The sequence below is a fragment of the Aquarana catesbeiana genome, linkage group LG01 (assembly GCF_042186555.1).
Source record: "Aquarana catesbeiana isolate 2022-GZ linkage group LG01, ASM4218655v1, whole genome shotgun sequence".
Lineage (NCBI taxonomy): Eukaryota > Metazoa > Chordata > Amphibia > Anura > Ranidae > Aquarana > Aquarana catesbeiana.
This window is the reverse complement of record NC_133324.1, coordinates 398,531,428-398,675,606: the sequence shown is the minus strand read 5'-3', so window position 1 is coordinate 398,675,606 and position 144,179 is coordinate 398,531,428. Positions and strand designations below refer to the sequence as shown.

Here is a 144,179-nt window from a genome sequence, read left to right as displayed (position 1 = left end):
TCCCCACTGCGCTTTCTGGAAGACATTACTGGACCCACAGGCAATAAACAGTGAGAATGGCAAACACCCAGTAAAAAAAAACTGCCATGCAGGGCTGTGATCCATCACAAGCAGCTATCACAGCCCCCTTAGTACATATGCAATGATCCTGCTTAGCCTGCCCTTGTAACCATCCACTAAGAAGGAACTTACGTGCCCCCACCGAATAGCCTGCTCTGTGTCCCAGCTGCAGCTTCCCAGAAGCTCCACATGCAAACGGACTGCCCCGAATAAATAAGATGTCTGTCCTTAGCTTCTGGGACCACCCGATCTATATTAAAAGGATCTTACTTACCAAACCTCGCTGCGGGGCCTAAAATAAATAACATTTAGGTGCCCAATCTTCCTTCCAAATGGATCCGATCATCTCAGCCCCTAATTCTCAAGAACCAGCCTGGGACTAGCAGAACTCACAGAGCTAAATAACCGTGACCATCACCTTCAAGAAACTGGCGAAAAAACTGAAGTACTTTCTGTATGGAAGAGGTTATATAGAGGGGGATTTCCTGTCTGTTTTGGTCTGCCAGTGCCCATTCACCTATAGGTGGCGTATAACCCAGATGGTTAAGTATATATGTCCCAGGATGTACAATAAAGAAATAAAATGTTTTGTTGCATCTTTCCTGCATGCATTTTGCATGTTCTAGCCTGAAAAAGGGCACATCTGCGGTACCTGTATTAGCATCCATATCTGTGGACCTCAAAATCCACACTGGCGCAATAAAATACATGCAAGCTGCATTTCTTGTAACAGATTGCACTGAACAGGCCTAATTGGCTAGTATAACAAATCTATGTTTGATGTGGGTTCCCTGCGGTAATTGTGTAGTTAATTACCACTGAAAGCTGCTTAGATGTGGAGATCCTAAATTTAGCCTTAACTACTGATATACAGCACTGTCAGTGGAAGTTCACATCTGCAATGTAGCTGTCCATTCTATGCACTGGTGCACTTTAAAATTAGTCATTTTTGGGCAAAGTTATTAATTTTAAGGTACTATATAGCACCGTCAATTTACACAGTGTTTTGCATATAGAGTATATTGCACATTTACATCAGACACTGCAGTCAAGGAGCTTACAATCTAAGGTCCCTAACTAACATTCATACATACATACACATACTAGGGCCAATTAACCTACGTTTGGTGTGTGGGAGGAAACCCGCACAGGCACAGGGAGAACAAATTCCAGGCAGATAGTACCGTGGTTGGGATTTGAACCAACATCCCTAGTGCTGCTAGCCAGTGCTAACCACTTAGCCACTGTGCTGCCCACCACCAATTGCTTTTGAGATGACTAAGCTAATTTAAGAATTAAAGTGATTGTAAAGGCTCTTTTTTTAAAAAATAACAAACATGTTATACTCACCTCCTCTGTGCAGTTGGCTTTGCACAGAGCAGCCTGGATCCTCCTCTTCTCCGGTCGCTCTTTGGTGTCCCTAGTCCCTCCCACCTTTGAGTGCCCTTCAGCCAGCAGCTTGCTACAGGGGTCACCCAAGCCGAGTCAGAGCTCCTTGTATCAATTCAGACACAGAGCTTCCGACCTGGCCCCACCCCCTCTCTCCACTGATTGGCTGACTGACTTTGATTGACAGCCGCGGGTGCCAATAGCGCTGCTGCTCTGTCTCAGCCAATCAAGAGGAGTGTCCTGGATGGCTGAGGGGATCGTGGACATCGCTGGAGAGAGAAGGAGCTCAGGTAGGCAATTGGGGGGTGCTGGGGGGCTTCTACACACAGAAGGTTTTTTATCTAAATGCAGAGAATGCCTTATGATAAAAAACCTTCTGCCTTTACAACTCCTTTAAAGCTGAACTATAAACAAAACCATTTTTTAGGGTTTCTGACTAAATAGCTATTTCCATCTAAGCTTAATAACATAGGTGTTTTGATTTATAACGCAAAACATGAGAGCACTCAGGCTAGAGCTGCACGATTCTGGACAAAATGAGAATCACGATTTTTTTGCTTAGGATAACAAGATCACGATTCTCTCACGATTCTCGCGACGTAAAATCTTTCACATTATACAAAAAAAAAAAAAAAAATGGGCTAACTTTACTGGTTAGATTTTTTTTTTTTTTTTTTAATTCATTAAAGTAATTTTTTCCAAAAAAATTGCATTTGAAAGACCACTGTGCAAATACAGTGTGACTTAAAACCACCATTTTATTATCTAGGGTGTCTACTAAAAAAATATATATGTTTGGGGGTTCTAAGTAATTTTCTAGCAAAAAAAATGAGTTTAACTTGAAACCAACAAATGTCAGAAAAAGGTTTAGTGTTTAAGTGGTTAAACTTTTTTCACTTACACAGGAAGTCTATTCCATTGACAAATTGTTACAATGTTTATACTGAAGTTCAACTGATAAAGAATGTTTTGTTTCTTGGCAGAGGGCCAGGTTTTTCTCTTCCTTTCTTTTCAGGGCTGTGGCTTCAGAAGAGCAGAGAGATTTCTTTGCATAGAAAGAATTGTGAAACACTTTAGTCAAGATCGCCATAACGATTCTTGACGATTAATCACGATAACTATTCTTGGCGATTAATTGTGCAGCTCTAACTCACGCCTCCTCCATCCAGTCCAATTAGGACGGGACACAGATCCTCAGCTTAAAGCCAGTCATAGACGATGCAAAAACCAAATGAAAATTCATGTTGATAGTCAAATCGTTCGTCTTTTACATCATTAGTGTGCTAGCTGTGACACAGGATTTTCGAACTGCAGCCGAAGGTGACTGATCCAAAATAAACAACCACATTTCGAATGGTTGATGGGGGAGTTGTACGAAATACAAAAAATTGGCAGTTTGTCAGTACAAATTTCGAATCCCAATGATGGCACAATCAGATGTTAACACCAACGCCGCTTTCGTTTACCGATCGAGAGAATGTTTCACATCGCGAGTGCCACTACAGCAACCATTGGAGGGCCCTAGAAGAGAAGGATGGGCTGCTCTGTGCATAACCATTGCACAGAGCAGGTAAGTCGGACATGTTTATTATTTTAAAAAAATCTTTAGAATCATTTTAAAGTAGAACTATAGGCAAAAGTTTATTTTTCCATTTTGCATAGAATAAGGGAGGGTTGTAACCCCTGTCATAGTTTTTTTTTTTGCCATCTGTGTCCCATTGGGGATATTTAACTTTACTTCCTGTCCTATAGCCACAACAGGAAGTGAGAGGAAAGTAAACTCCCCCATCCATCCATGTCTCTATGCTTTATTTTGTTGAGAATTCACTTTGAAAAACACCCCCTAACATTTCTGGCCATGGCCATCTTGAGTAAGGGCAAACAATTCATGTATTAGTTACTTCCTGGAATCCATCTGCCCTTAGCATGCAGGGGAGTGTGCTTAGCTGAGAAAACCCTTCCTCCTCCCCTCCCCACCTGAAGACTCCTGGGATGTATGATATAATTTGCCTAGGCAATAAACCAGGAAGAAACGGAAGAAATGTATAAAAAAAAAAAAGTTTAAAACAAGTAGATATATGATATACGTTCCTACCTATTTATTAATGCTAGCAGCATAAAGATTAAAAATAATCTCCTAGATTGTAAGCTCTAACGAGCAGGGCCCTCTGATTCCTCCTGTATTGAATTGTATTGTACTTGTACTGTCTGCCCTAATGTTGTAAAGCACTGCATAAACTGTCTGCGCTATATAAATCCTGTATAATAATAATAATAATAAATAATAATAATAATAATCAGTGTTGAATGGGACAGTGTAGTTCCACATAAAGCAAAGCTAAAGGGAGGATATTCATCTTCCCAATGCTTCCTTGGCGGCACTGGCATTGTATCCTGTGTGCTGTGTTTCAGCCATCTGTATTGGCCAGCGCAGGATGATGTCACGCCATTGCATGCAGCTGGCACACAGGATCAGCCTAGCTGCCGTAAACTGAGCTGTCTGGGCAGGTAGATCTTTTTTATTGCAGAAGAGATATTGCATGTCTCTTCTGCAATAAAATGTCGACCTGCTCATAGTGTATCATAGTGGAACTCTAGTTCTGCTTTAAGGGAATCCCTTGGGGCCCTCCAGGTCACCAGAACTAGTAGATTTCCCCTCTATTATTGTTCTGGGAACAACCCAAAATTTGGGATTTTATTTTAGTTTGACTTTCAATGATAATGGTAAAAATGACATAATGCAGAGTTGAGTTGCATCTTGATATAGCGTGGTCCTTTACCCCATAGGGTCCTGACGCGCTTACACATATATACATACTAGGCCCAATTTATAGACAGGATCTAATTAACCTACCAGCATGTCTTTGGAGTGTGGGAGGAAACCGGAATACCCGGAGGAAACCCACGCAGGCACAGGGAGAACATGCAAACTCCAGGCAGATGGTGTCGTGGTCAGGAATTGAACCAGCGACCCTATTGCTGCTGGTGAGAGTGCGAACCACTACACTACTGTGCTGCCTTAATACAATACGAAAACTTGGCAGGTTTTCTAATCTATCCAAAACTAAAGATAAAGTTTAGTTATACTTTAACCCAGGACTTTTTTCAGTGGGAACAAGGGCAAATGCACTTCTGGCACCTACAGCACTGAATGTACATATATGTAATGGCAAGGGGTGCCACTGTTGGGTGTGATGGAGGATCTACTGATTCTGGCTGCTGGGGGATCTATTGTTGCTAGAGGAGATCTATGTTTGCACTGCGATCTATTGTTGCTGATGGGGGATCTTTTGTTTATGTACATCATTTTATTTGTTTAACAATACAATAAGGTAAGGTATTTATTTGTGACATAGAGGATCCCATAGACAGCTTTGAGTAAGGCCTCACTGACTGAAATGTGTTAGTGCTACTGTCATGATGGATTTTAGCTCTGTTGTGCTAAAATATTGATTAAGGATCAGTTAAGTGCCAGTGGTTTTTCCATTAACTAAGCTCTGATATGATTTGTGATAGATTTCCTTTTAAAATTTCAGTCCTGTTACAACGGCTGAAAATGACTTCCTTGTGGGTTGGACAGGCCTATCAGACTTTTACTATCAGGCCTTGAAAGCAGAATTGCATCTTGTGCCTGAAATAATTGCAGCATGTAATCTGGGTTAATGCAAAGTTAAAGGGGGAGTTTAGAAGTGTATGAAGCCGTGTAGCACAGTAGACCCTTGCAGAGCGGACCTTAGAAAGGTGCTCAAAATGAGTTGGAATTGCACACTAAGGTTCTCCTTTTTATTGCGTGTTTGAAAAATACATTGATTGGTAGGATATGCAAACTATTTGGTTCTTTTGCTAATCAAGCAGCATAATAGCAGCACCTAATCCATTTTTAAACTGTTTCCCTCTTATCAATAATGCAAATAACCATGCAAACAACTTATTACAATACATTCATCTAATATAAAAAACATTTTTTATAGAAAGGCTTCTATTTTTTTCAGTGTCTGGGAAAACTGACAGTGCAAGTATACTGTAAGTTACCTGGAGCAGAGCCAATTACCTTTTAGGAGTGGTGTGTACTCTTCATTCCTCTGTAACTTGTGCCCACAGGCTACTAAAAGCTCCACCAAAATTACACTGCAGATCAGTTAGGTATGCTGCTTCTCTACAACTACACTACTACAATCTTCAGAATAGAACATCCCCTCCAAAACAGCAATGGAAATAGTTTTCTACAGTAACTTCTACATAGGATTCCTTAATAGGAATAAAAAGTATTTGTATTGTTATTCATATTTGTCCTATTTTTAGAGTGATTTAGACACCATTGAAAAGAAATTGTAGAGAACTATTTTTATTTCTACAAAGATGCATTGTATCATTTTGAGGGATGTAGAATTTACTGCAACACAGAATTGTAGACAACTAATTTTCTTTTATATTAACCATACATATATTTATATGAGCAATGTTGATCTCCCTTTTTTATATACAGTATATGGACGATGCCGATCTCCCTGTTTTTTATATATAGTATTTGGGTAATGGTGATCTCCTTATTTTTCATATATAGTATATGGGTGATACTGACCTCTATTTTTATATAAAATGTATAGGCAACGCTGATCTCCTTGTTTTTGTACACAGTATATGGGCAACGATGATCTCCCTTTTTTTCATATACAGTATTTGGGCAATGCTGATCTTCCTGTTTTATATACAGTATATAGGTAATGATAATCTCTCTGGTTTATATACAGTAAATGGGCAATGCTGATATCCCTGTTTTTATACACAGTATATAGATAATACTGACCTCCCAGTTTTATATACAGTAAATGGGCATTATTGATCTCCCTGTTTTGATTCATATACAGTATATAGGTAATGACGATCTCCCTGTTTTATATACAGTAAATTGGAAATGCTGATCTCCCTGTGTTTGTATACAGTATATAGGTAATGCTGATTTTCATGTTTTATATACAGCATATAGGTAATGCTGATCTTCTTTATATACAGAAAATGGACAAAAATGATCTCTCTATTTTTTTACTCAGTATATAGGTACTGCTGATCTCCCTATTTTTATATACAGTATAAGGGCGATGCTAAGCTCCCTTGCTTTTTATATACAGCATATGGGCAATGCTGAGCTCTCTTACTTTTTATTAGCAGTATATGGGCAATGCTGAGCTCCCTTACTTTTTATTAACAGTATATGGGCAATGCTGAGCTCCCTTACATTTTATATACAGTATATGGGCAATGCTGAGCTCCCTTACTTTTTATATACAGTATATGGGCAATGCTGAGCTCCCTTACTTTTTATATACAGCATATGGGCAATGCTGAGCTCCCTTACATTTTATATACAGCATATGGGCAATGCTGAGCTCTCTTACTTTTTATTAGCAGTATATGGGCAATGCTGAGCTCCCTTACTTTTTATTAACAGTATATGGGCAATGCTGAGCTCCCTTACATTTTATATACAGTATATGGGCAATGCTGAGCTCCCTTACTTTTTATATACAGTATATGGGCAATGCTGAGCTCCCTTACTTTTTATATACAGCATATGGGCAATGCTGAGCTCCCTTACTTTTTATAGACAGTATATGGGCAATGCTGAGCTCTCCAATTTTTATATACAGTAAATGAACAATGCTGATTTCCCTATTTTTAATACAGTATTGGGTAATAGAGTATGGGTAATGCTGACCTTCCTGTTGTTTATATACAGTAATTGGGCAATGCTGATCACCCTGTTTTTCTGGGCAATGCTGATCTCCATACTTTTATATACAGTATATGGTCATTGGCTGATCTCTCAGACTTTTTATACAATATACTGTACACAGGCAATGCTGATCTCCATTATATACACAGCATATAGTCAATGCTGATCTCCATTATATATACAGTAATTGGGCAATGCTGATCTCCCTGTTTTTCTGGGCAATGCTGATCTCCATACTTTTATATACAGTATATGGTCATTGCTGATCGCCCAGATTTTATATACAATATACTGTACACAGGCAATGCTGATCTCCATCCTTTTTATACAGCATATGGTCATTGCTGATCTCCATGATATACACAGTATATGGTCATTGCTGATCTCCATTATATACACAGTATATGGTCAATGCTGAACTCCATTATATACACAGTATATGTTTAATGCTGATCCCCATTATATATACAGTAATTGGGCAATGCTGATCTCCCTGTTTTTCTGGGCAATGCTGATCTCCATACTTTTATATACAGTATATGGTCATTGCTGATCTCTCAGATTTTATATACAATATACTGTACACAGGCAATGCTGATCTCCATTATATACACAGTATATGGTCAATGCTGATCTTCCTGATGTTATAAACAATATACTGTACACAGGCAATGCTGATCTCCATACTTTTATATACAGTATATGGTCATTGCTGATCTCCATTATATACACAGTATATGGTCAATGCTGATCTCCATTATATATACAATATATGGTCATTGCTGATCTCCATTATATACACAGTATATGGTCAATGCTGATCTCCATTATATATACAATATATGTTCATTGCTGATCTCCATTATATACACAGTATATGGTCAACGCTGATCTCCATTATATACACAGTATATGGTCAATGCTGATCTCCCTGATTTTATATACAATATACTGTACAGGCAATGCTGATCTCCCTCTTTTTATATACAATATACGGCCAATGCTGATCTCCCTCTTTTTCCATACAATATATGGTCAATGCTGATCCCCGTGTTTGTATTAAAGCTGTTCTCTGTGCTTTGGCTTATCTATGAGTTGCTGGTAATAAAAAGAACAATCAGAGAGAAAGGTATGCGTTTACCTGTTGAGTTTCAGAGCGAACGCCCTCCTCTCGGCGCTGGACAGTGAAGCCATGGTGGGTGATCAGTGGGTAGCAGTGCAGCCCTCTCCTTCATGCCTCTGTAGTGTCAGCGAGCTGTCATTTCTCACTTCCGTATTCCCTACTGCCACCCTGCCTGCCTGCTGGGGGAGGGAGCGATGCACAGCTATCAGGGCGATCAGCTTGTTACAACAACTTCTACTCTGACCATTTGATTAAGATCTCATTTGCTCGAGGTTGTCAACAGGATGAGCTCCATTCAGTGATTAAAATAAACTTCTTTCCGACTTTATTGAGCATCGGTATAAGTCATATCCGCACAGGTCATCTGTCCTGATCTGTGATCAGACATGAAGCTGTGTCCTCCCCTGTGTGTCCTCCCCTGTGTGTCCTCCCTTGTGTGTCCTCCCCTGTGTGTCCTCCCCTGTGTGTCCTCCCTTGTGTGTCCTCCCCTGTGTGTCCTCCCTTGTGTGTCCTCCCCTGTGTGTCCTCCCTTGTGTGTCCTCCCTTGTCCCACGTTGCACATTGAGGAATGTACTCTGCTCACACAGGCTTGTTCCACTCAATCAGGCTGAAATGTGACCCTGATCTGACAGGGGGTTAATCTGCTCTTTCATAAAGTGCTGATCTCATTCCCACATTCATTTAGGAGTATGCCTGCACTTTTCTTCATCACTCTACTCCTCATCCATCTGTGTATATAGAACAGTTACATCACTCCTCAGTTTCCTCCTTTTGTCTGTAAATCTTCATGACTACATTTGCAAAATGGAACTTCTGCTTTTGGAAGCCACCTAAAGCACTCCCACTTTTCTTTTTACATTGTAAAACAGGCCCTTGTTGTGTTATGAGGAACATAGGATTTCAAATCTGTCAGGAGCTTGACGTGTTCAATTCCATTTTACTGTATGATTACAAATCTTGCTGAAGGGGAACCGTAAAGAAGAAATAATATGGTGCCTTGACAAAGTATTCACACCCCTTGAAATTTTCAACATTTTGTTATGTTACAACCATAGGTGTGCGCAGCCTATTGCATTAGGGTGTGCACCTCAAAGCTCCAACACGTATGCATTCGACATATTTACCGGTCTCTTCCCCGCTCTCCATCCTGAAACAATGGGAGGAAGGGGGAGCAAGGGAGCACATGGGAGACCCGGGCAACAGAAGGAAGAGGAACAGGGGATTGAGGGGTGGCGGGGGTGGCATATATTAGTACCAATCCCCTATATTTTCCTCCTGTAGCAGCTGAATGTTTACAAAAGGGAGAGGAGAAGCCTACTTTCTGCTGCTGCACGAGGAAAATACAGATTGGTTCCACTAAATTCCACCCACGCCACCTCTCCTGTCCAGGTTCTGAGGGTCAGCAAGGAAGGGTTGTGGTTTACCTGTCACCTGCCCACCATTGACAGGTTGCCAACCCCAGGATTAGGGTGTGCCCAGGCACACCTGGCACACCCCTTGCGCACGCCTGTGGTTACAACCAAAAATGTAAATGTAATTTATTGGGCTTTTGTGTGATTTTATGTGATAGACCCAGGCCCTATATACCCTGAACAGCAGCAGTATACAGGCGGTCCCCGGGTTACAAACAAGACAGGGTCTGTAGGTTTGTTCTTAAGTTGAATCTGTTTGTAATTTAGAACAGGTACATTTTGTAAGTGTAACTCCAGCCAAAAAAGTCAGTTTTTAAGTTTTTTGGATAACATAGGGAAGGGTTATCATCACCCCTGTAGCATTTGTTTTACTGTCTGTGTCCCTGTTCAGAAGATTTCACCTCACTTTCTGTCCCAATGACAATTGGATTTAGAAAATTTGGGGTTATTAGGGAAACAAGGATTGGTGATAAAGCATCAGTGGAGACACCTTTTTCCCATATTAACTCTTACAGGAAAGAATTTCCCTTCCTAGGGGTAGATTTCCTCTCACGTCCTGTTGTCTCCCTCAGTTTGTAAGTAGGAGTCGTTTGTAAGTCAGATGTTTGAAAATAGGGGACCACCTGTCTATACTATACGGCCTGCCCTATACACTCTGCGGAAAATTGGGCCTTAGGTGTGGGTGGTACCAGAACACTCTAAGCCCTCACAGTTACTCTTGGTGGGCGCTGGAATGGGCCCTGCTGTGAAATATTATATCAAGAATTGTAATTACGCGCCCCTGTTAAACAGAGTCATAAAAATTGGGCCTTAGGCGGTGGTGGTGGTGGAGGGGCACAACACTGTAAAGCCTCACAGATACTTTTGTTGAGAGAAGGAACAGGCCCTGCTGTGAAATATTAGATCAAAAATTGTAATTATGCGCCCCTGTTAAACAGGGGCATAAAAATTGGGCCTTAGGGGTGGTGGTGGTGGCACAACACTGTAAAGCCTCAAAGATACTTTTGTTGAGCGCAGGAACAGGCCCTGCTGTGAAATATTAGATTAAAAATTGTAATTACGCACCTCTGTTAAACAGGGCCATAAAAATTGGGCGTTAGGCGGTGGTGGTGGCACAACACTGTAAAGCCTCACAGATACTTTTGTTGAGTGCAGGAACAGGCCCTGCTGTGAAATATTAGATCAAAAATTGTAATTATGCGCCCCTATTAAACAGGGGCATAAAAATTGGGCCTTAGGCGGTGGTGGCACAACATTGTAAAGCCTCACAGATACTTTTGTTGAGCGCAGGAACAGGCCCTGCTGTGAAATATTAGATCAAATATTGCAATTACGCACCCCTGTTAAACAGGGGCATAAAAATTGGGCCTTAGGGGTGGTGGTGGCACAACACTGTAAAGCCCCACAGATACTTTTGTTGAGCGCAGGAACAGGCTCTGCTGTGAAATATTAGATCAAAAATTGTAATTACGCGTCCCTGTTAAACAGGGGCAGAAAAATTGGGCCTTAGGCAGTGGTGGTGGTGCTGTGAACCGAAAATATTCATAGAAGCTATCATCATGAAGATTGAGGGGGAATAGGATAGTCACTAAGCATAATAGGATAGTCACTCAGCATATGCAGTCTTCAAGGGATCCCACATCCATAGAAAAATCAATCGGTTACATCAGCATCAGGTGCTTGGTAGCTGGTGATCCAAGACTGATTCATTTTTATGAATGTGAGCTGATCAACAGAGTCTGTGGACAGGCGCACTCTGTGATCGGTTACAAAGCCTCCAGCAGCACTGAATGTGCGTTCAGAAAGAACGTTGGATGCAGGACAGGCCAGTAGCTCAATTGCATATTGAGCAAGCTCTGGCCAGTGGTCCATCCTCAAGACCCAGTAACCCAGTGGATGTTCTGGTGGAAAGGTCTTCAAGTCTGATCTTGCCCCTAGATATTCCTGCACCATGTAATTCAGACGCTGGCGATGGTTGCTGGTAACGATCAGACCTGGGCGATGAGGACTGAAGAATTGTCTGAAGGCATCAGTCAGCCGGCCACCTTCTCCACTGCTCTTTCTGTGACTGAACGAAGCCTCAGCAACATGTTGTCCAGCACCAGGAAATTGTAACCTCCCAGGCTCATTGCACACACCTTTCTGCAAGGCCTCCCAAAGATGTTTCATCCTCTGCTCCCTCTGCGAAGGCTGCATAAGTTCTGCAACCTTACCCTTGTAACATGGATCAAGAAGGGTTGCCAGCCAGTAATGATCCCTCTCCTTGATACCATGAATCCTAGGGTCCTTTCGCAGACTTTGCAGGATCAGGGAGGCCATGCAGCGTAAGTTTGCAGAGGCATTCGATCCTGAGTCCTCTGGGTCATTAAGGATCACATGATCCTCAACCACCTCCTCCCAGCCACGTACAACTCCATGGGTTTCTGGGGACTGCAAACGATCCCTTGAAGACTGCTGCTGATGCTGAGTGTTATTCTCCACCTCCGTGCTGACACAATCCTCCTCCTCCTCTTCTTCTTCCTGTGTGGCCTGCAGGAATACTAGTATCTGGATAAAGGGGGCCTTGAGAGGTAAGGAAGTCCTCCTCTTCCTCCCACTGTTCTGCCTCAAGTGCCCTGTCCATTATTCCACAAAGCGCGTGCTCCAACAGGAAGACAAGAGGGACAGTATCACTGATGAATGCACTGTCACTGCTCACCATCCTCATGGCCTCCTCAAATGGTTACAGGACAGTACATGCATCCTTGATCAGTAGCTAAAGGCGTGGCGAAAAAAAGCCAAACTCCCCTGACCCTTTCCTGGTACCATACTCACACAAGGAACTCATTGATGGCCCTCTGCTACGTGTGCAGCTGCTGCAGCATTGCCAACGTTGAGTTCCACCTGGTGGGCATGTCACAAATGAGGCGGTTCTTGGGCAGGTTGCATTCTCTTTGAATGTCAGGTTGCATTCCCTTCGAATGTCAGCTAGCCGAGCACTGGCATTATATGACCGGCGGAAATGACCACAGACTTTTGCTGGCCTGCCTCAGGAGATCCTGTAAGCCAGGGTACCTGCTCAAGAACCGCTGCACCACCAAATTCAGGACGTGAGTCAAACAGGGAATATGGGTCAAGTGTCCCTGTCGGAGGGCGGAGAGGAGGTTGGTGCCATTGTCACATACAACCATTCCTGGCTGAAGCTGGCGTGGGCCAACCACCTCTGAGCCTGCCCCTGCAGAGCTGACAGAATCTCTGCCCCAGTGTGGCTCCTGTCCCCTAAGCAAACCAACTCAAGCACCACATGGCATCTTTTTGCCTGAGTGCTTGCGTAGCCCCTTAAAAGCCTACGGTGCACCGTGGGTTCAGAGGAGAAATCTGCAGAGGAAGAGGCCATAGAGGAAGAAGAAGAAGAGGGGGTGGAGGAGAGATCTGTGGCAGAATCACCACTAGCATTTTGGAGGTGACGGAACAAGCTCCAACAATACTGAACCCTGCCCTGCATCCTTCCCAGCTGCCAGCAGAGTTACCCAGTGCGATGTGAAAGAAAGGTAATGTCCCTGTCCATGCCTGCTGGACCATGAGTCAGCAGTAATATGCACCTTACTGCTGACCGCCCTGTCCAACAAGGCCAAGACATTGCCTTCCACATGCTGGTAAAGAGCCGGAATGGCCTTCTGTGAAAAAAAATGGCATTTGGGAACCTGCCACTGAGGTACCGCACATTCCACAAATTCATGAAAGGGGGAAGAGTCTACCAGCTGAAAAGGCAGCAGTTGCAGTGCTAGCAATTTGGCCAAGCTAGCATTCAGACGCTGAGCATGTGGATGGCTGGGACGAATTTCTTTCGACGGTTTAGCAAGTAGGGTAGGGAAATTTGCCTGCTAAAATCCGATGTTGATGTACCACTAGCAGATTGGCCGCAAGTACTTGGGACACCTATTTCTTTACCTTCATTCCTCTCAGTGCAGGTTTCTGAGAGGACTGGAGGTATAGTGGGGTTGGAGATCCCAGCTGATGAGGAGCAAGGAGAGGTCCGCCTTGTTCTTTGATGTGGGTCTTTTAGGTGCTGTTGTCAACGGACTGCATGGGAGGTCGTCATATGTCTGGTCAAGCATGTGGTGCCCAAGCGGCTGCTGTTTTGGCCATGCATGATACGCTTCAGACATATGTTGCAAACAGCAACGGTGCGACCTGCTGCACACGTGTCAAAAAAGGCCCACACCAAAGAACTTTTCAAAATATGTGGGGAGTCAGCAGCGCCCTGCACCTGCTTAGCTCTGCGGTGTGATGCAATAGGTAGGCTGCCCTTAAGCTGCCCCCTGGAGGGCATCCTGCTTTGTTGGAGATGTGTCTCCTCCTCCTCCTTTCTATCTTGCACACAAGTAGAGCCAGGGACCTCCTCATCCCCTCCCTCCTCGTCACTGGGAACATGACTGCCAGTTTCTTGACCTTCTTGGGCACCCCCTCTCTCTAGGCTCACGTTACTCCCTTCCTCAACCTGGGTACCATCATCGGAGCCTTCAAATCACTGCGTATCCTCCTGCAGCATGTACCCGACATTGTGGTCGAATAGTTCGGGGGACTCCTCCATGCATGATGGTGGGGCTAGGGAAGGAGTGACTGTTGACATGGAACCGAAGTCTAATAACAACTATGGGTGTACTATATTGTGTACACCACCAGAAAAGTAGTAGCAACTGCACTAGGGGTGAACAGTATTGTGTACACCACCAGAAGTCTAATAGCAACCATGGGTGCACTGTATGTATTGTGTACTGTGTACACCACCAGAAAAGTAGTAGTAACTGCACTAGGGGTGCACGGTACTGTGTACAGTACACCAACAGAAGTGTAATAATAACTATGGGTGCACTGTATGTATTGTGTACACCACCAGGAAAGTAGTAGCAACTGCACTAGGGGTGCATGGTACTGTGTACACCAACAGAAGTGTAATAACAAGTATGGGTGTACTGTATTGTGTACACCACCAGAAAAGTAGTAGCAACTGCACTATGGGTGCACAGTACTATACACCGCCTGAAGTATATTAGAAAAAGTACACCAGGAACGCCCTGCAGTCAGATATAGCTAAACTGGATACAGTGAGGATATATATATATATATATATATATATATATATACATATATATATATATATATATATAAATATATATACAAGACTGTCTGTATATATATCTATATTAAATACACTGCAGCTAACTGAACAACCTGCCTGCCGGAAGTATATTAGAAAAAGTACACCAGGAACGGCTTGCAGTCAGATATAGCTAAACTGTATGCAGTGGTATATATTGGATATATATATATATATATATATATATATACACACGAGACTGTCTGTGTATATATATATATATATATATATATATATATATATATATATATATATGTATATGTGTCCACGCCAACAACACACTACACAGGGCCGGCGTGCAGGCAGCCTTATATAGTGTGGGGCATGGACTTAGTCCCCCTGAGCCATGATTGGCCAAAGGCACACTGCCTTTGGCCAATTATGGCTCTCGAAGCTGAGGGCGCTGGGATTGGCCAAAGCATGCAGGTCATGGTGCATGCTTTGACCAATCATCATACAGCAATGCACTGCACTCCCGCAGTGCATTATGGGCCGTTACGCACCGCTCGAATTTGGCTCGAACGGCCCATAATGTTCCGTTTACGATGAACCGGCGAACAGCCAATGTTCGAGTCAAACTCATGTTCGACCCAAACAGTAAGCTCATCAATTGTGAAGTGGAAGGAAAATGATCAATGGTTTTCAAAATTTTTTGCAAATAAATATGTGAAAAGTGTGGCGTACATTTATATTCAGCCCCCTTTACTCTGATACCCCTAACTAAAATCTAGTGGAACCAATTGCCCTCAGAAGTCACCTAATTAATAAATAGAGTCCACCTGTGTGTAATTTAATCTCAGTATAAATACAGCTTTTTTTTTTTTTTTAAAGATCCGTGATGGTGCAAAAATCCTATAACAACAAAACCCGTACAAAAAACGTGCATGTGAACACACACAAAAGGGGGAACTTAAGGGTGTGCTTGTGTAGGACTCGTACCCTGACCCCCGGGGCACAAGACTCCAGTCCTGACAGGAACATAGGTTCAATAGCCAGAAGGCCTGGCAGACCACCGTTCTTCAAGGAACCCATGGCCAGACAAGGTAGACCGCTCAAACCAGGAGGTAATGGACTCTTTCAGCTTTCTCGGGGAGAACCTACTCCCGCCCCCAATTACGTTCAGGTGCTCTGGTTTTGGTTCCTACCGATACTAACCTTCCAGGTTCCCATCACACCAGCGGATTTGCAAAGCCACCACCCCAATCCCCGGTCAGGTCAGGATAGCAGCACAGCGCCTCCACTGGATCACTGATAAGAACAGATACTACACTTGCATAGCTCCCAACTGTCCCTGATTTTGAGGGACTGTCCCTGATTTGGAACAAAGTCCCTCTGTCCCTCTTTCTCCCTCATTTGTCCCTCATTTTGGTCTGATCTATATAGTTTAATATAAACTGCAACTTTTATTCGTTTTTATCTTTAAAAAGGTGTCCCCAGTGCTTTCATCCAATTTCTAAATTGCTGCATTTGCCAGTTTCAAAAGCCAGTATAAAGGAATAGTAGTGGTAAAAAAAAGCACTTGTGGGTTTAACTAATAATTTTTTTTGTACAATTCTCCTTTAAGGGGCATGGCAGGGGGTGTGTTCTATGACTACATACTTTTGCTAATAAGTGTCCTTCATTCCGATCTCAAAAAGTTGGGAGGTATGCACTAGATCTTAGCCAAAAGGCAGAGAAGTATGGCCTACATTTGTATTTAACCACCTTTACTCTGATACCCCTAACTAAAATCTAGTGGAACCAATTGCCTTCAGAAGTCACCTAGTTAGCAAATAGAGTCCACCTGTGTGTAAATTTATTCTCAGTATAAATACAGCTGTTCTGTGAAGCCTTCAGAGGTTTGTTAGAGAACCTTAGTGAACAAACAGCATCATGAAGACCGAGGAACACACCAGACAGGTCAGAGATAAAGTTGTGGAGAAGTTTAACCACTTCAGCCCCAGAAGGATTTACACCCTTAAAGAGGAACTGCAGTCTGCTCACATCATTTCTAATTAAAACTTATTTGTCATTCTGAAGCTTCCCTCCAACCACTTTACATATTATTTTATATATACTGTGATTCTGTACTTGCCAAATATGCTCCAGAAATCTCCCTCCACTGAGTCTGGCTGCATCCATTTTAACTGTGGGCAGCTGAAGCTGCTGCCTGTTCACTTCCTAGATTTACAAATACACACAGAGGCACACCTCCAGCTCTGCAATCCTGCAGCTTTCATTGGCCCTCTTATGACTCATCCCCCTCCCTTCCTGGCAAACTCTCATGAGAGTGAGAGAGAGGGCTGTGCATGATGTCATAACAGCCAGCCTAGGTTTTTTACCAGACAAGAAACAGGAAGTGGGCTGTATAAGGTATTTACTGGCAAAAAAAAAAATGTTTAACTATCCAAAGTTAAAACAACAAGGGAAGAAGATTTAATAAATGGAAAGTTGAAAAATGAACGAGGGTCCGCTTTAATGACCAGGCCATTTTTTGTAATACGGTACTGCATCGCTTTATCTGACAATTGTGCGGTCGTGCAACATTATACCCAAACAAAATTGATGTTCTTTTTTTCCCCCAAATAGAGCTTTCTTTTGGTGGTATTTGATCACCTCTGCTGTTTTTATTTTTTGCACTATAAACAAAAAAAGACTGACAATTTTGAAAAAAAACCCCAATATTTTGTCATTTCTGCAATACATATCCAAAAAAAGACAAATTTATTCATCAGTTTAGGGCAATATATATTCTTCTACATATTTTTGGTAAAAAAATCGGAATAAGCATATATTGATTGGTTTGTGCAAAAGTTATAGTGTTTACAAACTATGGGATAGATTTAGGGACTTTCATTTATTTGTATTGTTTTTACTGGTAATGGCTGCGATCTGTGATTTTTAGCAGGACTGGGACATTGCGGCAAACAAATCTGACCCCAAGTGACACTTTTTGGGGACCAGTGACATTATTACAGTGATCAGTGCTAAAAAATGCTCTGACCAATGTATAAATGACACTGGCAGGGAAGGGGTTAACACTAGGGGGCAATCAAGGGGTTAACGGTGTTCCCTGGGTGTGTTCTGTGTGGAGGATGGGCTTACTGGGACAACACAGAGATCGCTGTTCCTAATCACTAGGAAGAGCCAATCTTAGTGCTGTCCCCTGTCAGAACGGGGATCCGCCTTGTTTGCAGATCCCCGTTTTGAGCACACTATATGTACAGTGGGCGGTCCGGAAGTGGTTAAAGCAGGGTTAGGTTATAAAAAAAATATCACAAGCTTTGAACATCTCACGGAGCACTATTCAATCCATCATCTGAAAATGGAAAGAGTATGGCACAACTGAAAACCTACCAAGATATGGCCTTCCACCTAAACTGACAGGCTGGGGAAAAGTGGCGGCTGGTGCTCAAAATTTTTTTGGGGGGGGGGGCGCAAAAAAATTTTGAAAAAAAAAACATTAATTGCAGCCACTCTGCCCATCAAACGCAGCCACTGTGCCATAAAATGTAGCCACTGTGCCATCAAATGCAGCTACTGTGCCAAACGCTGCCACTGTGCCTATTAAACGCAGCCACTGTGCCATCAAATGCAGCCACTGTGCCATCAAATGCAGGTACTGTACCAAACGCTGCCACTGTGCCCATCAAATGCTGCCAGTGTGCCCATCATATGCTGCCAGTGTGCCCAACTGCCTTCAAATGCTGCCAGTGTGCCCATTAAATGCTGCCAGTGTGCCCAACTGCACATCATATGCTGCCAGTGTGCCCATCAAATGCCAGTGTGCCCAACTGGCATCATATGCTGCCAGTGTGCCAATCAAACGCTGCCAGTGTGCCCATCAAATGCTGCCAGTGTGCCCATTAAATGCTGCCAGTGTGCCCCCCGCCCGCTCGCCATCTGCCCGGGACTTACGCTGTGTCTGTGGGGCAGCGGGGTCCTTCATGCTTCTCCTGCCTCCTGATAGGCGTCCAATAGCGGTGCCTGTCATTTCAGCCAATCAGGTGACAGGTAACAGACCCAAGCACCTGATTGGTGGAGAATGGGTTCAGTGTTAGGAAAGCGAATAGTCATTCGCTTTCCTAACACAGCTGAGTGGACTGCGAGCACCAAGCATGGCGCTCGCAGTTCACCTATTTTGCAGCATTACTTACCAGCTCCACTCAGGCCATGCGTTCCACAGAGCTTCTGACGTTACTTCTGGTTTCCTCTCTGGCACAGGGAAACCGGAAGTAACGTCTTAACTCCAAGAACAAAGCACCGGCGGAAGTTGTTTGGCACAATGGAATGTGCCACAAAGCAGGTAAAAATCCTGCAAATGAAGCGCCTTGTCTGCAATCTCGTGATTGCATTGGCGCTTCCCATAGTGCACTGTGTCTGGCGCCCGAACACAGTGCACTTAAAGGACATTTAAAAAAATTTTTTTTAAAGGTCTCTTTAATATTTTTTTTTTCTACTGCTGGGGGGGGGGGCACCTGTGTGCCCCCTATGGACGGGCCGCCACTGCTGCGCAAGGAGAGCATTAATCAGAGAAGCAGCCCAGAAGCCTATATTAACTCTGGAGGAGCTGCAGAGATCCACAGCTCAGGTGGGAGAATCTGTCCACAGGACAACTATTAATTGTGCACTCCACGAATCTGGCCTTTATGGAAGAGTGGTTAGAAGAAAGTCATTGTTGAAAGAAAGCCATAAGAAGTCCTGTTTGCAGTTTGCAAGAAGCCATGCGGGGGACACAGCAAACTTGTGGAAGGCTGGTGCTCTGGTCAGATGAGACCAAAATTGAACACACCATCCCCACCGTGAAACATGGTGGTGATAGCATCATGTTGTCGGGATGCTTTTCTTCAGCAGGGACAGGAAAGCTGGCCAGAGTTGATGGGAAGATAGATGGAGCCAAATACAGTGCAATGTTAGAAGAAAACCTGTTAGAGTCTGCAAAATACTTGAGACTGGGGTTGGAGGTCCACCTTCCAGCAGGACAACGACCCTAAACATACAGCCAGAGCTGCAATGGAATGGTTTAGATCAAAGCATATTCATGTGTTAGAGTTGGTCAGTCAAAGTCCAGACCTTAATCCAATTGAGAATCTGTGACACGACTTGAAAATTGCTGTTCACAGATGCTCTCCATCCAATCTGACAGAGCTTGAGCCATTTTGCAAAGAAGAATTGGCAAAAATTTTACTCTGTAGATGTGCAAAGCTGGTAGAGACATACCAAAATGACTTGCAGCTGTAATTGCAGGGAAAGGTGGTTCTACAAAGTATTGACTCAGGGGGCCTGAATACAAATGTACACCACACTTTTCCCATATTTATTTGTAAAAAAGATTGAAAACCATTTATCATTTTCCTTCCACTTCACAATTATGTGCCACTTTGTGTTGGTCTATCACATAAAATCCCAGTAAAATAAATTTAAGTTTTTGGCTGTAACATGACAAAATGTGGAAAATTTCAAGGGGTATGAACACTTTTTCAAGGCACTATAGTGACAGAATTACTGACTACTTTTAATGAATACTAGTTGCCTGGCTGTTTTTGGTTTCAAAATTTTAGAGTTGTTGGGGTTGCTTTACTAAGGGCAACTGAGATGTTCACTTTGCAAGTGAACATTCTCTTAGCTTGATGAATGGGGTGAAGGCAGCTTTGCAGATTTTTCATTATCCAATCATCTGCAAGGAAAAATTCAGTTTTTACACTACGTTCACATCTCTGCGTGTGGCTGCGGGTGTGTGGGAATCGCAGCGATTCCCGCACCTGCAGTGAAAACGCACTGCTCCGCAGAACGTGTGGGGCTGCCATTCATTGTGAATGTAAATGGCAGCCCCACGCATCTGAAATTGCAGTGCTAGTGTGAGAACCACAGGGAAATGGCATTGTCAAAAAGATCTTGCGATTTCACTGTGGGCCATGTTTTTGAAGAGGTGCATGCACCTTTTTTTGTGGAAATGCAGGCATGGCAGCCTATTCATTTGAATGGCATGCACAAATCACAGATATGTGAACCTAGGGTTAAGGCGTAGCTAAACCTAAGAACAAAGATTGCTATGTAGCACTACCCCCAAAGGAGCCATTGAGAATTAACAGGTTATTTTCCAAAACAGAGGAGAGGCAGCCAGGCACACATCAACAGTCCATTCATTATGGCTCATTGAACAGTCTAGAGCAGGGGTCTCAAACTGGCGGCCCTCCAGCTGTTGCGAAACTACAAGTCCCATTATGCTTCTGCCTGTGGGAGTCATGCTTGTAACTGTCAGCCTTGCAATGCCTCATGGGACTTGTAGTTTTGCAACAGCCGGAGGGCCGCCAGTTTGAGACCCCTGGTCCAGAGGATGTCTTTTTACATTTTATTGGCTTGTAGAACTGGTAACAGGAGGGAATTTAGGGAGATGTGGGATACTCCAAAACTTCAGGTATTGTTAGCAGAGTACACTTTTCGCTCAGTAACTGTAGTACAAGCACAGATAGACTGGAACAATCTATATGTTCACGGCTGGGGACCATGAAGTAGTTTCACCACAGGTAAAGGCAGACTGGAACAGCCTGCTGATTCATGGCTGGGGGCCATGAAGTAACTTCAGCGCAGGTAAGGGTAGACTGGAACAGTCTACAGGTTCACTGCTGGGGACCATGAAGTGACTTTAGCGCAGGTAAGGGTAGACTGGAACAGCCTGCCAATTCACAGCTGGGGACCATAAAGTAACTTCAGCGCAGGTAAGGGTAGACTGGAACAGTCTACAATTTTACAGCTGGGGTCCATGAAGTGACTTTAGTGTAGGTAAGGGTAGACTGGAACAGTCTACATGCTCATGACTCTGGACCATGAAGTGACTTTAGTGCAGGTAAGGGTAGACTGGAACAGTCTACAAGTTCAAGGCTGGCGACCATGAAGTAACATCAGCAAAGGTAAAGGCAGACTGCAAAAGTCTACAGGTTCATGGCTGGGGATCATGAATTAATTTCAGCGCAGGTAAGGGTAGACTGGAACAGTCTCCATGTTCACGGGTGGGGACTATGAGATAAATTTAGCACAGGTAATGTTAAACTGGAACAGTCTACAGGTTCATGGCTAGGAATCCTAAAGTAACTTCAGAACATGTAAAGGCAGACTGGAACAGTCTACAGGTTCATGGCTGGAGACCATGAAGTAGCTTCAGCTCAGGTACAGGTAGTCTGAAACAGTTTACAGGTTCACAGCCGAGGACAATGAAGTAAATTCAGCGCAGGTAAGGATACACTGGAACAGTCTACAGGTTCATGGCTATGGACCATGAAATCCACAGGATCCTGGCACAAGATCAGTCCATAGGTGCAGCCATTTGTAAAGCAATCCACCATCTATTCAAAAGGGCCCTGGGGCAGGTAGCCCCCCTCCTCTCAGCTCACCAATCTTTTCCCTCAGGAGGAAAAAAGTTTATCTCCCCAGGGCTCCAGACTATTTAACAGCATCCCAGCCAACAGGGCACACCTCACCAGGGATTGGCTAGGCCCTGCTCAATATTCAGGTTGGTCATTTGAATTCTCCCTCCCTAAACTCCAGAAACTTCTTCTAGAGGCAGGGAGAAGCAATCAAACTCCCAGCCTGTGAAGCCCTAAACAGACCAGATCAAATAATTACTGTTCCCCTGGTTACAGCAGGAGCCAAAAACTAAATGTACATAGCAGCCTAACTAGGAGGGTGCTACAGATAGTATTACAGCTTACCAGTTCTTACAAGTGGTAGCTGCATTCGTTTTCGTATTTCAAACTTTTTTTTCCTTTAACCTGGTGATCCTGCCATTAACTAATTTACTGCCCTAGGGTGACAACCATACTTAGCAGCATTGTCACGCTAGGACAGGAAGTGTGTGAGGAATACACAATACCTCCTTCTCTTCTCCATAATGGGAGAGGTGTTCTGTAGTCCATGGAGATAGCAGGGAACACTGCTATCTGATAACAGTCTAGAGGCAGAGAGTACAAGAAGTTATAAGTTCACAAGATTTCTGGTCAGATGAAATGCAATTATTTATTTTTTTTGCACTTGTTGAACAGACACAATAAAACACTTCCAATGGTATATTTAACAGACCAAATAATTGAAATTTATTGGTAGAGTCTACAAAGACTTTAACCCTTTTTTAAATTTCTTTGATTGAGTATTCTTTGCAATGTGAATTTTGACCAAGTCAGAAAGTCAGAAATGTTGATCTGCATATTTTTTCCAGATAATTAACCCTGAATTTACCAAGCCATTAGAACTGCAAGCAAGGCAACAAGGAGAGGTCAGGCAATTTTAAAACATCTTGGCATCTTTATTTTTTTACTATTCTAAGCCACCCACAGATTTAAGGGAGCAGTCAGATGTGCAGGCATCTAACCACTCTCAGGAAATGGGGTGGAGTATAAACAGTAACTCTTAGTTGATTTTGAAATCTAGACTCTACAAAGAGAGAGATCAGGGAGTTTGATCTAATTTACTTATTTCTTTCAGGTAGTTATATAGTGCCATCAATTTGCACAGCGCTTTACATATACAGTATCTCACAAAAGTGAGTACACCCCTCACATTTTTGTAAATATTTTATTCTATCTTTTCATGTGACAACACTGAAGAAATGACACTTTGCTACAATGTAAAGTAGTGAGTGTACAGCTTGTATAACAGTGTAAATTTGCTGTCCCCTCAAAATTACTCAACACACAGCTATTAATGTCTAAACCGCTGGCAACAAAAGTGAGTATACCCCTAAATGAAAATGTCTAAATTGGGCCCAATTAGCCATTTACCTTCCCCAGTGTCATGTGACTCGTTAGTGTTACAAGGTCTCAGGTGTGAATAGGGAGCAGGTGTGTTAAATTTGGTGTTATCGCTCTCACTCTCTCATACTGGTTACCGGAAGTTCAGCATGGCACCTCATGGCAAATAACTCTCTGAGGTTCTGAAAAAAAGAATTGTTGCTCTACATAAAGATGGCCTAGGCTATAAGAAGATTGCCGAGACCCTGAAACTGAGCTGCAGCACGGTGGCCAAGACCATACAGCAGTTTAACAAGACAGGTTCCACTCAGAACAGGCCTCGCCATGGTCGTCCAAAGAAGTTGAGTGCACATGCTCAGCATCATATCCAGAGGTTCTCTTTGGGAAATAGACATATAAGTGCTGCCAGCATTGCTGCAGAGGTTGAAGGGGTGGGGGTTCAGTCTGTCAGTGCACAGACCATACGCCGCACACTGCATCAATTTGGTCAGCATGGCTGTCGTCCCAGAAGGAAGCCTCTTCTAAAGATGATGCACATGAAAGCCCGCAGTTTGCCCACAGTTTGCTGAAGACAAGCAGACTAAGGACATTGATTACTGGAACCACGTCCTGTGGTCTGATGAGACCAAGATAGATTTATTTGATTCAGATGGTGTCAAACATGTGTGGTGGCAACCAGGTGAGGAGTACAAAGACAAGTGTGTCTTGCCTACAGTCAAGCATGGTTGTGAGAGTGTCATGGTCTGGGGCTGCATGAGTGCTGCCGGAACTGGGGAGCTACAGTTCATTGAGGGAACCATGAATGCTAACATGTACTGTGACGTACTGAAGCAGAGCATGATCCCCTCCTTTCGGGGACTGGGCCACAGGGCACTATTCCAACATGATAATGACCCCAAACACACCTCCAAGACGACCACTTACTCCAGACCTAAACCCTATTGAGCATCTGTGGAGCATCCTCAAAGAGAAGGTAGAGGAGCGCAAGGTCTCTAACATCCACCAGCTCTGTGATTTTGTCATGGAGAAGTGGAAGAGGACTCTAGTGGCAACCTGTGAAGCTCTGGTGAACTCCATGCCCAAGGGGTTAATGCAGTGCTGGAAAATAATGGTGGCCACACAAAATATTGACACTTTGGGCCCAATTTGGACATTTTCACTTAGGGGTGTACTCACTTTTGTTGCCAGCGGTTTAGAAATTAATGGCTATGTGTTGAGTTATTTTGAGGGGACAGCAAAATTACACTGTTATACAAGCTGTACACTCACTACTTTACATTGTAGCAAAGTGTCATTTCTTCAGTGTTGTCACATGAAAAGATATAATAAAATATTTACAAAAATGTGAGTGGTGTACTCACTTTTGTGAGATACTGTAGATATTGTACATTCACATTAGTCCCTGCTCTCAAGGAGCTTACAATCTAAGCTCCCTAACTTCCATTCATACATTCATACCAGCATGTCTTTGGCGTGTGGGAGGTAACCAGAGTACCCCGAAGAAACCCACACAGACACAAGGAGAACATGCAAACTCCGGGCAGGTAGTTCCGCAGTTGGGATCCGAACCAACAACCCTAGTGCTACTAGGCGGAAGTGCTAACCACTTAATCACTGTGCTGCTCATCTAACAGCAGCTTATCAATGAGGAAGCAGCTAGGTAGGGGCCATCCACACAGGTCTTCATCTTATTTTATCATAAACATTATACGAAGCATAGTGCAGCATTTCATCCCCTTCAGCAGCTGAAAGCCAGCTTCTCCTCCTCTCCTTCCCCCAAGCTTGCAGTTGTTGCAGGAGGCTCGGTTCCAGTAATCCCCCCCACACACACATCGATCACTCTCTCTGTCCACATCCTTTTCCCCTGCTGCCAGGGCCCCCCTGTTGAACTTCCCCCTGCTGCCTGGGCCCCCCTGCTGTGTGCCTGACATGCTGTGTTCCCCTTCCCCCCTGCAGTGCTGCCAGCTTTCCCTCCTCTCCCTCCCGCCAGCTGCACACAGAACACACTGCATACATGGGATCTTCAGGGTGGAGGGCTGGGGGAGCCAGTAAATATATCGTATTTACTGCCCAATCCTCCCCTAAATGTACACAGTGAGTGATCAGTACCAATCACTCATTGTGTTCATTCATAACTGAAGCATAGTAAACTGTGGTTACTAGAAAAAAAGAAAAAAAAGAATAAAAAAAAAAAATAAAATAAAAAAAAGTGGAAAAAATAATTTTAAATAATGAGGAGTCATTCACATGGTTTTTCGTACTCTGTGAATGAGTAATTTGTTTGTGTGGCTGGAGCTGTGTGCAGGCAATGGGTACAAAGGTTCGGGTGAGTGGCCCTTAATGCACATTCTCTGTGTTTGGGACTATACACCTGTACCCACACATCTATAAAATTTAGACCCGCAGCTGTGTTTGCACAGCAACTGCGTCCCCATTGCCTGCACACAGCTCCAGCCACATAAACAAACCACTGATTCACAATGTACAGGCCACAGCGCCCAAGTGAATGAGCCCCAGGACCTCACTCATACATACTTTATTAACTTTTTAAATCTTAGATTTAGCAGGAATTTTGGAAGTTACTTTGTGTTTGTGTTCACTAATAATAGTTTTAATGTATTTTTTGTGAAAATATCAATTCAATATTTTCGGGGTGGGGGAGCTGTCAGGTAGGCTGTATGGGGGCCTAGTGATTTCTAACAGAGCAACCCTGCTTAGAAACACAGAAACCCAAGGGGCCCCTCGTAAGCAAGTAGTGTGTATTCCTTGATGTAGTCATAGGGCCATAGTAGAGGGAGTCGGAGCAGTGGAACTGGGGTCCCAGACCCTTTACTGCCTAATACTTGGTACAGTACAACCACACATGCGCACATGGTATTGCCCTCCGCACCTTTTTTACCCCCATCTCCAAACACGTCAAACAATTAAATAATGAAACACCACACTCAAATATTGGCATAAATTGGCTGCGGCACTTTTATTGGTTTTCAAATAAATTCATAACTTTTCATAACCATATTACAATTCTAAATCAAATCATATTTATCATTCACAAAATTGCTTAGCCATAATGACTCAAGCAAATTACATTTTATCAACTTTATAATAACAAGTCCCCCTTAAATGCAAGGTTGAGGCACCACATAAAGTGCACACAACGGAAGGGAGGGTGGGTAGCTCTTCCTAAAATGAATCCCTGGACCGGCAGCAAGAATACTGGTACAGTGGGCCCTTTATATACTGAGCCCCACTGCTTCCAGCAAATTCCACCAAATCCTATTGGTCCATCCCTACCTGCTCACAGGTGAGCAGGGATATTTAAAGGGACATTATCCCTTAAATTGCATTGCATATTAAAACAATGCTAAAATAGTTTAAATACCTATAAAACCATGAAGGTGTGCCCAAAGTACGGTAATTGTGCTCCCCTTTTACAGGAGTCATTTACCCTGGCACCAGGGCATGCCAAGCGTGTGCACTGAGCTGAGCATGTACAGCTCAGTCTACATTCTAAAGACATTTGCAAGCAGGCAGTGGCGGATTAAGGTGGTCATGGGCCCCTAGGCTACTTTTTGTGTGGCCCCCTCCTAAGCATGCTTTACCAGAAAATAAATTATTTAGTGCCATGTGTAAAAGGGTAGACCTATATTACACGCCTCAAGTGCAACTCTCAGGTCTAAACATGGAGTTTAATAAAACTGTAAGAAGGTACTCACAAAGGTACATAGTGAACAAGCATGTTGGCAAAAGCTGCCGGATATCCTGGGAGTTAGTCTGGTCTGTTTCCTGGATTGCAGTGGTGTCTGATGGACAGGCTGCGCCGATGGATGCTGGCACTTCCTGCCGTTGGAACGCACGGTGGGAACCTGGAGGATGACGTCACTTCCGGAAGCGGGCACGAATAGGCGACGCTCCTTCCTCAGGCCTTACGTGGGCTGTGATTGGGCAGGGTTTATACAGCCAGTGAGTGACACAAAACGCTCCGTGCATTGGATAATGCTGTGATCGTTCAGAGCTATTCGGGAAGTGGTTGATTAGATAACATCAGATACCAGGTTATATTAATAACATGGTGCATTAATTATATCACAAACGACAGGCTGAACCAAACATAATGAAAAACTGTGTGTGTGTATATGTAGAATAAAAACAATGTAAAAATGTATGGGGAGACCTTTTTGATAGTGCTGTGTGGGCCCATGAAACCATCCATCATCATTATTTCTTCAAACCCCTTTTTTTATCTCGCACATTCTTTATCCCCTCCTTTTTTCAGCATTACACGCCATTCCTTGTTTCATGGGCCCACACAGCACTATCAAAAAGGTCTCCCCATCCATTTTTACATTGTTTTTATTCTACATATACATAAATATATATAAATTAATAAAAATATCGTGGCCAATCGGGGGCCCTTGCACACATGTTGCCTAGGCTGCAGCCTAGACCAGCCTGTGCATTAATCCGCGCCTGCAAGAAGGAAGGTAAGAAGGTTTTATTGCAGAGACATAGAATTTGATTGGTTGTTATAGGCAGCTATATTTTTTTCCATTGAACTACTTTATTTTCATAAAGCAGCTCTGCAGGGGGACAGAAAAAGATCAGCGCAAGACACCAAACTGCCACCTAGGTTTCATCCAGTAAATTCCTAGGTGGTTTAGGAAATACTTTTAGTCTACTGTGCTGTGTTAACCACATGGGTTTTATCTTTTCCTTCCTGTCTTCCTGGGTGTGTAGTTTTCATTCATCAAGAAAAGAAAGAAATATTCAGCTGCAGAAAAAGACCTCCAAAAATAAGTTTTGGTCTTGGCAGGGAGACTCCAGAATGTTGGTGGAAATTATAACTGGGTCTCTGTACTTTCTACAAGATCTAACTATATTTATAAAGACAAGTAAATATTATACTGGAGTCCGCTCTAAAAATAATGCTTTATTCAAACATGTGGCATTTCTGGAAATTCTCTATTTGCAGGTATAAACTGTTGTATAACATTTGCACAAAAATGTAAAGATTTACCTATAACTGTAAAAATAAAAATAAAAAATACGGTACAATTTTATTTAAATGGCTTATTTGTAAAACAAAATCTACTGAGCACTATTTGTACCTAAAACAGTCACCTAACCTAATATTTTTTTTTTAAGGGACAAATTCTTTTTTTGGTGGTAGCTGGATTGTATATGTCCTTACAAGTGGTAAACCATGTGTTGTACATAGTAAAAGGCAGATACTTTAAAGGCAGATTCAATTTAGAGATAATATTTCGTTTTTGGTTAACAGCAGTGGAATAAATCATCGCCGTTTTTTTTTCAGAAGTTTCAGTGGTTAAATTTTTGTTTGTGTCTCTGCTCCTCCCATAAGACCTTAAGTGTGAGCCTTTTAAAGAGAATATTTCATCCGTTCAATAGAGATTAGCCTAATAAAAATAGCCTAATAAATGTATATTAATCGCTTAACAACCTTGTTTAAATGTATAGTTTGTAATTGTGTAGCGGTACCCACATAGGAGCTGCTGGATATTGTGGTCCGCCTGTCGCCCTGCCCAGCCTGGCATTCACTTCCCAGACACTCCTAGACAATGAACAGTCCGTTAGCTTTGTTTTTATTTATTTTATTGAGGGATTATAACTTGGATGGGGTTAAGGAATTCATGGGATGCTCAGAAAGATTTATTTGCATAGCTTTGGACAAATTATACACTCTCTTCTTCCTCCAGCACAACTCTTGCTGCAGACTATTTCTTCCTCCAGCACAACTCTTCAGGTACAGCTAGCACATAGATAGGCCTGACACTGGCTTCCGCCAGGCCCTAGCAACCACCCTTTGCAGGCAGGGACTGCGGGCCCCTCTGGTGTAGCAAAAAGAATGGTGGTAGCTGTCCTAGGTGGACTACTAATCCCAGTCAGCTCTTTTCAGGCCCTGCCAGCCCTCCTGGCTGCAGTTGCCTGTCTCCACCGCCCATGACACCACAGTCCTCACTGGCTCTACATCCATCTCAAGTTGCATCCTCCCAATCTGCTCCGGCATGTATCCCCAGCTTTCCTGGCTGTGTATCACTCACCGACACCTTGTGGATCCCTCCTGGAGACTTGCCTGGCAGTACTCTCCACCGTCCTCTCCTGCTCCTGGTCAGGACACCCTTGTGGTTTGTACGGGGGTCACTTCCACTCCGAGCTCCAGTCCCAAGGTCACCCCCCCCAGACTGGGGAGCTTCCTCAAAGGCCATGACAGCTAGTACTCCATCTTCCAGTTCTTGCACCCGACAACTCCTTCCCAGCTGGGCTGACCCTGGGTATTTCAAGGGAGCCTGCCCCCTGCCAATCCTAGTTGGGGATTGGTTAGGGCCCCCTGAGACACCCCAGACAGCCCCACCTCTCTTCCCCTCCTGCCTTTTAGAAGCCACTAGAAGGGAGGTAACCGAAAGATGATGCTATCTGTGAGTCACCAGCCTACTCTGAGCCACTCCCAGACCACACAGATTAAGCAAACAGGCCTAGCTTACAGCTAGGCCTGATTAAATTTACCTGTACTGAAAAAAATCCTACTACTAGCACCTACCTAAAGTAGAAGGTGCTACACTTGTTCATATCAAGGAAGCAATAATAAATCACTGCAAGCCCCCTCAAAAAGTGAACTTGTAAAAATGTGAAAGTCATAGAAAAATAACCTTAAAACCCTTCCCGCCCGCAGTACGTCATATGACTTTGCAGACTTTGAGTGGGGATATCTGAATGATGCCTGCAGTTACAGGCATCATTCAGATATCTTCTTTTACAGCAGGCGATTCCCTGCACTGCAAAAACAATCATAGCAGCTGTTCAGAACAGGACTATTAAGGACAGAAATATTATATACATATGCTCATGTGAGCTCTGTCAGCTCAATAGAGAGAGTGGGCAATTAAACAGCTCTCTATAGCAGCGAGTCCATGTATGAAAGTTCAAATGCAGCACAAGGTGTGCTGGTGGCCACGGATAGGCTGACTGTGGATGGCTGCCAGCTCATAACAATCTAGAAGGGGCTCTGTAGACAGTAAAACACAAGAGAGAGCGCTGCTCTCTCTTGTGTGATAGCTATTAAGGTAATATTAGCTCTGTTATATTTCACATGTGTGAAACATGCTCTGTATAGATTACACCTGTATAGTACATACTTGAGTATGAGCATCATCTGGTGTTGGCAGATCCATGGTGGGGAAAGTTCTATGAGGCTGTGATAACCTATGTTCTCGGACGCCTGCTGAAAACTGAAAATCTTTAGTTTAGTTTACAGCCGTTTGTAAAATATTGATCAGATTCCAATAAGTTATGTCTATCCACCCTTTACTTGATGATTACAATAAAACTCAGATATTGATGGATCCATTGTGTATTAGTGTCCAGTAGAGCTGCATGATTAATCGTTAATAATCGTTATTTTCCCTGTTGCGATCTTGACAAAGTATTTCCCGATTATTTCTATGCAGAGAATTCTCTCTGCTCTGCTAAAGCCGACAGCCTTCAAAAGAAAGAGGAAAAAAAGCGGGCAGTCTGCCAAGAATCACAACATTCTTTAGCAGTGGAACTTAAGTATAAACATTGTAACAATTTGTCCTTTAGTTCAAAGGAATACACTTTGGTGTGTAAATGAGGGAAGTTTAACCACTTAACCACTTCAGCCGGGACCATTTGGCTGCCCAAAGATCAGAGCAGTTCGTGATCTTTTTATTCTAAGCAAAAAAATTGTGATTCTCATTTTGGCCAGAATCGTGTAGCTCTAGTGTACAGGTATATGAGTGTTTATGCCCTTGTTAATCAGATCATTCTTACATTCCATTGCCATAAACGTTATTCTATTTTTTTTAAAAGAGCACAGCAAGACAAACCACGTTGGAAAAAAAAAAAAACAGATAAGTTCCAAGTGTGGGGGGGGGGGGCTATTAAGACACTGGAGGACAGAGCAATACAATTAGTCATTGGATATTGCAATATCCTAAGTCCCGTCCATCTTGTATAGAGAAATAATGCAAAATCTACTGATGGATTGGTCAATCTCCAGTAGTTGGGTTTGTCAGACTGCGCTGCAAGGCTTAACAACATCCTCCATAAAGAAGATTTTACATCAACACAAAAATAAAAGGAACACATTAACTAAATTCCCCACAGGGTCATGAAACCAGAATAGACATGTAGGAAGAAAAGCATAGGCAAGAGGAAGGGGTAGAGAGAGAGAAAGTGTGTAATTTGTATGTGCTATTTAAATACCTGTAATAAGAAAATAAATTATTAAAAAATCTGATTGTTGTGGAAGCCATTGCATTGTTGTATTGTCATTCATTGTGTAGTGTCAATATACACTCCCTGGCCACTTTATTATTACACCTTACTAGTACCAGGTTGGACCCCCTTTTGTCTTCAGGATTGCCTTAATTCTTCGTGGCATACAGTGCCTTGAAAAAGTATTCATACCCCTTCACATTTTCTACATTTTGTCATGTTACAAGCAAAAAACGTAAATGTATTTTATTGGGATTTTTATGTGATAGACCAACACAAAGTGGCACATAATTGTGAAGTGGAAGGAAAATGATAAATGGTTTTCAACATTTTTTACAAATAAATATGTGAAAAGTGTGGCGTGCATTTGTATTCAGCCCCCTTTACTCTGATACCCCTAACTAAAATCTAGTTGAACCAATTGCCTTTAGAAGTCACCTAATTAGTAAATAGGGTCCACCTGTGTGTAATTTAATCTCAGTATAAATACAGCTGTTCTGTGAAGCCCTCAGAGGTTTGTTAGAGAACCTTAGTGAACAAACAGCATCATGAATGCCAAGAACACACCAGACAGGTCAGGGATAAAGTTGTGGAGAAGTATAAAGCGGGGTTAGGTTATAAAAAAATATCCCAACCTTTGAACATCTCACGGAGCACTGTTCAATCCATCATCTGAAAATGTAAAGAGTATGGCACAACTGCAAACCTACCAAGACATGGCCGTCCACCTAAACTGACAGGCCGGGCAAGGTGAGCATTAATCAGAGAAGTAGCCAAGAGGCCCATGGTAACTCTGGAGGAGCTGCAGAGATCCACAGCTCAGGTGGGAGAATCTGTCAACAGGACAACTATTAGTCGTGCACTCAACAAATCTGGCCTTTATGGAAGAGTGTCAAGAAGAAAACCATTGTTGAAAGAAAGCCATAAGAAGTTTTGTTTGCAGTTTAGGAGAAGCCATGTGGGGGACACAGCAAACATGTGGAAGAAGGTACTCTGGTCAGATGAGACCAAAAGTGAACTTTTTGGCCTAAAAGGAAAACACTATGTGTGGAGTAAAACTAACACTGCATATCACCCTGAACACACCATCCCCACCGTGAAACATGGTGGTGGCAGCATCATGTTGTGGGGATGCTTTTCTTCAGCAGGGATAAGGAATCTTGTCAGAGTTGATGGATGGAGCCAAATATAGGGCAATCTTAGAATAAAACCTGTTATGCCCTGTACACACGACTGCCGTCTGAATAAATTCTGAAGTTTTTTCCGACAGAGTTCCGCTCAAGCTGTCTTGCATACACACGGTCACACAAAAGTTCGACCGTCCAGAACGCGGTGACGTACAACACTTACGACGGGACTAGAAAACGGAACTTCAATAGCCAGTAGCCAATAGCTTCCGTCTCGTACTTGCTTCAGAGCATTCGTCGTTTTTGGTGTGTCGGAACAGCATACAGAAGAGCAGTTTTCCCGATAGGAATTTGTTCCGTCGGAAAAATATAGAACAGGTTCTCTATCTAAGTCTGTCTGAATTTTCGACGGAAAAAGTCCGATGGGGCCTACACACGATCGGAATATACGATCAAAAGCTGCCATCGGACTTTTTCTGATGGACATTTCCCTCGTGTGTACACGGCATTGGAGTCTGCAAAAGACTTGAGACTGGGGCAGGGGTTCACCTTCCAGCAGGGCAACAACCCTAAACATACAGGCAGAGGTGCAATGGAATGGTTTAGATCAAAGCACATTCATGTGTAAAGCTGGATACACACTGTACAATTTTCTGTAGATGTTTTCCTTCAGATTTACCAAAACCATTAAATATGAGGTCAAACCTGAGTTTCAATTTGTATGCAATCAGGCAGGCCCTTGCACTACATGGTTTTGGTAAATCTAAAGGAAATCAGACAACAAAAGTTGTATAGTGTGTATGGGGTCTTAGAATGGCCCGGTCAAAGTCCAGACCTAAATCCAATTGAGAATCTGTGGCAAGACTTGAAAATTGCTGTACATAGATGCGCTCCATCCAATCTGACAGAGCTTGAGCTATTTTGCAGAGAAGAATGGGCAAAAATTTTACTCTGTAGATGTGCAAAGCTGGTAGAGACATCCCCAAAAAGACTTGTAGCTGTAATTGCAGTGAAAGGTGGTTCTACAAAGTATTGACTCCGGGGGGCTGAATACAAATGTATGGCACACTTTTCACATATTTATTTGTAAAAAAAATTTGAAAACCATTTATCATTTTCCTTCCACTTCACAATTATGTGCCACTTTGTGTTGGTCTATCACATAAAATCCCAATAAACTATATATTTACATTTTGGTTGTAACATGACAAAATGTGGAAAATTTCAAGGGGTATGAATACTTTTGCAAGGCACTGTAGATTCAACAAGGTGTTGGAAACATTTGTCAGAAATGTTGGTCCATAATGACATGATAGCATTACGCAGTTGCTGCAGATTTGTTGGCTGAACATCCATGATGCAAATCTCCCGTTCCACCACATCCCAAAGGTGCTCTATTGGATTGAGTACAGTGAACTCATTGTCATGTTTAGGAAACCAGTGGTGAGATGATATGAGCTTGGTGGCATGGTGCATTATGCTGCTGGAATAGCCATCAGAAGATGGGTACACTGTAGTCATAAAGGGATGGACATGGTCAGCAACAATACTAAGGTAGGCCATGGTGATTAACCGCTTGCCGACCGCCTCACGCAGATATACTGCGGCAGAAGGGCACGTACAGGCAGAATCACGTACCTGTACGTTCCCCTTTAAGAGGCGGCCAGCGCGCGTGCGTGGCAAGCTCTGTGAGTCAGGGATACCCACGATCGCCTCACGGGGAGGAAGAACGGGGAGATGCTAATATAAACAAGCATCTCCCCGTTCTGCCTAGTGACAGTGTCACTGTTCTCTGCTCCCTGTCATTGGAGCAGAGATCAATGATGTGTCACGCACAGCCCATCCCCCTACAGTTAGAAACACGCCCCTAGGACACACTTAACCCCTACACTGCCACCTAGTGGTTAACCCCTTCATTGCCAGTATCATTTACACAGGGATCAGTGCATTTGTATAGCACTGATTGCTGTATAAATGACAATGGTCCCAAAAATGTGTCAAAAATGTCCGATGTGTCCGCCATAATGTCGCAGTCACAATAAAAATCGCAGATCGCCGCCATTTAAAAAAAATAAATAAATAAATAAAAATGCCATAAAACTATCTCCTATTTTGTAAATGCTATAACTTTTGCGCAAACCGATCAATAATCGCTTATTGCGATTTTTTTACCAAAAATATGTAGAAGAATACATATCGGCCTAAACTGAGGAAAATAAATTGTTTTTTTATATATTTTTGGGGGATATTTATTATAGCAAAAAGTAAAAAATAATGCTTTTTTTCAAAATTGTCGCTCTTTTTTTGTTTATAGCGCAAAAAATAAAAAGCACAGAGGTGATCAAATACTACCAAAAGAAAGCTCTATTTGCGGGGAAAAAAGGACGTCAATTTTGTTTGGGAGCCACGTCGCACAACCGCGCAATTGTCAGTTAAATCGACGCAGTGCCGAATCGCAAAAAGTGCTCTGGTCAGGAAGGGGGTAAATTCTTCCGGGGCTGAAGTGGTAGACAATGCTCAATTGGTACTAAAGGGGCCCAAAGTGTGCCAAGAAAATATCCTACACACCATTACACCACCAGCACCAGCCTGAACCTTTCTGACCCTACCATCTGAATGTTGTAGCTGAAATCGAGACTTATCAGACCAGGCAACATTTTTCCAATCTTCTATTGTACAATTTTGGTGAGCCTGTGTGAATTGTAGCCCCAGTTTCCTGTTCTTAGTGGACAGGATTGGTACCCAATGTGGTGTATGTGCATTCAGAGATGGTATTCTGCATACCTTGGTTGTAACGAGTGGTTATTTGAGTTACTGTTGCCTTTCTATCATCTCAAACCAGTCTACCCATTCTCTTCTGACATTAACAAGCCATTTTCTTCGACACAACTGCCGCTCGCTGGAAATTTTCTCTTTTTTGGACCATTCTCTGTAAACTTTAGAGATGATTATGCGTGAAAATCCCAGTAGATCATATGTTTTTTAACCACTTGCTTACTGGGCACTTAAACCCCCCTCCTGCCCAGACCAATTTTCATCTTTCAGCGCTGACGCACTTTGAATGACAATTGCGCGGTCATACAACACTGTACCCAAATGAAATTTTTATCATTTTTTCCCACAAATAGAGCTTTCTTTTGGTGGTATTTAATCACAGCTGGGGTTTTTATTTTTTGCTAAACAAACAAAAAAAGATGGAAAATTTTGAAAAAAAAAAATCATGTTTCATAGTTTGTTATAAAATTTTGCAAACGGGTAATTTTTCTCCTTCATTGATATGCACTGATGAGGCAGCACTGGTGGGCACGGATAGACACAGTTAAGGCGGCACTGATGGGGACAGATAAGGCGGCACTGATGGGGACAGATAAGGCGGCACTGATGGCCACTGATGGGTGGCACGGATAGGTACCACTGATGGGGGGCACTAATGGGTGGCACTGATTGTGGGCACTGATGGGTGACACTGATGGGTGGCGCTGGGGGGCACTGGTAGGCGGCACTGCTGCCTATTGCTAGGTGTCACTGGCAGGGGGCACAGGTGGGCACTGATGATCGCCTTTTTTTTTCTCCTCACGCTGTCAGCACGAGGAGAAAAAATAGCTGATTACCGGCTCTGTTGACATCACATGATCATCTGTCATTGGCTGACTGCTGATCACATGGTAAGGGGTTGGGGTCTCATAGACTTGCTGATCACAGGGCGCGCAGGCCACTCATGCATGGGACGACGTCAATAGACGTCATCCCGGCAAAGCATCATTCGGCTATAGCACAGATCTCTAGTGGTTAAATACTCAGAGCAGCCCGTCTGGCACCAACAACCAGTCACTTAAATCCCCTTTCTTCCCCATTCTGATGCTCGTGTTTGAACTTCAAGTGAACTGCAAGTCGTCTTTACCAAGTCTAGATGCCTAAATGCATTGAGTTGCTGCCATGTGATTTGCTGATTAGCAATTTGTGTTACCAAGCAATTGAATAGGCACAGTGAGAGAACACAACTTTTCCCAGAACAATGCTTACTCTATGTTTACTGAGTTATTATGGAGCAATGCTGTTGCATGCACTGAGCTTCTTTCATGAAGTGATTGCAGACTGGAAACATTTCAGACCTTGCTCCTGGTAAACACAACACTGTCTGCTTTCTGCGTGGAGCACTGTGAGCAAAGCACGTGTTGAAGGAGGAAGGTTTTAGCAGCTGCACAGGAAGAAGCTCAGTGTGTTTACAGCACATGATGTGCAGTGTGATGTGTGAGCGGTGCAGGCAGGAGTGATCCCTCCAGGGTGATGTATGTAGTGTTGTGTTGGGGAAGGGGGTGCTATTACAGCAGAGAAGATCCAGTCTTAGATATAATCAGTCTTCAACTTGCTGCATGTAAAGGGAATCTGCAGCAGCTAGATAGACATCCTGTAGCTTTGCATGATGGGACTTGTAGTTCTGAGCTTTTCAAAGCAGCAGGTTTGTCATAACTGGGTTACAGAAAGAGTTATTCCTGTAGATGCTTTTTTAAATCAATATGTTGAAATTCTAATTACTGTTGATGTGTTGTTAAATTTATGAAATTATGTTACAGAGAAAAGGAAAGTATACTAATACTGACTACAATTGTTTTGATATGTGCAATATCTAGTGGTCTGCCTAGTCCAGCCCTTCTCATTCACTGTTCCTCCAGAGTTTGCTCAGGGTTCCTTGAACAGTGACAGATTGCTCTTCCACCTGCACTCACCACCAGGGATGAGCTCAATGTGCAATGTGAATCACCAGACTGAACCTGCTTGAGCAATCCTGCCAGGGAGCTGTCACTGCATATAGCCAATTATAAGCGTCAGAGGCATCCCCTGCCCCCACAGCGTATGTATATACAGTAAAGAGCTTGTATAGATGTGGCTGCGGGCCTCGGAATGCTTGTGATTGGCTGTACGCAGTGACAGCTTCCTGGTGGGGTAGCTCAGGCTGGTTCAGACCCACCAACAATATTGGGGGCAGCAGTTTCCACTGACATCCAGTGATAAAAGTCACCTCTGCAATGACCACATATTGATCTCCAATTTAAATGGAATCATCTCAAATGTCTTCTTCTTCTATGACCACCAACGTGTAGGATTCTTCTTCTACCCACCACCAACGTAGAGGGTTCTTCTTCTACCCACTACCAACGTAGAGGGTTCTTCTTCTACCCACCACCAACGTAGAGGGTTCTTCTACTCACCACCAACGTAGAGGGTCCTTCTTCTACCCACCACCAACGTAGAGGGTCCTTCTTCTACCCACCACCAACGTAGAGGGTCCTTCTTCTACCCACCACCAACGTAGAGGGTCCTTCTTCTACCCACCACCAACGTAGAGGGTCCTTCTTCTACCCACCACCAACGTAGAGGGTCCTTCTTCTACCCACCACCAACGTAGAGGGTCCTTCCTCTACCCACCACCAACGTAGAGGGTCCTTCCTCTACCCACCACCCACGTAGAGGGTCCTTCCTCTACCCACCACCAACGTAGAGGGTCCTTCCTCTACCCACCACCCACGTAGAGGGTCCTTCCTCTACCCACCAACCACGTAGAGGGTCCTTCCTCTACCCACCACCCACGTAGAGGGTCCTTCCTCTACCCACCACCCACGTAGAGGGTCCTTCCTCTACCCACCACCCACGTAGAGGGTCCTTCCTCTACCCACCACCCACGTAGAGGGTCCTTCCTCTACCCACCACCCACGTAGAGGGTCCTTCCTCTACCCACCACCCACGTAGAGGGTCCTTCCTCTACCCACCACCCACGTAGAGGGTCCTTCCTCTACCCACCACCCACGTAGAGGGTCCTTCCTCTACCCACCACCCACGTAGAGGGGTCTGCTTCTACTCCCCACTATTGTTTTTTTTAAACAATAATTTTTATTGGTATTTTTTGTATTTTTATATACACACAACCAACCACACCTAAAACAAGAGAGAGGAAGGGGAAAAAAAAGAAATGTAAAATTAGGAAAAGTCATTTCCAAACAATTACGATGGAAAATACCCTATATTAACGTATCACATGCTGTTGCAATATGGATCTATACAAATATTCAACCTTACCTCCCCACTATTGTAGAGGGTTCTTCTTTTACCCACCACCTTTTTGTAGAGGGGGTCTTCTTCTACCCACCACCTCTTTTGTAGAGGGGGTCTTCTTCTACCCACCACCTCTTTTGTAGAGGGGGTCTTCTTCTACCCACCACCTCTTTTGTAGAGGGGGTCTTCTTCTACCCACCACCTCTTTTGTAGAGGGGGTCTTCTTCTCAGGCACTATTCCCAAAGCACACGTTTATGTAGAAATGGCTGTGTTTAAGTGAGCGCTGCAGCGATCACCGGCTAAAACCGTGAATAGTCAAAGCGAGAAATATCACCAGCACACCATGGATCTCCAGAATGGGTCCAAAGCTTTAATCAGCGATCACATTGTTACATCAAATAGCAACATTTCAGAGCCACGCAGGACCCCTTCATCAGGCATGTGATGCCACATGCTTGATGAAGGGGTCCTGCGGGGACCCTTCTTCTATTCCTCTCCATTGTAGAGCGGACTTCTTTTGTTGACCACCAATGTTAGAGGGTTTTTCTCCATTGACCACTACAGTACGGGGGCATTATTTTTACAGACCTCCAGTGTAGTGGGCCATTTCCTGACTTACCCCTGACCATTCTTATTTTTCTTTCTTTTTATGATTATTAGGCTTCATGCACACAGACGTATTGGGCCATATTGCATAAAATACAACAGTAGTTTAGCACCTTAGGAGACACAGGTGTACTTACAGCCACGTGTAAAAAGGATACAGCTTTACGCAGCAGCACACGGTTATATGTAGGTACTTGTGTTAACAAAGCATGTTGTGTGATTTCTGTTTGCTCTGTCATTCCTCTGCTATGTGCATGACTCACTTCTGACAGTCATTATGGGGAATGCCCCCCAATCCAGGACATGGGTTCCCTATGAGACTGTGTAAAGGTGAGTGTGTCCATTCCCTCCACTCAGGTCTCAGATTACACCCAGCTCCCTGCTGTGCAGTGTGTGATATCAGATCGCTGACCGTTCCTTCTGGAGTTCAGAAATTCTGTGTAAAATATGAGCTTCAGGAAGCTGTAGAGGAGAGAGGACTGCAGATAAACAGGCACAACTTATGTAGGATGATTTGTTTCATCTGTATGTATCGCCTGAGGCCAGTCACTTTACTGGGTATATGTAAGGGTTTACAACCACTTTAATATGTACTTATCATACTCTGACCCAAACTTTAGTCAGGTAGAAATCACTGACACTACCACAACAGGAAGCATTTGGCAGTTTGTTTTCATGCTAATTTGGTAAACCGACAGGCTGCTAGAAATGCACTATGTATGGAAGCATGCGGCAAGATTTATGATCATGCTGTAATGTATCATCTATGAAAACATAACAAAAGTTTGGTGATCTTTGCTCACATGCTCAATCGGCATCAGAGAAAGTTTTTAGAGCAGTATGACGCCGCATCTGCTTTGTATGAAGGTTTATGTTTGAAATAAGTTGCACAACAATATAACATCTGCTGTGTTATCATGCTAACCACCTTGGAAAACACATTGACCACAAAAAGGGGAGTGTCTTCTTGGCTCAAGCTATTTTTTGTTTCTCAGTTAATTATGTGCTATCGTGCCTTTGTTGCCAAACATTTTTAAAGATGTTTCTATACTAACCAAATGCTAAAAATATTTTCTTTTTATAACTATACAAAAGTACATCTGATAACGTTTAGAATAGGGAAACTTTAGTTGGAGCAAAACATCTAAAAAGTGGACTGTTTGCAAAACTGCTCTACAAAGTTTGCGGCTTATGGTTAAAAAAATAAATAAATAAATAAAAAAAAGGAAAAGAAATCTGTGTCTGACACAGCCCTATTCCAATTCTGTCTTTCTTCTTCACAGGAAGGGGTTTAATTCACTAGTTTGGCGTTTTAAAGTGGTTGTAAAGGTAAAGGTCTCGTTTTTAAACAAACATTGTATACTTGCCTGCTCTCTGCAATGGATTTGCACAGAGCAGCCCGGATCCTCCTCTTCTCAAGCCGCACTCATAAAGCTGGGCTTGAAATGAGTCCAGACAAGAGGAGGAGCCAGGAGCATGGGCATGGACCCCAATAAGAGGATCAGGGCTTCTCTGTGTAAAACCATTGTGATTCCATCGAAACAAACCAGCAAACAATCAAATGGGCATAACTTCCCTTCTGATTCAGACTTGATTGAGGTTACATTTGATCAAACTAAGTTTATCGGCCAGGACAGAAAATGTTCATACAGTGGATATAAGAAGTCTACACACCTCTGTTAAAATGTCAGGTTTCTGTGATGTAAAAAAATTAGACAAAGATAAATCATTTCAGAACTTTTTCCACCTTTTATTGTGACCTATAAACTTTACAACTCAATTGAAAAACAAACTGAAATATTTTAGGGGGGGGGAGGTAAAACTAAAAAACTAAAATAATGTGGTTGCATAAGTGTGCACACCCTCTTATAACTGGGGATTTAGTTGTGTTCAGAATTAAGCAATCAAATTGAAACTTGTGTTAAAGCAGAGTTCCACCCATTTAAAAGTCAGCAGCTACAAAAAGTGTGGCTCAGGTAAGTATTAGGGGGGCTGGGGAGGCTGCTGCACAGAGAAGGTTTTTTTTTTTTTTACCTTCATGCATACGCATGATAGGTAAAAAACCTTGTGCCTTTTCAACCACTTTTAACAACCAGTAAGTGTCATGGTTGTTAAGGAGGGAACGGCTGCTGCGTCTTTAACAACTGATGAGTCATCAGCTGTCAGCGGGGTTCCTCGCTGACAGCTGAATGTAAAAAAAAGTTGCCGGCAATAAAAAAAAAAAAGTAAAAATCTGCGTGGGGTCACACCCCAATCCATACCAGGCCCTTCAAGTCTGTAATGTATTTTGACAGAAACCCCCACGCCAAAATAATAGTAAAAAAAAATGTTGTGGGGTCACCCCAAAAATCCATACCAGACCCTTATCCAAACATGCAGGTCAGGAAAGGGATGGGACAAGTGAGGCCCTCCCCACCCCCCCCCCCAGGCCACATACCCTTAACATGGGTGGAGGGAGGAGTGCTTAGTTTTTTAATAACTGTTAGACTGCGGGGGCTGACTCCCCCCCCCCCGAGTCAGCAGCAGACCTTTATTTATAAAAAAGATTTAAAAAAAAAAAGGACTTGTCAAAAACTTTTTTTTTTTTTTACACTACACCTTCTTTTGGTGAATGAGTAGGGGTACTATACTCCTTCACATAGCCCCCTGCCTGCAGACCCCCACAACCACCAGCCAGGGTTGTGGGGAAGGGCCCCCCTGCTCCAAAACACCCCCCTATGTTGATGGCATGTGGCCTCGTCGCTCCCCCTTTCCTGACCTGTCAGGCTGCATGCTCGGATAAGGGTCTGGTATAGATTTTGGAGGGGACCCTGCGCCATTTTTAAAAATTTTAATTGTTGGCTTTTCTCCCCCTTCAGGATCGCATGCGCTATTTGAGAACGCCTAAATACCGTATACGATCTGGTTCTCTGAATGAAGCCCACTGTCAGAGGTGATCTTCACTAGTATTTCTGCTAGAAAGCTGCTTGTAGGTTTGAAGATGTGTTCACAGGGGTACTGGTTGTCAGTGTCATCAAGGATGTCTGTGAAAATGTAACCATGTTGAGAACAATGGTTGATGTTGTTAATGGGCCTTCCCTAATTCCGGTAATGAGTGCAACAAGGACATAAACATATCAAGCCCCCTGGTTAGGACAAAGAGTTCATTCAGCATAATTTCTCTTGTCTGCTTACACATTGGTGTCCTTAACTGCTGTGCTTTTATTTTATTCTCAACAAAAAACCTTTTGTTACGTATTCCTATGGGTCCGATAATTGGGGGTGTTTGCTAGGTTCAGATTTACCTATAGGCACTATTTCCAAGCATTTCTGAAAGCCACCACAATGATGCCCTTGGATATTTGCTTGCTTCCATCAATTTTTTTCCTTATCTGTTTAACTTTTTAAAGGGGATTTTAAACAAAACTGGAAAAACCTTGTCTGTATAGTACTCCTCAATGTAGCAGTTCAAAGGGGTCATCCCATTTCATAACCTCAAAAAATTTGGGGCAGGCATTTGAAAATGCAAATTTTACCTACAATGCTACTTAGGTAGGTGAATGTTGGTGTTAAAGTGCAAGTCAAATGTGAATCTGTAGATGACTCACATTTACAAAACTATTAGCAGCAGGTATCAGACCGTATAAGTGGTTGGTACATACCCTTTACTGCAGAATCAATGTAGTTCAGCACCCAGAGCTTTAAAACCAGTTGAACAAATAGTGACTATTTGAAAAGTGTTAATTGCATATGCATGGGCATGCCCTGGTCCTTACTACCCACATGACGATGCTGGAGGCTTCAAGATAGGTTGCTTAGGCACCCCGAAATTGAATTGTGGTATGCAGGTGGTGCTGGGGCGGGTGTGCCTAATCTTCACTACTTGGAAGTGGAGGAACTGGGGGTTCTGGTGGTGCAAGATTACTGCTGCTGTTTTGAATTTGTATCCTATCAGGTTCACTTTAGACTACAATGAGGGAAATTCAGTAATGCCCTAACAACACTTTTCTGTTGGTATGGCTCATGAAAATGGCCTGCACCAGATTCAAAAAACACTGCAGCCCATTTTAGTAGCAGATGGCTCTTTAACAAAGGGGTGCCATTACTGCCCTAAATCCAAAAAGAATTACCCCCAGTTCGCAGATAACAAAACTGGAGGTAATTATACCAGCTCTGAGTTGGTGTACAGAGACAGGCAAAGTGCCTGTCTCTGTATGCTTTGTAGCAGAGCAGCATGTTTGTTCCTGCTACCCCATATCTACCACATCTGTCATTGGTGGCCAAGAATGCTATCAGCTTCACAAATAACAGCCCCCCAGCCACCAGTGACACTGACAGAAAGTGAAGCCTGATAGGGAAGCTGAGGAATTAATTCTCCATCAGGGCCCGCTCTCTCCTTTTGATTGACATCAGGCAGTGGGTGGATTCCATAGCCAACAGGCAATCACAAGGGAAGTGGCTCTGATGGGGAATTAGTGTTTCTGAATCCCTATTAGGCTCCATCCACCCAGCTACAAAACTCTTTGGCTGCTGTGTTGTCTGAGTTACAAAACTTCATTGGTGGGGAGGGAGTTTAGCTATGCTGAAAAAGAGATTGTCTGCATTGACACTCCACACTTTCACAAAAGTGGGTTGATAGGTACAATGTATGTACTGTATACATAACTGTGTATTTACATATTTTTCTGTATACAATAATGCAGGTACACATCAATCAAAAATGAAAACTAGGCCTTAAATTGAAACGCAGCCTAATTGTTTGCTGAAAATGATAGGCAAATAATACATTTTTGTTAACAATTACCTACCTCCTCTCCTTTTTTTTATTTTTTTAAATTTTTTTTACAGTGGAAACACCTGTTGTCTTAATGGAGGAAGAGGAAGATTGCCCAGAGCTTGTCCCCATTGCTGATGATCAGACACAATCTAAAATTCCAGTGACTATAATCACAGGCTATTTGGGTGAGCACAAAAAAAAAAAAAAAAAAAAAAAGTATAAGGGTATGCGTCTTTTGTCATTGATAATTAGTAAAAAAAAAGCATGACAAAGATTCTGGGTCACTTCCATGGGGATGGAAGATATGGGGAGACAACTATTTAGCAGCAAATGGGACCGTGTTCTCTGTTCATGTGCTACTGTGTATTGCATTGCTGCATTGTCTGTTCTCTGGGGTTGGCAAACGAGGGACAAGGGAAGGATGGGACACAAGATACCAATACAGTACTCTAAGTTTGTAATCCTCTGGATACCAATACAGTACTCTAAGTTTGTAATCCAGACTTAGAGTACTGTATTGGTATCTTGTGTCCCATCCTTTCCTTGTCCCTCGTTTGCCAACCCCAGAGAACAGACAATGCAGCAATGCAATACACAGTAGCACATGAACAGAGAACACGGTCCCATTTGCTGCTAAATAGTTGTCTCCCCATATCTTCCATCCCCATGGAAGTGACCCAGAATCTTTGTCATGCTTTTTTTTTACTAGGTTTTGGACGGAGTAGAGAACGATTGAAACATTTTGTCAGTTTTTTTTTTCCTTCCCGTCCTCTCTTACAACAGATTCTAGTACTATTCCGTCGCTAAAATTGTAGAATTCTTATCGCTTTCTGTTCTGGTGACAGTGAACAAATAGAGTAAATCTCCCCAGCACTGGCACAGACCACAATAAAGCCTGACAGAGGTTTTAAAATGAGTCTAAATAATATTGTTATTCACCAAAAATAATCTATATACTGTAAATCTACTTAATGACCCTGTAATCTATTTTTCATTAACCACTTAAGCCCCAGACCATTTTGCTGGCCAAAGACCAGAGCACTTTTTGCGATTCGGCACTGCGTCGCTTTAACAATTGCGTGGTCGTGCGACGTGGCTCCCAAACAAAATTGACGTCCTTTTTTCCCACAAATAGAGCTTTCTTTTGGTGGTATTTGCTCTCACCTGCGTTTTTTATTTTTTGCGCTATAAATAAAAAAATAGCGATAATTTTGAAAAAAAAACACATTATTTTTTTACTTTTTGCTATAATATCCCCAAAAAATGTATAAAAAAACCTTTTTTTTTCCTCAGTTTAGGCCAATACGTATTCTTCTACATATTTTTGGTAAAAAAAATCACAATAAGTGTTTATTAAATGGTTTGCGCAAAAGTTATAGGATCTACAAAATAGGGGATAGTTTTATGGTATTTTTATTAATTTTTTTTTTTTTTTTTTTTTTTTTACTAGTAGTGGCGGCGATCAGCGATTTTTATCGTGACTGCAACATTATGGCGGACACATCGGACAATTTTGACACATTTTTGGGACCATTGGCATTAATACAGTGATCAATACTAAAAAATTGCATTGGTTACTGTAAAAATGTCACTGGCAGTGAAGGGGTTAACCACTAGGTGGCGCTGTAGGGGTTAAGTCTGTCCTAGGGAGTGATTCTAACTGTGGGGGGAGGGGCGGTGTGTGACACATCACTGATCACCGCTCCCTATTACAGGGAGCGGTGATCAGTGACAGTGTCATTAGGCAGAACAGGGAGATGCTTGTGTACATTAGCATCACCCCCGTTCTTCCTCACCGTGAGACGATCGCGGGTATCCCCGCGGACATCGGATCTGCGGGACCTGCGATCACGGTCACGGAGCTCCCAGGGGGCGCGCGCCCGCAAGCCGCCTCTTAAATGTGCCCTTCTGCCACAGTATATCTGCGTGAGGCGGTCGGGAAGCGGTTAAAGTGTTACTAAACCTACAACAGTAAAATCGGTCTGTATATACAGCAAAGCATGCTTGTTATACTCGCTGTGGAACCTAAGGGGTTAATCCTTCGCATTGTGTAAAAAGGCTGTTTAATCCTGTATGCAGAGCCTCCCCTTCTTGCATTGTCTCCAAAGTTTCTGGAGTCAGGCTGCACATGCTCAGTTTGGTGTGTATTGCTAGAGTTTTTTTTTTTCTTGGGAGAGTGCATGTGATCAGCTCAGGGACAATCAGCACTGTCCAGACAGAGGGTCAGGGGTCCTGCATCCTGATAGGACAATCAGAGGAGAATGAAAATGCCTCCTACAAGCTTTAACCAGGCACAAGTTACAAGACTGCTATATGCTGCTAATGAGAAAATGCATTTAGCAGTTTATATTTACTAAAATGATTGCATTTCCATGTTCTGTGTACTGTGGGAGACCAGATATAGTAAATGCAGTCTCCTGGGTTTAGTAACATTTTGTCATTTCTTACTGTGTTTTTCTGCCTCCTTGTCATGTCCTCCCTGAGCTCCTGAACGACTTTTTTTTTTTTTTTTTTTTTTTTTTTCATTGCTTCCATCTAAGGAGTGAGAAAGAGAGGGTGGCTATGCTCTTACCTACAGTGGGACCATGGAAAATGAGTGTAGCCACCCTCTATAAGGGTGTTGGATCACAGAAGCAAAGAAGGAATTTGGAGGAGACTGACAGCAATAGAAAGTATTTTTTTAAAATACAGACTTCAATAGAATAAATAATTTTTAAACCAGAGTTTAGTGTAATTTTAACCCTTCCTGGATCTATTGACAAAATCTAAGGAGAATCTATGCTTTTTTTATAGCACTACACATGTTTTGTATGGATCAGCTAATGCCTCGTTGCAATTGTTTTTAATGTGTTTCAATAAAATGTATGCAACTTTTTTTATATATACCTTTGTATATTGCTTTACTACATCGAGTGCCTTAAAAGTCCACTTAAGGGAACTCTTCTGCATTTCTTGATATTGACAAAATCTAAACGTTTGTCTTTAGATGCACTTTAGAGCGAGCTTGTGACTAGACATGAAGTATTTACACATTCTTAAAGTGGTAAAAAACCCAAAAGCAAACATTTTTTATATTGCAGCCTAGCAATTCTTAGATGTGATAGTTGCATTAGTTTTGTGGGCTTTCTTTCTTTTATTTTACCTGGTGATCCAGCCAGTATGTCTGTTGTTGTTTTTTAACAGAACAAGCTGTTCTGCAAATGTAGCAATTACAGGGTTGAGACACACAATTTACTACTGACAGGGGTGCTTTCAATAGCCGCTTTTATTTATGTAAAACCTTTATCCCAAATGGGAAAAAAAAACAAAAACTGTGTGCTGTAACTGCTTATAAAGTGTTAGCAGGAGTTCAGCTTCAATTTGTGGGGAAGAGCTCCCCCCTCCCCAGACTGACAATGCTGCTGTCTAAATGTTCCCCCTGTGCTCCTTCATCCAGAGGAGGTTTGTTTTTTGGCCAGATCACCAGGTGAAAACAGAGGGGAAAAAAAGCCTTAAAACAAAGAAAACAAACGCAGCCACCACATCTAATGATTGGTAAACTGCAATATATTACAATATTGGTTTTGGGTTTAATACCACTTTAGCAAGCAGTAAGTGAGCGTAAGAGCAAGCCCTCACTGACCTCTCTAGCTGTAGATCCTGTGGAGCTGAAGAAGTGGGAGAAAGGAAGCATGGTTAAATCTGCTGAGAAAATGACTGGAACCAGACTTCATTAATTCTGCCTTCTGTTGTGAATATTGAGGATGGCTTTCTCCACAGTGCCTGCATCTACGGTGTTCAGTAAGGGCTTGTTTTTTAAAGCTCATTTACTGCATACTAAAATATAAATACTTGGATGTCCTTAGCCTGGTGACAGGTTCACTTTAATCACTCCAAAGACATGCTGGTAGGTTAATTGGATCCTGTCTAAATTGTCCCTAGTATGTATGATTGTCAGTTAGGGACCTTAGAGTGTAAGCTCCTTGAGGGTAGGGACTGATGTGAATGTAAAATGTATATGTAAAGCGCTGCGTAAATTGACGGCGCTATATAAGTACCTGAAATAAATAAATAATCATTTTCTGAAGTTGGAATTTAAATTAAATAAGAACCTAACTCTACAACTATTTTATAAGTGTGCATTTCTTCTAGTTTACTTTCACTTTTGGAAATAAAACCTGAAGGTCATTTAATGCCGACATCCAGGCAAACCGCTAAATACAGAGTTTTAACTATATGGACCGATTTACCTAGCAAATGATTTGTAATTGTCAGGGAGAACAATCTTGGATCTGTCTCCAGATTGCAGCAACACAGCCTGGTTCATGACGCACCCATCCTTCGCTGAAGGAGCAGCAGCATACCAATGAGAATGTTCCTGTGTTTTTCCCTCTTGTAAATGTAGCACCCTGATGTTTAGGCAGGGCTGCTATTAAATTTAGTTGCCAGGCGATAGTTGCCTTGGCCAATTGTTAGGAGATCAATTGATTTCCCCCTAATCCTGGACTTGCTGCACTTTTCTCTTCTGTTACTAGGTGGCACTGTAGCTGGTGACATTCGATAAGACCAGGGCATAGCAAGGACAGATTATGAGTGAATGGGGTGTCTCAGCCAATTGGCAGGCGTTTCTTTAAGTCCCTTGGCCTGCTGGTAGAGCCTGTTTATTTGGGTGGAATCAGGTGATCAGGGTTCTGTGCCATCTGGACAACTGTCTGGGTGGACGTGCGTTATGCTGCCCCGGGCTGCTAGGTTGTAAGCCCCAAACCTATTCTGGGGACATCTGGTTGCTAGGCTGTCTGAGGGCCTATCCAGAAGCAGGAGAGCAGCGTAGGGTTGGGACTGCGGGCTTGTAGTACAACAAGAAGTAACAGTTCTGGCTGGAGAACCAGTTGTGGTCGGAGGTAGGGGGGAAGCTGTCGCCACAAAGGGACCATCCACTTTGTTACCGGAGACCACTGTGAGTAAGCTGAGGCCAGTACCAGAGCAGACTTCTCACCAGCGGGGGACGGTGAAGAAGTGGGAAAACATCAGCAAGTGCCGAGTCAGGGACCCAGCGGGACAGCAGAGGTGACGCTTGCGAAGCATCAGTGAGTGCCAAGCCAGGGACCTAGCGTGTCCGCAGGGGTGATGCTTGAAGAGTGTGAGTACCAAGCCAGGGGCCCAGCAGTGAAGTGGGGGTGATGCTTGAGGAAGATACTGAGTGCTAACAGTGGAAGAGCTCAGGGGGTCTAGTGGCTAATGGATCTGAAGTCTAGTGAGAGAGACTGAAAGCTTATTGAGAGAAGACCCACAGTTAGTGATTGTGGGGTAAGCCGAGAACTGTTCGTGCTCAAAATAGTTGGATACAATTACAGTTAGTAACTTCTACAAGATTGTTGCCATAGGAGACAGCATCCTACCTATACAGTGGTGTCTGGCTGGAGGCCTTCACCTGTATAGCTGTCTACCTATAGAAGTCTCGGAGTCTGCCAGTTAACATTGCATCTACCTAAGGGTGTCCTGGCCCCTAACCCTCTCTTCCACAGTTCTGTTTAAGAGACAATAAACCTCTTTGCATTCAAAAAGTGTCTGCCGCCCACCGTTTCATGTTGCATTATGCCCACCATGCCTTGTAACCCACTCTACACAGAAAGATGCCAGTTGTCCCTGGCTCTGGAGGTCACCATTCGGCCTAAAGGGGCCTGGGACTTTGCTACATAAACATGTTCAGTATAAGCAGCAGCAAGCAAAGCAGTTTATATTGGCATGGAAATCCGCTTTCAATTATCTAACTGCATCTTTTGTATTCTGGTTGGGTAAAGCATCAACACGTCTGGTAGTGTTGTAGCTTTCTATTCAAGCAGATTAAAGTTGGCCTGTCAGTTTGCTAAACAGCGAACTGCTGGTAATTCTTAAAGGCCCCATTCACATGGGGCGAATAGGGGCATGGGGTACCCAGCTAATCGCCCCGTGTGAATGGGGCCTAAGGGATTGATTCTTAAAATGACGATAGTAAGAACTACTTGAATTTGCCACATGCGTCCGTAATGTTACCGACACTTGTGCAAATGCTTTCCTGAATTAGGCACAGGTTGCTCTTAAAAGAAAAAAAAAGTGTTGTTGTGGCCATTTTTAATTTGTGGTTTGGACAACATATTATTATTATTATTATTATTATTATTATTATTATTATTATTATTATTATTATTATTATTTTTTTTTTTTTTCTTTGTGAATAGCTCATATGTAACTATCGCTAGCTCAGCACTGACCTCTAGTGAAATTACGTGCTATAGCAGCTGCTAGCTAAGCCATCCAGTATTCATTCCAAAATGCTAAGTTAGTGCTATGTACCATAATTATTCAGTCATGTCCTGAAGCATGTTGTAGATATTGATTGTGACTATCCTCTGTTAAACATTGACTGTGGCGTGCGTGTGTGTGTGTGTGTGTGTCAACTTAAAATGAGTGAGCTAAAAGGAAAGAAAATGTTCTCCATATAAACACTGTAGAACACAACCTTCAAGTAGCTTTTCTTATTTTCTTAGATATTCATTCTAACTGTGCTGTGTCTTTTTTTTTTTTTTTTTTTTTATCTTATCCTCTAGGTGCTGGAAAAACAACTCTTTTGAATTATATTCTGACTGAACAGCACAACAAGAGAATTGCAGTCATTGTTAATGAATTTGGTGAAGGTAAATATGTTGCTGGTTGTTAAAAAAAAAAGAACTAGGCTGTTGAATATCCATCTCTTCCCCAAGTAAAAGCAGCACATACAGTACACAAAAACACTGGTTAGGCACACAGTTAACCCTTTGATCGCCCTAGATGTTTAACCCCTTCCCAGCCAGTGGTAGTGCATGGTTTTTAGCACCGATTACTGTATTAGTGTCACTAGTTCCTGCAAAGTGTCAGTTAGTGTCTGATTGTCCATCGCAATATCGCAGTCCCGCTTTAAGTCGCTGATCGCCACCATTACTAGTATAAAAAAAAAAAATTCTATACATATATACCATAGTTTTGTAGACTTATAATGTTCTTGTAAACCAATCAATATACACTTATTGGGATTTTTTTTTTTTTTTTTTACCAAAAACATGTAGCAGAATACAAATTCATAAAGAAATTTGTTTTTGTTTAAATTTTTTCTTATTGGGTATGTTTTATAGCAGAAAGTAAAAAATATTGTTTATAGCGTAAAAAATATAAATCTCAGGGATGATCAAATGCCACCAAAAGAAAGCTCTATTTGTGGGGGAAAAAAAATGACATACATTTTATTTGGGTACAGTGTCGCATAACCGCGCAATTGCCAGTTAAAATAACGCAGTGCCATAGCGCAAAAAATGGACTGGTCATGAATGGGGGGGAAATCCAGAGGTCAAGTGGATATAGTTTCCACTATCAATTCTTGCTGGTAAATGAAATAAATGGATATAGTGATTTGAGCTAATATCAGTATCTGTTAATAGTAGTTGCTTTTGGTTTGGAGTCTTCAGTGGCAGATTGTGCAGTAAGAAAGCATTGCTGATGGTACAGCTCTGACATCTAGTGGAGCTACTTTAATATAGCAACAGTTTTTTTTTTTTTTTCTGGAATGAAATGTACAGTCAGATTGGAAAAGCACTGAGATGCTTACAGGGAATACAGCCTCACTGCTCAGGCTTCTTGCTTCCTTGCACATACAGAAAATCTGGTTTAAAAAGTGTCAGTACTGAGAGATTTCTTACAGCCATCAATTAGATTTAAATCTTTTATTGGAGGTTTTAAGGTGGTTGGTGATCCAGTGAGTAGAGGGGGAGAGAAGGTTAAACAGCACATTGTTTACAAAGTGCACCCCCCACTGAAGCTGTGTGGAGGTCTATAGGGGCTTTTTGCAATGGGTTACACAAAAATCTGGTTTATTTAGTAAATTCTGCAATTAGTAATTAGACTTAGCAGCTCACGGACTGCTTGATTTATTGCCTGGAATTGCAATTTAATGGAAAACAAAACTTTTATTGAACATTGTATGGCATTTAATTACTACACAAGTCACTTTAAGATTAAACACCATTAAAATGACATTTCCAATTTAATCTGCATTATGTTATTATTTTCTGTATCTTGTGGTGTGTTTTTTTTTTTTTTTTTTTTTTTTTTTACAACTATGACAAAGTGCCTTTTAAAATATCTTGTATTCCTGCTTGTGATTGTCCCTTTCCCCAGAAGTCTGCACAGATCTCAAGGTCAGTTTATAGATATCCCTGCTATAAATGTTTTATTTTGGTGAGACACATCAAGCAGGAGCACATGAAAAAAGTAATGGGACTGCAGCATTTTTTAAATTTAACACTAAGAATGATTGAAAATAGCTGAGCGAGGTTAATGTCAGCATCTCCAGAACAGAAGTAGGTATACAGTAAATGTTCAATTTTTACTTAAGTTCTTGCAGTACATTTATCTGGCATTGAATGGATTTCTTTTGTTTTCGCATATTTCATGTTAACCGGTAAGCTCAGATTAAATACACAGACGACAAAACAGTTATCATTTTTTGTTGTTCTGACTGCTCTAAAATGAAAGGTGAAATCTGATTAATTGCTTACTAAATTTGCACCTCATTCCATTTTGCTACAGTGGGGAAAATAATTATTTGATCCCCTGCAGATCTTGTAAGTTTGCCTACTAACAAAGCAAATTAAGGGTCTATCGTTTTTATCATAGGTGTATTTTAAATGATTCGGAATATCAACCAAATGTCCAGAAAAAACACATCATACAAATGTTATAAATTGAGTTGCAGTTCAGCGAGTAAAAGAAGTATTTGATACCCAAGCAAAACATGACAAAGGCTACTTTCACACTGGGGCGGGGGGCGTTAGCGGTAAAGCCCCGCTAATTTTAGCGGGGCTTTACCGCTGTTATAGCGGAGCTTTTCGGCCGCTATTGGGGCGCTTTTAAGGGTTAAAAGCACCCACAAGGCGCTGCTCCGCTTTGCAGGCGCCTCAGCAGCGGTGCACATGAATTTCAATGGCAAGGGCAGTGGAGGAGCGGTGTATACAATGCTTTCGCACTGCCCAAAAGATGCTGCTTGCAGGACTTTTTCTAATGTCCTGCAAGCACACCACCCCAGTGTGAAAGCACTCGAGCTCTCACACTGGGGCTGCAGAGGAGGCATTTTTCAGGCACTATTTTTAGCACAAAAGTGCATGAAAACCGCCCCAGTGTGAAAGGGGTCTAAAGTATTTGGTCGAGAAACTCTTGTTGGCAAGCACAGACGTGTAAGATGTTTCTTGTAGTTGTTTACCAGGTTTGCATACATCTCAGGAGGGATTTTGGTCCACTCTCTAAATCCTTAAGCCAGTTTGGAGACTGGCTGTGCCACTCCATATTCTTAATGTGCTTCTTCTTGAGTCACTCCTTTGTTGTCTTGGCAGTATGTTTTGGGTCATTGTCATGCTGGAAGACCCATCCACGACCTATCTTCAGTGTTCTGGCAGAGGGAAGAAGGTTCTCATCCAAGATTTTACAATACATTGCCCCGTCCATTGGCCCCTCAATGTGGCAGAGTCTGCCTGTACCGTTAGCAGAAAAACAGCCCCAAAGCATAATGTTTCCACCTCTGTGTTTGACTGTAGGGATAGTGTTCTTGGCGTCATAGTCAGCATTTTTCTTCCTCCAAACATGGCGAGTTGAGGTAATGCCGAAGAGCTCAATTTTGGTCTCATCTGACCACAGCACTTTCTCCCAATCCTGCTTTCTTGAGGAGGGAGACCTTGCGGGCGCTGCAGGATTTCAATCCATGGCGGCGTACTGTGTTACCAATGGTTTGTTTGGTGACTGTGGTCCCAACTGCCTTGAAATCATTCTCAAGCTCCTCCCATGTAGTTCTGGGCTGATCTCTCAATTTTTTAATGATCATTCTTACTCCATGAGGCGAAAACTGGTATGGAGTTCTAGACCGAGGGTGATTGATGGTTATTTTGTATTTCTTCCATTTGCGAATAATCGCTCCAACAGTTGTCTCCTTCTCACCAAGCTTCTTGCTGATGGTCTTGTAGCCCAATTCAGCCTTGTGCAGGTCTACAATCTTGTCCCTGACGTCTTTTGATAGCTCTTTGGTCTTGCCCATGATGGTGAGGTTTGAATGGGAGAGATTCTGTGGACAGGTGTCTATTCTACACATACCGAGTTGTCGTTAGGAGCACCTTCTTAAATTGACAGGACTATTATGTGTACCACATGAGCACATACTGTACCCAGTCTGTGGGAGCCAGAATTATTGTTGGTTAGTAGGGGATCAAATACTTTTTTATTTTTTGTTTTAACCTCTTCCCAACCACTGTGCTTGGATTAAAGTGATATTAAGCCCTTCGTTTTTTTCTCCAGCATTTCAGCAGCTGATTTTAATTACTTATGGAGCATGCAGCTTCTTCTTCATTTTTTTATCTTGGCCTATGTTCCAGTTTCAGCTGATGGCATGTCCGCTACTCCAGATTTCCTGTTTCAGGGTGGTTCCGTTTTCCTGCAGAATCCCATGGAGCCACCCTTTCAGACAGGCCCAGGAGTTTTCTCTTTACACTGCAAGCATCAATAGAAACATACAACCCCCTAGCCTAGGATGGTAAGGCACTCCCCTGCTCCAAGCTAACAGACTGGCAGGAGACTGACATGTCTACTGCTAACAGTTTCCTGTTAAGACCAGATGTACGGGAAAGCAGCAGTGAGAGAGCAGAAGCCCAGCAGTATTAAAAGTTGTAAACTGCAAGTGCTGGGTGAGAATTTTCAGAAAGCGTTTACTGGAGAATTGTGTATTTTATTGTGTTCAATGTGTTAGGCAAAAACTGAGAGTTTACTACTATTTAAGGTTAAGCTCTACATTCCTAACTAAATTGCCAATTGCTGCTTTTCTTCACAGTATCCTCCATCTGTGGTCCATTGATGGCCATAGCTTTTCATTTTAAAAGTAGGAAAAAGGAGATGCTTCACTATGTTCCTATATGGCTAAATTTTGAAGCCATTTTGACCTGTTTTTGGGACCTAAAAAAACTGGTCAATCCAACAAAAACTGGAACCGGGAAGAGTTCTTATTCTCTGAAAGTACAGAGAGGCTGACATCTGCAGGCTAAACACATGTGCGATTATGCCCCACAACACCCCCCCCCCCCCTTTACAAATCAATGCTAGCCATTGATTCACATTGAAAAAAAAAAGTGAAGGCTAATCTACCAGGTTCTACTGTAAAAGCCATTTAAGCCACAATGCTGTGTTTTAATTAGAGTAATTGGTGGCCAATAAGCTAGTACATACTAAAATCAGCCCCAGGGTATTGGGACACTTGTTAAGCAGACTGTAAAAAGACACTACCTGCAAGAAAACCTGGGATGTGGGAAATACATGAGTTGTTATTGCAGCTTTCTTTTGAAAATGCTGGATCCCTGGCTGTCATGCTTATCACATGGCCGCATTAATTTCTGAGACACTGACCTAGAAAACAATACAGCAGTTAAAATCGGGATAAGCTTGGAAATCTTTATCTGCATAAATACACGTTTTTGGCAAATCGGTCAGAAATTATTAAATCATGGCAGCCTGGGAATTACCATTGAAGCCTAAATGTTTCTCCATTTGTGAATTTCCTTTTTAGCATTTTACATATTTGGCTGTGTTGTAAGTAGCACAGTGTATGCAAAGTAAGGAACTCATTTTTCATTTGCTAAAGGAGGGAAAGCATTTGAAGTACAGCTTGTGCAGTTCATACAGTATCTAGCAAAATGCCATAGAATCATTCGTTCAACCACAGAGATAACTAATCGTCAATAAAAAGCATTTCATTTTATTTTCTGTGTAGTTGCCAATATTTACTTAAGCAGGGTTAAAATATTGTACATAGCTGTCACTTTCTTTGGTAGTTTTGCCTCCTGGTGATCCTCTGGTATGTTTGCTAACTTCTAAAGTTCATAATTTCTTGCATCGGGGCCCTGAAGGTTCTAGTTACGCCTCTATCTGTAACCATTTAATAATATACTTGTTAGTGCATTTAATAATTGTTGCATTGAGCCCTACAATTCACTTTTCATTCCCTTGGGAATGTTGAGTTCTTCTATTAACTATATAACAATAAAACTCCAAGCTAAGGCCTCATGTACACTGCTGCTGCTAAACGGACGTTTAGGAGCAGTTGGGCATTTTTTTTTTCAACTGCTCCTGAACTCTCCTCTGTAATCTTATCAGTACATGTACACTGGTTCATTTATAGTCATTTCTAGGCAGTTGAGTTTAGAGGAACGCAAAAAAAAAAATGGGTTCAGAAGCTGAGTTTAGAGGCATTTCAAGCTCTAAACGCAGTAACTTGCATTTATCCGCAGTTCGTTTACAGGCGTTTTTCATTTTTGGCTATTTAAAAAAAAAATATATATTTTTTTTTTAAAATGCTTCTTTTTTTTAAAAACGCTTCTAAACGCAAACGCGGCCTGTAAATGCGGCAAAACGGACGTTTTAAACGTGGGTTACTATCCATCAAGTTAAATCGTTCAGGAGAGTTTGTAAAAACGTCCCGTGTACATGAAGCCTAATGCTTTAAAGCTAATGGGGAACAATGGATCACAGTTTGGAGAACTAGCAATGTAGCTATTATCAGTGACCTTTTTTTACACAGTTAACAGCTAGTGGAAATTTTTTTTTTTTTTTTTTTATTTGCAGAATTTCCACTGCTTTATGATGGGAATTAAAGCAATCGCCTTGTAAAAACCCATTCAGTTTAAAATAGAAATGAAAGGCAAAACGCGTGTGTGTGTGTGTGTGTGTGTGTGTAAGCAAAAAAAAATCGTGATTCTCATTTTGGCCAGAATTGTGCAGCTCAAATCAATAAAAAAAATATTATACATACACACTTACTTGCCACCAGTTGCCCCACCCTACCCTGCTCCTAATTCCACGCCCTCATAAATCATCTCATGAAATGACAATGTTAAATGATTTATGTAGAGAATTAAGTTACAAAAATAAATATTAACAACAGCTTGATCAGTGCCCATTAATGCAGCCTATCAGTGACCATCAATGCAGCTTATCAATGCCCATTAGTGTCGGCTCAATAGTGACCATCCATGCAGCCCGATCAGGGCCCATCCATGCAGCCCGATCAGGGCCCATCCATGCAGCCCGATCAGGGCCCATCCATGCAGCCCGATCAGGGCCCAGCAATGCAGCTTCAATGCATTGGATTTTGAGGCATTGGTATGATTGGGAGGGGGGGTGGAATTGGGGGCATAAGTATGATTCAGACCTATGCTCCCACCCTTTACCCCCAGCACACATCTTGTTCAATTACAAATTCAACACCTCCATGTGATGCTTTCAATCACAGCACACTGACATACTGTACTGTTACCTTTCTCCTGCAGCCATGGGGTCAGACATCGTCTAAACACAGAGAGCAGACCGAGAGGGTTTGAGCCTGCCCACTTGATGACATGCACCACCTCACTCCTTAGATGTGCAGCAGGAGGCAGGTGGAGAGGGGTGGTCCCAGGCGGCGGACTGCTCCTTCTGAAATGCTCTTCTCTGCAAGCCTATGTGAGGGGCGGGGACAAGGGGCAGGAGGGAGGTGGAGAGGGGCGGTCCAGGGCGGCCGACTGCTCCTCCTGAAATGCTCTTCGCTGCGAGCCTGTGGGCGAAGGGGGGGAGGCACTGGCTAAGTGGCTATACATTCCCGGGACAGCACAGCCCTGACCATACTCGCACTCCTCATAATTTCACTCGCCAAATGCGAGCAAGCAAGTTGAAATTTTGAGGGCTGTATATATATTAATTAGGGTTGCACTGAGCATACTATCCATTTTCGCGAGTATCTGTACTCGCGAAAATGCTCCGTTACCGGAAGTGACGCCGCTTGGGAGCAGACCGCCTCCTCTTTCCCTCCAGACAGTGCTATCCTCACCTCCTCCTCCCAGTGGCATCGCTAGGTGCAGGCCCGCCCATCCTAACAGCCCAAAAGCCTTACTTTCACAATACTTTCAAATACAAGTACATGGTACAGCAACCACATATCAGGAATATGAAGTGTTGGGGTAACAAACACTTTAAAGCGGAGTTCCACCCAAAAAATGGAACTTCCGCTTTTCGGATTCCCCCCCCCCTCCGATGTCACATTTGGCGCCTTTCAGGGGGGAGCATATACCTGTATAATACAGGTATTTGCTCCCACTTCTGGGCATAGATCACTGCAGGCTCCGCGGTGATCTACACCATGTCCGGCCCCTCCTCCGTCCCCCCCCCCCCCGCTGTCTTCTGGGAGACACACAGGTTCCAGAAGACAGCAGGGACCAGTGAGGACGCACAGCGTGACTCACGCATGCTCAGTACAGAACCAGCGCCTCCACCCGAGTGCCGAGGGAGAGATCGCCTTCGGGTACCGACATCGTGAACATATTTATGTGTCCATATATGTGTCCATATTTTAAAAGTCAGCAGCTGTAGTATTTGTAGCTGCTAGGTGGAACTCCGCTTTAAGCTGTCTAAACTTAAGACCATCTCCAGCCAAAATGTATTTATTGTTTTATTGTTCTTTTTTCATACAACAAAAAGCCTAGTGCCCCATACACACGGTCGGATTTTCCGGCGGAAAATGTGTGATAGGACCTTGTTGTCGGAAATTCCGACCGTGTGTAGGCTCCATCACACATTTTCCATCGAATTTTCCGACACACAAAGTTTGAGAGCAGGATATAAAATTTTCCGACAACAAAATCCGTTGTCGGAAATTCTGATCGTGTGTACACAAATCCGATGCACAAAGTGCCACGCATGCTCAGAATAAATAAAGAGATGAAAGCTATTGGCCACTGCCCCGTTTATAGTCCCGACGTACGTGTTTTACGTCACCTCGTTTAGAACCATCGGATTTTCCGACAACTTTGTGTGACCGTGTGTATGCAAGACAAGTTTGAGCCAACATCCGTAGGAAAAAATCCATGGATTTTGTTGTCGGAATGTCCGATCAATGTCCGACCGTGTGTACGGGGCATAAGTAATAATATGCTTCATACGCACGGATGTTTTAAAAAATGGGCTGTAAAGCTAGTACCAATGCCAGGAAGAAAGTGGTGTTAAAAATGCGATTTTATTAGTGTTTTGCATTTGCGTCAATGCGCGTTTAGCGGCGTTTTTGAGCATTAGCCCCAAGGCGCTTTAAAAAAAAAAAAAAAAAGACATCCCTCTATTTTCCACTCCCAAATTACCCACAATGCCAAGGAAAATAAATAAAAAACGTTCCATATCATGTTGTTTGTATGTAGGGGTGGATGGCGCTGCCCGTCACCTGAAGAGTGATCCTCTACAGTGAATAGCTCTTCCGAGGTGAGTATGCAATAGGTTGTTTATAATTGCTACGGGTGGCTTTTCGTCACCTGAAGAGTGATTCCGTGGAGTGAATCACTCTTCCCAGGTGAATATGCACTGAGTGGGTGGTAGTTGTTCCCATCACCTGAAGGGTGATTCGCCAATGGATCACTCTATTCAGATGGGTAATGGATGATTCCCCAATAGTGAGATAAGTGTCATAGGGAGTGTGCTCACCTTGTGACCTATATTGGGTAGTGTACTATTGTTGCTCTGTTAGTTGTGCTTTTTGCAACCATATATCCAACATCCAGTCCTAGAATAAATGTGCAGAAAGTGCAAAAGGTAGTGGTGATCTCATCAGATCATCTAAAACGCCAAATTTCATCCTTAATACCAAATAGTATATGATGCTTGTGCAAATTCCTATATACTAAATTAATGAAAATTTGATTTATCATAAAAACATTTATAAATAAACAAAAAGTCCAGTGGAAAACATGTCAAAAAATGAAAAATTATATGAAGTTAAATGAAAATCAACAATAAAATTCAAGGTCAGGTAGTGCAAAAAATGGCAAAATTTCAAAGTGACTTTTGCTTGTCCAAAGTGACTTGTGCCTGGGTTTAGCCACAGGTATGCAATCAATCAAGTGACTTCCGTGCTCCCCTTCAGTTCCCCACTCACCAGATTCTTGCACCCCTGCAGTGGTAAAACGCCTTTAGTGAGTGTACTGGCTGTATCCGGGGCAGACACCTCGACCTTGGCTCAGCAAACACTGGGGTATCCAGATCTCTCTGCCCCTCATGGGGTGAATCGCTTCCACTAGATAAAGTTGCAACAATCACCTCTTCTGTGTCAGACCGCAGGATATCCTCATGAACCAAAGAGACGGGCACTCGTAGTGTGAATCCAAATAGTTTGTTTATTAAAATACTTAAAGTTAAAAACAAAACAAAACTTAACACTGTCAAGTATAAAGCTAGCGTGCCCTGATTTCAAACCATGAACTCTGAACCGGCATGCATTCCACCGACCGGAACTCTGCAACTGGAAATGACGTGAATGCATACCAAGCTCCACCTCAGACGGTGTCCTATGACGAAATGCGTAAGATGTAGTTTGGTATGCATTCATGTCAATTTATGGACTTACAGTCAATGGAACGGGTCATGACAATCCGCAACCAATTTTCCCAATATTTTGTATCACCTGATGGAGAGGCGTCATGGCAAGATGATCATATTTAAGAAAACAATGTCAACATCGAATAAATCGGGTTGGATTTCGGTCTTGTTTTTTTCATTTAATAAAACCCCTCATATTCATGTTACTTCTTTTTGTGGCCATGTTTCTTCTTTTGTTTCACGAGTCTATTCCATTCTGCGTGAGGCAAGCTCATGCTAGCCTCTTCAGGCTTAGCATTTGTTTTGTCCCAAGCAGAGTGAAAAGTGGTCTTTTCATTCTGGGTGAGGCAAACGCATGCTAGCCCTATTTGGGCTTAGCATACGTTTGTATCAGACAAGGTTCAAATGAGTGCTGTTGTGCATCCTATAAAAAAAATCGCTTGCCTTACAAAGGCCAGGTTCTGGTGATAAACGTACGGCTTCTTTTTGGACGCTGGCGCTCCGGACCGGGCTGCCTTTTCCTCTACCGTGAGGTCCCTCCTCACGTGATCGCAGAGGGATTTCCACCGCTGCTGAAGGACTTTGCTTAAAGAATAGTGGAAAAGAAGAGAAAAGTGGAAAGGAAAAGGTTAATAAGGGTTATGCATTCTACATTTACAGAACAAACAGATCATGCATTCCATGAACATAGACTTGTTTCTTTTTTTCACCATGTGACATAGCTTCCCACCCCGAGTTGAGGGACGAGCTGATCTCCATCCACACTTTATTTTTTAATATGTGGTCCCCATTCTGTGGGTGCTCAAGGTCCCAAAACTTGGGATGGGCCTCCAACAGCTGAAATTAGAGCTGGCTGTGAAACCTTTTTCCTTATATACAGTGACCAATCACATAATTCGCGTTTTTACAGCTTAAAAACACCAACCCTCAAAAACGCTGGTGCAGTGCTAATGTGCGTTTTTGAGCTTTTGTCTGCGTCAAAATGGCTCTAGCGCTGGAGCCGCAGGTCCTGGGTTCTTTTGGAGCTCAAAAACGCCATTGTGTGTATGAGGCCATTGAATAACGTGGAGTGGTGTTCTTTAGCTACAAAAAAACCTCAAACGCTGCTCTAAAAACGTCCTTGTGTATGAGGCCTAAGGGTTTAAAACCACTGTTAGGTTTTTTACTTGCTTTATATGTGGTCTTGTAGTAGATGAGCATAGACAGACATAAATGCACTCGTATGCAGGTTAGAGAATGCTTATCAGGTTATTGCTGTCTCTGTCCTGTTTGGGTCCTTACACAAGAAGTGTTGGAAAATTATGCTAGCTGGAATAAGGACCGCAATAAAAACCTTTCGTCAAGATACCCAAAGCTAAAAAAAAAAGCAAAGTCTTGTCTGAATCAAGGCTTTTATTGTCTTATGCCTCATCTTTTGAATATATCTTGTATGTGTTACAGGCAGTGCTGTAGAAAAGTCTTTATCCATCAGCCAAGCTGGAGAGCTGTATGAGGAGTGGTTGGAGCTTAGAAATGGCTGCCTGTGCTGCTCTGTAAAGTAAGTACGGTTTGATATTGATAGGTGTGCATGTAGAAGGAAGCAACGTGGGAAATTCATAAAGGTTGTTGTAGAATTCTGTTGGAGCGTTGCACCAAAACTTTTGCTCCTGATTCATGTACCTGTCAGAGCTCTGGGATCGGAGTGTCCATACTGGGCTGACTGAGCTGAATGAGGCTGGGTATAGAGCCCTATGCGGGAAGCTGTCGCATACATAACCACTTCTCAGCTCAGATATGCCCCAATCTGAGCACTGGCATACCACCATACACCAGCTCAGAGCGTGTCCTAATTGCTGCCAGTTTCCTAATCTTCTAACTGATGCAGGTAGAAAAAATTGCCATAAAAGTGTTGTTACTGCTTTATTGAATTCACATAAATTTGAGCAAATCCCAACAGGTATAGCAATGTCTAATATGATCTGACAGTGATCCATAAAGCAGTATGGTTGTTTTACTCAGATTTATGTGTGGCTGAGTTACAAAAACCTGTATTAAAGGTTGATCGCTTGCTTAAAACAACCATCTTGAATTATTGAAAGTTTAAGCCTGTGGTGGTCAACTTCCTTGATATGGTGGGCCTCATTTGCGGCCCACAACATCACCAAAGGGCCACACATAAAGTTCAGTGAATATTCATTATCAAGGACAGCAAACACACAACAGGATATAGTCATTGACTTTGGGCATGATACAAGAGAGGGTCAGAGACTGTGGACATAGTACCAGAGATTGTCAGAGATTGCATACATGATATAAGAGATGGTTAGAGCCTGTGGACATAATACAAGAGATAATCAGAGATTGCATACATGAAACGAGATGATCAGAGTCTGCAGATATGCTGCAGGAGACTGATAGATACTTTGAAAATGCTATAGGAGTTACATAGTTTGGTTGAAAAAAGACACAAGTCCATATAGTTCAATCAATAAAAGGAAAAAAAAATTGTACAATCCTATATACACAATTCTATACCCACAGTTGATCAAGAGAAAGGCAAAAAACCTAGCAGAGCAGGATCCAATTTGCTCCAGCAGGGAAAAAAATAATTCCTGATGCCACAAGAGGCAGTCGGATGTTCTCTGGATCAACTTTACCTGTAAATATTAGTATCCAGTTATAGTGTGTATATATGTAGGAAAGAATCCAGGCCTTTTTTTTTTTAAAGCAATCTACTGAGCTGGACAGAAACGCCTCTGGAGGAAGTCTATTCCACATTTCACAGCTCTTACTGTAAAGAAGCCTTTCTGTACTTGGAGGTTAAATCTCTTTTCTCCAAGCGTCTTCCAGGACAGCCCATGAGACCTTGGGCTCCTCCTACCAGGACAGGAAACGCGTCATCCCCACCAGATAAAAGGGCGGTCCTCCAGGCCCATGTCAGTTATTTGTGTTTCCTCCGGACGGGGGGTAACATGTTCATGGAACCTGCTCCCATAGGCCTTATAAGCAGGGGCTTTGTATGGCTATTTTCTGGGGCATATCACTTACCTCTTCCTCTGCCAGAAGCAGCACACCGCTGGGGAGGTTGGCTGTGCTGCTGTTCCCTGTCCTCAGTGCCTGGAGAGGGCCAGGACCGGTGTGAGGTCGTGCCCCTAGCGCAGTGCATTGCACTATAGCTCAGCTGAGCTTCGGTTGTCCTTCCCTGCCGATAGCGTGGCTGATCTGAGCAGTGAATGGAGGAAGCAGCGGCGCTCGAGGGGGCGGAGCTATTGCGCTCCAAGCTGGCCCACAGGAAGTGCCTGGAGAGGGTTACTTCCGGGGCATATGACCTCATCATCGGGCGTCGGAGACGAGGTTCCAGTCTTCATAAACGGCGCGAACAGAGAACGCTGGCTGCTGGTGTTTCTTGGTGTTAAGCAGCCAGGCTGTGGATGACCAAGAGGGGCAGAATGGATCCTCCTGCAGTACCTGCAAAGGCAGCGGATGCAGTTCCCAACACCAGCACCTCACAGGTAAGCCTGGGGTGTTCTGTCACCACCTTGCTATCCCTGTGAGTGTTCCCTCCCCCTCCCCCCTCTGTAGTAGTGGGTGTAAGGGGACACATTTCCTCCCTCCTGCACGTGGTGTTACGGAGTGATTGGGTGGCTTTAATTACATTGTGGGTCATTTATTTTTGTCTTGCAGACCAAGACTCAGGACAAGGCCCAAGCGCAGCCACCTAAAAGGAAATGTGCGGTTTGCGCAAACAAATTGAGCTCCTGATGGAGCAAAGCAGTTTGTCGCTCCTGTATAGAAGGCCTAGTAAAGGATGACCCGGTTGCCTCTTGCCAGAAGATGCTTACTTCTGTTAGGGATGAGCTTGCGTCCACCTTCAGTTCCTTTAGAACGCTTATTGACAAGCTCCAGACTCCAGCAGAGAGTCCGTCTTCACTGAAGGCGTCAGTAAGCACTCCGCAGCAGGCAGAGAGTGAGGACTCTGAGGCTGAGGTCAGATCTACCCGTTCTTCTCTGGAAGAATCAGGGTCAGATACAGAGCCCAGAGATAGAGAATCCATTCGAGGCTCAAGATTTAAGTTATCTGTTGAGGATGTAAATGACTTATTAAAGGCTATCTATACTACCCTTGAATTAAAAGAGGAAGAGGTTCAGTTATCCAAACATGATCTTATGTATAAAGGATTGCATAAGAAAAAATCGAGAGTTTTTCCAGTTCATAGTTCTTTGGTGAACCAGCTCTGGCTTCCACTTGTGTGGCCAGAAATCTGGAGGTTTGGTTGACTCAGATTCAGTCACATCTGTCAGCAGGTACCTCCAGAGAGCAAATTTTAAAGTCTTTTCCTCTCCTATTTCAGGCAGTGGGTTTTTTGGCAGATTCTTCCGCTGAGTCGGTAAGAATGTCAGCCAGGACTTCGGCTCTAGTGAACTCGGCCAGGAGAAGCCTTTGGCTTAAGACCTGGTCAGGGGACTCGGCCTCCAAGTTGCACCTTTGTGGCCTTCCTTTAACTGGCGATCATTTATTTGGCCCAGGTCTACAGGAGGCACTGGAACGCACGGCTGATAAGAAAAAGGCGTTTCCAGAGAAAAAGAGAGTTCAGACAGCCAGAAAATTTTTTCAAAGCAGGCAACAGAGTCCTAGAGAAAAGGACAGCAGGCCGAAAAAGCATTGGAATGGGCACAAAGGCAGAGGCAAAGGGGGAGTGCTTTTTAACCCTCCTCAACAGCCCGCCAAGCCGCAGTGACTTGTGTTCCCCGGTGGGAGGGAGATTGAGGGCCTTCATCCCACAGTGGGCAGCAGTCACTCTGAGCCCCTTCGTCCTGGACCTAGTGACCAACGGGTACAGGCTGAAATTTGTTCACCAACCACCAGAACGTTTGTTGGTCACATTTCCTCCACAAAATCGGGAGAAAGCGAGGGCTCTGGGTCTCCAGATCGGAGACTTATTAGATCAAAAAGTACTGATTCCTGTTCCTCGATCGGAGCAGGGCAAGGAATTCTATTCCCATGTATTTGTGGTCAGAAAGCCGGCAGGAAAGTTTCGACTTATCCTGAATCTCCGGACTTTAAACAAGTCCATCAGATACAAGCATTTTCGTATGGAGACGGTTTTTACAATCAAAAACCTACTATACCCAAACTGCATTATGGCCACGTTGGACTTAAGGGATGCTTATCTTCACATCCCTATCCATCCAGCCTTCCAAAAGTTTTTGAGATTGGCAGTGAAGACGGGTATGGGGACCCGACATTTTCAATTTCAGGCCCTCCCCTTCGTTCTTTCCTCAGCCCCACGCATCTTTACGAAGGTGTTGGGGAAAGCGCTGGCTCCACTAAGATTAAAGGCAATAACGGTTATCCCTTACTTAGACGACCTCCTGATAGTGGCAAAATCATACCAAAGGCTGTTGAAGGATCTCCAGGCTGTACAGGACTTCTTACAGTCCCTAGGCTGGCGCTAATAAACAAAGAAAAATCGTCCTTAAATCCGGCCCAGAAAGTAACTTATCTGGGTTACGATTTTTGCTCAGTGAACCAAAGAGTTTTCCTTCCTCAGGAGAAGATTACCAAAGTGTTCCAGACTATGTCAGCATTGCAGACCAACCAGTCGGTCTCTCTGAGACAGGTGTCGAGGGCAGTGGGTCTTATGACCTCATGTTTTCCCGCAGTACCATGGGCGAGAAACAAAGGTTTCTTTTAAGAAACTGGGACGGGGACGTAAGGTCCCTGGAGTCAAGGATCTGGCTTCCCGACAGGATAAAAAGAAGCCTGTGGTGGTGGAGAGCTGGTCGGCACCTAGCAGGAGGTCTCCCATGGTCCTTTCCCATTTCCCGAAGGATTACCACAGATGCAAGTTCCTGGGGATGGGGGCCCACCTCAATAATGCAGTAGCACAAGGAGAGTGGTCCCCAGAGGAGGCAAGGGCCTCATCCAATCAAAGAGAGCTGCTTGCAGTCCAGAGAGCCCTCCAGTCTCTTCAGATGGAGATCAGGGGTCACAACCTCCAAATTCTGTCGGACAATATAGCGACAGTCGCGTATATCAACAAGCAGGGAGGCACGAGAAGCCGGAGGCTTCAGTTCATTGTCCAGGAGATCCTTTCATGGGCAGAGGGGAATCTAGCCTCTATTTCTGCTGTATACCTGAAGGGGACAAACAATTGCCTGGCAGATTATCTCAGCCGTCACAGGATAGACCGAGACAACTGGTCCCTTCATCCCGAAGTCTTTGCAGACCTCACCAAGAGATGGGGTTATCCCGTAGCGGATTTGTTCGCAAACCGAAACAACCGCAAGACGGAGATATTCTTTTCCATGAACCCGGCAGACCAAGCCTTGGGGATCGATGCTCTGGCAAACCCGTGGCCTCCAGGCCTATGTTATGCCTTTCTGCCAATCAGATTGATTCCAGAAGTCCTCCGGAAGTTTCGGCTGGAAGAGACAGATCTGATTCTAATTGCCCCATTTTGGCCCAAGAGGCCATGGTTTTCCCTGCTACAGTCCCTGGTTTCAGAGCCTCCGTGGAGTCTTCCGAAAAGGGAAGACTTATTATTGCAGGGTCCAGTATCACGCCCTCAGGTGGTTTCCTTAAACTTGACGGCCTGGTATCTGAAGAAAAGATACTGAGCGCCCAAGGGTTCTCTGACAAAGTAGTCAGGACTCTCGTTAATTGCAGGAAGCCGGTTACTACAGCCATATATTCCAAAGTTTGGAAAAGGTTTAACTCATGGTTATCTGAAAATGATAGATTAACTCATGATATTCCGTCTATTTTGGAATTTTTCCAAGAGGGTGTCGACAAAGGTCTTTCTGTCAGTACCTTAAAAGTACAGGCGGCAGCTATTAGTGTGTTCCTCCAGTTTTCTCTCCTGGAAAATCCCACTATAGCCAGATTTTTCAAATCTATCTCTAGGGCCAGACCAGTAGTAGTGAGAAGTTGTCCAACGTGGGATCTGTCCCTAGTACTTCAAACTCTGGTAGAATTTCCGTTTGAACCTCTGGAAAGTATGTCGGTTAAGTTACTTACATTAAAAACTGTGTTCCTTATAGCTGTTACCTCAGCTCGTAGGGTAAGTGAGTTGCAGGCCCTTTCAGTAAGGGAGCCCTTCCTCACGATTTTTGAGGTTCGAGTTGTGTTACGAACCGATCCAGGTTTTTTGCCCAAGGTGGCAAGTACATTCCACCGATCTCAGAACATTGTATTGCCAACCTTTTGTAGTTTGCCACAGGGCGACTTAGAAAGAAAATGTAGTTTTCTAGATGTAAGAAGGATTCTCTTGGTCTATCTTGAGGTCACGAAGACCTTTAGGAAAACTGATGCCTTGTTTGTCCTCTTTTCTGGAGTTCACAAGGGGAATAGTGCATCTAAAGCCACATTGGCTAGATGGATAAAGCAAGCCATCTTGGAAGCTTACAAAATTAGGGAGGTCCCTACACCTTTTGTTACTGCGCACTCAACTAGAGCCTTGTCTAAGTCTTGGGCTGAGAGGGCTGGTGCCTCACCGGAACAAATTTGCAGGGCTGCCACTTGGTCCAGTTACTCGACCTTCATTAAACATTATCACCTGGATCTCCTATCAGCTCAGGAGCAGGCATTTGGTCGTAAGGTCCTTCAGGCAGTTGTCCCTCCCTAGACTGGTAAGTTCTGGCTCATCATCTCATGGGCTGTCCTGGAAGACGCTTGGAGAAAAGCTGAGTTAGACTTACCGGTAACTCCTTTTTCTGAGAGTCTTCCAGGACAGCCGGATTCCCACCCGGTATTGTCTGAAGTTATGTGTATTATGCATATGTTTTAAAGGGTCCTACGGTTCTTGAGAATACTGACATGGGCCTGGAGGACCGCCCTTTTATCTGGTGGGGGTGACGTGTTTCCTGTCCTGGTAGGAGGAGCCCAAGGTCTCATGGGCTGTCCTGGAAGACTCTCAGAAAAGGAGTTACCGGTAAGTCTAACTCAGCTTTTCCTCCAGACGTAAAGAGTGCCCCCTTGTCCTCTGTGATGACCTTAACCACTTAAGGATCAGCCACCGCAGTTGTACTGTGGCAGGTTGGCTCCCCTATGCGAAACGCTCTCGCGCCCGCAGCTTGCTGCAGAAGCGTGCCCGCGGGTTGGGCGGACTCGATGTCCGTCAGTGACTCGTGATCGCCTAGTACAGAGGCAGAATTGGAATCTGCCTTGTGTAAACAAGGCAGATCCCCATTCTGACAGATGACATGACAGAGATCTACTGTTCTCAGTGATCGGAAACAGTGATCTCTGTCATGTCCCAGGCAGCCCACCCCCCCTACAGTTAGAACACACCTAGGGAACACAGATAACCCCTTGATCGCCCCCTAGTGTTAACCTTTTCGCTTCCTTTATACACGTTGATCATATCCCCTCCTTAATCTCTTCTAAAGAGAGAAATTCAGTTCCTCTAATCTTTCCTTAAACGGTAAGTTCACCTTTACAGAAAACTCTGTAAGGTGAACTTACACAGGTCCCCCTCCTTGCCCCCCCGGTCCGGACTGCGGATATCTCCGGTTCTAAGCCCCGGTATATCCGTGCCAGGGGCCCGTGGCTTAGAAATCCCCCGAGCTGAATGTAAAAAGTGCCTTTGTCAGGAGGGACGTTTTTGGAGCATTCTAATTGGTCAGCGCCATCACATGGGCGGTACCGACAAATCAGCATAGCACGTCCTGTCAGCTATGGAGAAGAACATAGCTGCAGAGAGGATTTCTAAGCCCCAGGCGCAGATATACCGGGGCTTAGAACCAGGTCAGCGGGAAGGGGGGGGCGAGGAGGGGGACCTGTGTAAGTTCACCTTACAGATTTTTCTGTAAAGGTGAACCTACCCTTTTAAAGCTGAGCTCCATAAGTCTTATCAGTTTGGTTGCCCTTCTCTGCACTTTCTCCAGTTCCCCAATTTTATCCTTTTTGTGAACTGGTGCCAAAAACTGAACTGCATATTCTGGATGAGGTCTTACTAATGATTTGTATAGGGGCAAACTAATGTCTCTCTCTCTGGAGTCCATACCTCTCAATACAAGAAAGGATATTGCTCGCTTTGGAAACCGCAGCTTGACATTGCATTCTATTTTTAAGCTTACGATCTACCAGAACATCCAGATCCTTCTCTACCATTGATTCCTTCAGTTGTACTCCCCCCTAGTATAGAAGATACATGCATATTCTTAGCCCCCATGTGCAAACTTTACATTTATCAACATTAAACCTCATTTGCCACATAGTTGCCCAATTAAACAGTGCATTGAGGTTGGCTTGTAAGTTGGAGACATGGAAACCTGTAAGGATGCTATTGCACTGCATAGCTTGGTGTCATCTGCAAACACTGAAATGGTGCTTTTAATCCCAGACCCAATATCATTTATAAATATATTAAAGAGTAAAGGTTCCAGCACTGAACCTTGGGGTACACCACTGATAACCTTAGACCATTCAGAGTAAGAATCATTAACCACTACTCTCTGAATTTGGTCTTTTAGTCAGTTTTCTATCCATCTACAAACTGATTTTTCCAAGCCTGCCCAGTCTTCTTTTGCTAAACTATGCATCCCCTCTCCACTCTAATATTTTTTTTTTTTTTTTTTTGCATTGATCGAACAGATACATTAAAATACTTTTAATGATATTTTTACCAGACCAAAAATGAGAAGTGTATTGTTAGGATTTACATATACTTACAGCTCATGTGTGTTTAACACATCTGCTGCAGAACATGATTATTTTTCGGCTGTCAACCTTGTGTTTCTTGTCTTCTATAAACTGTACTATTTTTTTTCAGGGACAACGGTTTAAAAGCAATTGAAAATCTGATGCAAAAGAAGGGAAAGTTTGACTACATACTACTGGAAACAACAGGCTTGGCAGATCCAGGTACTATACTTTGTGTTCACACAATTTTTTTTCTTTTGATTGTACAGAAAACTTACCATTGCTCTTACTAATCATGACTAAGGCAAGGTTCACAGTTGTACAGGTGGTGCAGCTCACGATTGCGTAGGCACAGCAGCAACACCACTCATTTAAATGGTTTGCTGCACCTGTGGGAAGTGAATGGTAAAAGTCTCTGACCCTTTTTTTAAAGATGAGGCCTCATGAAACCACATGGAACCATGCATTTTCACGCATCTGAAAACATGCGGCCTTTTACGATGCATGAGGGTGCCACTAAGAATTAACGGTATCCACCACCTGGTGTCTGCAAAAGAGCAGCGTGTTTTGCCTGTGGGCCCCCACCCCGCATATGTGTGAACCTGGGCTACCAGATGTCAAAATATGAGAAAAAGCAAGTGCTGGGGGCTGTAACCTCAGCTGGATGATCTTTACAGCTGAATATTTGATTATATTTCTTTTATTCCATTGACACATTTTTATATTTGCATATGTATTATAAGCAATTTACCAGTCAGAAGAGAAAATTGCATATGTTTCAGATACTTTTCTATAGTTAAAGTGGTTCTAAAGACTGACCTTTTTTTTTACCTTAATGCTTTCTATGCATTGAGGTAAAAAACCTCATGGGTGCAGGTCCTCCCCCCCCCCCCCCCCCCCCCCCCCCGGTCCCCCCTTATACTTGCCTAAGCCTCATCTCGATCCAGAGATGTGCATGAGAGCAATCTCTCTCGCTATCTCTCTCTCTCTCCCCCTCATTGGCTCATACAGCAGTGGAAGCCATTGGACAATGTCCATTCACAGGAGCGTGGCTCGGAACCAAGCCTGCTCGAGAGGTTTGCTATTGGGTGGAGGAGCTAGGACCACTGGCAGGGAACCCAAAAAGAAGAGGATCGGGGCTGCTAAATAATAAAAATTTGATTACTGTTGTATAAATATTATTATGTTATTGTATCTCATTTTGTTTATACTCCTCCAAGGCACAATTAGAGTCCCATTTTTCTCTGGTCAAATTTTAAATGCTGTCTGTGTCTGTTAAAATTTCCCTTTATGTCCCATTTGGTGCTACACCCATCACATAGAAACTGATACGTAAATCTTGCAAATAGGGACACTGTAGCTGGAGTTGAACTTTTAAGAAAGCAGACCTCTTAAAACTGTTGGAGAAGCCTCTCTTCTATGTGGGAGACATGTTGTCAATGTTGTCCTGCTCTTAAGTTTGCTAAAGCTCTGTATGTCCTAAACCATTGCCATTGTTTTTGCATCTTATTGCTGCTAATCTCCTGCGGCCATTTCTGACGTACTTGCATTTGCTCCAGTGTAGACTGCACCTTTTGCTCTTGCCGAAGTTCCTGATAGTAATAACTATGTACCATGCCTACGCAATGTGTGTTTACACAGCTGCTTGTAGTCTGCATTTGAGGCACGAGTGACTGGGTAAAAGTGCAGTTGCACACTTTGGAGAAGAATGTTGTCTCCCGATCACCAGGTACTTTTTAATGAAATCTGCAGATTAAAAATATTGAGAAAAACTATTAAAAGCACATTAACATGTCAAAGCATATTCAAGATTTCAGTGATTGGGTTTAGATGTACTTTAATTGTGCTTTTAGAGGTGTTTTGCTTAAAAGCAAGGAGCAGGTAGTCTTTTTTTGTCACACGGAAACAATCTATATTGACACTCCAGTTATTTCTCGTTCATCAACCTGACACACATGGCTTCCTAGCCAAATAATTGTCATGCTAAAGTAATCTTCTTTAAAGGATAGGACATTGATTCAGCCCCCGTTACCTGCAAACCCCGTCTAAGCCAAATTGGAAAACGATTAAGCTTTTTGGGAAAGAAATCAATTTGTATCAAGAAGCCATCAGATCTTGTGGCCTTTCCTATACTGTGCATGGTTAAGCACCTTGAGCTGCTGGCAAGTATTACAATGTTGACATAAAGTGATTCTCCAAGAACCAAATCAGATCATGTCAGTGGACAGCTCCTGATGCCTCAGTGAGCCTTGTTACCAGTGCTTCTCATCTGTTTGGACAGCTCTGCCATGCACATGTCGTTGATGCTTTTCAGAAAGTGTAATAGATCTCTGTGCTGTCATTGTTTCTTTCTATGTGATGCTGCTGTAAAGAGACATGCTAATGCAGGTTATTTAAAAACATAAGGCCTGGTTTTATTATTTACAAGAATCTGGAAGAAACAGCTGTCAATCAGAGCTTGGAAAGGGAAGCTTTATTAAATTGTGCTTAAGGCTCAGATGTTTTTTAGCGGGTTATCTGTTTTCCTATATGTCGCTTTTTGAAGACAGCAATTCTTGATTGAATTATGGCAGAAGTGTTTGTTGGACTAACAAACATTCTTAGGAGCAAACCATGTATATTTGTTAAGTTTACAAGTTTTGTTTTGTTGCTGTACAGCACTTTTTCATTATTTTGTTAGAAAATAATTTTACCAATTTTGTTTTAAAATCCTGCTTGGCTTTCTAATAAAGTCTAGCATTACTGATATTCTTTGAGGCAATGTTATACCCATAGTTAAGATAATTGTTAGCAGAGAGGGAGGGAAATTTCCCACCTCTGACTTATTCAGGTCTTTTGTTAGTACAACAGTTGTACGGAATAGAATTCACAGAGTGTGCAAATGTCCATCTGCTGGCTGCAAGTGGTAAATATATTTTACTGAAATATTACTTTATTAAAAAATATTTTTAGTACTAGGGGAAGATTTACTAAAACTGAAGAGTGCAAAATCTGGTACATGGTAGGCAAACCGCTTCTAACTTCAGCTTGTTAAGTTCAGCTTTGACATTATACTGTAATCTGCACCAGTGCGGGTACATTCCCAAGTGTAAATGCACCCTTAATGATTTGATGACAGGAGGGGGCAGAGAAGACAGTGATTATTGCTAGCGGCTATACCAGTCTTTAGCAATAATTGCATGCAAATTCCAGCAGGCTGGTTGTACCTAAGTTGATCGATCTTATATGGTTCGGCTCTCGGCTGATTCATTCGAACTGTCTATGGCTGGCTTAAGTGAAACATCCACTGGTCTGTTAATGTTTTGTTTTTTTTTATTCTATGTGATATACGTCTAAATTTGAGGTTGATTTGTGTCAGATTGGGCTTTCTATGAATAGTGTTATGTAAGTAGCATCTGTAGAGATAAACCTGTTGATTTTAATTTTTAGGCAATCCCCTGTCTTCCATAATGCTATGTCTCCACTGTATATACTTTATTAAAAAAATACCATCTATACCTTTATTTCCCAGCTTAGCTCGGCGCTCACGTGACCGACCGCCTCTCTTCTCTCTCGATCTGACAGCTACAGCGGGAGGGGCCGAGAATCCCCCGCTAACGTCAGTGAGGCGGAGAGGTCAAGAGAGGTGGCTGGTCATGTATATGAAATAAGGTATAGACGGCATTTTTAGGATAACAAATGCTTTAAGTCTCCAGTTTGCATTTTAAATAACTTGAAAATTTGTCATGGTATGCATACATAGTAGGTGAGGTTGAAAAAAGACAAAGTCCATTAAGTCAGGGCTTGACAAATTTGCTTGGAATCTAGGAGCCAGCTAAAAAAGTTAGGAGCCAGGTTTTTTTTTTTTTTTTTTTTAAAACGACCGACAAAGCTTTATTTTCAATATAAAAATTAACCAATCTTAAATTTACACAGAGACGACTAGAACTAATGTGACTGCTTTTATTTCCTGCCATGCAGGTACACAAGACCACCATATTCTCGCTAAGGATCCAATCAGGTCCGCCTGAAAAACTGACATGCGAACCTGATCAGACAGCCCCTGTGAAAGGGGCCAAGCAGGGAGATGACAAATAATAAATTCATTTTAATTAACCACTTCCTTCCCGCAGGACGACTATATACGTCCTGTCTTTGAAGAGAAATACCGTTGTTATGGTAGCAGCTAGCTACCATAACCCCGGTATCTTCTTCAAGAGCCGGCGGTTCTCTTTCAGATAAAAGTGGTCTCTGCAGCAGATTAGCAGCGAGATCACTTTTATCGGCGGCAGGAGAGGGCCCCCCTACCGCCGCTCTCCGGTGCCCTTCACCGCTTATCGTGGCCGTCGGTAACGGCGGAGGCGATCCGGATCTGTCCCTGGCCTGACATGGAGACGAGTGAGAGGAAGATGGCCCCCCGCCCATCTCCAAGTCATTGCAGGGCGAAAGCGACGTCAAATCGTCACTTCCACCCATAGCTCTTGAAGGGACTTTTTTTTTTTTTTTTTCAAATGACAATTTTTTTTTTAATGCATTTTAGTGTAAATATGAGATCTGAGGTCTTTTTGACCCCACATCTCATATTTAAGAGGACCTGTCATGCTTTTTTTCTATTACAAGGGATTTTTACATTCCTTCTAATAGGAATAAAAGTGACTTTTTTTTTTTTTTTAAAAGAACAGTGAAAAAATAAAAGTTAAAATAAATAAGAAAAAAAAAAATTTAAATGTGCCCCATCCCTTATAATAGAAATAAAAGTGACACAATTTTTATTTTTTTTAAAAACAGTGTAAAAATAAAAAATAAAATATATAAGAAAAAATAATAATTTTTTTAAATGCGCCCCGTCCCGCCGAGCTCGCTTGCAGAAGCAAACGCATATGTGAGTAGCACCCGCATATGAAAGCGGTGTTCAAACCACACGTGAGGTATCGCCACGATCGTTAGAGTGAGAGCAATAATTCTAGTCCTAGACCTCCTCTGTAACTCAAAACATGCAACATGTAGAATTTTTTAAACGACACCTATGGAGATTTTAAAGGGTAAAAGTTTGTCGCCATTCCACGAGCGGATGAAATTTTGAAGCGTGACATGTTGGGAATCAATTTACTCGGCGTAACATCATCTTTCAAAATATAAAAAAAATTGGGCTAACTTTACTGTTTTCTTATTTTTTAATTAAAAAAAGTATTTTTTCCCAAAAAAGTGCGCTTGTAAGTCCGCTGCGCAAATACGGTGTGACAGAAAGTATTGCAATGACCGCCATTTTATTCTCTAGGGTGTTAGAATAAAAAATATATATAATGTTTGGGGGTTCTAAGTAAAGGGAAGGAGATGAGCAGGCAGTGAAAACAGGTAGGGAAAGCTGCTCCATTAGCATTGGTGGATGTCTTGTCATACCAACGGCCACCACCAGAGGGCGCCCGATTGCAGAAGGAACCAGGAACCATAGGACTGCAGTAGGCCGCAAAGCCGGGGCCTCAATTACCGGCGCGGTCGCGGCGGGAGGGGGGGGGGGAGGCGAACGGACACAGGATACCAAAGCTGTGCCGCCCCAGGCGCCAGGTCGCTAATTCTAGTCGCAAATGCGACCTGGCGCCCGGGGTTTGTCGAGCCCTGCATTAAGTCCAACCTATGTGTGTGATTATATGTCAGTATTACATTGTATATCCCTGTATGTTGTGGTCGTTCAGGTGCTTATCTAATAGTTTCTTGAAACTATCGATGCCCCCCGCTGAGACCACCGCCTGTGGAAGGGAATTCCACATCCTTGCCGCTCTTACAGTAAAGAACCCTCTACGTAGTTTAAGGTTAAACCTCTTTTCTTCTAATTTTAATGAGTGGCCATGAGTCTTGTTAAACTACCTTCTGCGAAAAAGTTTTATCCCTGTTGTGGGGTCACCAGTATGGTATTTGTATATTGAAATCATATCCCCTGTCAAGCGTCTCTTCTCCAGAGAGAATAAGTTCAGTGCTCGCAACCTTTCCTCATAACTAATATCCTCCAGACCCTTTATTAGTTTTGTTGCCCTTCTTTGTACTCGCTCCATTTCCAGTACATCCTTCCTGAGGACTGGTGCCCAGAACTGGACAGCATACTCTAGGTGCGGCCGTACTAGAGTCTTGTAGAGTGGGAGAATTATCGTTATCTCTGGAGTTAATCCCCTTTTTAATGCATGCCAATATTCTGTTTGCTTTGTTAGCAGCAGCTTGGTATTGCATGTCATTGTAGAGCCTATCATCTACTAGGACCCCCAGGTCCTTTTCCATCCTAGATTCCCCCAGAGGTTCTCCCCCAGTGTATAGATTGCATATTTTTGCCACCCAAATGCATTATTTTACATTTTTCTACATTGAACCTCATTTGCCATGTAGTTGCCCACCCCATTAATTTTTTCAGATCTTTTTGCAAGGTTTCCACATCCTGTGGAGAAGTTATTGCCCTGCTTAGCTTAGTATCGTCCGCAAATACAGAGATTGAACCTCCAGGTCGTTTATGAACAAATTAAACAGGATTGGTCCCAGCACAGAACCCTGGGGGACCCCACTACCCACCCCTGACCATTCCGAGTACTCCCCATTTATCACCACCCTCTGAACTCGCCCTTGTAGCCAGTTTTCAATCCATGTACTCACCCTATGGTCCATGCCAACTGACCTTATTTTGTACAGTAAACGTTTATGGAGAACTGTGTCAAATGCTTTTGCAAAATCCAGATACACCATGTCTATGGGCCTTCCTTTATCTAGATGGCAACTCACCTCCTCATAGAAGGTTAATAGATTGGTTTGGCAAGAACGATTCTTCATGAATCCATGCTGATTACTGCTAATAATACCGTTCTCATTACTAAAATCTTGTATATATCTTGTCCCTTTTCATCCCCTCCAAGAGTTTACATACTATTAATGTTAGGCTAATTGGTCTGTAATTCCCAGGGATGTATTTTGGGCCCTCCTACATTTAAAATGTCACATTGATGTTGCTGTTGCTTCTGTCTAACAAACACAATTTGAAAAGCTGAGGTTTATAATACTTTATTAACTTCTTTTTGTTTATTTTAAGGTGCTGTGGCCTCTATGTTTTGGGTTGATGCTGAACTGGGAAGTGATATATATCTGGATGGTAGGCACAGAGTGGAAGCAGTGTAAACGGATATGAAATTATGTAAAATGAATATACTGTACTGGGAAGGGCTAGAATGCTGTATTGAAACCCTTCATTTCACTAATGGTTTACTAATGAGCCTAAATAAAAATCTCATGAGACATTTGTAGGCTGCCCTTGCTCTGCTTCTTAAAATGCTAGCTAGCTGTTTCAGCATACTCATTCATTGGCTTCAATACCTACTGAGTTGCTGACTAGGTACAAGGGAAATATGTAATTCCCTGACTTTAAAGGCCAAGTTCACCTTTTAGGAAAAAAATAATAAATGCAAGTATTTATGCAGTAAAGTAAATGTGCATTTATTATTTTTTCCTACTTTGCTTTATGTTGGCGCTTACTTTTTCCAGTTCTTTAATATAGAGGGCTTTCAGAAGGAGGTCAACAATGGCAGGCCACATTTCTATCAGGATTCATGTACTTTAGCTACTTCATCCTCCGCAACAAGTGGATTTACCAGGACCCACAGTCCTGGTATCAAAATTTGCAGCTTGCGATGGACGTTCATGTAAAAAAAATTTGAGCAGCTCTACAGCCATCCAGTCAGTTTTACAGGACATGAAAGGGCCCCTCTGCTGCTGCCCGCCTCAATTCCTGGGCTCTCCTGTAACTGCTAGACAGGCAACTGATCAAACTGATCTCAGTTTGATCGGCTGCCCTGAGGGCCGAGTAGAGATCAGGAGTCCAATAGACCCCAGATCTAACAGTAAAGAGTGGCTGTCACTGCCCTTGCTATGAAAAGCATTGTTGTTCATCCCTTGCGATAGCAATAAAGTTGAATAAAAAAAAAAAAAAAAAAAAAAAGAAAATCGTCATGAACCTCAGAGTGAACACAATAATTCTAGCAGCAGAGCTCACATTTAACTCTAAACTAGTGGCCTGCAAATGTACCATTGTTTGTTGCCATTTCACAGGCATGGGAAATTTAAAATCTTGACATGTTTGGTATCTATTTACTCTGTGCAACAACATCATCTTTTATATTTTACCAACAAAATTGGTATTATGTTTTTTTTTGTGTGCACTAAAATGCATTTAAATGTAATTTTTTCCTGGAAATTTGCATTTGATAAACAGCTGCACAAATTGCCGCGTGCTGCAAAAAAAAAAATTGCAACAACCATCATGTTATTCTTCAGGGCCTCTGCTTCTAGAAAATATATCATGTTTGGGGTCTCTAAGTAATTTTCTACAAAAAAATGCTGATTTTTACATGTATGTGAAAAATGTCAGAATTAGCCCGGACTGGAGGTGGTTAAGGTAAAATCTGTTCAAGTCAAGACAAACTACATTCTGTCCCTAGAAAGTTTTGTAAACTTTTGTGCAATGTTATGGGCGTATGCAGAGTGTTATAGGACAGTTCAGGGAGAAAGGGTTAGTGTCTCATCACTCTACACCAGTCTTTCACAGCCTTTTTTTGCCACGGAAGAACTCTTAAAATCATATTTAGGCATCAGGAAACCTCTTCTTAAAATTGTATCTCAATCTTACCAGTGGCAAAGTATAGGGGTTGCCATGGTGACCGGGCCCCCTGTATATCTTGATAGGAGGAGCTTCAGGGGAGGCCATATATATATATTATATATATATATATATATATATATATATATATATATATATATATATTTAGTGTGTGTGTGTTTAGATATATGTATGCGCGTTTAATCCTGACCCCCTATATGTGTACAATCAGAACTGATTTTTTTTTTCTTGCTTGTTCAAAGTACCAGCAAAAAAATGCTGTTCCTCTGAAAAGTGATCCATGCTGATATCGCTTTTCAGAGGCATTTGACAGCCGGTAAAGAGGCAGTATGTTGCCTCCTGACCACCTGTTTTAACCCCTTAAATGCATCATCACTATGCTGCAACTTCATGCAATGCACACAGTTGCAGAGTGGTTGCAGTGCAGCCCCATTCACCTAGGTGTATACTTCAAGGGTGCCCAGGCTGAAAAAAGATTGAGAAACACTGGCATAGATGAAGCAATCTCTCCAGTTCTCCTCCTGCAGCTGCTGAATATATAACTATGTGAACATGGCAGTACCTGGAACATGCCATAGGAGTGACCTAACTAGACTGTAAAGTACTAATGGCTATCCTATTAGGAGTTATATTTGCTAGGTTTAGGGCAAAGCAGTACTGTTTAATGCTGCATTAGCAGCAAAGACTGAGTCATGCTTAAAACCCATTAAGTGGGCTATTCATACTCCAGTAAAAACTGAAAAGGAAAGCTTGAGAAGCATACAGGGCCTATTTTACAGTATGTAGAAGACCTTCCTTTTTAAGATGCTTATTTGCATCTAATATATTTGCAAACTATATAATTTTACTACTAATAAAAAGGGTTTTGTTTCTTCTGTTTTGTGCTTTTTGCAGGCATTGTATCAGTGGTTGATGCCAAGTATGCATTGCAGGTATGTTGCATATGGTGCTTATTTGTAGTAGCTGATTTTATACTTGAAACTTTGAAATCCAGGATGGTATTTGCTCATAATTTCGCCATGCATGGAGCAAATTTCTTTCCTGCAACCATGGGTTGCAGGAAAGAAATTAGCTTGATTCCCCCATGCTGGAATCCCTCCTGAAGGGCCATTGTCTTCTACTGGCGGCACAGGGGCGGGGAAACGGGGAAGGTCAGGGGAAGCTGTCCCAGACGGGAGAAGACCGTGATTATCGCTAGCGGCTATAGCATGGGCGGCACAGTGGTGTAGTGGGTAGCACTCTCGCCTAGCAGTAAGAAGGATCGCTGGTTCGAATCCCGACCACGACACTACCTGCCTGGAGTTTGCATGTTCTCCCTGTGTCTGCGTGGGTTTCCTCCCACACTCCAAAGACATGCTGGTAGGTTAATTGGATCCTGTCTAAATTGGCCCTAGTATGTATGAATGTGAGTTAGGGACCTTAGATTGTAAGCTCCTTGAGGGTGTAGGGACTGATGTGAATGTATAATGTATATGTAAAGCGCTGCGTAAATTGACGGCGCTATATAAGTACCTGAAATAAATAAATAAAAAATAAAAATAGCAGCCACTTGCGATAGTCACAAGCGAATCCGGCAGGCTGGTTGTACCCAAGTTGATCGATCAAACAACTTTGTACATTCAGCCTGCCCATTAATGGTTGGAATCTCGGCCAGTTCCTGCTGAACCGGCTGAGATTCGGACCATATAAGGGCAGCTTAAGGCTGGGTTCACACCATTGCAAATTGGATGTGGGATCCCCGCATCCAGTTCGCAATAGCAGGAGATTTTGACCGGCTCTCTATGGAGCCGGTTCACATATCTCCGCAGCAGTGTGTTTTGCACAAAAACGCTGTGCGCCTTTTGGTCTGTTTCAGGCCCGAATTCAGGCCAAAATTCGGGCTGAAATTTGACCTGAACCGGTGAACCAGCACGGACCTCTGCTGTGAGACGGATGCGGTGATGGTGTGAACCCAGCCTCAGACTGTTTTTCACCTTAAACTAAAAGACCCTTCTCCAGAGCAGCGTGGATGTTTCCCCATTTTGAACGTACTCCTTTACAAAACAGATTATTTTTCCACTGGCCATCCAGGTTTATTGTATTCCTTGCTTGAGGTAATTGTAGCCATATTGATCTCCTTGCCACAGTCCTTATTTATGCTTTGTAAAACATAATAATGTACTATTGAGCCAAAAAGGTTAGGTACAGTATATGATGACTACAGCCTCTTGACTTATTGGATGATAATCATTACAGGTAACTCCCCTTCGGATGTACAGGTTTACTTTACAAAGTTTTTCACAGCCACCGGTCACATTTTGTACTTCCTTGGAGGGTTGAAAAAAATGGAAAACATTGCACAACACAGATTTTAGGAAACAGAACTCTTTTTTCTTAATGAGTGAGGAGCTTTCTTGTTTCTTGCTACAGTGGATCACATAGAACAGAAGAGACTTTCTGACTTAAGCAGAGGATAAGTGATTTGGTGACATAAGTAGGTTATCGATCAATTTCAGTTATTTTTTTTTTTTTACAGCTACATAGTTCTGGCTAGAGTTGAGAAGGTTTACAAATTTTATCAGATTTTATTCCTGAGTCCCCATTGGTGAGAATATATTTTACTTCCTGTGAGGTCATCATGGCCAGAAAAAAAAAGCAAAGAATCTCCATTGGGGATAAAGATAGCAATAAAAATAATATTTTTAATAGAGTGGGAAAGGGCTGGAATCTGCCAGATTTTAAATTTTTTTTTCTTTCTGTCTGTGTCTCTGGGGGTCATTTCTCACTTTTTTGTGGTAACAGGACTGAATGTAATGCAGTGTACACACGAGCGGACTTTTCAACCGGACTGGTCTGACGGGACGAATCCGTCGGACAATCCGACCGTGTGTGGGCTTCATCGGACCTGCAGCGGACTTTTTCGAGCGAAAATCAGGCGGACTTTAGATTTGGAACATATTTCAAATCTTTCCGACGGACTCGAGTCCGGTCGAAAAATCTGCTCGTCTGTATGCTAATCCGACGGACGAAAACCAACGCTAGGGCAGCTATTGGCTACTGGCTATCAACTTCCTTGATACGTACGAATCCGTCGGACTTTGGTGTGATCGTGTGTAGGCAAGTCCGTTCGTTCAAAAGTCCGTCGGAAGTCCGTCAGAAGTCAGTTAAAAGACCGTCGGACCTTTGATGCCGAAAAGTCTGCCCGTGTGTACACGGCATAAGGGAAATTTCTCCATTGGGGACAGTGACTGCAATACAAACTGACAAAGGTTCCTCTCACCCATCCCAATTTGAAAAAACATTTTTTTGAAGGAATTTACACATTAATAAAAATCCTAAAAGTGTTTTCTTTATGGCAAAGCACTTATATTAGCTTTCACACTATGTATGTAAAATTCCCATGACTTCATAAAGTGTTTGAGCATGACGAAAAAGTCTGCTCATTGATGCCATTGTAGAATTAATTAAACTGTGTAAGGATCATTGTTAGTATGATTGGGGTTCTATCCCCCCAACATTCTATCCAAAACCTAAAGTGTAAGTCCAGGCAAAAACTAACTGCTCTCTGCCACATTCTAAACCTGTAAAGCAAAAATCGCTGTACTTGCCAAATCTGCAGCCGAACCGGTCCGGTTTCCAGTGGCGGAAGCCGTGTGCACGAGAGGACAGACAACGACTGGGAAGTGACGTCACCCATAGACTTACTATGGGACTTCCCTTGTCGGCTGTAGGTGTGCTGCACACACCTACACACTGAAGCCGCTGCTGATGCTGGCACCGGACCGGATTGGCTGCAGAATAGGGAAATATAGTGATTTTTGCTTTACAGGGTTAGATAGATTAGGTTTAGAATGTGGCAGAGAGCAGGTTTAAGCGTTGGTTAGGTTTTGCCTGAACTTCCACTAAATTCCAAAAAAAAATGAATTTAGTTAAACTTCTGCAAGAGAAACAATATCTTAAAAATGTCATTCAGAACCCTTTGCTTACAAATCAATCTTTCTTTTTTTTTTTTTCTTTTTTTATTAATTACCCTCTGCATTTATGTCTCTTTTCCCTTATTTCCCATGCATCCTTCATCTAAACCTTAACCACTCTTTAAAATACATTTTCTTTGTCATTTCTGTGACATGGAAAACAAAATGATTTTTATGGCTGTTTGGTAAATAATGACATACTGAAAAACAATATAAATAGCAAATAAGTTTCAAAAGTTGAACATCTTTGTCGGCCGCTAAAACCCTTCAGATTCTATAATGATCCATCAGCACCAAATTGAAATCCTGTCATCGCAGTAGTTGTCTTGAAAGCCTTTCCGTGATGGACAGAAGTAACTTTTCACTTCCCTGCAGTAGATTTGCTTGCTTGTTCAATTCCCTCGCCTGCAAGCCTTGACCTCAATAGCTGAATATCGCTGTCTTTGTTTCTGGCTAATACAAGCCGTGACAGTAGAACAAAAGGCAGCAATTTAAAGAGTGTCATGCTTCACGGACTTGGATCAGCATAGGTCGCTGAAAGCAACGCTGCTGTGTGACCACACTGCTAAATTGAAACTGAAGAGGTAATTGATATCAGGGCCCATCACGCTAATGGGATTGTCACCCTCAAATCAGATTTTTTTTTTCCTTTATTTTTATGGATGAATAATTGGACAGAATGACATGACAGTTGTCTTCTCATTTGTCCTGAAATGTCTGTTCTTATCATACTGTATACATATACATTTTTTTTTTTTTTTACTTGGAAAAAATATCACATTGGAAAAATACCACAAACCATTTACACAGAGCAGCTTTTTTGGCAGTGGATAAAATGTATAAATAACAGCAATCTTGGACAGTGCTATTAAAAAAATTTTTTTGTAATGCTGATAATGAGATGTTCCTGAAGTAGAACATACTTTGCTGTTAAACGTGTAGTTGGATTGTAGTTTACTTTTTTAAAAACCGACATCCTGTAAGTATCCTTGAAACAAGTAAATGTGTAAAGTAGTATTGTAGTTTAAACTTTTTTTTTTTAAAAACTGAACTCCTGTACATATATACTTTTTTGAAAGTTGTTTAAAAGAGAAGTATGGCCAAAGCTTGCTTGTTCTCTTCTCTGACCCAGAATCAGCGGACAGCCTGCTAAAGTCTGCTGTTGGCTTGACACAGAGCTGCTCCAGGCTCTGGAAAGATCCAGACAATACTGTCAGGATCCACCCAGATGCCTGATTAGCAGCTGGCTCAGCCTTTCAGCGCACTACCGAGATCCTGAACCAGCTGCTCCCGCCCCTCCCAAGGCTGGCGCTCCAGTGAGCGCTGAGGAGGCAGGGTGGAGAGCGGTGACTGATAGTCACTGCTCTGAGTGGACTGAGAACTCAAGTGATCACTTAGTTCTCGGTGTTAGAGTTGGTTGGGGACAGTCTAATGCTGCAGCACAGAGGTGAGTGTAGAAGTTTGCTTTTTGTTTTTTATAACTCCACACTTCTCCTTTTTAAAGGTGTGTTTTATTTTTTTCAATAAAATCTCCGCTTAATGTAAGGGATCCTTTCAACCCAAAACTCCTATGGCTAACACCTTGCATGTTATGAATGATTATGAATGGTGAATGAGTTTTACTTGTAAATGCTCTCAAATACTTGAGGGCATACTTGGATGGATGCTGCTTCCTGCTCTCCAGTCCAGTGCTCTATAATGCCAAAAATAAGTAACAGCCACAGCCCTTACCATACCTGTCCTTGTATTGCAGTGGAAAAGAGGGATGTGTCTGACCAGTTCTGTTACCAAGTACTGATTGCACTGAGTCTAATGGCAAGTTCACACCACATGCAATTCAGTGCGTTTTTTTTTTCCTGCATCAAAAACGCATGGAAAGTAGTTTTTATATGGTTTTCAATGGCATAGTTCACAACAGTGCTTGCAGTTCCAGTGCGTTCCAGTTCCAGAAAAAAAAAGTAGAACATGCTGCATTTTTCCTGCAGTAGATGCTACTGGAATGCTGTAAGATGCATCAAAAATGCACTGGAACGCACATGTCCTTATTTCAAGTTAAGAAACAAGAGGGAGAAAAATGCACTGGACTGCGTCAAAAATGCGTCAAAAAACGCACATGCAAAAAAAGCATCTGGAACGCATCCGGACTGCGTTTCTTTGGTGTGAAATGCCCCTAAAGCTGGTGGGATGTGTAAATAAGACCTGTGAGGGGTGTGTAAATAAGACACACCAAATAATATGAGGTCAACCTAAACACTTTTTCATATGGTATGCAGTCAGGCAGGCCCTTGCACTAGGAAAATAGTACAAGGAAATTTTATATTGTATGGCCAGTCTAAGTCTTGAATGTAGTGGTCTTCTTTACACACCCCTCGCAATTGCTGTTACTGGAAAGTTCTGGGTGACGCCACTGTTCAGTAAGAGTGATTACCAAATGGAACCCTGTATGATCTCTTACCAATTGCCTTAGCTGTAATGATTATGCACACTTTTATTTTTATACATCTCACTGAAACATTCCAGCTTACTTGGATTTTAAACATTTATAGAAATACAAAATGTACGTTATGGTGATGGTAAGGCCAGCACTTTAACAACAGCAGCTTACAGCAAATATCCTCTTTTCAGTCTAAGGCGTTTACACAATACTAATAGCAATTTTTCTGTGACCTACATGAACACAAACATGTTAGGTCAGCCATAGACGGATTGAAGCTCTATGAAACTAACCTGCTTGTTTTTTTTTTCGTGCGAGCACTGCTGGGGACTATAGTCGCCGGCAGTGATCATTGTGTTCTAACGGCTGGGAAATCTCCTGCTGTCAGAATATAATAGTGCAGCAGGAGGGATTCCACCATCAACCCTGACTGTGTTGATGAGGGGAATCAAGAAATTTTTATTTCCTTGTGATTTGAAGGAACAAAAATTTGTATGATGTATGGCTTGCTCTATGCTCTTTGTTGGCACTTTAAACCTATGTAATCTGATGAAGCCATGTTTGTCATTTAGAGTTTTTTTGTTTCGTTTAGCATCTAACAGAGGAAAAACCTGGGGACCTTATTAATGAAGCTGCCAGGTAAAGTGTTTATTGTTATATATTTGTTATTTTGTTGCATGGTAGCATGTTTTCATAGACTGTTATGATGTACTTTATTTAGTATGACCAGTGTGATAACTTTATAAAACCTAGCAATATGTTCAATATGGAAAAAAGACAATTGTAGTATAACAGGTTAATGTCTTGTGTGAAATGTGTACAAATGTTGTTTGTCTGCTGCTTTCTAAAACTATTTTTATCCAACAGACAGGTAGCATTAGCCGATGTGATACTCATCAACAAAACTGATATAGTATCTGTTGAAGACCTGAATGCAGTACATTCAGTTGTCAGGTAAATGTATTCACTGTGCACTGATTGCTTTGTCATTGCTTGTGGGGTGGTGTTTAAGCTATCTGTAAGCGTACTTGGATTTTGCAAAAGTGTTTGATGGTTTCCCAAACACGGCTAATGTGTAAGTTAAAGTCTATAGGCTCCTTCCCTCTAATTGTAAGCATCCACAGCCACCAAACACTGGCCTCTGGCTCAGTGAAGTAGAAGAAATAAAGTACACTAAAACTTGGACACTGTGAAATTTGTTTGTCTATTCTGGAGAGGGAAAAGCTCTCTTTGAATTATAACTTGCTGATCAGCAGATGCCCCTGAGTCCCACCTTCAGGCTGCCTCCAACCACCCCCCCAGACCCCCCCCCCCCCCATCTCCCTCCCTTCCTTCAGCCTTGTTTTTTTTTGAAGGTCCAGTTGTCACGTGACTAAAAAAAAAGCGCAAAAACATCCCAATGTTTTATGGGCAGTTTTTGAGCACCTCAGTATGAAAGGGGTTTAAATCTCTGAGAAGTAATGTTGAACGCATATTTGACATGTACATTATGAGGCCCTGTTGGTGCTTGTGGTTTGTACTATGTTTGTAATACTGTCTAACTGTCCTAGACATACCTTTTCTGATATATATCCTAGACATACCTTTTCTGATATATATCCTAGACATACCTTTTCCGATAAATAAAATAAAATATAATATATATATATATATATCAAAAAGTGTATAGGCTTAGAAATTTCAGTTTTTAAATTAATAGAAAAAACGGGTATAGGACCGTATTCAGAGAGTAGTAATTAATGATTCATACTCTGAATGTTCTAAGGTTGTTCATGTTGTACCCCAAGGTTCAATGTTGGGACTATTTATAAATGATTTCAGTGTTTGCAGATGACACCAAGCTTTGCAGTGGAATAACGTCTTTACAGGATGTCTCCAATTTACAGGCTGATTTCAATGTACTATTTAATTGGGCAGCAATGTGGCAAATGGGATTTAACCACTTGCCATCCGGGCCATTCCTGACACTTTGCTCCTACATGTAAAAATCAGCTTTTTTTGCTTGAAAATTACTTTTTTTATATATTTTTTTTAGCAGAGACCCTATAGAATAAAATGGTGGGTGTTGCAATTTTTTGTGTCACATGATATTTGCGCAGTGGTTTTTTAAACACTATTTCTTTGGAAAAACGACACTTATGAATTAAAAAAAACCAAAACACTAAAGTTAGCCTAATTTTTTTGTATAATGTGAAAGTTGATGTTCCGCTGAGTAAATAGATTCCTAACATGTCACGTCTTAAAATTGCGTCGTGGTCGTGAATCTCCGTTTCTAAACCGTCCCGGCAAACCGACCCGTAGGCCCCCTGAACTCCACCAAGCCTGCTGGGTAACCTACTACCTCCCCTCCCACTCTACCCACCATGATTGACATACTATCACTAAATGTGAAGGGCCTCAACTCCAGTATCAAGCAAAGCCCAGCTCTACGAGAGTTCAAGCAGTCCACAGCAGACATAATTTTTATCCAAGAGACACATCTCGCTAAAACCGGCACCATGGCATTCGCCCTTAAACACTTCCCTCAAATATACCTGGCCTCTAACCCACGCAAACGAGCAGGGGTAACAATACTCTTTAGGCAGGGTTCCCCCTTCCAGTTACAATCTCTGTACTCAGATCCACTACGGCACTATCTCATCCTTAGAGGCTCCTGGAAGGGAACCAACCTCACTTTATGTAACATTTATGCCCCGAACACCAACCAAAACCCCTTTCTGTCCAAAGTGTATAAACGACTCTTTGCGGCTCCCCACCAATATCTGGTCATCGGAGGGGATTTTAAACCGGCCTTCTCCCCATGCCTTGATAAACACTCTGTAGGGCATGGGAAAACCCCCTCGGCCATCGATAGGAAATCCACCCTCTTTCTCCATTTAACCAGGAAGCATGCCCTATTCGATACTTGGCGCACCGCCTACCCATCAGCTAAACAATTCACTTTTTACTCCCATCCCCACAAGTCCCACTTGCGACTAGACTACTTTTTGTCAATGCTCCAACCCTGAGAGCCTGTACAGGCTCAGATATCCAAGCAACTTTGTGGTCTGACCACAACCGATTAAACTCTCCCTTGCACTCTCCCCGGGATCCTTTCGTACATGTCACTGGCGCTTAAATTAGTTTTTACTCGAGCATGACCCGTTCAGAGTGGAACTGGAACAAACCCTGAAGCTGTATTTTGCAGAAAACATCTCTCCAGAGGTCTCTTCCTCCTCCCTGTGGGACGGTCATAAGGCGGTCTTCAGAGGTCAGTGCATATCACTCTCCACTGCCCTAAAACGAAAAGGCTAATGCAGCCCGTCGACTCTTGCTAGACATAGACCTGGGTAAGATAGAGAAAGCACTGCTCAGGCTATGACAGACCTACTACCACAAAGCCAATAAACCACATACGCTTCTAGCAAGACAACTCCACAAGCGAGCGACTTTGTATGCTCTCCTCCTCCGCCCTAACTAGCCTCAACTCCTCTATTACAGAAGAGGAAGTAACTGACACAATCAAATCTTTAACGAATAACAAGGCTCCCGGGCTCGATGACCTACCATACCTCTACTACCAAACCTTTCTATCACTTCTGCTTCCCCACATAACAACCCTGTTCAACTCATTTCTATCCAACACACCTATCCCGAGAGATATGCAGACCTCCTTCCTTACGCTGATCCCCAAGCTGGGAAAGGATCACACCCTATCCTCCACCTATAGGCCGATTTGCACTCCTCAATACAGATTTAAAAATTTTCACAAAGCTATTGGCAAATAGTTTAAACAACTTCATGCCGTTGCTAATCCACGAGGATCAAGTGGGATTTATTCCCCTTCGCCAGGCTGGGAATCACACTCGGTGGGTAATTGACCTTGTGGAGGTTGCAAACAGGACCAGATCAGAAGCAATACTTCTCAGTTTAGATGCGGAAAAAACCTTCGATAGGCTGAGCTGGCCCTTCCTGTTTGCAACACTCCATCGGGTTGGTATTGAAGGCCCTTTCCTTCGAGCCATTACTCACCTATACTCATCCCCCTGGGCCCTTGTCCGAACCCAGTTTGCCTCTTTCTCTACTTTCCAGATTTTCAATGGGAGTCAACAAGGCTGTCCACTTTCCCCTCTTCTATATGCCCTGTGTATTGAGCGCCTAGCAACCAATATCAGAAAGAACCCAAACATCCACGGTATCCCAGCCCGTATTAGAGACTTTAAGATATCCTTATTTGCGGTTGATGTCCTCCTCACCCTCACGCAACCCCATGTTTCTCTCCCGAATCTACACATAGAGCTAGGTTGGTACAGTGCCCTCTCAGGATACAAAATCAATAACTCAAAGGCAGAAGCCCTCCCCCTCAATATATCCCACCAGACACTATCGGCCCTCTCACAAGCATTTAATTAATCTAATTAATCTATAAAGCCAACAGTGGAAATTTATAAAACCATCTCTTTTTGGCTGCCTTGCGACCATAAAGATGACAATTCTACCGAAACTTTTATACCTTTTTTTTGAGACACTGCCCATCCCCATCCCAACCTCGCACTTTAAGAAACTCCAGGCGATCTGATAGATTTTTTCTGGAACTATAATCGCTAGATCGGTCCTGTACTCTCACCGCAATCAAGGCGCCCTTGCGTTCCCCAACATAGCCAAGTTTTATTTAGCTGCCCAGTTACGCCCTTTAGCCTCTTATGGCACTCTTCATGCCTATAATCAATGGACAGAAATTGAGAGATTATGGTTGGCCCCCGTCCACCCGAATTCCATGTTATGGCGTTCTGATGTAGCCTCTATTGGGCTACAGCTATTAGGGCCAATGGCGCTTCTGCGCATGGTATGGTGGCGCGCAGAATGGATATACCCGCTTATGACCACTTCCTCCCTGGTCACCTCATTCCTATTCACACCCAATATCCCGGATAGCTTGACCTCGCAGATGTCTCACTTCTGGATGGATAAGGCCTTATTTCGCTACGGTCAACTGGTAGACATCAGAACCAGAACCCTGAGATCCTTTTTAAGATCTGCAAGACACCTTTAATGTACCCAGACAGTCTTTTTTTAGTTACTTGCAAATACGGCATTATGCGCAATCTTTGGTAACGAATCTGCAATTCTCCCCCCCCTAACCGAATTTGAAAAAATATGTCTAGAGGGCCCGTCCCCTAAAGGTATGATCTCTCGCACTTATCAGCTCCTGACCATGGATTTATCGCCATTTATACCCCTGAACACGTGGCAGCTCATATGGTCGCAGGCTTCTAAGAGCTCCATCTGTACGCTTTATAAAGAATATCAATATAAGATTCTATTTCATTGGTACCAAACCCCTGACCTGCTCCACTCCATCTACCCCTCTGCCAACCCCCAATGCTGGCGGTGTTGTAAAGATAGGGGGACTCTATACCATACTTATTGGCCCTGGCCTCTACTCGTCCCCTATTGGCAGACAGTACACTCCCTACTTCAATCCATCTTTGGTACTGGGGTGCCCTTCAACCCGAAAACTTTTCTTCTGGGCCTCCCACCCCCCTCTTTCTCTAAACTGTCAAAAAAGCTTTTAGCCCACGTGCTAACTGCAGCGCGGTGTTTGGTGGCCCTGAGGTGGAAAAAGAGGGAACCCCCCTCACTGTTCCAGCTGCACTCCAGGATCAGAGATGTTAAAAGAATGGAGTACCTGACAGCCTCACTAAATAACACTCTTGATATACATAATTGAGTGTGGGAGCCGTGGGTTCTGTTGGAGACTCCTACAAACTGATAGTCCGTATTCCTTGATCTCGCAGAGACTGTCTGCACTTATGGTTGGTGCCTCCTAGCTGGTGCGGAGCGTTTGGGGCGGGTGGTTGTCCTCTCTTATTCTTTCCCCTCCACTACTCTATCTTGTTTCTTTCTCCTCTCTCTGACTCTCCCTAACCTTTTTATTATATTTTTCTCCTCTTCCATTCGTTTACATGCACTTCTGCAGGCTGGACTCTGGTGTACTACTTACAGTAATTAACCTGACAATTCTACATATTGCCGATGGATGTAAGCTTTGCACGTCTGCACCGAATTTTACCATTGGCCAACATGTATGTTGATACCTGCCAGGTATACTCTCTCTACAACAAAGCGTGTCTTCTTGTATGGAAATTTCTTTTTTTTGAAAAATCAATAAAAATTGTCAGTTCTCATAAAAAAAAAAAAAAAATTGCGTCTGCCCCTGGAATGGCGACAAACTACAGTGCTTAAAGTTCTCCGTAGGCGATGCTTTTAACGCCTATACAGGTTACAAGTTTAAAGTTGCACAGGAAATCTGATGCTAGAATTATTGCTCTCGCTCCGATGTTCTTGACAATACCTCACATGTGCATTTTGATTGCCGTTTACATATGCGTGGAGTAACTTATGCGTTCGCATTTGCGCGTAAGCATGGTGGGACAGGAATTTTTTTTATTTTATACAATTTTTTTTTTTTTTTTTACACCTTTTCTTTTTTTTTTTCTGTCCCAACTTTATTGCTATCGCAAGGGATAAACAATATCCCTTGTGATAGCATGGGCTGTGACAGGTCCTCTTTATGGAGGGATTTGGGTCTATTAGATCCCAAATCTCTCCTCTGGCCTCCCATATAGCCGATCAGACACAGATCGGTCTCATCGGCTACTTACCTGGCTGTTGGTGGCCAGGTAAACAAAGGTGCAGAACCAGAAGTGACAAACTACTTGTCATTCCAGGGTTACAGAGAGAGGTAAATGACGTCAGTTCTCTCTCTCTCTCCGGGAGGCGGTGGGAGGTGGGTGGGACCCTCTTCACCCACCTGCAGAAGTGATCGAGTGGCTATCATCCCCGTATAACCACTGAAACCGGAGGACGTCCATGTAGGCCCTTCTGCCGGGAAGTGGTTCGAAGTTATGCACATGGGGCTTAAAACATGCACTGTAGGAGGAGAACAGCTGGGGGAGTCATTGGTGGAGAAGGATCTGGGTGTTCTGCTAACTCATGGACCTAATAATAGCATGTAATGCCAAGCTGCAGTTTCTGAACCTATCAAATTCCTTTCTTGTATTAAGAGAGGTATAGACTCCTGAAAGAGAGACATCATTTTACCCCTGAAAAAATCATTCATAAACCTCATCTGGCATATGCAGTTCAATTTTGGCCACCAGTTCACAAAAAAAGGATATTGGAGAACTGGAGAAAGTGCAACCAAACAGATGAGGCATGGAGGAGATCAGCTATGAGGAAAGATTAGCTGAACTGAATGTATTCTCTCTTGAGATTAAGGGGGGATATCAACATGTATAAATACATAATGGGGTCCATATAGTGAACTTGGTATAGAGTTATTCACTTTCAGGTCATTACAGAGGACACTCTACATTTGGAGGAAAAGAGATTTAACCTCCACATACAGACATGCTTCTTCACAGCAAGAGTTGTAAAAATGTGGAATAGACTCCTTCAAGAACTAGTTCTGGCCATTTCAGTAGATTGTTTTAAAAAAGATGGATTCTTAAACTCACAAAATACTAGGTAATAACAGCAGAGGTACTTAATTCAAGAAATATCCAATTGCCTCTTGGGGGATCAGGAAGGATTTTTTTCCCCACTTGAGCTAAATGAATAATGCTTTATAGTGTTGGGGGTTTTTGTTTTGTGTGTGTGTGTGTTGGTTGTTTTTTTTTTTTTTTTTTTTTTTTTTTTTTTTTTAAGCCTTCCTCTGGATCAACTATGGATATAGGATTGTGTACTTGGAAGTTTTCTCTTAGTACTTTTTTTTTTCTAATGGATGTACAGGGTGGACTATATGATTATGTAGCATGTAGGCAGGCCTAAGGCACCTCTAGGTGCCTACTCTTCTTGTCTTCTGGCAGTTTAGAATGTAGATTGCGAAAATAGGTTCCCTTAAAATATGACCTCCAAGCTTTCATCCTGTGTTCTGTATGGGAACCTTTAGACTATTCATAGATATGCCATTGTTCAATCTGTCTAATGAGAAATAAAAAAAAATTGCATGTCTGTAATGGACAAACCTCTGCAGAAAGTTCGATCCCCAGCTCATCCATTGTGTGGTGGGGGGTGGGGATACAATTTTTTAGAATAATTTTCGCTGACAGTTGCCAGATCCCCTGGCAATGTCCCTTTTGTGAGATCCATGTTCGTTCAGGTATTCCTGCATCTTGTAATGATCCATGGGTAGGTTGATTTAAACCGACATGCATCCATTTATCCATTTGGACCTAGATGCACTCAGAGGTAGTAAAATGTAAACAGATGCATGTCTGTTTACATCCGCCTGCCCATAGGCTAACTTTGAGTTTTTGTTCAGATCTTTCTGAAAAACTGACAGGTGGATCTGATCAGAACGCTCCTCTAAAAGGACCTTTTATTTGTTGGTTGGATCTTCTGACTGTCCTCTCATGTCTATGGCTAGCTCAGTGTATTTAATGTGTACCTATGGCTATCTCATGTACATTATGGATTTATGGATGCTTTAGGCCCCTGTCCACTGATCCCTCTGATCAGGTGGGTGGCTGGTCCATGTTTGCTTCGCTTATGCAGAGCGGACACAGTCCGCTCTCCTCTATGGGCGGTCAGATGTAAACAGACCACCTGTCCTTTTATACCCGACTGCCATCCAATCTGATCTGCCAGGCAGATGAGGAATGGATGCCCATCCATCTGTTTAGTGGACAGGATCGGATATCGGCGGGTGTCCACAGACACATGTCCATTGATACCCACTGCTTCATAGAGGACCCAATCGGTCCACTAGTGTGAAAGGGGCCTTAGATGTAGATGTTTTGTAAACAGTTCACAAAAACTGCTTGTACATAAAAAGGACAGAGATGCCAAGCCATTGTGTCTCCTGACTGCAGTAGAATAACATTCTGTGTATCTTTCAAGCTTCAGACCAGTAAGCACCAATTTCTCAACTCTGGTAAATATTTGTAATCTTTTCTAACTTATGTCTGCTTGTATTTCCATGTCTGTCTCTATTTTATAGGTCAATAAATGGACTTGTGAAAATTCTGGAAACTCAAAGATCAAGGTTTGTACTAAGCCTGAGCTTATTGAACTGTGAACTAACTGAATTAATTTTTCTGGTACAATGATTTTTATTAGCATATAAAGAAAGAACAGATATAAAATTCCCACGCAGGGGATATGAACATTAGACACAATGCAGAATTTTCATGAAAACAGAAAAATATGTGTCATAAAGTTCAGACTATTAACAAACCATAATCCGCCGACCCAGGTCGGGGACCAATTCATAATGCCTGAGCCATAAGGCTCAGGGGCTTGGGTAAGAAAAGGAGGGGTAACCTAACCAAAAACGAAAAAAAAGGGGGGGGGGGAGATTGTTAATTAAAGCAGGAGGCAAAAAGAGGGAAAGAAGAACAGAGTGGTGGACAGTAAGTCCGGAGAGGAAAGGGGGGCTAATGAGAGAAGTAAGAACATAGGAGAGGAGCAGAGGAAAGGAAGGGGAGTTCCCCAGGCTGGTGGTTGAGGAAGATTAGTTTGGAAGGCCTAGGCTGGTTTTGCGCAGGGTTGGAAGGGAGGAAGACCACCATGGAGTCCACACTTTAAGGAATTTAGCATGAGTATCATTATGGATACTTGAAATTTTTTCGTGGATTATGAGGGTCGTCAAGGTGCTCTTCTCCTCTGCGAACGTAACAGTCGTTTTCTTCCAGGCCTTTGCTATTGTACATTTAGCAGTTATGAATAGGTAGGTGGGCAATTTCTGCTGATGGGAAAACATGCCCGAGATCGGACAATGGGGCAATGCTAGTTTGGCATCCTTGCAGATGGGTACATGAAAAAGGGTAAACAGAAGCCTGAAAACCTTTGACCAGAATCCAAAAAAGCAGGGACAGAACCACCAAATATGGATTTTGTCTCCTTTCTGACCGCAGCCACGGAAGCATCTATCACTATGAGATGGATTTGAGTTGGCAATGCAAGCTGGGACCCAATACCATCAAAGGAGGTCCTTATAGGCTGCCTCCAGCAAAGCCGTATTGAAGGGGCACTTTGCTATGCTAGACCAGGCCTTCCTCCAATCTGCAATGTCAGTTAGGGATAGGTCTCACTCCCACTTGAGCACATAGGAGAGGGAAGCAGAGGCGCTGCTGGAGTTGATGGAAGAATATATAATTAGAGATGGTGCCAGAGGCACCTGGGGAGTGCAGGCAAGTATGTTGGAAGGCGTTTTTTTGATATGGGAAAGTGTCATGGCGGTGAAGGGAGGTGATCCAATGCCGCAGCTGAATATAGCGAAAGAATTTGATTGAAGACACTGCATGGGTCTCTTGGATCGAGGACCAGGAAGGGAAGGTGCGAGATCCGAGAAAATGTCGGACCTGCAAGAACCCATGGACGGGCCACCACGAGAAAACATGTGGTTGTTCTAAGCCGGGAGGAAACATGGGGTTGTTCAGGAGGGGGAGCAGTGGGAGAAACGGCAACATAAGTTTGCCGGAATACCGTATCCAAGTCCCATAGTTTCAGGCTATGTGTCATTAGGGGGCTAACAGAGGGGGGACATAGCTTAGTAGGAAGCCACGAAAGGGCAGAAATGGGGACCGGTGTGCAGTTCGGAACCTCCAAGAAGACCCAAATAGGGATGTCAGACGAGCTGTGAAACATGGTAAGTTGAGAGATTTGTGCCACTTGATAGTATTTAGCAATGTTTGGAACCCCCAGTTCGACTCGCAGTCTATGGACATATAGAGTAGCGTGGGAGACCCTTGGATGCTTGTGGGTCCAAATGAAAGAGAGGAGTCTGTTCTGGAGGAGATGCAAGTAGAACGCCGGGACTTGAACAGGCAGGGTCCTGAAAAAAATAAAGGATCTTTGGGAGAGTGGTTGTCTTGACTGGGTGAATACGGCCAATCCAGGACAATGTAGGGAAGCGCCAAGAGGCTATAAGCGCAGTGATAGTATGCAGAAGAGGGTAAAAGTTGGCAGGGAATAGGAAGGCATAAGAGGATGTCAGCTTGATTCCCAAATAGTCCAATGAGTAGCTGGCCCAACAGTATGGGAAAACAGATAGGAGGTGCGATGCCAGGGAGTCTGGGAGAGTGATGATCAGAGCGGACGATTTGTGTGGATTAATTTGGAGTCCAGAGATAACAGCAAAGTGGGCCAAGAGAGCCTGAAGGTTGGGTAAGGTGACAATTGGGTTGGTGAGGGTCAGAAGGGCGTCATTTGCAAACATACTTGGTTTATAGCATTCACCTGCATAGGGGATGCCGTTGACATTGGGGTCTATCCTAAGGGCAATAGCCAGGGGTTCAAGGGAACAGGGAACGCCCCTGTCTTGTTCCTCTAAATATGGGAAACATGGGCGAGAGGCAGCCTGCATAACGAACAGCTGCCGCAGGGGTCAAGTAGAGGGCGGTCAGCCATGAAAGAATCAATTCCTGAAACCCTATTGCTGTAGTACATATCGCAGACAGTCCCACGAGAGGAAATCAAAGGCTTTATAAATAGGCGACAGGAGGAATCCTGGGATTTTGCTTTGGTGTAGCAGTGTGATCAGATGAACTACTTTCCGAACATTGTCCCCCGCCTAACGGCCAGGCACAAAGCCGACCTGATCTCTATGCACCAGGGAATGTAAGTACTTATTGATGCGGGAGCACAACATTTTTTCCAAGAGCTTCATATCCTCGTTCAACAGTGAGATTGGGCGGAAGGCCTAAGGCTCATGGGTCTCCTCATTAGTCTTGGGAATCATGGAGATATGTGCCCATAGGGAGTCAGAGAAAGGCAACATTCCTTGCTTCATACAGTTGAAGTAGGCCGTGAGGGAGCAGAAGAGAGGAGAGTTTATGGTAGTACAGGCCGGTGAATCCATCCGGACCCGGAGCCTTCGAGAGACAAATACCCTTCATGGCCTGAGCCACCTCAAAGGAGATGTCTGCATTAATGGGGTTGTAAACCCTCGTGGTTTTTCACCTTAATGCATTAAGGTGAAAAACCTGTAGTGCTGCAGCCCTGCAGTGCCCCCGTTTTACTTACCTGAACCCAGTTTTCTTTTCCCCGGGGACAAGCACACCAGCTTTAGCTGGTGTCTCGTGTGCTGATTGGATAGATTGATAGCAGTGCAGCCATTGGCTCCTGCTGCTGTCAATCAAATCCAGTGACGCGGGGGGCGGGACCAAGTCCTGCTTTCTGTGTCAATAGACGCAAAAGCAGGACTCGGGAACGTGCCCACATGGGTGTCCCATTGGAGAGTGCTTCTTTGACAGGGCACTCGATACAGGGAGGAGCTACTAGCGCCGCTGAGGGACCCCAGAAGAGGAGGATCAGGGCCACTCTGTGCAAAACAAACTGCACAGTGGAAGTAACCCTTTAAGGGTGGTGTGGGCTGCTGAAGAGAGAGGTGAAAGGTGAAGGTCACGGAAAAAATCTTCCACTAGGTCAAGAGGAAAGGGGGGAGGATTTACTATAGAGAGAAGCCAGAAATCGGGCAAAAGCCTTAGAGACTTTGGATCAGAGGTGAGGTCCCCGTTAGCGGAGCGGATGGGTTTGTGAGCGTGGGTTTTCGCATTAGGCTTCCTGGCCAACATTGTGCCAGGCTTGTTCGCACAAGAGTAAAACCTGTGCTTAGTCCACCGCAGGGCCTTTTCAGCCCTTTCAGAGGCCAGTAGGTCTATTTCGACTGTCTAGCTGAATTAATTTTTGATAAGAAGAATGTGCTTCTCTAAGTAAGTGCACATGCAAAATAGGCAGCATAGCTCTGCTTACAAGAGCTTGTATTTTATTATTTTTCCCTTTATTGTACCAATTGGTGTGAATGCAGCTTGCCTTCAAATCGTTGGCCACAGTGCTGCGGATAGATCATACACTGGATGTTTTGACATCATTCCCCCAAGGGTTTTCTGCTTTTTGTAAGTGGATTCTGTTTGCTACCACTCACATATACATGAGGTTAAGAGATAAAGGTTTAGAATAGAAATCTAAACAGTTGTATGAATTCAAAAATGTATTTTAAAGGCAGGAATTTAAATCTTTACCCTTTGTGTGGAAGCATTAAGCACCTTACATTATGCAGTTTGAAGAGCTGATTTGTTTTAGACTGCTACTTCACTTTACACGGACTTTAATCCTGGGAATGCTGCATTTTTATGGTCAGTAATTACCACTGACTGATAAATAAGAAACCCTCCTTAGCAGGACTTTCCTGAGTTTGTGTCAGTTTGAAGAATAGCTGTCATGTCAGTTTACACGGCACACTTCTGTGCTGTTTTAGAGACTTTTGTAAAACCTGAAATCAATGTACTTGCTGTTTCATTATGGTACTGTGTCAATAGAATCCTCCCTGCATTTTAGAAGTGCAAGCTGTGTGAAAAGCAATTTTCTAATTAGACAAACTGCAGTTTAAATGGTAAACAATACAGGCAGTGAAACACAAAATATATTAAAGTCATACTAAACCTTTTTTTGTTTTGTTTTATTAAAATAAAAAAGATGTTATATTTACCTGCTATGTGCAAGGATATTGCACAAAGTGCTGGCTTACCTTCTCGTTTTTTGGTCCCCTGCCGGACGCTGTCTGCTCTTCCTCTTCTTTGAGTTCCCCCATAGCAAGCCATTTGCTGTGGGGACACTCCTGCGGGTGCTCTCTCGAGCTGGTCTGTCTGTGTGTGTCCATGGACACACACAGCGTGGCTCAGCCACATTCGCTGTGCTCTCCTCCCAGGATTTGACTGACAGCAGCAGGAACTATTGGTTCCTGCTGCTGTCAGTCAAATCCTGTATAAGTGTAGACTGTGAGAAGAGGAAAAGAGAGGGAGACTAGACTCTCAGGTAATTGTTTGGGGGGGGGGGGGGGGGGGCGGCAGTTAGTGGGTTGTTTTTTTACCTTAATGCAGAGAATGCATTAGGGTAAAAAACTTTTTAACTTTAGAGACACTTTGCAGCATATCTAAACCCAAAAACAAAACTGACATAATATTGCAGCCTACCAGGCCTTATATGTGGTAACTGCATTTGTTTTATTTTTTTATAATGTTCTCATGGTGACTAACACAAGTTCTGCCCTACGGTGGTTACATTCAACCACTGTGCTGTATCTATGTAGAGGGTGCAATTACCACCATCGCCACATCTAAGGGGCTGGTCAGCTGCAAAATATTAAATGTTTGTTCTTGGGAGTGTGTGTATATGTATGTGTATACACCTACTGTGTGTGTGTGTGTGTGTGTAGAGATATATATAGATATCGATAGCTCTCTCTCCCTCTCCCTCTCCCCCCCTCTCCCCCCCTCTCCCCCCTCCCCACAATCTTAAATAAACCAGTCAAATATAGTTCTGAAAATCAGCTGCATGCACTCTAAGTGATATCAACTTAGTCACAAAAAACTAAAAATACTGTGCTACGGTAAACAAAGTAATTATAGTGCAAAGATTAGTGTAATACCAAACAAGCTATTTAACACTTAAAAATACAAAACCTATAAAAGTGAAAAAATTATCCACTTGTTGGAACCACTAATCAAAATGGGGATAGGAGTTGCCTATCTATAAAATTTCCAGAATGTGTCAAATGTGACATTCTCAAGGCACTGTCATATTTGAGAATGTGAGAGTGAAGAAAGGGATCATCACATGGACTTGGATGTGGACATTTTTTCACTTTTATATGCTTTGTATTTATTTTTCAGTGTTAAAAAGCTTTGTTGGTATTATACTAATCTTTGCACTATAAATACTTTATTTAGCACAGTATTTTTAGTCTATAGATACTGAGACCATGTTTCAGATTATACCCTAAATATGGGTGTAACATGAAACATGGTCAGAAAGATGGGCTTCTCTTTTAAAATGTGAAAGCTACATTAAAATTGTAAAGGTAAACACTTTATTAATAACTCACTAAAAATACGTTGTACTTCCCCCTTTATCTGCACTCGAGAGCCCAGGAGCTCTAATGAAGCTACTCAAATAGTCTCCATGCTTATCTCAATTCAGCCCTTACTGAGTCCAGTGGACCGAGATTTGTATGTTTGTTATGGTCTTCTACTCTTTACTTCATTATTATTTCTCACCAAGCTGCCATATTAAGGAAGCCTGCATAGTTATTAGGTTTTGAAAAGAACAAAATAAATATCTCATCTTGTTTTATGTTAAGCTAGTAATGTGTTTGATAAATATTATTTAGGAATGCTATATGATTGGAATATTGGTTTTCATATATGAGCATGTTATATTATTAATTTGTGAAATGCATTTAATATTTAATATGAGTACACTTATATACTGACATATTAAAAAGGGGGGAAAAAGGTGTTTGCGGGGCTCTCCATAGTTGCAAGTGTGGGTTTGGTGGTTACAAAGTATCCCAAAAAATACCATGAAACTGCAGCACTGTATATGCCCACTAGGTGGCACTGTATAGACAGTCTATATTTGTGCATTACACTTAATGTAATTAAGAAAATTAGCATTATGTAAAAAAGAAAATGCTCTGAAAGGAAATTTATCAAAACCGGAGTAGCCAGAATCTGAAGCAGCTGTGCATGGCAACCAACCAGCTTCTATCTTCAGCTTATTTAGTTAGGCTTTTAAAATGAAAGCTAGAAGCTGATCAGATGCCATCCACAGCTTCTTCAGGTTCTGCCTGCTCCAGTCTTAGTAAATTCCCTTTTGTGTGTGTAAATTACATATGTGAATTTAGCATTTGTATGGAAAAGTAATGTGGTTCAGTACTGTTCACAAAAAGTGCATGTCATATTTGATATTTTCTAGTTCCCATAATGCATTCAGAGCTCCATTCACGACATACAAAACCTTACAAAAAGTTAGTTTTTTTGACAATGTATTGCTTTATGTATGACATAGCATCTGATATTTGTCCTCCATTCTTTTTGCATATCAATTCATTACTTTTAACTATAAGTTGCAGTGTATTGCTTAAATAGTAGAAAATATGAAGCCAGATTGGACTCAATACTTGGACTGCACATTTTTACCATTGAAGACACTTTCAGATTAACATACAGACATGATGAGACAAGATGACACATTAGGAGCATCAGTTGTAAAAATGTAGATGTTTATTGTGAATTTGGTTCATTGAGGATTCTGGTAAGAGATAAAAGCCCTCTTAGTAGGAGTGGTTTATAAGTCATAACTTTATGGATAGTTCCCATTACTGATAGGATATCTCTTTGTTTTACAGAGTGGATTTATCAGAGATTTTGGATTTGCATTCTTTTGATAGTTTGTCTGGAAAAAGGTATGGTCTGTCTTTATAATTTGTAAAGCATTTTTTGTGTTTTCAGTTATCCAAGTAAAAACTAGAAAGCTTTGCATCGAACATGGATATCGTCCAGGTAAAAAAAGTAGTCTGGAAAATTGTATTAGAGAGTTCCTGTTTCCTGTTCTAGTTTCCTTATTGAACATCCTGCAGATGTAGAGTTGCTACTAAAACCATACTTGCCAGTTTGTTCAATTAGCAGTTAAAGCCCAACTCTGGGCAACAAAAAAAATATCCCTTGCAGTGGGGCTGCACCCACATTGCAAGGGTTTATGGCTAATTTATTCTAGGGGAGAAGAGAAACAGTTTTACTTACCCGATCCTCCGCTTCCTCATGCTCTGGCAGTGAACTATTCCTCAGCGCCGGGAGCCTAGACTGTTGGAGCACAGGGGAGAAGAAGGTAAAAGGACCGGTCTAACTGCTAGGAGGAGCAGTTGATTGGGTAAGTAAATTTTTTATTTTTATTTTTTTTCATCCTAGAACAAGTTACCCTTGCAATGCAGGCACATCCCCACTGCAAGGGATCGTTTTTTATTTGTCCAGAGTTGGGCTTTAAGGCAAAATCAAAATACTTTTATGATCCCCTAGGGAAATATCAAGTTACAGTTGCTCTCAGTACACAAAAAAAAGTAAAGACAACAAATACAATACAAAGAATTATCCCTGAATTAAAATGATATAATATTGAAACCAAATCATTAACCACTTGACCGCTGGGCACTTAAACCCCCTTCCTAACCAGTCCAATTTTCAGCTTTCGGTGCTCTCACACTTTGAATGACAATTACTCAGTCATGCAACATTGTACTCATATGAAATTTTGGTCCTTTTTTTCACACAAATAGAGCTTTCTTTTGGTGGTATTTAATCACCGCTGGGTTTTTTATTTTTTGCGCTATAAAAATAAAAGACTGAAAATTTGGTTAAAAAAAAATTAAAATTCTTTGTTTCTGTTAAAATTTATTGGTGAGTATTGGCAGAGTTTTGCCAGAGTATTGCAGTGTTGCAGAGTATTGGCAGAGTGTTGCAGTGTTGCACGGTGTTGCAGAGTATTGGCACAGTGTTGCAGAGTATTGGCACAGTGTTGCAGAGTATTGGCACAGTGTGGCAGAGTATTGCAGATTATGGGCACTGAGCAGCGCTGTGGGCACTACACATCCAGCCCACAGCGCTGCTGCAATCTCTCCCCCTCTCCCCTCGCACTGTACAGATCGGTACAGAGAGGGGAGGGAGGAACCGGCGTCATGACGTGACGCCTGTTTGTTTACAAGTGATCGCTCTGTCATTTGACAGAATGATCACATGGTAAACGCCTGCTATCAGCGGCTATTTACAGTGATCCGTGATGCGCCTGGTCCGGAGGACCCGGCAGTCACGGATGTTTCTAGGTGCATGCCCCAGGGGGTGCGCGGGAGCAACATTCTGGGAGGACATCCCACGGACGTCCACCAAGAATAAGCTGTCCGCGCTGTAGCTGTCTTTTGGCTATGGCCCGGTCGGCAAGTGGTTAATTACGGTACGGTAATTAATATACAATCCCATTAAAACACTAAACAGCAGTTAAACAGTAGCAGGAACATCAGATTACTACAGATATTACATCTATCCTAGATTATTGCACCAAAAATTATTACACCCACCTTACCCTTTCTTAACATTATATAAATGTAACAAAAAAAAATCTGAATCCAAAGTCCAATTTATTACTCCTAATTTCTACACTCAAGGGAAGAATTCTATTGTTTATTGGCCATAGGTAGAAATGATCTCCTGTGGTGCATGAAGATTGTAATAATCTAAGACCCCATACACACTATACAACTTTTGTTGATTTACCTAAACCATGTATTGCAAGGGCCTGCCTGATTCCATACAAATTTAAACTCTCTTAAGGTTTGACCTCATATTATATGGTTTTGGTAAATCTGAAGACAAGAATCTGCAGAAAATCTAATATTGTGTATGGGGTCTAACACTGAAAGTATTCCTCAGACTGACCAGTGCATTGTGGAGAGGATGGGAGGAGTTGTCCAAGATGGAGCATACTATGAACAGCATCTGTTTGTGTCTGTCACCCTCAACCTGCTTCCCCAGCATACCCTCGCATAGAAGAGAGCACTGGCCACCGTGGACTCATAAAACATCCTTAGTATTTTCCGGCAGACGTTGAAAGATCCTCAAAAAATAAAGGCAACCCTGGCCCTTCCTGTAGAGTACCTCACTGCTCCTAACCCAGTCTAATTTGTTATCTATATGCATCCCAGAGTATTTATAAGGCAGAACCTTCACCAAGGGTTCTGTTTTAGAAATATCTGTGTGCACCCCCAAGTTTATAAGGCAGAATCCTCATCAAGCACTTTCGTGGCCTTTCAGCCTATACCTTCCTCAGCCTGGGTGTCGGAGGCTTCACAAAGGTCCAGTGTCTAAAGCTAAAATAAAGTCTACTTGATGCATGTGCAATGTTTAAGAGATGCACTATATTGTCAAAAGGATTGCGACACCTGCCTTTACATGCACATGTACTTTAATGGCATCCCAGTCTTAGTCTGTAGGGTTCAATATTGAGTTGGCCCTTCCATGTCTTTATGGACCATGCTTTGTGCACTGGTCCAAATCATTTGGTAGATGGGGGATTATGGTGTGAGCTTGGCCCCCTAGTTCCAGTGAAGGAAATTCTTAAGGCGTCAACATACTAAGACATTTTGGACAATTTCATGATCTCAACTTTGTGGAAACAGTTTGGGGTGACCCTTCCTTTTTTAACATGATTGCGCACTAGTGCACAAAGCAAGGTCCGTAAAGACATGGGTGACCGAGTTTGGGGTGGAGGACCTTGACTGACCTGCACAGTGTCCTGACCTCAACCCAATAGAACATGAATTAGAGCGCTGACTGTGAGCCAGGCCTTCTCGTCCAACATCAGTGCCAGACCTCAAAAATGCACTTCTGGAAGAATTGTCAAACATTTCCATAGACACACTATTAAACCTTGTGGACAAACTCCCAAAAGAGTTAAAGCTGTTCTAGCTGCGAAGGGTGGGCCAACTCAATATTGAACCCTGCGGACTAAGACTGGGATGCCATTAAAGTTCATGCGTCCCAATATTTTTGACAATATAGCGTATATACTTTCGTAGCAGCCGGTAATATCACTGACGCATGCAAACTGCCCTCTGAATAGATAGTCCATCCTAAACTCTGCCGCAGCCGTGACTCCCATACGCATGTGTGATGTCATTGTTGCTTGGCCGTTCAAACAGCCGGAGTACAACAACCTAGATGGATGACTGGGTAAAGATGGAAGCCCCGGAAACTGACAGCTTACTGCTGGAGGGCTTTGTTTCAAGGCAAGTCTGTCTTAATGTGCTTTTATGTGGTGCATACTAGCACATTATGACAATATACTGCAAGAGCCCAATTTTTTTTTTTTTGGTTTACTACCGATTCATGGTGGAAAAGTACATTTGATGGAAGAATCTGACTTAATGAATCTAGTACATCGATTTGAGTACTTGTACCACCTGCAAAGACGCGTCTGTTCGATGTGTAGGTACCCATGGTGATGGTCTTTTCTCTAGAGATCATTAGCCAGATTGGATTTGCTCAGCTGATTCCTAACTGCCCTTTTCTCCCCTAAAATGAATTGGCAAGACATGTCTGTTAGTCACAGACTACCCCTAGACATAAAACTTGGCAGGATCTGGAGCAGAGAAAGGGGAAAGGGATAACCCACAGAATGTAATTGAACTTTATATGGATTATCTGCTAAAATTAGGATACATCTAAAATGGTTGTGCAGCCCTAACCCATCAAACCACCTAACCAGCCAGTTATTACATTCATTTAGGGTTTATCTTTGTTTTAATAATCTTCATGAAAGGACTGTCTTTGCTGCCCTTCTTCAGAAAAAGGTCTCTGAAGTCAGTCATTTTCAAAGTCCCTGAATTGGAACTTGGTCTGGAAGAGTATTGAAGCTGCTGCTTCATCATGAGAGCCAGGCAGCTAGCATTTTGAAAAAAACAAAAAACAAAAATGCACCGCTCAATGGGACCAATAATAAAGAACTATTGCTGATGGTATAATCAATAAAGTTAATTTACTGGATGCATGCTAAGATTTGAAATTAAAAACTGTCAAAAAATGATATGATAAAATTATTAGACTTCATAAGCACAACTCCTTATCATGGTTGAAGTAATCCGAAAATTAGTATATACGATACCACCATGACTTCCAGATGACAAGGGGTTAATGTCAGCAAGTGTGTTGCAACATGTTTCAAATCTATCCGACGGTCTCGAGTCCGGTCGAAAAGTCCGCTCGTCTGTATGCTAGTCCGACGGACAAAAACCGATGCTAGGGCAGCTATTGGCTACTGGCTATGAACTTCCTTGTTTTAGTCCGGTCGTACGTCATAACGTACGAATCCGTCAGATTTTGGTTGATCGTGTGTAGGCAAGTCCGTTCATTTGGAAAGTCCGTCGAAAAGTCCGCCGGGCAAAGTATGCCGTCCGGTCGTGTGTACGCGGCAGAAGGTGCACTTAGTGGCTGTATTCCGGATATCAGACTCGCTGTGATCCAGGAGGTGTATTGTAGATCACGCCTCTGAACGACCTGGCGCGCACTGAAGCGGAAGCCGGGAGGCAGGGTCAGGGCCGGAAACGAGGAGTACCAGGAAGCTAGGCGGATCGCAAGCTCAAAGTAGCCGTGGCGACCGTGACTTACATGTTTCAGGCTCCTGCGCTTTATCAAAGACTTTATAGTAATTATACTAATTTTCGGATTACTTCAACCATGATAATGAGTTGTGCTTATGAAGTCTAATACTTTTATCATCTCATTTTTTTCATTGACAGTTGTTTTCAATTTCAAATCTCGGCATGCATCCAATAAATGAACTTTATTGATTATACCATCAGCAATAGTTCTTTACTACTGGTCCCATTAAGCGTTGCATTTTTGTTTATTTTTGTTGTCTACTTTTCTTCCAGAAGTTTGCAGCCACACTGGTGTCCAGCTATTCCTTGCATAATTGTTATGACATGACAAAAGTTTCTAATGACTGCCAGTTTTAGCGCTTCAGAACTTTTTGTTTTCTGTAAGCTACCATTTTGAGAATGAGAGATCTATGTTCCTCCCATGTTTTTATCCCTTGAAATTTTAGCTTTAGGTGCAATTTATTGGTTTGAATCGGCATATGGCATCTTGGATCTCTCAGAAGCTCTAGCAGCTAGATAAACACAATGATGACAATGCCCCCCCCCCCCCCCATAAATGCTATTATGAAAATCTGTACATGGAGTCTCCCTATTTCTGCTGTATTATTGGTAAATGAAAATAAAGAAACCAGAGTACTACTGGCTCTGTATGGCCTTGGCAGGTGGGGAGACTTAAGTTTTCTTGTACAGGAATTTACCTTAAGAAATGTGAGAAGCCAGTGAAAGACGTTCCCATCTGCATCCCTTCAAATTTGAAATCTCTGTTTTTGGTGGGCTGACAGAAAATACAGTATGATATAATACAAGCCATGCTTTTCAGTTTGTTTACTCTTCTGTGTAAAGATTAGGAATGGTGTCCTATTCAGTTGGTAAATGTGTACATGCTGAAGCGTTTATGTAGTGTTGATTCTGACCCATCTAATCAGCTATTTAATAATGGTGCTTTGATTCCCTCTTTAGCAGGGATTTGCCCTAACTGCAGGTACTAAATAGCTAAAGCAATCCCCTCAAGATAAAGCAGCTGCGAGGGATTAAACTTGACACCACTGCTGTTACATTTCCTGCAGAGCCTCATACACTCCAGCAGCTTGTCTACACATACACTTTCCCTCCCTTCTTTTATGTCCACTGTTACCAATTTACCCCTGACTGATCTGCTTAGACCTTGCAGATGTTTTGTTTTGAAGTCCCTGCCAGCCCCCTGGAGCTGAGAGTATTCTGCAATTCATGTGAATGTAATCTGGTAGACAATATTGAACTGCACATCCCACCGGGAAGGCCTTATATTGTCTGTTTAGCAATTTAATTTGGATATTTTTGCTGAAGCAAATGAATGTTTTGTATGTACAGCCATGGGATCTCTTTCACGGTGTCTGGCTGTCCAGAAACTTCTAAATTATTGAATACCGTGAGGTCAAAGTAAACTAATCTAGGTCTGTAACATTTGGCATGGCATGCTTGGCAAGTACAAATACATATGTGTTAGGACTGATAAGTTCTTAGATTTTCGAACAACCATTTTGGATGGTTTCAATCATGCGATCAGTGCACTCAGAAATTGACGGTGATTAGTTCCTTGCTGAGGTAATCTACGTAGCTGTACATAGCTGTGACAAATTACATCACGCTTTATTTTTCTTGTGATCAATATGCATATTGAAATGCAGTGTGTACACATCCACTCTTGTTGTTCTAACTCCTAGTACATTCATTTTACACATTCTGTGTTAAATGCATGTAAAGCAATAGAATGATGAGGGATTTGAACCTGTCAGATTTTAATTTCTGTCTTTGACTTTGCTAAAGAGGTGTGCTCTCTCTGATTGTCCTTAGCACCATTGTCACCAGGACTGAAAATGCAAGAAAATTCAGAATTGTGAGTTGTTCACAGAACATGAATAGAGAGGACATTTCTCATTGGGGACATTTGTTCCAGTGACAGTTACCTAAAATGAAGTGTTCTTTGGAGAGATTTCCTCTCTTCCTGTTTTGTGTACAGGACAGCGAGTGAAGGGAAATCTCCACATTGGCTAAGTGGTTAGCACTTCTGCCTAGCAGCACTAGGGTCATCAGTTCGAATCCCAACCATGACAATACCTGCCTGGAGTCTGCATGTTCTCCCTGTGTCGGCATGAGTTTCATCCGGGTACTCCAGTGTCCTTCCACACCCCAAAGATATGCTGGTAGGTTAATTGGATACTTTCTAAAATTGACTCTAGTATGTGTATGTGTGAATGTAAGTTAAGGACCTTAGATTGTAAGCTCCTTGAGGGCAGGGACTGGTGGGAATGTAATAATAATAAAAAAAAAAAAAAAATATATATATATATATATATATATATATATATATATATATATATATAATATATATATATATATATATACATATACACACACACACACACACACACACACACACACACACACACACACACCTGGGTCCATATATATTCAAGCTATAGTTCTATAATGGATATAGGTTGAAAGTGCACATTCTCAGGTTTCATTTGAGGGTATGTACATCCAAATCAAAGGAAGGGTTTAGGAATTACAGCTCTTAAGAATAGCCACCCCCTTTTTTAAGGGGCCAAAAGTTATTGGACATTTGAATCAAAAGCTGTTCATGGCCAGGTGTGGGCTACTCCTTCATTATTAATTCATCAATTAAGCAGATAAAAGGTTTGGAGTTGATTCTAGGTGTGGTATTTGCATTTCGAATATATTGCTGTGAACCTACATCAAGGAGCTGTCCATGCAATTGAAACAGGCCATTGTAAGGCTTCAAAAATGAAACCAGTCCATCAGAGAAATAACAGCAACATTGGGAGTGGCCAAATCAACAGTTTGGTACATTCAGAGGAAAGAAGAACTCACTAGTGAGCTCAGCAACATAAAAAACGCCCTGGGTGTCCCTGGAAGTCAACAGTGGTGGATGATCGCAGGATCCTCTATATTGTAAAGAAAAACCCATTCACAACATCCAGACAAGTGAAGGACACTCTTCAGGAGGTGGGCGTATCCTTGTCAAAGTCTACAATCATGAGAAGACTTCACGAGAACAAATACAGAGGGTTCACCACAAGGTGCTAACCAATTATAAGCCTGAAGAATAGAAAAGCCAAATTAGACTTTGCCAAAAAACATCTAAAAAGGCCAGACCGGTTCTGGAAAAGCATTCTTTGGACGGATGAAACTAAGATTAATCCGTACCAGAATGACGTGAAGAACAAAGTGTGGAGAAGGCTTGGAACAGCTCATGATCCAAAGTACACAACATCATCTGTAAAACATGGTGGAGGACCAGTGATGGCATGGGCATGCATGGCTTCCAGTGGCACTGGGTCATTGGTGTTTATTGATGATGTGACGGAAGCAGCCGGATGAATTCTGCAGTGTTTAGAGATGTACTGTCAGCCCAGATTCAGCCAAATGCAGCAAAGTTGATTGGACGGCGCTTCACAGTACAGATGGACAATTATCCAAAACCCACTGCAAAAGCAACCCAGGAGCTTTTGAAGGGAAAAGTGGAATATTCTGCAATGGCCCAGTCATTCATTTGAGATCAACCCAATTGAGCATGCATTTCACTTGCTGAAGGCAAAACTAAAGGCAGAAAGACCCATAAAGAACAACTGAAGACAGCTGCAGTTAACCTGGCAAAGCATCAGAAAGGAGGAAACCCTGTCTTTGGTAATGTCAATGGGTTCCAGACTTCAGACCGTCATTGCCAGTAAAAAGCGTTTTTATTTATGATTATATTCATATGTCTAATTACATTTGAGCCCCTGAAAACGGGGGGAACTGTGTATAAAAATGGTTGCAGTTCCTAAAATTTGTTCTTGATTTTTATGTTAAACCACTTGAATTAAAGCTGAAAGTCTGCACTTCAAATTAGTTTGGATTGTTTCATTTTAACTTTATTCTGGTGGCATACAGAGCCAAAAGTATGAAAATTGTGCCTGTGTCCAAATATTTATGGACCTGTGTGTGTGTGTGTGTGTGTGTGTGTATATATAATATAATATATATGCATGTGTATGTTTGTATATATGAATTGCCCAGCCGCAGTAACAGTGTCCCGCCTCCTGTGATAGAGGGCACACTGATCCATTGGTGGGACATTGAATCAGCGTGACGTGATTACAGGAGGCGGGACATTGTTACTGCGGCCTGGGCAATTCAAATCCAGCTCTGTGACACACGGAGATCGCCGCTGATGCGGGCACAGGCATGCTGCATATGATGGGCACTGGCAGGCTGCATATGACGGGCACTGGTGGGCTGCATATGAGGGGCAGTGGTGAGGCTGCTGGGCACTGGCATGCTGCATATGATGGGCACTGGCAGGCTGCATATGACGGGCACTGGTGGGGCTGCTGAGCACTGGCAGGCTGCATATGATGGGCACTGGTGGGACTGCTGGGCACTGGCAGGCTGCATATGATGGGCACTGGTGGGACTGCTGGGCACTGGCAGGCTGCATATGACGGGCACTGGCAGGCTGCATATGACGGGCACTGGTGGGGTTGCTGGGCACTGGCAGGCTGCATATGACGGGCACTGGTGGGACTGCTGGGCACTGGCAGGCTGCATATGATGGGCACTGGTGGGACTGCTGGGCACTGGCAGGCTGCATATGACGGGCACTGGTGGGGCTGCTGGGCACTGGCAGGCTGCATATGACGGGCACTGGCAGGCTGCATATGACGGGCACTGGCAGGCTGTATATGACGGGCACTGGTAAGGCTGCACATGATGGGAACAGATGAGGCTGCTGGGCACAGGCAGGCTGCATATGATGGGCACTGGTGAGGCTGCTGGGCACAGGCTCTAGTGAGGCTGCTGGGCGCTGGTGAGGCTGCATGTGATGGGCACTGGCAAGGCTGCATATGACGGAAACAGGTGAGGCTGCTGGACACAGGCAGGCTGCATATGGGCACTGGTGAGGCTGCTGGGCACAGGCACTAGTGAGGCTGCTGGGCACGGGCAGGCTGCATGTGACGGGCACTGGTGATCTCCTTGTATCATGTCTGCTAGAGGTGCACCGAATGGAAATTTTGTTAATACTATTAGAAGTGTGTTTAAGTTTAAGTAAGAGATTGCAGACATGATACAAGAGATGGTTAGAGCCTGCAGACTGCATTTTTCTGTACCTTTTTTGCACTAAAGGTGCCAATAATGGCCAACAATAAATTCGTATTAATTGATTCTGAAGATATTAAATAAAAGTTGACTACAATACAATTCTATATAAAAATATAAATATTTTTTAAAAATTGTCATTTTCGGTATCTGTTTCGGTTTTCGGCCTAGTGCATCCTTCATTTTCTATTTCAGCACCAAAATTTCCATTCGGTGCACCCCTATTGGATAATAAAAGGGATGTGCGCTCCAAATTTATTGATTTATAAAATGCGCTTGGAGAAAAAAAAACAAAGCCAAGTTTATTAGCAGGAAATGAGTGGTGGTGTAGGTTTGGTTTGTGCTTTTGTTACAGAGGAACATTAGCGTTACCCTAAAGTTGAGTCTTTATGGCTTATGTTTTCACAGCTTGCAGGACAAATTCATCTCCAACACATCTCATAATCATCTTGATAAGGTAAAGTTTACCCTTGTGTATTGTTATATGTACTATTGTAGTAGTATAAACATGTACTGTATATGGAACATCTAATTTTTGTTATTGGTAAAAGTAATAAATACATGAATGGGAATATTTTCCTGTTAACAGTGATAGTAACATACAAACAAAAACACAATTTTTTTCTTTTCTTTTTTTAAAATATTTTGGTTGTAGATAAATGTAATATTTTGTGAATAACTTTAGTAAAATATATATTTATAAAGTTTTTTGATATCTACAACAGACAGTTTTTCGATCATGTCATGCAGAGATTATAAAAGTGCAATTTTATCATTGAAAAAGTCACATGGCTGGAGAAAATGTATGGAAATCAACAAATAACATTTGTGTTAGTGGTTAAAAGTAACTTTCTGTAAAATTATTACATATGTAGGTGTTGCATAACTCGGTCAGAAAATTGACCTTACCAATCTTCTAATTTTAAGGGTATGACCTAACTAAAACATTGTCCTGTATCAGCTGGTATTACTTTGTTGACCTATAAGGAACAATCATAAAATGTCTTGTTGCTCAAAGCAACCAGTCAGAATCCTTGTATGATTTTCAACTCTATTATACAGAAATGACAGTTGTGGGCAGCAAGAGATGTTCTAATTAACATCATTTTCATACACATGGCCATTTTTGTCCAGAAAACTATTCATATATTCAGAACAAGATCAACTGAACCTTGCATTGAATTACTTCTCACATTACCTAAACTTCAGCAGATTGCAATGCAAATGAAAGTTCAAGCTTATGGAATGCTATCACTGTAGGTAGAGGTAAATGAAAACGTGGATTAATTTACAAAAATAAAAACCAAAAAGCAGAAAATGTGTAGGACTTTACTGGTTGCCATTTATAATCCCAAATAAGAAAAGAGTACTCATATTGGTATAAAATCCAAAATGTATTATAACATGATTAAAATGGCATAAAAGCATGTCCGAGATATATACAAAACCGAATTGAGATCATCATTATTATCATTAACATATATATCTCTGACATGCTTTTATGATATTTTAATCATGTTATAATAAATTTTGGATTTCTTATTGTACATCACGGGACACAGAGCCATAGTAGTTATTATGTGGGTTATAGGCCACCTTCAGGTAATGGAGACTGCCACACCCTAAGAAAAGAAGTCCACTCCCTATATAACCCCTCCCACTACTGGGAGTACCTCAGTTTTTTCACCAGCGTCTAAGGCGTTGGTGAAGATGTGCTGTGCTGAGCTCCACTGGAGCAATCGTTGCTGGGGCTAGCTATGCAGCCGGATCCATTCAAAGTGTCTTTAGGCCGAATTGAATGGTACCCGGGCTTCGTGTCCGAAGAAACAAGGTTTTGCCTCTAAATGCTTCTCTCTTTAGAGAGCTGGACCCTGGGATCCAGTACTTTTTGTATTAAGGCCATAAAGTTTTACTGGCGGAGGTGCTATTACAGGCCCAGGATTGTGGGTTCCCCAAGGGTCCCCAGCTCCTGAAGGTTTATTAACGGAACCCACCGTAAAGGGTAAAGATTGGGTCTGTTGGTTTTACCACAGAAAACCCTGCGGCGGGAAAGGTAAGTGGAGTTTTCTAAGGAATTTTTGAATTTTCTTATGTCTCCTTTAAGTTAGTAAATGTTGTCATGCCTATGTGTCACCACTGGGGGCTGTATGGAGCACATACCTTCTCATGCTTTGCTCAAAAGATCACAATGTGTCCGGAGCAGCAGGCTTCCTTTCCCTTTAGCCAGCAGCAGACTTCTGGTAAGTCTGGGGGGGGTTTCCTCCTCACCAGACACCCCCCACCTGTACTGTATTCTCCACCTCCTCACGAGGCGCCAGGAGAAAAACGAAAAAAAAAAAATGATCGGCACGCCGCCCTACTCAGCAGCTTCCGGGCTCTCTCCTAGCCATTTTTTTTTTTACCTCTCTCAGAGCGATCCCATAGGATCAGAGGCCCGCGCTTGTGCTGTAAAGCTCTTTTTTAAAAAAAAGAGAGGGGGTGGGCGAACGCGACGGATGGGGGCGGGGCTTAGCGCGGCCTTGGCGTCCTCCAACGTCCAGCGCAGGAATGTTTGTTTTAAAGCACCATTTTTACTGCTGCAAGCTGACGGAGGGACACAAGAGCAAGAGGGGGCCTGAAAGAGGTTTGGTGACACAGGCATTCCTTTTGACACATTTACTATTGCATCAGTCTGAGCATTAATAGCAGCGGCAAGGCTGGACTATTGCTCAAACAGTGGATGCTTTCCTTCTGGTAGTACCTCTGCTTTGTGCATCGGGCTGTGTTTGGAAGGGGGGGGTAAAAACACATCAAAAAAGGGCTCTAGAAAGACTTCTACAGTGACTAGGAAGCCTAAAACCATCTAAAAAAAGATGGCATCCTCCCCTGAGAGTGATATGGCTGGTCAGAGTGAGCCATCAGGGATGTCGGGTGTTGCGGCTGCTTTTAGCACTGCAGCCCCTGTATATATTACTGAAGAGGTTTTTTCCTCAACCATTTTAGGCTTGGAACAAAAAATTGATGCCTTAATCGCATCCCAGAGTGGGACTAAGCGTAATAGGTCCCCGTCCATTACCCAGCACCCTCAAACTGAGGAACAGGGGGCGAGAGTTGACGCTTTTCTCTCAGGGGACCAGGAAGAGGCTGATAACTCCTCTTCTGAAGAGTCTAATATGGAAGGATCGGGTTCACAAGAAAGGTTGTTGGTACAATCTCTCACTTAATTGGTCCGCTCCACATTTTTGCTGCCAGTAGCGGAGTCAGTCGATGAGCCCACTTCTTGTTTGGGTTCACTAAAGCCTCCCCAGGCTATTCATGCTTTTCCTATCCATTCATTACTGAAAAAGCTTATGTATTCTGAGTGGGAGCACACAGATAAATCCTCCTTAAAACCATCAAGGAGATTGCAGTACTTGGGTCTGATCATAGATACAGCTCAGAAGAGGGTGTTTTTGCCCCAGCAAAGATCTGTTCCATAAGGGAACTGATTCAGGTGGTCAAAGCAAAGAAGAATCCTATTCAACTTTACATGAGATTGTTGGGAAAGATGGTAGCTTCGTTCGAGGCTGTTCCTTATGTGCAGTTTCATTCGAGGCTGCTGCAAAACAATATCCTGTCAACTTGGAAGGTCCAAGCTCTAGACTTCCCAATGCGTTTATCATCCAAAGTGCGTCAAAGCACGGTCAGTTGGTGGTTGATATCCAAGAATCTTCAGAAAGGAAAGTCCTTCCTACCAGTTACCTGGAAGGTGGTGAGAACAGATGCCAGCCTTCTGGGCTGGGGAGCAGTCCTGGAAAAAGCATCTGTCCAAGGAAAATTGGTCCAAAACAGAAATGATCTTGCCCATCAATATTCTAGAGATTCGGGCAGCACGCCTGGCCCTGAAGGCCTGGACGCTCAGATTACGGAATTGTCATGTCAGGATCCAGTCCAACAATGCCACAACAGTAGCCTATATCAATCACCAAGGGGGCACGAGAAGTCATGTGGCTCAGAGAGAGGTAAATCATATCCTATCCTGGGCAGAAGACAACATTCCTTGCCTATCGGCAGTCTTCATTCCAGGAATAGAGACTTGGCAGGTGGACTACTTGAGTCGCCAACAGTTGTTCCCGGGAGAATGGTCTCTTCACCCCGACATCTTTTTGTCAATATGTCAAAGATGGGGAATTCCAGACGTGGATCTGTTTGCGTCCAGATTCAACAAAAAGATCGACAACTTTGTGTCAAGGACAAGGGATCCACTGGCATGCCGAACAGATGCCTTGGTTTTTCCGTGGGATCAGTTTTCACTGATCTATGCGTTCCCTCCTGTTCTTCTGCCCCTTCTTTGCAGGATCAAGCAGGAAGGAAAGGAGGTGATACTTGTGGCCCAGGAGATCTTGGTATGCAGAGATCGTAAAGATGGCGGTGGGGGACCCATGGCTCCTATCACCGCGGCCAGACCTTCTCTCGCAAGGTCCGATATTCCATCTTACCTTACAAACGCTAAATTTAACGGTTTGGCTATTGAGACCCACATTCTGAAAGACCGTGGGCTGTCAGGTTCAGTAGTTTTTACTTTGGTTAATGCTAGGAAGCTGGCCTCCAGAGTCATATATTATAGAGTCTGGAAGGCATATCTCTCCTGGTGTGAATCCAGGGATTGGCACCCGAGGAAATATATCATAGGTAGGATCCTTGAATTTCTACAGATGGGATTAGAAATGAAGCTGGCCTTGAGTACTATGAAAGGCCAGGTGTTGGCCTTATCTGTGTTTTTTCAACGACCACTTGCTTCACACTCTTCGTAGTTAGTAGTTCTTAGTTTTATTCAGGGGGTAATGCGGATTAATCCTTGAATTTAGTCCTGTCGGCATTACAGAAACAGCCTTTTGAGCCGATACGAGATATTCCCTTGGCCCTTTTGACAAGGAAATTAGTTTTTTTTGGTTGCCATATCTTCTGAATGAAGAGTATCAGAGTTGGCTGCTCTTTCTTGTAAAGAGCCATATTTGATCATCCTCATCCTAATTTCCTACTGAAGGTAGTGTCAAGTTTTTATTTAAACCAGGATATTGTTCTGCCTTCATTTTTTCCAGAACCTCGTTCTGCGAAAGAAAGGTCACTACATTCTCTTGATGTGGTGAGAGCAGTCAAGGTCTATTTGAAGGTGACCGATCAGATTCGTAAAACAGATGTTTTGTTTGTGTTGCCAGAAAGTACTAGGAGAGGATAGGCAGCGTCAAAATCTTCGATTCCTAAATGGATTTGTCAAGTGATTTTTTTTCAAGCTTATGGTTTAAAGAGGAAAATTCCACCTTTTCATATTAAAGAGCACTCCACCAGGGCTGTTAGTGCTTCCTGGGCTGTGCATCACCAGGCCTCCATGGTTCAAATCTGCAAGGCCGCAACTTGGTCTTCAGTCCATACATTTACCAGCTTCAAATAGATGTAAAAGGTCATGAGGATATCGCCTTTAGGGCGCAGTGTAATGCAGGCTGCAGTATAAGTACTCTAGTCTCTTACTGCCCTACTTTTGTTGTGTATCCCTCCCTTCAGTTGGCATTGCTATGGGACATCCCACATAGTAGCTACTATGGCTCTGTGTACCGTGATGTACGATAAGAAAATAGGATTTTTAAAACGGCTTACCTGTAAAATCCTTTTCTTTGAAGTAAATCACGGGACACAGAGGTCCCTCCCTTCTTTTTGGTATACACGTATATTGCTTTGCTACAAAAATGAGGTACTCCCAGTAGTGGGAGGGGTTATATAGGGGGTGGACTTCATGTCTTAGGGTGTGCCAGTGTCCATCACCTGAAGGTGGCCTATAACCCACATAGTAACTACTATGGCTCTGTGTCCCGTGATGTACTTCAAAGAAAAGGATTTTACAGGTAAGCTGTTTTAAAAATCCTATTTTTATACCAGAATGAGTACACTCTTACCATTTTGGATTATAAATGGCAACCAGTTAAATACTACACATTTTCTGCTTTTTGGTTTCCGTATTTCTTTGGATGTGGTGCCATACATATTGTGGGTGTGTCTATATATATATATTTTAATTTACAAAAATACAAACTGAACTGGAGAAATGTATTGATTCCCCATCCACACTAATGGCATAGATGGGTGAATATCCCCTGCTGGTTATTGTCCTCTGACAGCCAGCATCTAGGGCCATCAGATTACCCAAATAGTGGCTGCAGCTGACTGAATGCAATCACTGCTCAGCTGACAATTTTTCCACCCAGCTCCCTCTATTTTAGGACTCTTTCACACGGGCGTCTCCATGAAGTGGAATCCACTTGCTCAGCGGTGGCTCTCTCTGCTGATCCCTGCTAAGCAGGCGGATGACAGGTCCGTGTCCACTCTGCTATCCAGAGCAGACACGGACACAGTCTCACTCTCCTCTATGGGGCAATCGGATGGACCAGTGCATTCAATCCAATCTGCCAGACGGATGGGGAATAGGACCACCATCTGTAGGTTTCAGTGGACAGGATCAGATCTGATGGCGGGGGGGTCAGCTGATGTGTCCACTGACATCCACCGCTCCATAGAAGAGACTGGAGGGTCCGATCAAATAAACTGACAGGTGGACATGATCAGATCGCCCATGTGAAAGGAGCCTTAGGATAGAAGCATGTTGGGTAGAGGTTCCGAAAATCAGGAACCAGACAGAATTCACTCAGTGTATGGCCAGCTTAAAACTTTTGCTTGTTATCCTGTGGTCTAAATCCCATACATTGTGGCTGAATTTTTTACTACTTTATTTCCTGAAGAAATCGCTGTTTCAGCTTCCTTCTAGTAGCTGGTCATTTGATTAGTGCTGTGGCATTGGAATAGAACCTGATCATAAGATATTCACAGTGAGTTGCATGTAAACGCACACTCCAGAAGATTGCATTTAAACCCGCTGTTCTGACACAGACTATTAGTGCTGCTGCTCTAATCTTTATCCTGACCTGGTATGCACCTAGCTGCCTTGCGGCTAAAAAAAATAAAAAAGCTGTGTGGCTTTTAGTATTCTAAATTTGTCATTGGTTCAAAAAATTCAGGTCATGTACTCCTTGGTTATGGATACCACCATCTGCATTTGTCAGAGAAAGAAGTTACGCAGCTTCCGAAATGTAACAGAGGACAGTATTGCATTTAGAAGCTCTGTTAAGGTTTTTTGACTCTGGCTGCAGTTGATTGTATAAAATTGGTTTTAAAGGTAAATTCAACGTTGGAGGATAATGCACTTTCACATAGCAGGAAAATAAGTAGCAGGTTACTTTAGATTAGGGGGGCTAGGTAGGAATGATATATGCACTCTATATGAAAGGGCAGTTATCCTTTAACATAGCAGCAGTGTTTCCTAGACAGTTCTGATTGAATTTACGTATTGCTCTTAAATTTATTTTGAATTCTATAGCTAAACTATGTTTAAAATGACTACAATTTGAAAATTCGCAAATACGATTTAAAACAGAACATGTATGAAGTGTCGCAGCTCTTGGGGGTGTTCAGAGACCTGACTTGATTATTCTACAGAATATTAGGATTGTTAGTACGGTGAGTTGCATAGTACTGAGCTGAAGGAGTTGAGATGTCTCAGTTAATTGGAAGCAGTTGTTGTTTTGGATCATTTACATAAAACAAGCTTTTTGGAAACTCTTTTTTTTCACCCGGAACTACAGAAAGTAAACAGTCATTTCCTCCCTTTTTTTGAAATCCTTACCACCTATCAACCTGCAAATAAACATGTGAAGAGGTTCCACAGAGACCTAATATATACAATTTTAGTTGAAGGGACCCTTGCTGGGGGAATTGCCACTTTTTCCTTTTTTTATTGTAATGAGCCCTTTTATTTAGAAAAGACTGAGCACCTCACAACACTGTACAAGTACAAATTCAGCTCTCAAACAATGTGATCCACAATAAAGAGCTTCCTGCAAGTTTCACTGTTAGCATCTCAATGCACCAGCAAGCAGTGAATGCCCATGGTGTGAACTTTCTTAATGAGTTCCTGCTATTCCATGACATTGTATGTTGTTCCTCTGGATTGTTTGGCTTGCGCTATTTACTCTGAACATTATAACCATGACTCTTCAAGAACCGCTTCTTACAAGATGATATATTCAGTCATTGACATGTAAAGTGAAAAGTTACCTGTTGATGCTCTTTTGTTGTGCAGATGCATTGCCGAAAAGTAAAATCATGTTATTGCCGAGGCCCACAAATTCAATCTATCTAATCTATCTTATCTATCTATCTATCTAATCTATCTATCTTATCTATCTATCTATCTATCTATCTATCTATCTATCTATCTATCTATCTATCTATCTATCTATCTATCTATCTATCTATCTATCTATCTATCCTGTCAAAAGTGCAGGCTCGGCATCACTGAATAAAAGACTCTGCCCAGCCAGTGCCCCTGCCACACTGGTGGGCACATCAGCGGGCAGCGCTGTGCTCAGTGATTTTGAGTCTGCACATTTAAAAAGACTCAGCAGCAGCAAGAGTTTGGATGCAGTTATATCAGATCTTGGGATAGGAATTTGGGACAAATACTGGTGGTGCGTATGCAACACATTCAAGTATTTCTTTGCAACACTCTTACTGTATGGCACTATTGTTGTGACCGATTCAGAAAAAAATTCCGCCTTATCAGTGATGAGAAAAGTAGAGGTAAATAAGACCTCTTTTCCATGTTAGATCAAATTGTTGATTGTGTTGCATATCCAAATATGGTTTTGCACCTTGGAGACAATTCTCAGATGAAATTTGACTTTAATGAGGTTGTAAACCCTATAAAAAATAAAAAAAACCTGTAAGACAAAGACGTAATGAGCTCGTATACGAGCTCATTATGAAATACTTACCTTAGAACAAATGTCTCTAATTGGCGCCCGCACACCGCTGAGACAGCTGACATTTTCCCTGGAGTTTTTTCCGGATTCGCGGGCTCTGGCGCTGTGATTGGCTGAAGCCGGGATGATGTCACTTTCGCGCGGGAGCCCCCAGCCACAGCACAGGACCCTGAAAAAAATGGCACAGGCAGCCATTTCTTCAGAGTGCATATGCCGATGATGTCTGCGTATATATAGTAAATATTTCCTAAGCGGTGCAAGTTTAGAAGATATTTACAGTACCTACAGGTAAGCCTTATTATAGGCTTACCTGTAGGTACAGTTAAAAAGGAAGACTTTACTTCCTCTTTAAGTTCCTCTGGAACTCATATTTGATAAGTTTCTATTACTTTCCCAACTTCTCCACATAGCATCTCTGCCTGTAAAACATCACCACTTCTCTGGAGAAAGGTTTCTGACAATTCTGTCAGAGTTGTGACAGATTCATATACACCTTACAGACACGTATATCTGTTGCAAATACCACCAGTTGTCGCAGTGCTGTAAGACCAATTTGTGCAGAGTAACCATGACACTTTATGAATTCCAGGGGCTGTTTTCAGCCATGTGGTTGTAATTTTCTAATTTAATTTGACCTAATTCTTAATGACTATAAGTATGCTTATCTTGGGTGTTAGCTTTGTGAATTGATCATCGTGTCTGAAGATCAATCAGTTGGCTTGGCTGGATTTTTGTATACCTGTTTGAAACCAGTCAGCTTTTATCTTCAGCTTGTTAAGTTTAAGTGTGACACTAAGCTCTGGTTTAAAAAGAAAAAATCGAGTTTTTATTCGAAACTTAATATAGTACCTTCTGTTGCTCTCAGCCTTCTCCAAACCTCCAAATTCCTCTGTTTTTGCTGCTGTGATCTAACTTCCTGTTAGAGGGTGGCTACCATGGTCCAAAAGTATACAGGAACGTAGCCACCCTTTCTTGTTTTCCCACAGGATGGACTGTGGGATTTGTTTGTGTACTTCTCGTTCCAAACAATCAGGAACGGGAACAAAAGTGGAGGGGAAATGGAGAAGTTCTGGAGCCCACAGAAGACTTTACAACGAGGCAAAAAAAAAAAAGCAGATAGAAGAGGTTTTATGAAAAGTAGATTTGAAGGCCATTAAGTAGTAGATGTGTATGGATTATTTTTGGAAAATAAGGATATCGTTTAGTGTCATTTAGTGTGCACATCTGCTCCAGATTGTGGCTGCTCCAATTTTTTATAAATTCCCCTCAATATTTCTGGAGACCGTACACCAAGGGGCATGGTTCTAAATCAGTAAATTTAACATCCCACAAACATTCTTTTGTGGGAGAAACTTCTAGGTCCATGTGTTCTTTGCTGGAGAATCATCTAGGTGCATGTGTCTTAACGTTCTCACTTTAATTACCCTTCTTTTTGCCTTTTTTAATTTTTTTTTTTTTTTACTGGATCTGTTCTCTCAGCCCTATTCACATTCTCAAATTAGTTGGTTTCCATGGGTGATCTATAGAAACTGCCAATCATGCATGGTCAATGTCCGTTAAAACTCTGGAAAAAAGCCATGTATGCATGTGGTTTTTTTTTTAAGCCCAAATATTTTGATAAATTAATCAGGAAAAAATGTGAATGTCTTTTAAAAAGGAAAATTAATTTGAATAAATTGATTTAAAAACACAACTAACAGAATTCTTAAATTCCACTTGACTATGACCCTATAAGACTTGGCAAACATCTGCATGTTCATGATGGCATCACATGAATTACCACCGTTGTTTATTTGAAGCCAATGAATACTTGTCATTTGGATATAGCTAACTTTTTATGTCTGTACTGTTAGCTTCTTGTGGGCAGATGTGTCCCATTTTACAATGTGCATGGTCAAAATGGATTAGTAGCAGTTTGCTGCTGATAATGATCAGGGTGTTTAGGTCTTTAAAGAGCCTGGCTGGTCAATGTTTATTCATTTCAATCCACACTGAGCTGTGTTGTATCCCTTCAAGTAGTGTTGTCTAGTAATTTTATGAACAGTTGATGATTTTAACATGTTCCCTATTTTTGCTAAAATATTAAAAATATAACTAAAAGCATTTTTTAAATTATTAAAGTTTTGGGTAGAGTGGAGAGGGATTAAAACACACACATTAGAGCTGGAATAGATGGGACAACCAGGGGTTCTCTCACTGTGGAGGGATTTCCTCTCACTTCTTGTGGCTGTGGAACAAAGCCAGAGCAAATGTCCCCAATGTGACATATATGACAAAAAATGGACAGAGGTTATTATCCTTCTTCACTCATTCCAAAATGAAAAACATGTTGCCATTAGTCCTACTTTAATGAAAAAAAATCAACCACCAATACCAACTATGCATACAGAAAGTGCATAGGGAGGACATTACGTTGCTCAGGCACCAAACTTTACATTGTGGGAGGTGGGGGTACCTCTGTGTGAAGTTCTTGTAAATTTGTTTCTGCTCTAGTGGTGTACCAGGCAATGCAATGAGGGTAGAAGCAGGAACCCTACTTTGCCATGACCCAAAAGTGTGAATATACATCTTGTACTAATGGTTATCCATGGCATGAAATTTTATAATATCGACCACTGCCTTGCTAAAGAAGCTGAGGGTAAAGGCGATGGACTGGGCAAGAATGTCTCCAGACCTAAACCCTATTGAGCATCTGTGGGGCATCCTCAAACGGAAGGTGGAGGAGCGCAAGGTCTCTAACATCAACCAGCTCTGTGATGTTGTCGAGGAGGAGTGGAAGAGGACTCCAGTGGCAACTTGTGAAGCTCTTGTGAACTCCATGCCCAGGAGGGTTAAGGCAGTGCTTGAAAATAATGGTGGCCACACAAAATATTGACACTTTGGGCCTAATTTGGACATTTTCACTTAGGAGTGTACTCACTTTTGTTGCCAGCAGTTTAGACATTAATGGCTGTGTGTTGAGTTATTTTGAGGGGATAGCAAATTTACACTGTTATACAAGCTGTACACTCACTACTTTACATTGTAGCAAAGTGTCATATCTTCAGTGTTGTCACATGAAAAGGTATAATAAAATATTTACAAAAAATATAAATATGTATGTGTGTGTATGTGTATATGTATGTATGTGTGTGTGTATATATATATATATGTATATGTGTGTGTGTGTGTGTGTATATATATATATATGTGTATGTGCGTATATATATATATATATATATATATATAGTGTATGTATATGTATGTATGTGTGTGTGTATATATATATATATATATATATATATATATATATATATATATATATATATATATATATATATATATATATATACACATACACACACACACACACACACATCATATCTATCTATCTATCCTGTTTTTCTTTATTTTTGAGAAAATTAATAAACCAAAAGGGTGCAATGAAAAAATCAGCAGTTGTGTTTTCTTGAGGAAGAGATATTTGTTTATTTACCAGAAACCTATTTAGATTGGCTTACATTTGTCACCTAGGAATGGGTTTGTGAGTACACGTTAGTGTTTGCCTTAGCACCAAACAGATTAAAGCACATTATTGCCTCAGATGAGCTGTAATGAGGGCAATATTTTCTCTCAAGGGAAGAAGGCTTACTGTAATATGGTCTAACGAGGAGACCACGAGAAGGTGTGAACTGTTGTCACAGCAGTTCAGTGCACCATTCCCAAAATTCATTGATCTTTTTGCAGTTCTGTAAGTGAACATCACATTGTACTAAAAACAACAGGTCTACTTCCTTACATTACATTAACATGCACACTAGAAGAACCAGAGAAACAGCTGCTTCTTCATGGGGGTTCTGGTAAGAAGCCACTTTGGTTTGAAAGTGACATTATCTTTTTATATTCCATTGTGTTTTAAAGTTGACGGTATTATAGTATTCAAAAACTGATAAGTAGAAATTTAAAGCAGATCTTTCATGAAAATACAAGGTCCCATTACTTTGTAGCCCCCACACAGTAACTATTGTTCAATTTTTAAACAAATACTATGTTGCACTATGAATTGTAGTAATTTGTACCTGTAAACTACTAATCTTTTTTGCAGAGCATTGTCACTGTTACATTTGAGGTTGTCGGAAATGTAATTGAAGAGAATCTCAATGTATTCATCCAGGTAAGAAGAACACATCTTCCAACTATAATGATTGTGTGTTTTTATATGCAGATTATTTGTTCATAATGTTTTTTCACTTTTCAGAATTTGCTCTGGGAAAAGAATATAAAAAACACTAACGGAATTCCCATGGAGGTTATAAGATTAAAGGTGGGTCGTGGTAGTGTTGGGTCTCTGTTAGGCACAATGATGTATTTAACTGCTACCCCTCTGCACTTATGGGGCTACTGAGAATGGGTTCAGGGAAAGATTGTGTCAGCTTTAAGTAGGGGCAGAGTGCATTGGCTGCCCTCTATGCTAAATCTCAGTCTAAAGGATGAGCCTACCTTGGGAACAGGTTGGAATCAACAAGGGAGTGCACCTAAAAAATGACTGATGGACAGCACAGTGGTCATTGGAGGGTGCTGTGGGATGACATATTCTCCACCCCACCTTAGAAAATGAGAAAATGGGTTGGATCAGGAATATATGCCAAGCTTTCAAATGTACCACAAGATAGCATTCCTAAAATGCCATATAACTAGCAATTGGGTAAGTTTGAAATGAGGTAGACTGGTACACTACTGCTATGCTTGGTTGAAAAATGAAAGACCTTGGTAGGGGTGTTGTATCTGTTGCATTAATTGTATAAGCTTGTTTTCACTTTTAGTTAGAAGGTATTCTTAAAGTCTAAAGTTTGTTAAAAAAAAAAAATATAGCACAAGGGACCTGACTTACTATTAGTCCCATGGATGGCTCCTGCGTTCCTTGAAATCTTCCTCTTCTGATGCCCCCCTAGCTCAGCAATCTTCCAGCACAGTGGGGGTTAAAAGAGCTGAGGGAGCTGTGAAAGGTAATCAAGAGTGCCTGACTATGCTCACCCTTTTCACCAAGCTCCTCCATTTATAGAAGCTGTACTGTAGCTTCTATGAATGAAAAATGATCTATGAATGAATGACAAACATGATTGAAAGGTCCTCCCATCCATTCATATTTCACATTTCATTCATAGAAGCTGTAGTATGGTTTCTATGAATGGAGCAGCTGGGCGGAAAGAGTGGACACAGTCTTGCACTGTAAAAGAATGCCTGTCAGAGCTCCCGCAACTCTATTAACCCATGCCGCAGGGGTGGAGGCAGGGTAGGAATGCGAGGCAGAAGACTTCAAGAAATGTGGGAGCCAGCAGCACCAATAATACATTAGATTAGTAGTAAGTAATGTCCCTTGTGCTGTGTTGGTATTTTTTTTAAAAACTAAATTTGGGCTTTAGCAATCTTGCTAAAAAGAAAAAAAGCCTTTGTACTTTATCTAATCCAAAGAACTTGACATGTACATTTTTATGCATACTTTTTTTTTTTCTTTTGTCTTGTATTCCTTTTTGTGATTTTTTTTTTTTTTTTTCTACATTAGTAACTGTCTTCTCTGTCTAAGTAGGGCTTGCTGTCAATGAACGATAAATCAAATCAGGTGATCATACAGGGAGTTCATGAACTCTATGATCTAGAAGAGACACAAGTAAACTGGCAGGGGGAAAGACTAAATCGCATGGTGTTTATAGGTAAACTCTCTTTTCTCTGTCTTCTAAATGTAAAACAAATATTGGACAGTATTTATAGAACAGGTCATTATTGTAGATCAGTTGAAGCATATAATAGGGTAGAGTGCATGTTTTTTACTGTAAAACACAATATTGCCAATTTGCTATAAACTGTAATATTATACCAACATTGCCACTAGTGCTAGTGGCTCTGTGCATATCGCACTAACACAAGGTAAATACAGAGCCTAATGTTTGACTAGATTCAGCTGTTTCCCAGCAAGAGATATGGGAACCATGACTTCTATGTACCATGTGTGAGTTTGGAGGTGGCGTTTGGATACAAGTGTATGTTTGGACGTTCGGGCAACCATGGACCTGGTTGCCTATGACACACAGTGGGATTCCAGCTGTTACTTCAGACACCTTAGGCTCACTTCATACCGCTACAACCCCAAAGTCGTTCAACTTGCTTGTGACTTCCTTGCTATTTGGTTGTAACTTTTATTTTTTAACATTAAAGTCTAGGCAGTCAAATCACACCAAAGTCGCAGAAAAATAGTGCAGGAACTTTTTTTTTTGCTTTTTCGCTGTGACTCGAGTTGCATTGGTTAAGACGGCACTCATTTAAAATGAATGTGTTTTGACTTGTCATGTGACTTTGTGTCACAACTTATTTCGACTTGCGACACAAAGTCACAACAGTGTGGACTGCGCTTAGTGCAGGTATATGCTGCTAGTGAATATGGGGGAATTGTTATTATATATATATCTTACAGTCTAGCAATTTCATAAAGCAAACATGGTGTAAGACACTATGTTGAACATGCACAGTAGGAATTGGACAAATATTCCTTAAAAGTGAACTAGAATGAATACTTACATTTCCTTATATAGTTAACATAACCTGAACTTTTTTTTGGTTAATAAAACTATCTCTCACAGAGCATTTTTCTTCACACAGGGCCTTATTTATGAACTGTTGTCGGCCTTAGAATTATACTGACTTTTTTATTACAGACATTTAACCATTTCAGCCCCGGAAGATTTTACCCCTTAATGACCAGGCCATTTTTTGCGATACGGCACTATGTCTCTTTAACTTACAATTGCGCGGTCGTGTGACGTTGTACCCAAACAAAATTTACGTCCTTTTTTTTCCCACAAATAGAGCTTTCTTTTGGTGGTATTTGATCACATCTTCGTTTTTATTTTTTGCGCTATAAACAAAAAAAGACCAACAATTTTGAAAAAAAAAAAAAAAATAATGTTTTTTTACTTTTTGCAATAATAAATATAAAAAAAAAAAAAGTAAATTATTAAAAAAATGTCTTCATCAGTTTAGGCCAATATGTATTCTTCTACATATTTTTGGTAAAAAAAAATCGCAATAAGCGTATATTGATTGGTTTGCACAAAAGTTATAGTGACTTAAAAATATATGGTATTTTTATTACAGTGGAACCTCGGATTACGATCATAATCCGTTCCAGGAGAATGCTCGTAATCCAAATATCAAAGCGAGTTTCCCCATTGAAGTCAATGGAAACGAAAGTAGTTTGTTCCGCATTGACTTCAATGGCATGCAATACCGCATGCGGCCAGAGGTGAGGGGGGGTGCCAGAGAGCCTCGGAAACGGCTGGAAAGGCCCAAGGACACCTCGGCTGACCTTGACAAACCTCGGAAAGACTCGTTTGCCGAGGTCAGCCGAGTTGTCCTTGGGCCTTTCTGTGTATTTCCGAACGGCGCCGCTCGGCTCCGGCGCCCCCCACGTCAGGCCAAACGCGGTATTGCACGCGCTTCGGCCTGAATCGTACTCCTTTTTCCAAACACACTCGCAAACCGAGTTACGATTTTTTAAAATACAGTGCTCGTATTGCGAAACGCTCATTAACCGCGTTACTCGCAATCCGAGGTTCCACTGTATTAATTTTTTTTATTAGTAATGGCGGTGAAAGGCGATTTTTAGCGGATCTGCGACATTGCGGTGGACAGATCGGACACTTTTGAAACTTTTTTGGGACCAGTGACATTTATACAGCAATCAGTGCTATAAGAATGCACTGATTACTGTATAAATTACACTGGCAGGGAAGGGGTTAACACTAGGGGGCGATCAAGGGGTTAAATGTGTTCCCTGGGAGGTGTTTCTAACTGTGGGGGGAGGGGACTGACTGGGAGTACAGACAGGTCGCTGTTCCTAATCACTAGGTACAGACGATCACTCTGTACTTCCCTGTCAGAACGGGGACCTGTGTTTACATTTACAGATCCCTGTTCTGGCTCTCTGTGGAGCGATCACGGGTGGCCGGCGGACATCGCAGCCACATGCATCAGCTCCCCCCGCCATGCAGCAGGCACATGCACGTGTGCCTGCTATAGCTGTTAAAGGGACCGACGTACAGCTAGGGCGATTCGTGGGAACGAGCTGACCTGCCGCAGTATAATGACGGCGGCTGGTCGGCAAGCGGTTAAAGTGGATGTAAATCCTCACATATGAAGTGAAGTGAACAGCCTCAGATGGTACACAGAGATGAAACAAAACATAAGTTTTACATGTATATCTGCTGTCTTCATCTTGCTATATTCTTTAGAATTCTTATATCGGGTAAGAATTTTCACTCCCTCATTCTGCACTGTTAGGGAAGGCTTGGATTACACTGGGAGCAGCTGATTGGAGGAAAGGCACACCCCCCCCTCCACATTGGTAGACGAATGATAATGCTTTCACAGCTCTGCTGTTAGACAGCAGACTGACTGCTTATCTATTTATAGCAACCTCCCCGACACACACTTCTATCTCCCATCTTGGAGAACCTGTGAGAAGTTATCAGGCTGATAACAGAGCTACGGAGCAGGAGACAGCTACGCTTTTGAAGAGAGATAACAAAGCACTGCAGATATATGTGCCCAGCTCAAATTTCATGAATCGGGTTTACATCCACTCTAAATAAGACCAGTTGTATTTACATGAAATAAAACAGACAGTAAAAAAGTAAAAAACACATTAAAGAAAAATACAATTTAAAAAAATGTAGCTATCAATTTAATTAATTATTCTGATCGCTGCAATTCCATCCTACCCACATAGCCTGAGAATATACATTAACCATTTGCCGACCAGCCATCTTTCTACGGCAGGTCGGCGCGTTGCCGCAAATCACTGTAAGGTGGCTCCCCTAAGGAGCCGCAGCAGGAGCGCGCTGTACGGCGGCGGACCCAATGCACGTGGCCCGCGGCCGCGGTGTCCTCCGGCCACCCACGATTGTAAACAGACTAGATCCTCGTTCTGACAGGGGCGTTAGAGAAAGAGAGAGAGAGATCTGCTGATCCTAGTGATAAGGATCAGCGATCTCTCTCTCCTCCTCCAGTCAGCCCAGCCCCCATACAGTTATATAAACTCTCCAAGGGAACATACTTAACCCCTTGATCGCCCCCTAGTGTTAACCCCTTCCCTACCAGTGCCATTTGTACAGTAATCAGTGGCTATTTTTAGCTCTGATCGCTGTATAAATGTCAATGGTCCCAAAAAAGTGTCCAATCTATCCCCTATTTTGTAGACGCTATAACTTTTGCGCAATACAATCAGTATACACTTATTGTGTTTTTTTTTTTTTTTTACCAAAAATATGTAGAAGAATGCATATTGGCCTAAACTGATGAAGAAATTGTTTTTCCTTTATTTAAATTGGGATATTTATTATAGCAAAAGGTAAAAAATATTGTTTTTTTCTTAAATTGATGCTCTTATTTTGTTTATAGCGCAAAAAATAAAAACCGCAGAGGTGATCAAATACCCCCAAAAGAAAGCTCTATTTGTGGGGAAAAAAAGGACATCAATTTTGTTTGGGTACAATGTCACACGATCGCACAATTGTCAGTTAAAGTGACGCAGTGCCGTATCGCAAAAAATGGCCTGGTCATTAAGGGGGTAATTCCTTCCGGTCCTTAAGTGGTTAAAGAGCAAAATAAAAAAAAAGATTTGATGACATATGCTTTTAGCCAAGAAGCCTGTGAGTGTGTCTTTGACAGCCTGGCAGCTGACATGGGGAAAGGAAAACAACGGGGTTGATTTACTTAAACTGGAGAGTGCAAAATCTGGTGCAGCTCTGCATAGAAACCAATCAGCTTCCAGTTCTTTTGTCAAAGCTTAATTGAACAAGCTAAAGTTAGAGACTGATTGGCTACCAAGCAAATCTGCACTAGAGTTTGCACTCTTCAGTTTTAGTAAATGAAAAAATTGAATTATATGAGAATTAGGTGGTGTGCAGGCCTGCCATCATCCTAAAGAATATTTAATAAATTATATGCTACAGAGTGCATAAAAGGGATGCCCCTTTGGACTTTTTGGGGCAGGGAAAAAAGTAGGAAAAGTAATTATGAGTAAAAGGCAAACATATATGCCAGCTTTATTGATTTACAAAAATGAAAAATATATCTAAAAGACAAAAATACAATAAACAAAATGAATAATGTAGAAATGAGTTGCTATAAGACATACAAAGCATAGATATAAACTATCACCCAAAGCCATCAAACCCAGGAGACCAACCCAATCCAGGTGGGTATGGTAGGGGTAGGTGGCTAATGTGTACATCCCGACATGTTTCTGAAAAAAACATAATCGGACATATATATTCCTTCTTCAGGGGAGTTTACACAGATGGGTAGAGATATTTCTTGTCTCTGAAACATAGATGCGTAAATATGTAATCATATTACAGCAGTGACATAGCAGAGAAAACCTCAAAGGATGGCTTATTATGCCACTATATGAAGTAACCAAGTGTATAGTACTTACATAGTCCGACTCATGTAGGGGATAAAAAACATACAAATAAGGGGTCACGTGCTGGCTGCAGGGGTCCACAAATGGCAAGGGATGTCCATGTGTCAGTATGCAAATTCGCCAAAGCGCGTTCACAAGGGAAGCCCGATCCCCCCTGAAGCGAACAGATAGTCGCCACTGTAGGGAGAGATTGCACCAAAAAAGGGGGATATATTAGAAGTAAGAAAGTATAGGGGAGATCTCACAGGATATGCAATAAAAAAGAAGCAAAGATGCTGTAACAAGCGAATAAGGTGAGCAGCTATACCTGTGTATAACCTACACAGGGCATAGTTCTTACCTCAAGTTGAGCATGGACATCTGCTGCAGACAACCCGATATTGGCTAGTGAATTAACACATGCCATCAGGATGTGAGCACTAAAATACCTGTGTGTAGTAGAATCAGCCAATGGACGAGGGCAATCATGTCAGTACAGCTGTGTGTAAACACAGCAAAAACTAGGCTAATATGGGAACGTATCTCGGGTATCAGGATGTACAAGGGGGGGTCCACGCCCACTGACAAAAGCTAATAAGGTACAGATACAAAGACTTGCCAGCACAGCTGTGTTAGAACCACAGCGTGATGGCACAAGTTTCAAGGGCGTACCTCAGGCGCAGGGGCGCGCGACGCAGCCACGCCCACAGGTGGCGTGATGGCGTCACGCGTCGACGCACCTCCGGCGGGTGAGCATCCACCGATCGTCATAGAGACGACGGTGGGAGCGTAGAGACGCTAGTCCCCGTGCAGCAAACAGAGGGTAAGGACGGAGATAGGTCCGTCACTGGCCCTCACTGCACAAGTGGAGCCCACCCGCCGGGTGTTGGCACGGGAGCGACAGCAATAAGGCACAGGAACATAAAACCACAAGCCATCTAGTGGACAGATAGAAGAAGGCAGCCAGCAGGTTTACAAAAAACGAAAGAAAAAGGAGGAAATAAAATAAAATTAAATTGGGCACATAGTTAAATTGACATATAATCATGCTTGGCAAATGTTTGAACATATAAAAAGGTGACCACAATTGATAATTCAGAATTGCCAAGACAGGGCACATAGATAGAATTCAATATTAGTACAGCAGTTCATAAGACAGTACATTGTTGCACATAATAGGAAAATGTAAAGAATACAATAAATAGAAAAAATTAGATCTTATAAACAAAGGGGTTACAGAAAGGGGGAGGGGAAGGACCAGAGAGTTCACAAAGTAAGCTCACAGACCCCAGAGGAGAAGCTGAAGTTGAAGGCCTTGTTCAATCCAGGTGGCGAGGTGGCTCGTAAATTGTGAATCCACCTGAGTTCACATTGAAAGAGGCTCTTGTTAAAGTCACCACCTCTAGAATGAAAATGAATGCGATCAAGTCCAAGGAAATAAATCCTGGGGATTGAAGTTGGATGTGCAGAGGCCATATGTCGGCCAATGGTCACATCGGGGTCATGTTTTGAAACAGTTAGAATATGTTGATAAATTCTTTTCCAAAAGGCGTTGATAGTTTTCCCGACGTAGTAACACCCACATTCACATGTGAGTAAGTATACCACGCCGGGAGTTTTGCAATTAAGTGTTTAGGGCGGAATAGCCGTCCATTTGGTAAATGAATGTCCCTACGTCTGTCCATGTATTGACAATAAGAGCACCCGCCGCAGGAGAAAGTGCCTAGGGTTTTGCATGTGTCCCCTCTGTATGATTTGTATTCGCTTTTGACTACCCGATCGCCAACAGATGGCGCTCTCCTATAAGTTACAGCAGGTGTATCTGTGACAAATGGAGATAATAGAGGATCCATCGTGAGCAAATGCCAATACCTATTAAGCATTCGTTTTAATTGTTTATGCTGTGTTGTATATGTGGTAATGATTCTAATTGTATCGTCAGCAGGGGATTTTTTATGTGTATCCAATAGGGCCTGACGTGACAAATTTAATGTCCTTTTGTATGCTTTCTTAAGGCAAGAATGAGAATAACCCCTTTCAAGTAGTGTTAACCTTAATTTGTCAGCTTCGTCTTTAAACGTAGAATCATCAGAGCAATTTCTGCGTGTTCTAAGGTATTGTGTATAGGGTATGGAAGACAGCGGGGGTTTAGGATGCGAGTTAGTCGCGTGTAGAAGCAAATTTTCTGCTGTGGGTTTACGGTATAGCTGGCTCGAAAGACTGCCATGGAGTTGTTTTTTGCCCAGCACATCCAGAAAAGTAATCTCTGTTGTACTATACAACATAGTAAAGCTGAGATTGAATTAATTGAGATTGATTGCGGCTAGAAATTTGTGTAAAAGCTCAACTGTGCCGTCCCATATGAGAAATACATCGTCTATATATCGACGCCAAGTTAAAACATGGCACATATAGGCAGACAAGGAATCGTTGGTAAGCAGTGAATGTTTCCACTCCCCCAGGTACAGATTGGCGTACAATGGGGCACAACATGTCCTTATCGCAATGCCCTGTACCTGGAGGTAGTGGGAACCATCAAAGCAAAATACATTGTGGGATAATATGAATCTTTTAGATATATTTTTCATTTTTGTAAATCAATAAAGCTGGCATATGTTTGCCTTTTACTGATAATTACTTTTCCTACTTTTTTCCCTGCCCCAAAAAGTCCAAAGGGGCGTCCCTTTTATGCAGTTTTAGTAAATAAACCCCACTGGGTGTCAACGAAAGATAAAGGGGGTTGGGGTACCCAGTGCCTACAATGGAAAGTGTTTTGCAGAGGGGATGCTGCGGTAAGAGATCTATGCAGCTACTGCAGATATGACATAAAAGATAATTTGCAGTTCTATTTTGGTGTGCTGGAAGTTCAGCTATAAGATACCAGTGCTTCCACTAGGAAATCTGAAAAACATGGCTGGTCAGTGGTCCTTTATAATCAAGATTAGGAAACTGTAAGGTAGAAGGAATTATCATTTAGTCTTTGTTCACACTGGTGTGACTTCAGAAGCGACCTGAGTAGCACAGAATTGAATGACAATGGAAATTGCATTGTCTTCAATAGTGGCCGTTCATATCAATGCAATTCCGCACGCTACGATTTTGGAAAAGGTTCCTGTAGTACTTTGGTGCGATTCCAGCATTAATTTGGCCCCATAAAATATGCAAACCACTTCAAAGAAGCATCCAAATTGCATCACATAATCTCACTGAAAGTTGAATCAAAATCTGATAGCAGCAGTGTTAACCTAGCTTTAGGTTTAACTTTTAAAGGGTATATAAACTTTCATTTTTTTTTTTTTTTTTAACATCCCAAATGCCCTATCACAAAATCGCTATATTTGCCTAGATCTTGCTCTGAGCCCTGCAGCATTGTTCGCTTCCCTTCGCTGGTTTCTTGTTCGGAGATCTGCGTCTGCAAAGTTCGGTCTCATAGTTATATAGTGAGGTTGAAAAAAGACACAAGTCCATCAAGTCCAACCTATGTGTGTGATTATATGTCAGTATTACATTGTTTATCCCTGTATGGTGCGGTCATTCAGGTGCTTATCTAATAGTTTCTTGAAACTATCAATGCCCCCCCGCTGAGACCACTGCCTGTGGAAGGGAATTCCACATCCTTGCCGCTCTTACAGTAAAGAACCCTCTACGTAGTTTAAGGTTAAACCTTTTTTTCTTCTAATTTTAATGAGTGGCCACGAGTCTTGTTAAACTCCCTTCTGCAAAAAAGTTTTATCCCTATTGTGGGGTCACCAGTATGGTATTTGTATATTGAAATCATATCCCCTCTCAAGCGTCTCTTCTCCAGAGAGAATAAGTTCAGTGCTCACAACCTTTCTTCATAACTAATATCCTCCAGACCCTTTATTAGCTTTTTTGCCCTTCTTTGTACTCACTCCATTTCCAGCACATCCTTCCTGAGGACTGGTGCCCAGAACTGGACAGCATACTCTAGGTGCGGCTGGACCAGAGTCTTGTAGAGCGGGAGAATTATCGTTTTATCTCTGGAGTTAGCAGCAGCTTGGCATTGCATGCCATTGCTGAGCCTGTCATCTACTAGCACCCCCAGGTCCCTTTCCACCCTAGATTCCCCCAGAGGTTCTCCCCCCAGTGTATAGACTGCATTGATATTTTTGCCACCCAAATGAATTAATTTACATTTTTCTACATTGAACCTCATTTGGCATGTAGTTGCCCACCCCATTAATTTGTTCAGATCTTCTTGCAAGAAGTTATTGCCCTGCTTGGCTTAGTATCATCCGCAAATACAGAGATTGAACTGTTTACCCCATCCTCCAGGTCATCAATGAACAAATTAAACAGGATTGGTCCCAGGCTTCTATAGGGCTGATAGATGGACAGGAGTTGATCTGTGTACTAACCCTATAAAGGTGTGTGGGCCGAAAGGTGTGGGCGTCAAATCAAGAGGCCAACGTAGGGTCTTGGACGCTCAATGATGGTTCAGATTCAGAATACTTTATTAATCCCAAATGGAAATTATTGCAACACATGCCACGCACAACAAAGACAACACAAGATCACAACAATTAAAAGAGCAAGACACAAAGACATAACAAACTTTCCAATAATATTGCTTAACGTTGCTTATATGTTTTTCAGGAAATACTTTTTTGCACTTTAACGCTTTTTCTTTTTTTTTCTGTTGATATGAAACAACTTTTCTACCTTTTTTATTATAGTTTTACTTACAAGCAAAAATAAAATATCTTATTTTTCAATTCCAGGGAGACATCTGGATAAGGACATACTCAAACAGAAATTCCTATCTGCTCTGGAACATTGATGACCATGGTTTGTGAATATGTCACACATCCTTAGAAAGATGGCTGAGACTCATTTTCCAAAGACATTACTGGTAGCCATTCACTGGTGCTTCAAAGCAGTACTGTATTTATATGTATTGATCCATTTTACTTAAGAATTTATGGAAAATAAAGAAATAAAAAACATTTTGTTTTAAGTGACCCAAGTCTTTACTGGTCTGTGATATAAGTGCTTATAAAAAATAACTAAAAATCAGGTCTCACAAGGGTGCACGGAAAGTGGATAATTCACTGTTACTTTTGTTTTAAAGTGGGTAATCTTGTTAGGATGATATGTATAATGTATGCAGTATAATCTAGTATGTATAGCAGGGGTAGAAACATTGGTGTATATCGCGCTGACATATATCTAATAGCAGCCAGCACAACACTACGACAAGTGTAAATCAAAAAATAGGTGAAAAGTACAATTTTTGTTATAGAAACTAATGTATACTGTGCAATGACAGCAAAGACTAATGATAATGAGGCACAGACAAACACACGTGGATTTCTTCAGGAATAACAAAAGGTCATGCTATTTTGAACACTTGAGAGGATTTGGTCTGACAAGTTGACTGCTTCTCGGTGACATCTCTTGACAAATTGGATTGTCTTACAACTTGATCTTGAGCCCAGATGTGGAGGTCCCATATTTTGGTGGTTGCACCATAAGCCTTGTTGACTCACTGAGCATATGGCCATTTGAGTCTTCTTACTCCGGTAAGCCTCCTTACTAACCGGTGGTGGTTCTATTGTCTGTCTCTTCACCTCGACATTGATGTCACTTGGAATCCCACTTCTAGTCACACAATTTGTTTTCACTGTCTATTCAAAGACTGTTCCGTTTTATGTTTCAAAACAACCTTTATATGATGGCACATGTATAGCAGGGGTAGGCAAACTTCAGCCCTCCAGCTGTTGTGGAACTACAAGTCCCAGGAGGTATCGCAAGGCTCTGACAGCTTACTAGCATGACTTGCAGAGGCATGATGGAACTTGTAGTTCTACAACAGAAGGATGTATAGTATGCTAAATATTGCATTTAGTAGTTTTCTGAATATGTATCAGTTGCCAAAGTTGGGTTTTGAGTATATCCCCAATGCATCTCACAAATGGCAATATGCCTATTTGGTGTTTGCAGATAGATATTTGATTTTTGTTTTTTCTCACATGACTGATACCCTTACACCTGAAGTCATTTTTCCTAAATTCATACTCTGATGAATCTGTTAGCAGTGTCAGAGAGAAGATGCCATTTATGCCTAAGGTTTGCTTCCAATTTTATAAGTTTTACTTGTTTTGATACCAATTTACATTGCAAATGACTCAAAGTGCAACTCTGACCAGTTTATGGGCAGTCATTTTTTTCTTTTATGATCAAAAAGTCATTAGCTTTAAAACAAGTCCTTGCTGACCTCTGCTGCAGGTACTGTTGAGAAATTATCCTCAAATTTCACAACAGAACCACTGAAGTTGTTAAAGTTTTCCCTTTTAACAGCTCCCCCCTCCAAGCAGTGAGTTATCAACTTTTCAGCCATCTAATCTCTAATGTAGAGCAGTGCTTTGTTGGGGAGGAGGGCAGGGTTTGAGCTACTGAAACAGGCAATTTGAACAACTTCAGTACTTTTACTGCAAACTTTCGGGATGAATTGCTCCACAGAAATTACAGATGCAGAGGTTAATGAGCACTTGCTTTAAAGCTCATTTAGTGCATGTTTATAGTGTGTAAACATTTGGTTGTCCATAACCTGACTACAGGTTCATTTTAAAGTAAACCGGGGAAGAGCGCATGCGCGGGATCTCGGAGTCAGACATGCTCTGAAGAGCTCCGCACACTCCGGCCCTCGAGAGCTAAAAATAGCACAAGCAGCGGGAGCGAATCACCGGAAAACAACTGGCACACATCCCGAGGCAGTAATGAACCGCAGGGCGACAGGACAGCACAAAAAAAGGCAGTATAAGCAGCCTAGCACCAACGGAGCGGCCGGGCCCTCCCCTGGACACAGGCCGCAATCAAAGATGGCGCGGAGACACAGATCCAGCAATGGAGAAATCTCAACAAAAGGAGGGCAAGCAGATCCAGCCTGAGCACATCAGGGACCCCTTCTCCCAATAATCAGGAAAACTGGACACAGAGCAGCAGGGTGAGTCCCTATCACAGCCCCCATCGCCGGACACATATAGGGACATTCAAGAGCCTGCGGATTCCCCAATGTCCTCTATGGTCAGGAATATGGCTAAAATGACAGATGTCATCTTTAGTCAATCCAGCCCTGACATTTCTGCACCTCAGCCAACACATTATGCAGGAGATGCAGTACTACTCGCACGCTTTTCTACAATGCTGCAGCAAGAGTTATCTAAAGCGTGCTCTATAATTACCACTGATCTCAAACGGGACATAAACAGCATAGGAGAAAGGTTTTAGATAATTGAAACAAAGATGGACAGCACAGTTAGGAAGGTCACTCAGAATTCCAACATGATTACTGACCTCCAGGACCGGCTGGAAGAGGCCTACACAAAAATCGAAGATCTGGAAAACCGGTCCCGCAGGTATAACGTGCGTATATGGGGCCTCCCTGAAACCCATACTGATCTGGAAGGAGCCATGAGAGAGCTAATGAAAGATCTGATTCCGAACATTAACACGCACCAAATGGAGATTGACCAAATTCATCGAGCCCTAACAGCCCCAAGGCAGGATGGCCTACCACGCGATATCATAGTCAAACCGCACTATTACTGCATAAAGGAGAAGTTGATGTTGCACGCAACAGACAGGACTTGTCTTTATTTGGAGCACCTATTCAACTCTTCACTGATCTAGCCCCATCTATGGTGCAAACACCACAAAACCTGAAGCCCCTACCACAGCAGCTTGTGAACAAACTGGTAGAATATCGATGGGCATTCCCTGTCAAGTTGTCGTTCACATATAAAGGGAAATCCCATTTCTTCACAACATTCCAAGATGGCAAAGATCTATTGCTGAACCTGGAAATCATCACGGGACTCACACGCTCCCTCCCCCTCCCACCAAGCGAATCGTCCCCTCTCAGCGCTGTGGCAGGACCGAAAGAACATGCAGGCCAGAAAACCTTCTCAAATTACCTGAACATGGTAGCTACCACTTCTCCCAAATGGGGAGTGCTAAAGTTTCTCCAAGTTGGATGGGTTAAAGTCTACAAAGGGCAGTAGATTAAAATCACCCCAGTTGCACAAGAACAGTGCAGTTCACCGCACAACCAGATTGATACTTGAATGATCAAAGTGTGTTTGTTGTTCATTACTTACCACTAGTATTATAGGATGGCAGGCAACTGTACCCGCGCTCCCAGGGAGGGACAACATGGTCCCCCGGGGCCAGTGAGGCCAGGGCAGGCAAACCGCTGGGGAACCCGCCTGCCCTGGACTTGCGGCCCTCGAGAATGGGGGAGGCCGGTGCAGTTCATCCAAAAGTTTTACAGGATGGAATCAGAAACAGTTAGTTCCTGTTTGCCTTTATATAGGTAACTGTTATTTGGGTCAGGGCGGCCACACATGCCACCCAACTGCGAGACTACCTTCCTTTGAAAGTTACTGTACGGCTGGGCGGCCCTCAGTGTGATACGGCACCTCATCCCAATAATTTGAAAATCAAGCCAGAGGGAGGGAGTACAGGGATTATGACGGTGCCAAGAGGAACACAATATACTCAATTTTCAAGTTAAAATTATTTTTATTTAACAAAGATCGTTAAAACTGAACATGAAAATCAGAAAGACATGGTGTGCATAATTACTAAAATCAATTCTGTAGCAAACTTGTTTCACGTAACTTGGCCTGAAAAGCGTAGCGGCCAGTTCAGTGGGTAGGTATTTTAGATGCCCAAAATGTTTCGCCAGTGATGGCTTCCTCAGGGACAGATATTTGATACCTAAAGCGCTACAGTACACTCTATAGAGAGAAATATAACAGTCAATAGACATTCTGAAACAGTTGATATATTAGATACAGAAAAAATATATATATACACGTGTTTGCGAGCTGTCAGGGTAGACCACCACCCAAGGTAAGCCCCAAGAACCTCCCCACACCGCAAGGCGCCAATAGGAACCCCAACCAAGCTAACTAAGGATGGTGAACAAGTACCTGTAAATCACCAGGGATAGGTGCCACACGCCTCCGGAGCAGAGCCTCAGATAGAGATCACAATGGGTAGCTGCAGGGGGCAATGAGAGGGACCTGACGGAGTATATATCTAAAAAATACAATTGTGTATAGATAAGTTCATTGTGGTGGGTTCTGGAGAGGCCCTGTATCCGCCCATCAATTAGAGAAAAAAGAAACATAATATAGGACTAACATAGTCTCTGATTTTTACTTACAAAAATACTATTTAAAGTGGATAACAGGACACCGAGAAGCAGCCAATGTTGAGGGTAGTTCATCAAAGAATAAGGGATGGAGCCAGTATCTCTACGGATTAATGAAGGAGAAGGTTTGTATAACACATGATGCTATCCCAAAGGCACTGCAATTACAAGTTGCAGACTGACTGTGTCAGCAGATGACACAGACTGGATATAAACAGATTTAGTTTGACACTCACCAATAAGTGTAGTGTAGGTGAAATAGTTGCCTGAGAAGGGACCTACAGCCGATTGGAGAGCCAGATGGAGCAAGCTAAAGGGCAAAAGACACTGTCAGCATAGTGTAAACAGGTCGTTGGGAAGGAGAGGGGAAACACATATTCCCAGCACAAATGGTAAATGATAATGCCTACCGAACCGGGTGGCAGTTGATACGAAGGTGTCCTGTGGATCCCTGGCGTGTGTAGTGGCCTGGGATGCCGGCGTTCTTATGCCCCCCACACACGAGCGGCGTCTGACGTCACCGCATGTGTGAGCGGACGAAAAGGAGCCACTGCACATGCACTGCTCGCAATTCCGTCCGGGCCTACAAGGTCCAGAAGGCGTTGCGGTGGTGTCTATGGTGACGTGTAAACACATCACAGACAACCCGCAGTATTCAAACGCCGCAGCTAGCAGCGCGATACCTGGAAGATGGGACACTTATCCAGTGTGCTGTGGCTGGGGTGGGCAGAGGAATAACCAGTGCCCTTGGGTGTCCATGCAGCTGAGGTGTATCTCATATGAGAGGCTGAGAGCACCAGACCCGGTGTGTACCCACCACTATGAAGTACAGGGGCCCGTGGACAACTAGGGCCCAACGGGTGGTAGGAAAACATGGAGGGGGGAGCACTTAGCATCCCGTGGTGCAGGGGTTCGATCGGGGCACAAAGGGAGGTGAAGGTAGGCGGAAACAAGCCAGGGACACAAATATGGCCCCAAAGAGGCGCCTGCACACAAGGCTTGAACGAGAACTTTGACAGAGCACAGAAAAGAAAAGTAGAAGGGTGCATGGTCCCTGGCATGTGCCCACGCAAGTCACCCCGACAGCTCGCAAATTGTAACACCGAGTATTGGCACAGAATATTCATCAACTATAAGCAGGAATGGCTATAACAGTGACATAAAATCAATGAGGCCACATATATATCACAATAAACAAAAAAGTATTTTGTAAATATATCTATGCTGTATACACTCGTATAGGTGATACAAAGAAAAATTATATGAAAACAAAGAAAGCTATATCTTAATCCATCAGGGCCAATCTCTAAAGTGGGGAAGAGCAATGGGGAGGAGTGTGAAAAAGTTCAAACAAAGTATACAAAAAAGTAAGAAAAGGAATACAAAAAGTTGATGAGGTAAGTTATATCTGCCCCAAAAGAGGGCCTACCTATAGAAATGGCTTGAAACTAATACATTCATTGAGCCCTGGATATATAGTGGCCTCCAAAGTATGTATCCACTTAGTTTCTAATTGGAGTAATTTTTGATCTATATCTCCACCCCTAACATGTGCAGGGATATGTTCCAGTGCTGTAAATCCCACGACGTGGGGATTAAAGTTATGGTGCTCTGCTATATGTCGATTGATAGAAGTGGAGGTCTTACCTTTATATAAAGGTTTAATATGATCACGAATCCTAACACAAAATTGACGTTTAGTTTTACCGACATAGTAACTGCCACATATGCAAGTGGCAAGATAAACTACACCGATAGTTTGACACGTGACCTTGTGTTTAATTTTGTGTGTTTGGCCATTTGGAAGCGGTTTCTCGCGTGCATCGTAAATAAACTCACATATGTCACAATGGCCACATGGGAATGTGCCAAACACTGTTGAAAGAAACTTTGGTTTGGGTGCATGATGACTCGCTGTAATTTTATCCCGTAAAGATGGACAACGACGGTAAGTAATTTGGGGATGGGATTGGATATATTTTTTAATAGTGTTGTCTGCTGTGAGGAGGGGCCAAAACTTATTCAAGATATCCCTTACCTCATTATGATGTTGGGAAAATTGGGTTATGACCCGAACGGGCTGGAAACCCTCCTTCTTTTTGGTGGAGTATAACAGTTTTTTCCGATCCAATTTTTTTACTTTGTTAAAGGCCTGTTTCAACAATTTATGGCTATACCCTCTTCTTTTTAGTCTCTCATAAAGCTCATGTGAGGCCACAAAGAAGTCCTTTTCGTCCGTACAATTCCGTTTAATGCGTAAATATTGGCTGTAGGGGATACTGTTTAGCAATGGTTTGGGATGAGCGCTATTAGCGTGTAAAATAGTATTCCCTGACGTTTCTTTACGATACAGGGATGAGGAAAGATTCCCATCAGGGTCCAGTTGTATTTCCAGATCAAGGAAAGTGATCCTTTTCTGGCTGCACTCCATTGTGAACTTGAGATTATATGAATTGACCGCCAGGGTGTCCATGAATCTCGAGAGGTGTTCTCGAGTACCAGACCAAAAAAAGATGATATCATCAATATACCTGTGCCACGAAATCACGTGGCACAGGAAGTCAGCAAGGTCACAGATAGAGAACAGATCCTTTTCCCACCCCCCCCCCCCAGGTACAAGTTGGCGTAGGATGGCGCACATTTTGTGCCCATAGCCACGCCTTGTACCTGGAGGAAGTGGGAAGTCCCGAATAAAAAATGGTTACGTGTTAAGATGAAACTCAAAAGATCAACAACAAAATGACTGTATGCCTCGAATTTGGGGCCTCTGTCCTGTAACATTTTGGAAATGACTTTGATGCCAGTACAATGAAGTATGGTGTTATATAGACTTTCTACGTCCAATGCCACCATCCATGTGTCATCTGGAAGTTGCAGGTCCTCCAAAATACGGAGGAGATGTACCGTGTCCTGTACATAAGAGGGAAGGGCCTGTACATGTGGATTCAAATACTTGTCCACCAAGGCACTTGCATTTTCCATCAAACTTAGACACCCTGATACGATAGGACGCCCAGGGGGGTTTTTTAGCGACTTATGGAGTTTGGGCAGAGCGTAGAACATAGGTACTCTTGGATCTTTGACATTTCGGAATTTCCAGGTGGTAATATCTATGATTCCTTTCTGGTAAGAAGAAAAAATAAGTTCATAGTATTCGCGGGCAAAGTTTTCGATAAGTGTACGTGAAATAGGTCTATACCAATCCTGATTGTCAAGGATGTTGCGGCACATGGTTTCATATGCCGCAACATCCATGACGACTACATTACCGCCTTTGTCGGCGGGTTTTATTACCAACCCAGGGTGGTTTTGAAGGGATTTAAGAGCCTGTTTCTGGGCACAAGATCAGTTAGAAGAATGTGAGATAGAAAGATCAATGTCTTTGATGGTGTTACTGATTTGTTCCACAAATGCCCAGATATTGGGATTCACTGAAAGATTGGGAAACCCTGTAGATTTTGGTTTGAAGGATAGAGGAGGGGGAAAGGATACTCCAGAGGCCACAAAGCCGTGGTCATCAGGTTGCCACAGACATTCATCCTCTGTGCCACCCTCTTCAAGAAGCGTTAATAAATCTTCAATGGCCTGAATTTTGGCCACTGTAGGAACACTGTTGTCTGGTACTGAGTCCGCCGTTTGGGTTACGGTGGATTTATCAAAGATGACCTTGTACATTAGTTTTCTTGCAAACTTCTACTCCGCTTACACGAGCACTACCACGGCCACCACTTACCTCCACTCGCACTGCGCACTCGGCACTCCCTACAACCACTCCGGCACCACTTGCTCTTCCTGCTCCCATTGGAAGACGGGTAAGTGAACCTACTTTGACTACCATGTTTCCCACAGCCTCTCAGTCGATTGACCCTAAGTTGGCTCCTATTTTTTTTATCCCAAGCTCTGGACTCAACACAGAGTCCAACACTGTAGCACTCACCAGTTCCTGGTCACAGCGCACCTCGGATTTAGATGTGGTTAATCTTTCTTCCTTCTCTCTAAGCAAACACCAGATAAAAGTTTTACAATTAGGTCTCACTTTCTGCCCTTCAGCGGAATTTGATAAATTCCAATTTATCAAAGACATACAATTGTTTGCAAGAAAACTAATATACAAGGTCATCTTTGATAAATCCACCGTAACCCAAACGGCGGACTCAGTACCAGACAACAGTGTTCCTACAGTGGCCGAAATT

At 42.5% G+C, this 144,179-nt stretch overlaps 2 protein-coding genes across 3 annotated transcripts in view; one reads left to right on the top strand and one right to left on the bottom strand.

Annotated features, from left to right (window-relative positions):
* The window catches only part of DOCK8 (dedicator of cytokinesis 8), a 229,135-nt gene extending 220,149 nt beyond the window's left edge, over positions 1-8,986 (bottom strand). Inside the window, exon 1 of the mRNA XM_073634844.1 lies at positions 8,325-8,986. Within this exon, the coding sequence (XP_073490945.1) occupies positions 8,325-8,377 (53 nt within the window). The 5' untranslated portion in view covers positions 8,378-8,986. The remainder of the gene's footprint in view (positions 1-8,324) is intronic.
* Positions 8,987-37,115: 28,129 nt separating this feature from the next.
* Positions 37,116-135,787, top strand: LOC141147593 (zinc-regulated GTPase metalloprotein activator 1A-like). 2 transcript variants are annotated; one of them, XM_073634824.1, is made up of 16 exons: positions 37,116-37,253; positions 44,450-44,563; positions 50,945-51,031; positions 62,229-62,325; positions 70,544-70,635; positions 77,459-77,518; positions 79,934-79,971; positions 86,019-86,065; positions 86,294-86,380; positions 94,410-94,454; positions 101,601-101,657; positions 111,948-111,996; positions 124,452-124,520; positions 124,605-124,670; positions 125,934-126,057; positions 135,548-135,787. In XM_073634824.1, the coding sequence occupies exons 2-16, from the start codon at positions 44,470-44,472 to the stop codon at positions 135,604-135,606; spliced, it is 1,071 nt and encodes a 356-aa protein (XP_073490925.1). In that variant the 5' UTR covers positions 37,116-37,253; positions 44,450-44,469; the 3' UTR covers positions 135,607-135,787. The 2 variants fall into 2 exon arrangements, with proteins under 2 accessions (XP_073490925.1, XP_073490934.1); XM_073634833.1 differs by lacking the exon at positions 37,116-37,253 and adding an exon at positions 37,286-37,423.
* The last annotated feature ends 8,392 nt before the right edge of the window (positions 135,788-144,179 follow it).

Excerpts from the sequence above, each read along its gene's own strand:
- LOC141147593 (XM_073634824.1), top strand. The coding sequence starts at position 44,470 with ATGGAGGAAGAGGAAGATTGCCCAGAGCTTGTCCCCATTGCTGATGAT. Across the intron at positions 124,521-124,604 it reads ATCTCAATGTATTCATCCAG|AATTTGCTCTGGGAAAAGAA; the intron begins GTAAGAAGAACA and ends TTCACTTTTCAG. Across the intron at positions 126,058-135,547 it reads AAATCGCATGGTGTTTATAG|GGAGACATCTGGATAAGGAC; the intron begins GTAAACTCTCTT and ends TTTCAATTCCAG.